We start from the raw sequence: 116,284 nt of genomic DNA, 5'->3' as shown, positions 1-116,284 counted from the left end.
AGGCCGTTGGCTCCTCACATCGACACAGTCGCGTCTGGGATTCAATGTTTATGTTTTGCTATTGTAATCGCATGTGGGAGCGATGGGAACACAGAGAAAGAGAGAGGCACACAGCCGGCATACTAACACAATCCGAACACACACACGCTCTGGACGCGTGTACCATTTGTTTGGCGAGATTAGGTGGCGTGATTCTCAAGTTCATTGAGGTATTAATTCCATCGCCCGGGAGATGCGCTGTTTTACTGCTTCCTCATTCGGGGAATCGACTGTAATCGGACCTCTCGCATATCCTTTTACAGTCGTGGTTGCAGGAGCGTCATGATTTATCAATACTGTTGCCAATCGATCCATCTATTCATTTATCATCAGGCCATATTGCCAAAGTTGCGTCATTGGAAAGGCAAACAAAACACAAACACCCACATGTACATACACATACATACAAATCAGCAAACATTAACCCCTTCTCCCTATTTTCCACAGGGCACCGGGCACTTTACACTGTTTATTTATGCACTCGGTTCTATTTTCACAGTTATCGATTAGGGAGGGCCCCAAGTACACGTGTACGCGTCATCACCACCGCCCACTATGGGCCGGTGACGACGCACCACTTCAAGTTCATGGGCGCGGAGATAGCCAGTGTGGATGCAAGACTGGGACATGGGGTGATTCCAAAAGAGGCGATAGCAGCGATAAGGCGCTGCCTACTCATACGACTCTGCACCTGGATCGGAAATGTTTGATCGCCGTTTAGACGCGTGTTCTTCAGGAAGCGCTATTATTGGCCCATAAAGATAAGCCAGACACTCGAAATTTTCCAATCACTCCTCGATTTTTGTTTTTGTTTTGTTGGGCGTGCGAGCTGCTTTTAATGGGCTTTTTTTTTTTTGGGCGAGCTGCTTTATATGCAAAATGATCGCGGACAGATAACACACTTGAACTACAATTAATAGAGCTTTAGGAATTCTAGATTCTAAGAATTAGAATTAGAATTAAAACTTTTTTAATTTAAATTATTTTATGTAATGTTTTGATTTTATAACTTTCTAAAAAACTTAAAAGCTTGGATTTTATTTATGTTCATTTATTTTATATAAGCCATTTTTAAATTATTAAAAAAAAACGCTTAAAATGGTTGTTTACTTAGGTTTGATTACAAAGAAATTAAATTGAGGCACGCAACCGGGAAATGCTTTGAAAATTTGATCATTTACTAAAATTGGTTACATTATTAATTCAGAAACATGCAGATAATATGCGAACTAAATTTAGAAGTGAGCTTGGTAAAAAAAATAAACTTTATTCATTATTAACGGACAAATTTCCATCCCGATTTTGAAACTAATTCACTTTTTGTAATTTAAAAATTGAAAAACTATTGAATAAAAAAATAACTAAAAAAAAATGCAATCGAAGCCGTTTTTATGTTAAATTTATTTACATTTTTCAAATCCTACCCTAAATAGGGAAACACTTTAGGTCATTTCAATAAACGTCACTTTCTAGCATCATCTAATGCGCATTTGAATACTGTATTTCGATGTTATTTGGAGAAATTGAATCGAATCCGAACTTTTGCTGCTTCAGGGAGACAGTTGGCACAATTGCCGAAAGGCCAAGGAAACCCTACAGAGAAGCCCCTCGTGGAGATCGCTCCTTGGCTCCTCGCCAGACAGACTCCAACCCCTTCCCATCACCGTTTGTCCAATTAGCGACTGCAGTAATTTGCGGTCTCGGGGAATCGCGATATGTGGAATGTGGGGGAGGCGGATGTAACACTTTGGGGCTGGTTCAAACCCAAAGGTCCTAAAGGTCACCAACAGCCATGCATAAAAAGCGCTGAGCCCGAGCAAAGGCGAAGCTCTGTGTAATTTGTATTTTTAGCAAACTTAGCAAACGATCTGAGCACAATTGGGAATTTTTTAGATCTAACCATTATTTATCCCGATTTTCTATAGCACTTTTCAGCATCCGTTTTCCAGGAGGAGCTTCACCGAATGGTTCTCACTTCAAGTCCAGACAATTTCGTTTTCATTTTCTGTCGCGTACATACACCAACACACACACACACACACGCTTTATTCCTGTGGCTGCCATGTTTTTTGTACATACCTAGAAATCAGGCGATTCCTCGACAGCTGTTTTGCGTAGCAACGGGGCGTAAAAGGAGCGGCGCAGTGTGGATAGCGGGTTCCTTGGGCAGTTGGTCCTTACTGACTTCCGAAACCGTTATAACCACTACGTAACGTGACACTCGTAATATCCCAAAAATGTACACAGACACTTTTCAAGCACTCTGTTTGACTTAATGTTCTTCGGTACCGTTAGCTGACGATTTTTATTTTTTTGCAAATTAATTTGCCACACACTTGGTATTTTTGAAAGCGGTAGCGACGGCTGCTGCGACTGCGAACGGAAAATGCGAATTATTAGTCTTGGAATCAGGTGAGCGCCGGCTTTTATACGTCGCCAGCGGGCGCCGACGCCGGCAGAAAGCTTTGAGTCGCATGATGAAAGAAGATTAGGTGGTCTTGTCGAAACTTTTTGCTCTTGGAACTTTTTGCCGCAGAGACCACCTTCCACTTATTATATTATGGCGCCGCTGAGCGGAGAGCGGGATGAAAGTTCTCGCTCTTTGAGCTTTCTGGGTTAACCTTTGCGAGGGAGTGTAGGGTTGTCTAGATACCCTTTCAAAGGGTACAGCAAACTTAGTTTATGCTCCTGGGGCTGGAAGGGAAAACATCTATAAACTTACCTTTAAATTAAAAATAAACGCAACAAAGCTGCTAGAGCATTTACTTTCTTTCCAAGATGATGTAAATAAAAAAATGTATCTATAGTTATGACTTTTAACTCTCAGTATGCGAAAACTCTTAATTTGTTTAAGTAATTGAATACTGTATAATGTTTAATGTTATAGTAGTCATTCTGCCGAATTTTCTGTTATTCTCAGTCTTGTTAATTTTTAGAAGGGAGTTTAAACTTCGGATTTTCAAATTTAAACTTATTTTACTGTTGCTGTTATTAACAGCGATAAGTTTGTCAGCTGTTTTGTGCGTGACACAGATGTACAAATTTTGATTTGCCCGCCAAAGTCGGACCACTTTTTTCCACAATTATTAATCGTCGTCTGGGCAAGATCACAGCCATGATTGTGTAGGAATCATTATCAATTGTGGAAAGGTACACACAGAAGTCGGTTTTAGCGGGTCAATAAAGCCAAAAAAGCCAGCCAGAGCGATCAGATCGCCGCCTCTAATCATGATTCATCGAAGAAATCATGCGAGTGCCACGCGAGTGTAATTTGCGACTAAAAACTCGAAATACAGGCGATCTTCTCTAACTGAAATCTATCTGCGATATGGAAAAGTTAGGGCTATAATTGAATTTGTCATTGTAGAACAGTAATTCTAGTTAATTGGGTGTTATGAGCATTTAACATTAAGCTATAATATGTAGATTTTTAAAAGATACAAAATTTGTATTGTTGAAAACTTTTACAAATCGATTTCAAACCATATGAGAAAAATATTTAAATCAGATATAAAATAAATAATAAAACCCTAAATATCTGTAACCCCAGAAGTTCAAGTTAGTGAAGCTCGACTGTATTTAAATAAACTGCTAGTGCTTAAACAATCCGTGCCAGATTGATACGTGTATTCGTATTAGTAGAGGGGATACCTTAAGAGCTACAAAATAAATCATCAACACAATCGTATTTATAAGGCTACAAACTAGGTATATTAGTAGAGGGGATACCTTAAGAGCTACAAAATAAATCATCAACACAATCGTATTTATAAGGCTACAAACTAGGTATATTCCATTAGGGACGCTTCCTCAGCACGCGTTCGATTATCTGAAGGGTGTGCGGCTCCTTGAGGAAGGTCCTGTGTGTGCCCTCTACCACATGCATATCGATCTGGGCACTGCAGATCTGTAGGATATCGAATCTCATTTTATTTTTGCACGTTATAATGGGATTAAGATAATCTTACCTCTGTTAGACCATAATCCTGTGCCATGATCGCATTGTGCTCGGCCGATTTGATCAAAACCACGTCGCTGTGGAGCTGCTGAGCGCCCTTGTAACTCTCGGAAAGCATTAGCTTTTGCTTAAACATGCAGGCGGCTTTCTTTATCTGTTTGGGGAAGATTTATAGTTAAGGATTTACCGTTTATTAATTATTCTATATTGATTTTAATTTATAAAAGAAAAGAAAAAGAAAAGGCTCACCCTTTCTTTGGTTTGATTCGTGTGAATGGCCAGTGTGTCGGCCAGTTTGTCAAGCTTCAAGGTCCACGTCTGAACGCCATCGAGGAGGTTCAGCAGCTGTCAGAAGAAGGCCAGGATGATTAAGACAAAGTCGAAGAGGAAGAGAGACCGCAAAACCCCACCTGGTTGTAGTCCACATCGGCGAGCAGGGCACCAAAGTAGGCCAATGTCATGGACTGTTGGCGATTGAGATCGTCTGTCTGCTTCTTGGCTTCCTGGACGTAACCGCTAGCCATGGTGGGCGCTCCGTCCAGCATGATCACCTTGACCCCGAAGCGACGCTGCTCCAATGCCACGCCGATGGCATGGGCCAGCAGACAGCCATAGGAATAGCCGACGATGTTGTAGGGACCACGGGGCTGAAGCCTTTGGATCTGGAGGAGATAGTAGGCGGCACAGGCCTCGATGGAGTCGAGAGGCACCTGCTCGGTGCATTGGAGACCGTAGGCGGGGCAGGTGAGCGAGGCGGCCAGCGCCTCCACGGCTATGGTGAAGCCCTCGATGGGCGCCAGGAAGAATACTGCCGGATCCTCGCAGGATACCGGCGCCTTCGACTGAAGGCGTACCATCACCTCCTGGGGTAATACTTCCTCGGCAAATACCTTGCGTGTCTCATCGCTCTGCGGCTGCACTTGTACCTGCGGCTCCTCCTTGGCGGGAGATGCGTTTGAGGACGATGCAGAGACGCTGGATGTAGTGACTCTCGGTTCCTGGGCGTCGATCTGCCGCAGGGCGCTGAAGGTCAGCGCTCGGATCTCCTGGGCACTCAGCACCAGATCGAAGTGTCGCTCCAGGGTCTGCTTGATCTCTGTGCTCATCAGCGAGTCCATGCCCAAGTCGAAGAGCGTTGTCTTGTCGGAAACACTCTTCACATCCCGCAGTCCCATAATATTCGCAATGGTGGCGATTAGACTCAGTCGATTGGACTGGTCCCCGGTTTTCCGCTTCTCAGCCATCACCATGGAGGCCATGACGGGATGGGGTTGCAGCAGGAACAGATCCAGCGTCTCCAGGCAGCTGTTCATCCGCTGCGGCAGGGTGCCGCCCACCACTGTGTCATTGTTGCCCATGTGATCAATGATGAGGCCGGTGTCACCGATGGCTCCCCACTGAATGGCCATGCCCGGATAACCATCGACCTGTCGCTGCTCGCAGATACGTTCCATGCCGGAGTTGGCCAGTCCATAGTTAGTCTGACCCAGGTTTCCTCGACCACAAGCCAGGCTCGAGAAGCATACAAAGTACTCCAGAGCGGGACAGAGGCCCCGTGAGATCTGATCCAGATGCTTAGTGGCCAGCAGTTTGGGCGCTGTCACCTTCGCGAAGTTCTTCGGACTTTGATCCTCAATGAGGCCATCCCGAAGCACTGCTGCCAAGTTAAAGATGCCACCGACCAGGGCCAACTTATTGCTCACCTCCAGCAGCTTCTGGCAACCCGTCGTAGTGGTCACGTCATTGGTATCAATCAGCACCTGGACACCGCGATCGTGCCAGCGTCGAACCATCAGGGCTTGATAGCCACTCTTCAGTCCGGAACGTGAACTCAAGACCAAGAAGCGGGCACCCCGGGAGACCAACCAGTTGGCCAGCTCCAAGCCGAATCCTCCGAGACCGCCAACCAGGATGTAGCTCTTTTCCGGATGCATGTATGAGCGTGGAATTGCCTGGATCTGGCGGAGACGCGGCTGAGTTGTTTGCTGCTCCTCCTCGAGGCGCACCTTGATCACCACCTTGCCAATGTGCTTGCCTGAGGCCATAAACCGGAAGGCCTTCTCGATCTCCTGATCCGCAAAGACAGTAGTGGGCAGCGGCAGCACAGCTCCGCTCTTGATGCCCTCGGATACCAATTTGGCCACTACCAGCTGCATCTCCTCCTCGCCCTCCATCACACTGTCCAAAAGAATACCGTGGAAGGATGTGTTTTTGAGGAACACCGACATACCCAAAGCAGTGTTGTTACTCAGATCGAACTTGCCAATCTCCAGAAAGCGTCCATTAAGGGCCAGACAGCGGATGGAGGCCTGAAGCTTTTCCTCGGACAAGGAATTGAGCACTAGCTCCACTCCCTCGCCATGGGTTTCGTTCATGATCAGCTGCTCAAAGGATGTGTCCCGGGAGTTCCCAATATGTTTGGCCTGAAGCTTGGGAAAACGCTTTAGCAGGAATTCGCGCTTCTCCTTGCTTCCGACTGTTGTGAACACGGTCAGTCCATGGGAGAGAGCCACCGAGATGGCTGCCTGGCCGACCCCGCCGGAGCCGGCGTGAATAAGGATCTTCTCATCCTTTTTCATCTGACCTCGCACCACCAAGGCGTAATAGACGGTGGCATAGACACATGGTACCGTGGAGGCCTGCTCCATGGTCCACTTCTCGGGAATTTCCCACAGCAGACTCTTGTTGGCCAAGCAGTTAGTGGCCAGCGACTTGGCCGTGACCATGGCCATTACGCGACGCCCGCGAGAGTCTCTGCCAGAGAACTCTAGTCCCAGAACACAATCCTGATAGGCCAGGTCGCCTGGCAAAGCGTCCACTCCTAATTTTCCCGAGGCCAGCATAACATCCCGGAAGTTAAGAGGAGCATAGTACACGGTGCAGGGCTCCAGATGGGACTGTGAGGGACTGGAACGCGGACTCTCGATCCAGCGAAGCGAGGAGAGATCGCCCTTAACCAGAGTGTTCACATAAGCCTGTTCCACGGGCAACATAGGTGCTTGGGAATCCATTTTCAGATGACGGTAGCTGCCCCAGTTGCCATTCTTGTACACATTAATAGCCAGATCCTTGGCCAATTGTCCGGCGTAGAAGGGTTCCTCCAGGGAAAAGTTGGGCAGACCTTCGTCCAGGATTAGATAAAGGCGGACACTGTTTCCTCCAGCCTCCCTCTTCAGGCAATTCATCAACCCCAAGGCACCAGAGTCGGGCTCACCTTGGGCCACCAAGTAGAGGATTCTGCTTTCAGCTTGGGCCTTAACCATATAGTTCTTTAGTTCGTTGACCCACTTGAACTGTTTGTTGCTTAGCTGCATTATCAGATGTTGACTGGGACTTGCAGACCTCCTGGCCAAGACCAGCACACGATCTGATCCAAAGAACTGCTCCAATACGGGCACTAATTGGAGTTTACCTAGCTTTTCTTTTCCTACTTGCGTGTATGTGCTTCCTGATTCATCCAGGAGCAGGAATCCAGTCTCTGATTTTAGGCTTTCAAGGCAATGCTGCAGATCTTTGAGAGATTTTTTCGATAACATATCCACGGAGTGGACAAAGTGGCACTGTTGATCCACGGCCCCAGCTGAGACATCCTTGACCACCACTCGAATGCCATGTTCCTTGAGCTGCTCACTGAGCTCTGATTCATTGGCAGAGGTGGAGGTGACTACCGACAGATCGCCCACCAGAATGGGTTCCCTCTCAATCAGCCTAACAAGCTGCACGGCACTCAGAGTATCCAGAGTGGAGCGACTTTCAGCCAGTTCCACACCCTTGATCTTTACAGCCCCGCCGCTGTTTTCGACGATGAGCTGAATGGCAACTGCCAAGACCGAGCTCCTCGATCTCTGCTGATCCTCCCGCTGACTCAGATGCTGGACATAGGGCCAGAATCGATAGCGTTCCACACTGGGCGCCGATTGGCCGCCCGATCGCCTCTGTGTCTGAGCGGTCTTCATCTTGTGGATCTCCACGCCGCCGCATTTGACCACCGATATATTGCTGTGCCAGTTGACAGGCAGCTTCTCCTGGTGCTTCTTCACCAGCTCCAAGTGCTTGAGGGGATTAATCAGAGCCCGCTCGATACCTGTGGGCACGTAGAGCTCTCGGATGTCCTTGCTCAAGATTCGGAACTGCAGCATTGTGTCCATGAAGCTGATCCAGTTGTCTGCCCACTGCAGACGGCCCTTTACCGCCGCAATGTCAGACTCCAGGATTCCCTGGAAAACCCCGCTATAGTCGTAGCCCCTCAGTCTTAGCTCTTTGTAAATATCCTTGGTGCTTAGACGCCGGGACCCAGCGATACCTGGAAGTGAAGGCAGCTGGAGCTGTTCCTGCTGCACGTTACCCGATACCAGCTGGATCTTTCCCGAGGCCACCAGGCTGCTACCCTCGCAGATTTCGAAGCAGCTGCTACCTGGGAAGAAGTTAAGCGTTAGCTTGACCACTGTTCCTACTCCCAGAATCGTGGCCCGGTGGAAAACGACATTCTCAAAGAGAACGGGGGTGCGCAGATAGTCCAATCCCTGCTGCTGGGCCAGACTCATCCAGGCGAGCGTCATGTAGCCCGTGGCCGGAAAGAGGATCCTGCCATCAATAGTGTGTCCCGCCAGGAATGCGTTTTCCTCCTTGCTCAGGTCCAGCTCTACACTCAGCTGGCCAGCCTGTCGCCCACCCTTGAACTTGGGGTAGTTCCACTTCTGCGAGTGATCCCAGCCAATCGAGGAACCCAACATGGGTGTGCCTCGTGATACGGGATAGGATATTTGCGGGGAGATCTTCAGGACTTGTGGCTGACCACCGGCAGCAAAGAGCCTTCCAATCTGGCTCAGCAGAAACTCAAAATTGTTTGCATGACCGCGCTGCATGAGACTCACGTAGCTGATCTGGGGACTCAGCGAGCGAAGAATCGCCCGGAAAAGGCCATGCGGTGCAATCTCCACAATAAGTGCATTCTCTGGTATCTTCTTGATGGCCTGCTGGAAGAGCACGGGTGAGATCAGATTATTTATAAAGTAGCCAGCAGATGCCAAGCTGTTTTTCTCCGTGTCCCACTCTGATTCGTGGACACTGGTGCTCAGCCAGCGTGGACTCTTTTCCTTGGGCTTGGTGATCAGTTTCTCCAGATTTCGGCTAAGCATGGGAGCTGCTCCCTCGATATAAGGACTATGGAAAGCATATCCTCCAGAGCCCACTTCCCGCACAAAGATTCCCTCGGCCGTAAGCTTCTTGATGGCGGCATCCATGGAGGCTGCTGGACCTGAAATTGTGCAGTTGTCATCGCTGTTGTGGCACACCGGATAGCAGTCCTTCGGGATGTGGCCTCCTATCTCCTCCCAACTGAGACCCACTGCCGCCATTTTGCCTCGCGGCAAGTCCGGAGTGTCCAGGACACTCCTTCCACGCCAGTAAGCGGCCAGCACAGTTTGCTCTGCCGTCAAACATCCATCCATGTAGGCTGCTCCCAACTCTCCGGCCGAGTGGCCAATGATTCCATCTGGTCGGATGTTCAGCGTGCGGAGGAGATCCGTTAGAGCCACCTGAATGGCGGACACGGAGACAAAGGAATACAGCATGTTGTCAAAGGTGCGTTCCGTGGAACGGGTCAGGACGTCAATTAGATCAAAGTCCAGCTTGGACAGGACCTGAAAACAGATAAGAAAGCGTTTGCTAATAACAGATTCAGTTGCCATGTATCTTTTTTAAAAGTGCGCGTTTTAAATAAAATAATGTACAAATTATTAATGTACTTTACGAATAAATATGGTTGTTAATTAGTGTATGCCAAGTATTTAAATTTAAATTTAGAGCCAATGGGAACTATAGAAAATTTTATTAAACATGGAAAAGTCAAGCTATAAGTCATTATTTACAAACGCTTCAACTTAATCAACTTTTAATAGTTTATCAAATATTTGAAATTTATTATTTATGGCCCACGTCGAAACATGGGCGCTACTAAAAAATTATTTTAGACTCATTAGAGTGCTCCTCTCCACGGAAATCTTTAGTAAAAGGCGAAAGATTTATTCGACAACTGAAGAGAAGCCAGAGTGATTATCAACCCCGCAAGAAGGGCCTCTCTATTTGTTGCGAGCCAAAAGCAGTTGGGAATTATAGTGAACAGGAAGAGGTAAAAAAAGACACCCTAAGGTAGGCAACATATGTAGGTAAAAGGGGATGGGCTCAGGTAACACAAAATAATTGTTTGTGAGGAATCTGATAAATCGAATGGGTTTATATTCCTAAAATCTGATTTAGATTAGATCAGAGAAAACAATCCGCTTACCTCGGCACATTGTTCTATGGACTTCCGGAATACCTCCAGCTTCATGAGATCCCTGGCCATGCTGGGCCACTGGCTTCCCATGCCGGCATAAACAAACCAAATTGGTCGCTCTTCCTCCTCGAAGGGCAGCACCTCCTGCTTGACGGAACCACTAGAGCCCAGGACAGCATATCCTCTGAACGGATGCAGAGGAATCGGCTGAGCATGGATGTCGTTAATAAGGGTCAGCAGCTCCTGATCTTGGCGGTTCTCGGTGGCCACTGATAGTAGCTTCTGCACAGCTTCCTCTGTGCGTCCGGAGCAGGTGACCAGCCTCAGGGACTGCTTGGATGATGCCCTGGGAGTTTTGGATTTCGCATGCGATCTGAGAACGACATGAGCATTTGCTCCGCCAAAGCCAAACGAGTTCAAACCCACAATGCCACCCTGCCAGGGCAGATTTCGATCCACAACCTTGAGACGTCCGTCGACCAAAGCTGGAACCGCAGGGTTCGGGGTGCGGTAGTGCAGATTCTTCGGGATCACACCCTCCTCCATTGCGATGATCATCTTGGCCAGGGCACTAACACCCGACGCCGGCTCGGCATGGCCCATGTTGGATTTGACGGATCCAATGAGCAAGGGACTTGGTCGCGAAGGACGGCAGAAGAAATTACTGAGCATGTTGGCCTCCTGGTCGTCGCCCACGGGTGTACCACTGCCATGCGCCTCTACGTAGACCACCTCGTCTGGATTCAGTCCGATCTCGCTGTAAGTCTCCTCCAGCAGTGTATGCTGCATGCGTCCGTCCGGAAAGGTTACGCCCTGCTCCTTGAAGCCATCCGTGTTGGTGCGCACATTAAGGATACTGGCGTAGACCCTCTTGGCCTCCTTCCTCCGTTGGAGCAGGACCACCGCACACGTATCCGCTCGGGCATAGCCGTTGGCCGCCGCATCGAATGTCTTGCAAGCGCCATCATGGCTCACAATGCCCAGCCGCAGAAACTGGAGGGCAAAGATCGGTTTCAGGATGAGATTCACGCCCGCCACCAAGGCGTAGTCACAGCGACCAGCCCGCATGTCCGCGAAAGCGTGATTCAGGGCCACCAGCGAACTGGAGCACGCGGTGTCTACTATGAAGCTGGGACCCTTAAAGTCAAACGTGTACGAGATCCGGTTGGCGAACATGGCTCGTGCACATCCCGTCAAGCAGTAGCCATTGATTGTGCTCGGCTCCATATTGGGTATCTCATGCTCCGTCTCCACGAAGGAGAGCCCGATGTAGACGCCAGTGCGACTTCCACGCAGCTGGACGGGATTGATGCCGGCATCTATGATGGCCTCGTGGGTCAGTTCGAGCAGCATTCGCATGCAGGGGTCCATCAGCTCCGCCTGCTTCTGGTGGACGCTGAAGAATTTGTCATCGAACTTCTCCAAATCGGAGTCCTTCATTTTAGCCATGCGCTCGGGAAGACCGTAGATGCCTTTGTAAAAAAAGAGTAATGGAGCAGCAAATAATAAAAGTTTCTCTAAAATTGTTCGGTTAATATTTATTCCAATCATGGAATTATGAAAGCCCTTTAAGCTCGGCACTTCTGGTAAATGATAGCCGATCTTCGACCCTTTAAGAGCTTGAGGAAATCCACATGTGAGTGCGCTCCATTGTTAGCTCCCAGCTAAACCAGTTTTTAAATTTATTCTCAATGGCCCGGCGGAAAACCAGCCAGGCACTTCAAAAAATTGCCTCGGATAAATGAATGTCTTTACTTATGCTCCGTTGTGAATCATAATATTGGTGCAACTTCCATCGCCGAAGCGAAGTTCAAGACATTAAATTTACCCCCGAAATCGAGGAACTCTCTGTACAAAGTTTGCGATAACCAGTTGGGAATTATTGGGTCCACGAAGCGGGGGTCTCAAGACTCGTCGGTGGCTCTTCAAGAGCCTGGATAGGAGGCAGACGGAGGGGAGGTTCCCTATGGATGGTTGTATGCGTGAGTCAATTTCATTGTTTTCGCTTTTTGCAGCTGAGGGAAAACTTTGACCTGGCATTTGAGTTTCAAATTAAATGCTTTTATGAAGCAAATAAATTACGTTTTTAGCACAAAACGCTCTAGTTTTCGTTTTTATTATACCCTTGCAGGGTATTATAATTTCAGTCAGAAGTTTGCAACGCAGTGAAGGAGACGTTTCCGACCCTATAAAGTATATATATTCTTGATCAGCATCAACAGCCGAGTCGATCTAGCCATGTCCGTCTGTCCGTCTGTCCGTCCGTCTGTCCGTCTGTCCGTCTGCCCGTCCGTCTGTCCGTTTCTACGCAAACTAGTCCCTCAGTTTTAAAGCTATCTGAATGAAACTTTGCATATAGTCTTCTATATACTCTCACTGCTATATATGTCGGAACGGGCCGGATCGGACGACTATATCATATAGCTGCCATACAAATGTTCAATAAATTTTTAGAAAAATAATTTTAACTTGGCTGTTTTTCAATATTATTCCATCATTTTTGAGATATAGCCTTTTTATATTATTCCAGAATTTTGGTAAAAATTTTATGAAAATCGGACCACTATATCTTATAGCTGCCATAGGAACGATCGGGAAATTAATCAAAAAAATCATAACTTCGTTGTTTTTCAACGTATTTTAATCTACTTTGACACATGAGCTTCTGGTATTATTTCAAAATTTTGGTAAAAATTTTATGACAATCGGAAGACTATATCTTATAGCTGCCATAGGAACGATAGGGAAAGTAATAGAAAAAATTATAACTTCGTTGTTTTTCAATGTATTTTCATCTACTCTGAGATATGAGCTTTACTTATTATTATAGAATTTTGGTATACATTTTATGAAAGTCGGACAACTATATCATATAGCAGCCATAGAAGCGATCAGATGTAGAGAAAATGTAAAGCTGGGAATGTATAACTGTAACTGTCAAACTGCAAACATAATAAGTATAGGTAAAATGGTATGTAACTCAGTTTAGTGTCTGTTTTCGGCATTATAATTTATGACATAAATATGAAAACCAATCTGCAAGGGTATACAAACTTCGGCGTGCCGAAGTTAGCTTTCTTTCTTGTTTTTTCAAAGCTTTATAGCTAGGAATATGTTATCAGCACTTACCTGCCTCCCAGCGCCTGGGATCTTCTGTGACCATGTCTATGCCATTGAGCAGGTTGTACTTGAACTCTTCGATGCTACTGCTTTCTGGCAGTTTACCGGAGATACCAGAGATCACGATATCTCCATCCTCGCCAGCTGCGGCCTCTGCCTGCGGCTTCTTCTTACTGGGCATTCTGCTGGTTAAGTCTCTGGTTCGGGGTTAAGGTGCCCAACTATGCGGAGATCTTGGAGTTTATACAAAGGTTTTGGGTAAATAAAAGTTCAAATACCAATCATTAAAGGAAAAGTAAATAAAATATTTAATTTTCTTTATAGCTTTATAGAATTAATTTTGTTTTTAGGATATATAAGTTCACAACCTTTATTTCCAGCATAAGATTTTACCATGGAATGTAGCCCAAGCTTAACCATACGCAGCCAAAATGATATCAATTAATAAATAGCAAAAATAATAATAAGGAAACGTTCGAGATAACGAAATAAGAATGATACGCCTTATAAATATTTAAAGTAGTTGCTAAAAATGTCTACACAAAAATATATGGTAATATATGTATGGTTTCAAATACAAAGACCTTAATTAAAGATAATGTTCCTTAAAAAAAAGTGTATTTGTATACAATTTTTAGGATTTTAAATGCTGATACTTAAATATTACTGTACTGTAGGTATATTTTAATCTCAAAATCTGTAACAATAAGTAAGTATCTGTAACAATAAGTAAGGTAATTTAACCTTCACTTTTGTTAGAGGATTTAAACCTAATTAAACAGATTTTGTTTCAGCTTAGGTTATCAAAATGCTTTGAAAAGATTCCATAATAACCTAACAGTTTATCAATTGTTTTCGAACTATATCTTGAATTATAGTTTCAAAGAATTCAATGTTTCGAAAGATTTCAATCTGTCAAATCAATTTCGAAAAATCAAAAACCCTCTAAAGAGATATAAGAAATGAAGAACATTTTTGTGGCTGTAGAATTTCTACAACTTGTGGGGCAAATGACTAATATAGTATATTCTAATCGCTAAATCTGAGATTTATTGATAAGGCATATTTATTCGAAGCCCAATCGAATTTTCATGAGTAAGCACTTGATGGCAATCGATCCTGAAATGGTCGTAGCTCTCGGCTTGCTTTTATGTGAATATTGTCGCCTTGAGGACTGATAAGAGGCCGCTGCAGCAGCAGCAGCAGTCACCTTTCCTCCTCCTATCACCACTAAATATGTGCACCGATCGTACGACTCGCCGACTCGGCAGATTCTGTAGTCCGGCCAGCACGGCAGGGTAAGGGTGCGGGTCACAGCACTGGGTTTCCTGTTGCCAGGTTACGGGAGCTGTCGGCTCTCGAGATTACAGTCGTCCAGCTCTCGAGTGCGTGCACTGCACCTGGGGGATAGGGATAGCGCCCCGATAAGCACTTGCCGGAATATAATTATTATTATTTTCCCCAAAAAAACACTCGCATAATCGACAGTGGCGCGTGCCACGAACACAGAAGTGTCTGTTGGGTTCGAGAGGTGTCTCAAAAGCAGATTTGTAGTCTGAGGATTTCGAGATTAGTGGAATACTAAGTGTGTTTTAATGACCTAGCGATTGTTAAATAATTTTGGAATAAAGCCTATGAAGTATAAGCTTGGAAATATATATACCACACCTATTCTGTTTAACTCTATTGAACTTGAAGGAAGATTAATTAATAAATATAAATACTTTAAATACTTGTGTTTTTTTAATTAAAAACATTTGAAAAGTTAAGGTATCATTCAAGTAGTTAAAATAATATAATAAAACTAAACCAAAGTCCTTTTAAATGGAGTCCGCTCCCACATATTATGTTCCTTCTTTATTAAATTGAAATACAAACCAGGATTTTAGAGTATTTTTTTCTAAATAATATATTTTTTTTACCACAACGATTGGAACAAAACAAAAGATAGTTTCTTTTTTTTTACAGGATGTTTCAAGAATATTTATTATTACATTTAAGTTATATATATACATTTATATATATGTTTTTTAATTGTTATTGTTTATATTTTAAGTTTTTTCATATTACACCACCAAAAATACTCTTATGGTAAAAAACACTTTTAAAACACAAGCACTCAATCTTGGTACGTCTGTGTAACTTTATCCAGACGCAGTTTGTAATTCCAATGACAAAGTAACTTAATTATTTAAATATATGAAGTAGATCGCAAGACTGCGAAAACACACCACAATTTCACTTGACTCACTTTCGATGCGACACTTTTTTGGAACGTAGTGCGTTTTAGAGGGCTTTTAAATCCCTTTTTCACAGTCCCTCTAGTTCACTGATCGCGTATCCTTTTTCTATGTCCGTTGGGAGCAAAAAGGATATTGAATATATAGTGCGAATAGTCCTTTTATGTAACTCGAGTTCGATATGGTATATCCTTTTTGGTGGGCACGAATGGTTCCGACTTATTCCGCAGACAGACTGAACAAGGGCCGCACCCATCGAATTCTTTATATATATTCGGTCTGCGGGGGCACCGGGGATCGGTGGCCACCAAAAGGCGCATTTTTAATTGTCCGCGTAAGCACGACTAAGCTAAACCCACCCGATTTCATTATGACTGTGGCAAAATTTCCACCGCCAGCCGTTGAATTATTCAGTTTTATGCTAAACCTGCCTCTAATTTTGCGACTAAATCGAATAGAAATCACGTTGTCCAGGAGAGGGACAAGTGCACCGCTGATTTGGTGTATTTATTTCTCTGTGCCTATGCCCTGGTAATTAGTCCAAGTGTGTGCCATCGCAGCTGACATCGAATGGTTAACCCAGTTTCCGAGAGCCCCCATGCTGTTTGGTTCAAGAACACCGATTCTTTCAACATTGCTTCTTCGGTTTGGCCTTTCGAATTTGTCCGGCTCCTTTTCGACCGACCTTGCACACTGCCTGCTTTTTAGCCACAGGCTTCTTTCCCAGACGCTTTCCGGCACAAGCTTTGACCTTGGGCTTCGGCTTGCCCCTCGACTTGGCCTGTACTCTCTTCACAGCTTTGCGTCCTTGGGCGGCTGTGTACCGCGTTCTCGGAGTTGGCTTCTTGGCATTGAAATTGAACGGTTCTGGGACCACTTCGTCGTTCAATGTAAGGATCCCCATGTTGGAGCCCACTTCCAAAGCAAATCGTACGGCAAGCTCGAGGGTTCCGAAAGGGTGTATGTGCTCAGCAAGCACTGCGTCTTTCACGGCCTCCGTCAGTTCATCCACTGTGGTGCCTGATATAAGAAGGAGGAAAAATATCACAATTGTAGGTAGTTTTATTTATTTTTTTTTTATAATAAAATAACTTAAATTTCTTAGTGCTCCTCTTTCTAGATGAAGGAGTAATTATACAGATGATACCGTAGCCCAACTTACACATATTATCTTGTCGACTGATCAATTCCATTATAAAGGGCAGCAAGGTTGACTCAATATAATCCATTCCAAAAGTTGTATAAAGTATTTACAAAACAATTTATTTTTTACAATTTTACTATTTCCAATGGGATTTCTATGAAAAGTGTGTGTGTGTAATAAACCAAAAAGTCAAAGGTTACTAGGGCATTTAACATTTTCAACAACTAATATATCAGACTACTGGGTGTATTTCGAAACATAGAAATTAGTTTAACAAATCACATTAAATTCAATGAATTATTTATAGCGAATCAAGCTTTTATTTCATCCATATGTACGAGACCCAATAATTTTTGTAAATCAAATGCAAATAATTGAAAGAAGAAAGGAACCAATTTTAGCAACTAAACTGTTGATAGTCTCCTGTCTGAGCGAGTTTCCTGGGATTTCCATTACCTCCCAGTGAGTGACATGGGAAAAACAAATGTAAAGTCGTTGACAAAGTTCAGAATAAACCCAAACAACTAAATGGATGCTTGACATTACATTATGTTTCCAGACACTCGAATGTGTTACTGCCTTGGCAATTTTTCCCAATAATAGCTGATTTTTTATTCAGAGATACGATAAGCTCTGGGAGGGAATTCAAGGTCTTCAGAAAGCTCACACGACAAATTTTCCCTCTTGCAAATCTCTAGGAATACACTCTAGCCAAGGGGTATAATGACTCTGAGATTACTGTGGCTTCTCGAAGTATGAAATAAATACGAATTTAGATAGGTAATAAGACTCTGCATCTGGTCATCATTTCATATAGTTATTAGTTTACATTTTCATATCATTTTCAAAGGGCATTTGAAAGCCAGCTAGCCACTATTAAACATTTTCCTTCATATCAAGCTACGCCGGGACCCAGTAACAAATTGAGAGCTATTAATAAAAACCAAAACAAAACAGAGACGCGTGCACTCTTCGCTTTCTTTGCCGGCTACGTCGGATGATAGCGGTGATGGAGAGGCTTTGTTATTTTTCTTTTTTTGGGAAGCCTCGACCTTGGCGATAGCTCATGTTCCGATGCCTGGGAGCGGTTGGAAACGCATGAGAACGATGTGATTAGCGGAGGCGGCCCGCGTGCTGCGTCCACCACTCGATGGCTGATAAGGAATCTGGGTATCGGCCAGCTAGCCAGGCAGGCAGTCGATGACATACAATTAGACGCACGGAAATTTACGCGGGCGCTGGCGTGTGTCGTGGTGTCCCGGGATAGTTTTATGATCAGCTGAATCACTGATTTGGCCAATAGGGCTGCAGCTAGCCTGGAAGCCCGACTGTGTAACACCGACCAGTTGCCCTTCAGTCTAGTCGATGGACGATAAGAGCGATCCCAAGAGGCTGGGACGGCAGGTTTTTCACGGTGATTTAAAGGTGATCCATAATCGAAAGGCAAGCTCGTCGATTAATTTTTATAACAAAAATATTGATATGCGTCAGTAGATCAGCTATATAAACTCATAAAAACGCTGAACCCCGTGATGCAATGCCAGGTCTTGGAGTGCACTAGAAACTGCGTCACGGGAGCTTCGGTCAAAGTATGATAGTCGGTGTTTCAAAAAGAAATTAGTAAAAGGCTTTAAATTAACAAACATCAGCGTTTAATAAAACAGCAACTAAAGCTTAATGTCAGCCTATTTCGCCCTCTCAGAGCTTAACCACAATCTTGCCCCGCAAGTGTCCGCCTTTCATCTTCTCGAAGGCTTGCGGTAGATCCCCAAAGCCGTAGCTGCTATCGATCTGCGGCATCAGCTAGAGAATAGTATTATTAGAAACGTTCCCGTTACGGATTCAAGCACTGACCTTTCGTTGCTCCACTAGCTTTTTAAGGAACTGTATGCCCTGCGGAGCGGGACTGAAGAATCCCCACTTAACCAGGCCGCCGCGTTGCGACACGGACCTGATATTGGTCTGGACCAAGTCAAAAACATTCTTCAATGCTCCCAGGCCCAGCCCTTGCTTATCGATGTTGGCTAGCAGAGGCGATGAGAAGGTGATGTATTGCCGGAAATCAAACTTTGATTCCGCTGCCTTCTCGCCTCCTTGGCCGGAACAGTCCAGGACAATGTCGTAGGGTGCATATTTGCAGAGCTCCTCCATGGCCTCGCTGTTGTTGTAGTCCACTACCAAATCGGCACCCAGATTGCGCACCATTTCAGTGGCATTTTCGCTACAAGTGGCGAGTACTTGCACCTTTTGTGACTTTAGCATTTGAATAGCCAGAGAGCCAACGCCTCCCGAGCCACCGAGAACCAAGACGCGCTTGTGGGCACCACCTCCGTCAGCTGTAACAGCGCCACACGGTCCGCCCAGGCCACCGGTGATGTAGAGACCCGACCAGGCAGTTAATCCAGCGTACAACACGCTAGCTGCCTCACTGTCATCCAGTTCTTTGGGGGCAGGGGCGAGCTGAAAGGCAAACATTTTATGGTGACCTTATTATGAGCGGAGCCTAGTTCCACCTACACAGTAAGAAGGCACCGCCACGTATTCCGCATGCGCTCCAGCACTGGCCTGCACCGGCACTACTCCCCAGACTCGAGTTCCCAGTGGCAGGGTGTCCGCTGGGACACCCATGCCCTTCTGGACCAACTCGCCGCAGAACTCACGACCCAGTGTGAGCGGGAACTCGATGCCATCGCCGGGCTGACAACGCATCTTGTTCAGCACCGCGGCTCCGTATCCCCGGAGCATGGCCAGGTCTATCGGATTCACCGCCGTCGTTCGAACCCGAACCAGGCACTCATTGGAGCTACGTATCTGGGGTATCCTTAGCTTGTCCGAAAGCTGTAGCTCTTCGATGCCGCCATAGTTGTGCAGCTGCCATCCGCGCATTTTAGCTTCGCCGGATTTCGAAGGAGGTGGCGGTTGGGTGGCGTTTGTTTGGGAGCCGGCCGAGGCGGTTTGCGCCGAAACCGAGCAGTGGCGCCGCGCCAGCAAGAAGAACCGCCTCAGGGCCAGGATTGCATTATTTCCGGCAGTCTGCATTGCAGACCGGGGTATAAAATTAATTATTTTCAATCAAATAAATATTAAGAAAACGATTTGTTTATGTTTTTAGGCCCGGTGTGACCGTTGGTTCAGAATACAGCTGATTGTTATGAAATGTCAAAAACTCGCCCATCGATATATTATCGATTGCAAAATTGATCGACCGTTGAAATTGAATTTAGCAAAATAAATGTTTAAGCCGCATTTATTGTTTAAAGAAGTTTATTTGTTTATTTGGCTTGACTGCTTATTCTTCTGTGAAATATTTAGTAAAATATAAATTCACTATTTGATATTTGAATTTTGCGTGTCGAAATTGATTGCTTCTTTTTCGGTGAAACATTTAGTTAAATATAAATGAAATATTTGATTATAAAAATAAATGAGTGGACAAATTATAATGTATTCTAAATATCCTTGGATAATTTAATCTTTGAATATTACTTTTTGGCCCTTTTTGATAGCGATTTCTGTGGCATTGCCAATTTTATAATTTTTAAGCTACCGCGTGATAACGCCTCCACTTTTATCAAGCAAGTCCTGAAGATTAAAGTCATCATCATCATCCTCTTCTTCTTCGATCACCTTGTTATTCTTAGGATTGTCTTTGGTCTCAGACTGATCCCCTCCTTGTGCCGTGCTCGTCTGGTTCAAATGATGACGGTTGCAGGGCTCGCACTTACATCCGGAGGGCACTTCCAGCGCGTGATCCAGGAGACTGCCATCGCTACAAATAATCTTTACAAGAACCTTCCTCAATCCGGTGGCAGCACAGCAGGTGCAGCTGTCCTGGAACTTGTTAAGCAGCGGATTGTACTTAAAGGCCGAGGTACAGGCGCCCTCGCACTGGGTCAATCCCTCGATCGGCTGCTCGTTGTGGCAGGCTCCGTGGTCCTTGTCCTCGAACATGATCATACTCCTCGTGAGCCTTGGAGCCACCGTTACAGCTTGGCAGTCGGTCTTGTCTGCCGGCGGTGGCGAGATCTTGCAGCGCTTGCAGCAGCCACCATCGTCCTGGAGATGCTCCGCAGGACACCGGCTGACATCTGGACAGGTCTCGTGCTGCTCGCGTATCCTCAGCTGTCCCTTGAACGGCACACAGTCGTAACTAATACACTTGTCCTGGCTGTACCAAGACTCGTCTGGCTTGTAGATCTTGCCGTCGTGGACGCAGCCCGTCGGGACACAGGTTCCGCAGCACTTGGCACTGTCCGTGTGCTCGTAGCTATAGCCCAGCGGACACATCTTCGCACAGGTGAGCACGGTGGTCACGGTTGCTACCACACCCGAATCCGTCAGCAGGCACTCGTAGGACACGCACGGATCCCCAGGCAGTTGCCATCTGTCTCCAATGCGATGGACCTGAACTTGGTTGTCGTGTCTTTGGAGGCACTTGTCCTTGGGCGGCACACATTTGTACAAGGAGCAACAGGCGCCGGGTTGCTTATCCAAGATTAGTTCGTAGTGAGGCTCATCACAGATGGCTGGTGGCTTGGGACAGGTGTCTTGGTGGCACACGACCTTGTAGCTGGGGCAACAGCCATCCGTTATCTCCTCCACTTTCTCGCCGGGCTTCAGAGTAATTGGTGGTGGGGGCTCGCATTGATCTTTGGGCTTGCATTCTGAAAAGGAAATCAATTTTTTAGCATTTTGTATTAAATATCCCCTTAGTTCATTAATTTTCCAAGCCTGGACTTACCACATCTATAAATGGGACACTTGTTGACATCCACATCTGCGAACCTGTTCTGATGGAGTCCGCAGTCGGGCAGTTTGGGTCGCTCACAGATTTTTCCAGGGTCTTCAGTGTCCGGCACACAAATCCGATGAGGACAGCACTCGAAGTCCCTATGTGTGACCATTAGTTTGTAGCCCCGCTGGCAGATGAGGTCCGTGTCCCGACCGCACTGCTCCTTCTCGCAGCTTACCTGGCCAGTGGCCAAGCATTCGCAACGAGAGCACTTGTCCGGTTGCCACACATCGCCCACATGTCGTCCGTCGCCGCAGGTGACACACTCGTTGGGCGAGACGCACCTGCCATGGTGGAGCACTCTGTCCGGTGGACAAAAGCAGCCTTCATGGCGGGCGGTGTGCAAGCAACGTCCCTTATAGATAATCTCCAAGTTGCTGCTGTCCACTCGATCTACGCCCGTATCGCAGGTCACGTCACAATCGCAGGGCCTGTAAGTCATTCCGGGTAGACACTGCGCCGGACACTGTGTAAATGGTCGCCAGTCGGTGCACACTCCAACCTGGTTACAGGCAGCAGCGTAGGCGGTAAGGGCGTCACAGATCACCTTCTTGTCGTCACTGGCCGTGCACGTATCCTTCTGGCAGGCGAGAATGTAGGCCAGCGGATCGACCAACAGCGGACAGCGGCCGAAGATGCCGGATTGAACGATGAGCTGGTAGCAGACGTTCCTCTCCCGGGGCAAAGGCTTGCACACCTGCTGATCACCACAAGTGCGCGTGTCGATGCCCAGACGCGGCTCGTTCACCTGCCAGCTGGTCACGAAGTCGATCAGTTCGAAGGGTCGCGGCTCCGTGGGCTTGGGCTTGGCCGGATTGACTTGCAGGTCATCTATGCTGAGGCCATTACAGTTGCCGCATAATCCCTCCATGCGGCTTCCATAGCGTACCGAGGGCACAGAAAGCTGGAACTGTAGTGAGTTCAGATCCACCACCAACTCCAGCTTAACCAGAGGCAGTTGCACCAGGAGCTCCACTTCGCGCAGCTTCTTGACCCTCAGCCAGGACGACTGATGTGGCCAGGGAGAAACCTGGTAGCCATCGGCCAGCAGCTTTACCTCGTTCTCGTGACGTTCAATGTGCAGAGTATGCTCCCCGGCGGTCACATGCAATGCACTAACGCAGCTCTCCTCCTTGGTCAGGCCACAGGGCCGGATGGTCGCGTATACCTGGAAGTTGTAGCTGCCGGGAATGAGGAGATCCCTGGTCACCAAGTAAGTGCAGTTGCCCTTGAAGCTAAAACTGCTGCCGTCGTAGCTGACAAACTTGTTCAGACCGAATAGGCTGCACTTGCAGTCCTGGCAATCGTCCAGTGGGACGCATTCATCACCCCGTCGGACCGTTCCCTCGGGACAGTAGCAGCCGGAGAAGCAGGTGTTCGGAATGGTGGGACAAACGACAGCCGAATGGCTGGACAGGGCGCATTGCGGCTCACAACGCTGGCGGAAGCAATCGTGATGCACCAGCGGCGGACGACACGTCGGCTCACAGCGATGGATGCTCCTCCAACTGGTTAGCAGGACGTTGCGATCCACGGCCAGGCACTGGCCTACAAACTGCTGGAGGAGATCACAGCGACAGCTGCCCTCAGCACCGCCATTGGCCTTCAGGCACTCACAAGTCGTCTCCACACACTTGCCCAAAAAGTCCTCGATGTTGACGGAGACACCACAAGTTCCGAACGAGGGATGCCTGGGAAAGATAAGATTAGCTCATATTCTATTTAATATTTCCAAGTATAGACTCACCTAACAGCCTGGCACATTTGGAGAGCCCTCTGTTGGAGATCTAGGGGACACACCTGCGGCCGGCACTTGTCCAGCGGCAGCTTCCGGTCGTACCAGGAGTCGCCAAAGTCCGTGGTTCCAATCACATGCAGACCGGTTCGCGTACGCTTATCGTCATCCTGCCGGCCATTGTAGAAGCCACACAGTCCATCCACCTTCCCAAGAAGAGCCTGAGAGACTCCTATACGAATGTTCCCGCTAGCGGCGTACTGCACCCAAAACTTATGATGGCGGCACACCACCACCACGGTCTCTCCGATCTGACTGACCACGAAGGATCGCCGCACGGCTCTGACCAGCGCCAGATCGTGGACACTGAACTCGAAGTTGTTATAGATGACGCGCTGATTCGGCAGGATAGTAATGGAGACTCCACGCTCATCGTCATTGATGATCAGCGTCTTGGCGCCGCAACTTGGCTGATCGGCGGCACACTGAAGCTGCGTGCTGATGCTCCAGTGATCTCCCAGCGCATCCCTGGCCAAGGTGTGGCTACAGATGTCGTACTTGTAAACAGTTCCATCGAAGGTGCGGAAAATCCGTCCCGTGATGTCGCAGGTGTCATCCGGGATCCTTGGTCGTCGGCAGGTGAACGTGGGGCACTTGCCAGCTCCGGTGCTTGTAGTGTCCAGCACCGGCTCAAAGCCTGTGGGGCACTGCGGATCCTCACAAGTCTCATTTCTTTGGGGAATGCAACAAAAGGCGTCACAAAGCTCGATGTCGTCCAGGTTCTTGGTCGGAATCGCAGTTCTCCACTGGTATAGGTGGCGGAGTTCCTTGGGAAGCTGGAAGTTGATGCCATAGGGACTCACCCCGTTTGGCGCAATAGCGCCATTTAGCACCAACTGGGTTTCGGTATCTAGAGAATCGTCCACTTCAAATCTGGAGAGCACAAGACTCTCCTGGGACACAATACCCATGTAGTCGAGTAGCTCATCAATTTCATCTTGATCGGGGTCGACGTCGTCCTCCTCGTCATCGGCAAAGAACTCGTTCCAATCCCCCGAGAAGTCGGGAATATCGCTGGCATCGACACCCAAAAGATCCAACATTTCGTCGACTTCTTCCTGGTTTATGAAGGTGAACTCCAGCTGTGGCTTAGCCGGCCTCAGTGGCAGCTCGTTTAACTCGAGGCGATCTAGGGTCAAAGATTCTGCCTTATCCTTCTTCGGAGTGGCCAGGTCTATGATTTTATCCGCCACCTTATCGCCGAACTTGTCGATCAGAGCATCTTTGATCTTGCTGCCTAGTTTGACAGCTAATTTGGCGACTCCCTTGAAGAATTTCTTACCAAACTTGAAGGCAAACTTTCCCAGGACCTTGACGGCTCCGAAAGCAATTTCTGGCTGATCTGAGGACTTTAGCGGCTCTAGCCAATCTTTTAGGGGCTCCACAGAACCATCGCTGGCGGGATCTGCTGAGATCAAAAGCATTGGCGACAAGGCCAAGGGTAGTTTTCCCCTGATCTTGACAGTATATCCAGGAGGACACTGGATAGGCGGACACAAGTTAGGTTTTGTAGTGGTGGCTGCCAGGAAGAGAGGAAATGGGTAAGTTACTCGATGCTTAATGCTTGATATAGATAAGACTTACGAGGCGCCACTGTAGTTCGCGTGGGATCGCAAGTCTCGTCCTCGTCATCGGCGCAGTTCTGCACGCCATTGCACCACCAGTCGCTGGGAATACAATCCCCGCTGGTGGGACAGAGTCGGGTGGTTGGTGGACACAACTGGCATTCGCAGCGACAACCCTTCCTCACGCTCCTCATATGCGGCGGGCACTTGGGACAGTTTGTGGTCTTGCAATTGATCACGCCTCCCAACAGGCAGACGCATTCCTCGCAGTCACTATTCTCAAATTTGGATCCAATGGGGTAGCTACAAGGATTTAAATGTTTCTATAGTACTGGTTCCCCCCTAAAAGGCCTTTCTGTACTCACGTGGTATAAAGATCGACACAGGGACAGAGATTGCGCTCTACGCACTTGGATCCTGTCCAGAAAAGGCCGTCGCTGCAGGGGCAGCTTGGAAGTAGACTGACAGGCAAGTCGATGCCCTCGCACACATGGCAAACTCGAATCTGGGGAGGTGTGGTGATGTTGGCTGTAAGGATTAATAAGGATTAACACGAAATCAAAAGCGTTAAAAAAACCAATCCTTACGATAGGGCTCAAAGCATCCTATAGGCTCGATCCTCCAGTTTATATTTTGATCCCACGTGGTCGGAACTAGGCGAAGATACCTCGTTATTAGTGGCCGTAGGAAGCCGTTTGTGTGTAGGCCATTGGCATCCCGGTTGCCCTCGAAGATATGGCCGTCTCCCTCCTGACCCGGCAGCTCGTTCCACACCAGCTTGTTGGAGGAGAAGAGCACGCGATACGAGCTGACCCAGCCGTAAGCACCGCCCCGTGTCTGAATGCCAGTTACATTGCGCGGCTCCAGGAAGTCAAAGTCTATGAACTCGTCCTGCTTGTTGGCCAACGGCCGCCAGCCCAGCTTAGAGCGGAAACGCAATAGGTCTAAGAGTCCCTCTTCGTTGTCCAGATGCGACGATAACCAGATGCTGCTAGCCGCCACCTGATGTGACCCCAGTGTTCCACTGTCCACGCCAAGAGGGTCCTTGCAAATGAGATCCTCAATTGGAGGTTTTGTGGGAGGCAGCGGTGTAGTGGTCCTGTCTATCACGGGCGGCGTGGTGGTGGGCTCATGGTTACACAGCAGGAGATCGAATCGGATGGCGATTGCGGTGTGCCACCTCAGGGGATACAAGCGCACGGACCTGGCCTCTATCGGTCGCTGGAAGACATGGGCTCGTGCCAGACGAGAGTCCTTGGGTCCCACCAACACCTGAGGCTCGCCATCCTGTCCGATGAGCTCGTGATAGCCCTCACCGTCCAGGCTGTAGACCAGTTTTAAGAGGGTCACATAGTTGTCAAGGTGCGGATCACCGGCGATGAGCAGGCCATACAGAGCCAGTGGCTTCTCGAAGTTTACTTGGAGGTACTGCGTCTGATCGCTAATCCTTGGCGTCCAGGCTCCTGCATTGAGCTTGGGCTTTCGGTGCAAGCGGGACAGGTGAGCAGCATAGTTATGATCCAGGATACTGGAGCCTGAGAAGGCGGTGTCCGGCACGGTATGCTCACTCGTAAAGAGACGCACCATACTGCGAGGAAAGTTCGTTGAGGGTTATCTGTGGTATCTCTATGTTTATGGTGGACGACTTACCTTTTCGTTGGACACAAAACAGGTGGAGTCAGAGTGGTGGGTATAGTGGGCAAGGGCGTGGTTGATGTGTGATCCCCAATGGGAGCTAAAAATTTAGAGTTTTTAATCATTATACATAAGTTATATTATAAAAATTAAATGGTAATGTTGATGTTTAAATTTTGTTATGTTATTTTAAAACATAATCAATAAATATGAGTAAATAAAATTTGTTTTGTATAAAATATTTCATATTTTTACTCAAATCTAATGACAAATTGATAATAATAGAAAAAAACATAAATTGTGTTGATATTTTTATATTTGGAAAATAAAAATAAGTAATTAAGTACTTACGCTTCACCGTGGTCGTCTTCTTGGGCACACACACGAACTGGTTAAAGACGCACTGGCAGTCCTCAAAGTCCGTTGTGATAATCCTGTGCGGCTGCACATACTTATCATCGCGATGGTCCAGACACGGACAGTCGTCCTGATCCACGCAGGTATGCTCGTCGCGCCAGAATCTGCCCAGGGCCCGGCAGTCAGGACGCTTCTTGGGCACACAGCCGCCCTTGCAATGCTCGCCGGGATTGCAGAGACCTCGCCGGATAAGCTGCTGTCCATAGAAGTGGCAAGTGTGCTCGCACTGGTTGGCACAATCGTTCCATTCCTCGTCATCTCGGCAGCGATCCTCCTTGCTGCACTGCGGCCGTAATCGGGTTACTATTGAGATCTGGTCGCAGGCACCAATGGAGGGGTTGAACATCAGGTGGACGCCACAGGTGCCGGGTACCCAGTGCCAGTTACTGTTGCCTGGAATATGCATACAACGCAGATACTTGAAGCAGTCTCCGGGATACTCCTTGAAAATATCTAGCGAGGGATCACACGTCTCGTTGGCACTCGGCGGTGGCGGTGGCCTGGCTGTGGTGAAGCCATCATCATCGCAGTCGCAGTATACTCTGATCTCGTAGTCATGGCACTTGCCCACGCACACCAAACCCCGCTTGAGATCGCAAGATACGTTGTCATCCACCAAGTCGTAAGACTGCTTCGTATCCTTCACCCGGCACTCGATGTTCCTCTGGTAACTCGGATCGCAGGTTCCATAGATGAGATCGAGGCGATCGAAGTGCGGCAGTGGTTCCACATTGTTCAGATTGATACCGCCCACACTAGAGCCGCGATCCAACCATCGTGTCCATCCGCGAACGCAACTCTTGTCAGTCCGATCCTGAGGATCCTTGGGTGTCGTTCCTGTAATGGGCCATTCCGTGGTGGTGGGGGTTGTGGTGGTTGGCGGACAGGGCTGGCCACTGCAAACCTCCTTCTTCTTGGAGCAGCGACAGGTGGCACAGTCGTCCGTGTAGGTCACATCGCCCTCGTAATAGGTAATGTCGTCTCGCACCAGGCACACGGGCCGGCACTCCGTTCGGGGAACGCAGGTGGTGTAGCTGTCGTTTAGGTAGATGTGGTTTATAGGACACGGCTTAACCTGGCAGCCTTCCACGCAGCTCTCGTGATGGCACAGCCGGGCGGCATCTCCCTGGTCCAGAAGATTGTCGCAAGTTTCCGTAGGACAGGCGGGAGTACAGGCGCTGTAGTCAGAGCAATGGGTGTCGCACTGCATCGCTGTTAGGAGAAAGGGTTAGGTTTGGATTCATAAAAACTTCTGTGGATATAGACTCACGGCAGAAGTGGGGCGTGCGCCAGCGGATGTTGATCCCGCGCTGGGCACAGGCATCCGCATAGGCGGCCACCGCCGTGCAGAGACACTGGCAGTCGCCCCCTTGGTCGCAGGCACAGGTGTCGAACACGCAACTCTTCAGGTAACGTTCCAGCGGCACCTGGACATGGCACGCGGCAAAGACGGGTGACTTGAGTATACTGCATTCGTTCTCTGACCAGGCCCGGCGTTGGGCATTCCGCTGGCAGGAATCAAAGAGCTGTTGCGGCAGCTCACATTGCGGGTGGGTGCGCCATGAGTGGCCGAAAAGTGTGGGCTCTGCCTCCTGGCCGCCAGATGGGGACTTGAAGTCGTCCAAGCTGTTACCATTATTGTTGCCACAAAGGCCGGCCAGGCGGCCGTGCCACTCGTTGCCGAGCTTTACATAGACCCGGGTGCCCTCGTCCCACTTGATCTGGAGACGCAGAGCCACCACCTCCACGACCACGAAGACGCCAGCTTTGTAGACGTGGAAGGAACTAGATGCATGCGAGCTGATCTGCTTGCGAAGACCTGCAAGAGAAGCATCATCCTTATTAGAAAGTGTTAAGAATGAAGGATTCAAGACAAGCTCTGAATGCATTAACTCACGCGTTATGACGGAGCTGGTATTATCTGCTCCATAGACTCCTCCGGCGGTCAGCTTAAGCTGCTCCGTTCCAGCCTTGCTGCCCAGAGAAACTTCCAAAGCCTTGGAACAAGTGACCCCCGATGAGCCACAAAGTACGTTCTGGATTACGATAGAGAAGCTAGAGCCCTCGGCATTGACGCCCTTGGACAGGATATAATCGCATTCACCGAGAAAGTCAAAGTCACGGCCGTCAAAGGTGCTGAAGTGGGAGTCACCCCAGACGCTACAGGTGGCCTCGCACTCATTTCGCGTGCACTTCCAGGATCCGCCCTGGCAGACGCACTGGTTGCATAGTTCCTGGAAGGTGTCGCCGTCATCAAAGCTGCGTCCGGCGTGATAGCAGGAGCACTTCTCCGGCGCCACGCACTGCTGACGGGTCACGTCGTAGACATAGTCGTCGTCGCACACACATCCCGGATGGCAGGCCGTGGTGTCCGGCCTATGATCATGCATATTTTTGCAGGTCTTCGGCTCCTTGGGGGCACAGGTCACGAATTTAGCGTAGGGTCTGCTGGCGCACGTCTTGCGGAGTCGGCCCAGTGGCGGGAACAGGATACCATCGTCCTTACCCGCATCCCCACACTGCCACAGACCATTCACACAAGTGCTGCAAAGGAAAGTATTTTAGATTACGTTTCTAGGTAAACTTTCATAAGGATCCCCTTACCACAACTGCGGGAACTTGGCACCTGGCCGCACCTCCTTGTAGCCAGGCTTGAAGCTCAGGCCGTCGTAGTAGCAGGAGCAGGCCTTCTGGGGCACACATTCCTGCTGCTCGTTAAGATAGTGACCCCTGGGACAGCGACATCCCTCCACGCACTGTCGTCGGCACTGATCCCGATTTTGTAGGTCGAAGCAGCTCAGGGCACAAGAGTCACCGCACTCGTCATACTCCTGGCCCTCTGGGCACTGGATCGAGCACTGTTTGATTGTCTGGCGCCAGCTAGTCCGGATGCCATTGCGGACGCACTGATTGGCATAGTCGGACAGAAGCTCACAGAGAGCCTTGTTCGTGTTGGCGGAACTCGTATTCCTGGCGCTACACACATCCACGATGCAGTTATCGTAGTGGCTGGCGGGATCCACGGCCCAGTGGCAAGATTTAAACGTATCCGAACGAAGAACGGAACAGAGTTCTTCGGCCTTTGCCCGCTGGGCGGGATTGTTGGAGCAGGGAGTGAGGGTGACTGAGGGACCCGGGTCGGCACAGAGCTCCTTGGTGCGCCACTTGTTTCCAAATGCATCCGGCGTGTGCTCGTAATCTCCATCTGGCGTGAGGAAGTCGTCCTTGGTGTTGTCATTAAAGGTACCGCAAAGTCCAGCCGTGTTATCGTAGTAACTGTAGGGAGCATCGATGTGCACGGTGGAGTCACCATTCCACCAGACCACCAACCCATCGCCAAAGGTCACCGTGATGAAGTTGTGGCTGGCCAGTCGGAGCACCACTTCGCCATTGCCCAGTTCCAGAGGCAGTTGGGCCACCACCTCGCCGTTTACAATGGTTTGAAGCTTCTGCGACAGCTTTATGACCGTTGGACCACCCTCCTTCAGTGAGAATCTAATGGTGACCGACCGAGTGCACGATGCTCCACCGCCGGTGTACAGGGGGTCATCCTCTCCCGAACACTTTACGTTCTCCCCCTCCACAGAGAGCGCGGATGTTTTAAGGAGATAGTAAAGACAGCGGCCTTGGAAGTCATAGGTTCTGCCATCAAAGGTTCGGTAGTGGGGATCCCCGAAAGCCGTGCACCGCTTGCTGCACTTTTCCTGCGAGCACTCCCATTTTCCGGCCTGGCAGGTGCATGTGTTGCACTCCTTCTGGTGCGTTTCGCCTGGCTGGAACTCACGGCCACGCAGCTCACAAGGACACATCTTGTGACTAATGCAGGTATCCTTGTACTGGAGCGTCCCACTCGGACAGAAGCAGCCCTCAAAGCACTGGTTCGGATCCATGACGCCGTCGCTCTCACAGCTCGGCTGGGACTGGGGGCCACACGTCTGGTAAAAGCGTCCCCCTGAGCAACTTATCGGGCACAGCTGGAGATTACGCCAGTCCTTGACGGTGGGCCCGGAGCCCTTGGCACGACACTCCTCCACCAGAGATTGCAGGAAGTTACAGGTGCACGACTGACCCTTTCCTCCTGGGCAGCCGCAGTGATCCTGGATGCAGGTGCGAACAAGGGTCTCCTGGTTTAAGTGCTCTAAGCAGGATTTCAACTGGACATTGTGCAGCAGCTTGCGGCATTGCTCAACGGCCTCTCTATGACGCTCGCCATAGCACTGGGCCAGAGGCTGGTCCGTATCGGGCACACAGGCCTGATCGCCGCTTCGCCAGCTGTCGGTGAAGAGTTTACACGTCTGGGACACAGTCCCCGAGCGGCTCATCAAGTCGTTGTCACTATTCCCATCGAGGTGACCACACAGACCGCCCACCTTCTGCCACAGGGCCACGCTGGCGCGGACCGAGAGAAGCTGATGATGATCCCAGACCAGCTGGAGACCCACCGACTCCAGATCCACCTCGATCTGCTGGGCATATGGCACTATCTTCATGCCGAGCACCTGAGCAGGCAGCGAAAGACGCTTCTCGGGCGTGGATAGAGAGACGCTGCCATCTGCCAGGAGGGGGTTGAAAATGGGTTAGAAGACAATAGGAATGAAAAGATCCTGGATAACTTACTGATATTCTCGAGCGTATACTGAACGGACTGCCATTGGATCTGCAGGATTAGGGGCGACTCGGGCGAGTGGCTCCTCACAGACACGTGGAATGCCCCGAATATCCTGTCATTGACCAGGGTGTGGGCACAGTTAAGCGATAATCTGTAAAGCAATCCATCAAAGGTGCGGATGTTTCGGCCATTCCAGGAGCTGCAGACCGATAGCTTTGGTGCCACAATCACATCCTTGGCAGGCTTGCGACCCAGTCGATTGGCTCCATCGATATCGTTTTCATCGGGGTCCTCCGGCTTCCAGTTGCTGCTATTGTCATACTGTTGATAGCGATTACAAATGTCGATGAGATTATCCGGCCAGGGCAGCTCCTTGCCACCGATAATGGTGACCGTTCCATTAGTCTGCGTGTCAGAGGTGCTGATATGCTGGGAAACATTTCGATTGGAAGCTGTACGGAAAAATATGGAAGGTGCAGGGGGTAAGCTATAGATATGGGATGGGTTTTTATGACTGCCAGAAGATTATATTTTTGAGACGACATAAACAATTACAAAACTACCAAAAAATCTCAAGTGGGGAGAATTTTACCCTCAAGATTCCCAACAATCCGTAAAACACATGTCTGGATCGAATTTCTTATCGCTAGAGTTCAGAGTTCTAAAGTCATCCCCCGCTGGGATACCGAATTACTTACGGTAAATGCACTTCACCGCGGAGGGTGATGGTTCGAATTTCCCACTTTCATAGTCGCACTCGTAGTGTGTGGCAAGTGTTCCCTGGACACTCACTCCGGGAACTGCTGGGCAACTGAGGCGACACTCGGATTTCTCCGAACCATGATCACACTGAAAGTTGCCGTTGAAATCGAGCACATTGCATCTGGACACATCGAGCTGACACTGTTTTCCCCGGAATCGTGGAGGACACTCGCAGACATTGGCCGCAATACACTTGCCTCCGTTGAGACAGTTGGGAGTGCAGGTGGCTGAAATGTATTAATTAGATTTGAGATATATGTATATCCATAAAAACTTTATCAGGGTTTGAGAAACAACTTAAGAGAGCTATGGTAATTATTTATTTATATTTACTTGTTTTTATTTTCCCATTAACCATAAACCCCTTAATATGTTTCAAAAACTCTAGTTTTATGTAAGACTTACCCTCGCACTCCGGCAGTTTACTATAGTCTCCGCCCATGTCCACGTACTTGGTACCCTTGCACTTGAGAAGAACCCGCGCTCGGCCGTCGGAGAAGGCGAATCCTCGGTTACACTCCACCTCGCAGGTGTCGCCTCGGCAAACCGTCCTCGAGTTCTTCGGAAGCTGCGGCGGACGCTCCGGGCAGGCGAATTCCTGGTTCCTCTCACAGTTATCCCCGCCATAGCCCTTCCTGCAGTGGCAGAACTTTTCGCCGTTACAGATGCCTCCGTTACGACAGGTGCAGGCGCCATCGCAGTGCTGAATGGTCTTCGCCGTGGGTGATCCATTCTTGATGCCCCATGCACCGCGGCGGCAGGAGAGGATCAGTTTGCCTACATCCTGGCGCTCTCCGTAGAAGTGATTCGTGCCGATGCAGCTGACCAAGCACTCGCCGCCCTCCGGCGTATCCACGCAGTTTACATTGGTGTTGATGGGGAATTTGTACGAGGGGCAGTTTGTGAACGGCTTCTTGACCTGGCTAAACCAGAGTTCATTGGAGAGCTTTGGGCCCGTGTTGGGATTGCTGTGGGAAACACGGAAATTTATATTAATTAAAAAATGTTATTAATAAAAAATTAAAATATAACTATAACCCTCAACTATATCCTATATCCCTATATCCTTTAACTTACTCTGGCACCCAAGATCGCGTAGGTTCTATATTATATGAGCCGACTGCTGTGACGAGTAAGGAGGCGGCAAGGACACTTAGTGCCACATCCATATCGAGCAATCACTCTGTCCCTGCAGGGACTTCAATGTGTACAATACAATTTCACTATTCCACCAGCGAGACTATTCCACTTTAAACTTCCGCTCAAGACTAAGTTGCTTAGAGTGAGTGCAGGCCTTTTATAGGCATGCTGTGCACATCCATATGGTACCCAAAAATAGGGGTTATCGCAGGTCAGGGCGTTCGCTGTGGTGTTCCACTTATAAACCATTTTCCTTTTCCTAGAGACTAATAAAAAATACAACAAGATGTGATGCACATGATAGCGGATGAACTTTAACAATTGTAAAAGGATAAGCTCAATATATAATACATTTTATTGCCCTAAGGAGTAGATTTAAAAAATATATAAAATAAAATTAAGGTACGGTGTATACAATTTTAAACCAAATTGCAACTGTACTAACAATTGTAAAAGTGTGAATTTCAAAAATCATTAATATAAATAAAATAAAATAAAAGTAGAACTGCTATTTTGGAGCCATAATCGTGGTAAAGGAGGCGCAGCAGCAGGAGGTTAATCTGCTGCAGAGGGAGGATAAACTGAAGTTGACGACCGCCTACTACAGGATGCTGGCGGACGAACTGAACAAGCTGGCGAGCAGCTAACAGGTCATATATTTCCATCATTCTCCAGGTGATCAATTTAGTAAATTTAACCAGCTGTGGAGTTTCGGCTTGGTCTTCTCCTCTTCTACCACTGCTCAGCTCTCGAGGCCTGTGAACTTGTAGACGAGCAAGTCACAGGACGAACGTTCCCATTAGAGTTCCCCCGGCATCCTTATATTTTCTTTAACCAAGAGCAAATGCCCTGTAGAGAGTGTCTATGGTGGTATAGGCTACCAAAAGTTATACAATAAAGTATGCAAATTTTCGTTTTCGATTACCAAAGCAGGCCTGAATATTTTTTAATAAAAGATTTAACACAAAATTGTTTAAATATTGTGTTTTTATATGGTATTTAAATCACAACTAATTTTGAATTCATTTGAATTGCGCGCCAACGGACGATCTGGCAGATTTGGTTGCTGGTTGCCAGACCGTGTGTTCATGAGGGTTTCTGGCGTTTCAGGCAAATTTGCATCTGGCCACACTGGCTAGAAACTTGTAAATATAAACAAGAAAAACTTGTAATTATAAGTGAAAAAGTGAATCTCACGCTCCACTATGTTTCTGCCTGAAACAGCCACGTTTTGCATAACTCTTTTGGTCTACGGGGCCATCCTGTTGCTCCTTATTTACTATGTGGGTTGTGATTTCCTCTACTCAATGAAAAGTTAATTAGTTTGAACTTTGCCTAGGTGTTGACACTGGCGGACCTGGAGTGTGACTATTTGAACGCCCAAGAGTGCTGCCGTCGCCTCAACTTCTGGGTCATACCCAAGTTCGGATCCCATGCCCTGCTCTGCGTTCTCCTGCTGCTGGGCGGCCACTGGATAATGTTCCTGCTCAATTTGCCGATGGTGGCATGGTTGTTTTACGAGATGCACCGCCAGCGACGCGACAGCCTGGGTGTCTACGATCCGGTGGACATACACAGTCGAGGCCTGCTGAAGGTCCACTTGAGGAATTGTATGATATACCTGGGCTACTACTTCGTCATGTTCTTCGTGGCGCTGTACTGGTGAGTGAGGCGATCCCCACTGGTCGTGGAACTGATTTAAGGTGCTTTCCTCTCCATTTGCAGTCTCATCTCAGCCCTGATCAAGGGGGATCCCATCAAGCGGTACGAGGATGATGAAATAGTCACGGATTTCTGAAGTTTAGCCAAATAGGCCGGCACCTAAAGGGCTTCCAGCGCAATTATTCACCCTAGGGCTCAACTAAAAAACTTTTTTACTGGTCTTTGGTTCCACAACAATTACTTGAAAATTAGTTTTAGAACTACATTTTTATTGGTTTAACTAGGAATCGACAACGAAACAGACTGGGTACCCTTTAGTTTTCCAGAGTTTGAAAGAATTTGATTATTTTTAGTTGTATTTCTAGGTATTTTCTTGACAAAAAATGTTTTACCCTTTTAGATGGTATAACAATCCAAATCTCCAAAAGTTAAAAGACTCTCGCACGTTCTATTTTTGGAACATCGCGTGCTTAGGATACAAACATTACGCTCCCAAAGACCAACCTAGTCGCACTCCATCTTCACTTTATTTATTTCATTAGCAATATAAGCGTATTCGAATACAAATCACAAAATACATAACCATTATACAGTACACAGCTTCTGAGTTGAACTATCTGTTATTGCAGGAAGTCCACCACCTCCTCGAGCTCCCGCTGGCGAGCCTGTTTCTGGGCCCAGCGCGCCTCCGCCGTCTTCACGCTGACCACCCAGCGATCATGGGCCAGCTTAATACCGCACACAACATCCTCTGAAGCTTTGGGTAGCACTGCTCCGCCACTGGTGGCAATTTGAGGTCTTCCCATGTAGGTCTGAGCATCGGAGCGCGGATGACGGCGCTTGGCCGGGCACAGTTTGCCGCCCTTGGGGAACGGTGGCTCGGAGAGGTATTTCTTAAGGCACCCCTGGTGGAACAGGTGACCGCAGTAGACTCGCTCGATGAAGGAGTCGGCATTGTCATCCAGTTCGATATCCTGCGGATCCTCTGGCAACACGGTATTATCACAAATGGGGCACAGTTCGATATGAAAGTCCCGGGTGGCCTCCAAGCAGAACTTGAGGGATCGATGCAGGCTCCTGACTGGCCGGAAATTGGCCAGGGCCTCCTTGCTGAGTCGGATCGGTGGCTCCACGCACTGGCGGGCTATCTCCCGTGACTGGCCATTCAGGTACCGTACGAGTACAGCGGGAAGGTTGGACTCCTGGCCGCGCAGCTCCACGCTCTGCATCGGATAGCTTTCGGGAACGCAAGCGACGACTCTGTAGGTGTAGAGGCCTCCCTTGGCGACCAGCTCTACGCTTCTGTTCTTCTGCTTCAGCTTCAGCTGACTCTCCGTTGAGGTTCCGGGCGCCTTTACGTCCGCCCTGAGCTGCTTGATTTCGTCCAGGCACACGCACAGGGGATTATCCGTCAAATACTGCTGAGCGAAGGCGAGGACCAGCAGGGCCTGCGGCTTGCCCAGAAAATCGGCGGCGTAGTCATCAATTAAGCGGGTGAGTTCGGACAGCAGCTTGTCGGAGTACACGCGGCTCTTCAACTCCACCAGGATGGGCGTGCTCTGCGGGTAGTTCTCGGGAAAGCGGAGGCACACCGTCATGGAGCGATTGGGCCGTTCCGGATAAATGTCAACCCGGATCAGCGAGCTGGAGCAAATGATGATCTTGGTGTGCGGCACTTGCTTCTCACATTTGGCCCGGAACTCGGTAACTTCCTGGTCTATGAAGCTCATCGTGGAAAACCGCTCCGAAGTGTATTGTCGCTCGATGTTGACTGTCATTGAACAGCCATGTTGTGACGATGATTTAAGCAGGTGACAAAAAAAGTTGGTAGATTTCAAACAATTTTAAATGTTTTTTTTTTTTTTTAAGGCTAGACTAGTACCAATAGTTAACGGGATACAAACCTATACAGGTATTAGCATAATGTCTTTAAATCCCAATTATGCTAAAGTGGATATTTCGTTACTATCTGGAAATCCTCATATTTTGGCAGTGTGACCAGTCTGTCGTGCCTTACCACCCGGTGTTGAGTGTTGGCATTTTAGCTATTTTACTGCTATTATTCTCGCTTTTCCATTTGCATTTTTGTAATACAAAATAATTTATTTAATATAAATTGCATAAAATAATAATTATTAAAATTATAAGCATAAATTATTCAGCTTTTATTCGCCATTTTTACCCGTCTTCTTACTTTCTTCGCTAAATTTTATTTCTTGCAGTGTTAATATACCAAAATCTAGCTATTTTATCTCATCATAATTTAGCATCACTGGCTGACGCAAAGACCCAGCCACGTTGTGAAAGATAAAATAGACTGAGACTAAATTAAAGCGTAGCTAACATGGTTCTTGATCTGGATCTGTTTCGCGGCGACAAGGGCGGCAATCCCGATGCCGTGCGCGATAACCAAAAGAAGCGCTTCAAGGATGTGGCGCTGGTGGACACCGTCATCAACAAGGACTTGGAGTGGCGTCAGTGCCGGCACCAAGCCGACAACTTCAACAAGGTGAAGAACATCTGCAGCAAGGTCATCGGCGAGAAGATGAAGAAGAAGGAGCCGGTGGGCGCCATGAGCGAGGATCCGCCAGCGGACATAAACCTCTCGGAGATCGTGGCCGAGACCCTGCAGCCGCTGACGGTGAGTCAGATCAAGCAACTGCGCGTGCTTATTGACGACGCCATGGCTGCGAATCAGAAGACACTCGAGCTGGCGGAGCAGGCGAGGAACACGGCCCTCAGGGAGGTGGGCAACCACCTGCACGAGTCGGTGCCGGTGTCGAACGACGAGGAGGAGAACCGTGTGGAGAGGACCTTTGGCGACTGTACGAAGCGCGGCAAGTACTCGCATGTGGACCTCATCGTGATGATCGATGGCATGAACGCCGAAAAGGGAGCCGTGGTTTCGGGCGGTCGTGGCTACTTCCTGACCGGAGCAGCCGTCTTCCTGGAGCAGGCACTGATCCAGTACGCTCTGCATTTGTTATACGAACGGAACTATGTTCCACTCTACACGCCCTTCTTCATGCGCAAGGAGGTCATGCAGGAGGTGGCCCAGCTCTCGCAGTTCGACGAGGAGCTCTACAAGGTGGTGGGCAAGGGCAGTGAGAAGGCCGAGGAAGTGGGCGTGGACGAGAAGTACCTCATTGCCACCTCTGAGCAGCCTATTGCCGCCTACCATCGCGACGAGTGGCTGCCAGAGGCTTCGCTTCCCATTAAGTACGCTGGCTTGTCCACCTGCTTCCGCCAGGAGGTGGGCTCCCATGGACGCGACACGCGAGGCATATTCCGCGTGCATCAGTTCGAGAAGGTGGAGCAGTTCGTACTCACCTCGCCGCATGACAACAAGTCCTGGGAGATGATGGACGAGATGATCGGCAATGCCGAGCAGTTCTGTCAGACACTGGGCATTCCATACCGCGTGGTTAACATCGTTTCCGGGGCCCTCAACCATGCAGCATCCAAGAAGCTGGATCTGGAAGCCTGGTTCGGCGGCAGCGGTGCCTACAGGGAGCTGGTCTCCTGCTCTAATTGCCTGGACTACCAGGCACGTCGCCTCCTGGTGCGCTATGGCCAGACCAAGAAGATGAACGCTGCCGTGGACTACGTGCACATGCTGAATGCCACCATGTGCGCCGCCACCCGCGTCATCTGCGCCATTCTGGAGACGCATCAGACGGAGACGGGCATCAAAGTTCCGGAGCCTTTGAAGAAGTACATGCCGGCCAAGTTCCAGGATGAAATTCCATTCGTCAAGCCGGCGCCCATTGATCTGGAGCTGGCTGCTGCCGCCGAAAAACAAAAGGGCAAGAAGGACAAGGCCAAGAAGGACCCCGCTGCCGGCTAGGATTGAAGTCGTCCACTCAACTAAGATGAAATAAAATGCTAAACTAAGCTTGCAGTCCCCTAAATTCTTGTTACTTATCGACTTATCTAATATTTATGGCATTTATACAAACTTTATAAAGATTAAACTGGATTAAGCTGAGCTTCGAATGCAATTCAAATGTATTTTTCCTGATTGGTTATTATTTTATGTATTTATGACAATTTAAAAGGATTTCTATGCTAATAGGGGTTGCTTTTCTCCGGCCGGCAGTTTTGGTTGCCAAGTCAACATTTTCAATTTGTTTATGAAAACTTTCCTTCCACTCAGTTGTTACTTTATTTTCGATTTCAAGGAACTTTAATATATAAATATCCCTAGCTGAATTTACTAGAATATTTAAATAGAATGTCGTATTTAAAACGTCGTGAGAAGCTGAATAAGGACACCCGCTGGGATCGCATTCGCAAGCGGCATCAACAGGCCAATCCTCTGGGCCTGAAAACGGATGCAGTTCGACGTTTTATTGAGGTGGATTATGTGGGAAAGCGACAGGAGCGCCTATTGGTCGAAGGCGATGAGCCCAAGCAGCTGAACCCAAGTGTGATTATGGATATGCGGCATAAGATGGTAAGAGAATAATCTAAACTAAATACATAAATACAACAATTTATAGGCCTTGTAACCTTGTAACCAAATCCTGCAAATAGTTTCAGAAAATACCACACAAACTGCCCCTGGCCACAATGGCCCATGGCAGCACTTTGGAAGCCACTAAGGCACACAACCTGGAGGTGGAGCAGCGCTTTGTTGACAACCAGCTGGAGAAGTTTCGCCAGCAACTGGCCAGGCAGTTCCAGCGAAGCAAGTCGCACAAGGTGCCTCCCACCAAGCCGGACTTCAAACTGAATAACAAACCGCTGGTTCAGAGTCTCACCCAAGCGGCCCAACACATAGACAACTTCTACAACACTCCCGTCCAGGCCTTGGGCCAAATGACCCAGATGTGTGCCGAGACCAAGGCAGCGGCCACGAAGAGTCTGATAAGGCAACTGAGACCGGAGCCGGAAAGGGAGGCAGACATGGATCACGAGTGGGCGACGGAGCAGCAGGCTCAGGTAATGGAACTACCAGCTTTCCGGCATGAGGAGGCGATATCCTTCGACTGCCTCGAGTATCGCAACTTCGCCAAGCAAGTTCAGGCGGACGAGAGCAAGGCACAGCTCCTGCGCTGTCGCACTCCCAGTCCCTTAACGTCAACCGAGGAGTTCTTCCGACCCATGCGAGCTGCAGCCGAGCGTCAGATGCTCCACGTTCGCACTGTTCGCCACGAGGAGGAGCTGCAGCAGGAGAACAAGCAGGAACACCCGCAGGAAGACAATCCGCCGCCATTGCAAAGGGAATCGTCCACTTGCTCCAACACCAGCGACGGCATAGACTCCGTGATTTCTGATTTGGCCGAGGAAGCCCTTTACGAACTCCAGCTGGAGGCAGCCGAGGAGCAGAACGAGCAGCTGGACAAGGAGTTACCCATTGTCACAAAGCACGTGCAGTTTCAGCTACCTCAGAAAAAGTCGACCACGCCGAGTACCTATCCCATCGAAGGGGAGTCAGATCCGGAGCCAGAACCCGTACCGGAAGCCTTGGTCATTCGCCGGATTGAGCTTCCCAAAGTGGTGGTGAAGCCCAAAGAACCAGAGCCCCTGGAGTTAGAGTCCGGCGATAGCGAAGATGGATTGGATGCGGCGCCCACCCACGAAAAACAGAAGATCATTGACCAGTTGTTCCAGGCTAGGGCCAACACCCAGTTGGTGATGATGCGCAAGTACTTTCTCAAATGGATACACTTCACAACGCTGGAGAAGATTGAACGGGAGCAGGGCCAGACATGCCAATCGCGGGACAATCGCGCCCACAAGATCAACGCGTTTTTGGACAAGGTACGGCAGGAGAAAAAGCGCCAGCGAGCTGTCCAAGCCTCGGATACTGCTGCCGAAACCAACAAGATCACACAGAAATGCCTGGAGAAGCGGGAGGAGGCCGTAAAGATGGCCAAACAGTTCAAAAATAAGTAAGACTAACGATAAATTTAATGAATTTACCCATAGATTACTCCTCATCCTAGACTCAAAGTTCAGCAGGACATCATAGACCTGCAGCGGATCAAGCTCGAGCGCCAAGAACGTCTCATTATGCAGTTGAAGCTGAGTAAGCTCAGCGACGAGGCCAAGGAGGCGCGCGAGGATCTCAAGCAGGAGCTAAAGACGGTCATCCGCTGCGGGGATCCCAAGGCTAAGGCCAAGGCCAAGTGCCTGCAGCTGATAGGCAGTCTGCGGGATGCGGACGACGAGGAAATGGCCCGGCTCCAGGGCAAGGCACTGCTGCAACCACGCTTCCTGCAGCACATGCAGGAGCGAGCCATGGAGCGGAGTGTGCGCCACGAGCAGGCTCGTCAGAGGCGGGCCCAGGCGGATGCCGAACGAGAGGCGGCCAAGGTGGCTCTCGAAGAGGCAAAGGTTCGTACTCATTCAAAAATAAGCTCGGGAAGCTTTATTGTATTTTTATTCCCAGCGCCAGGAAGATGAGGAAGCCAAGCGCCTAAGGATCGAGGTTCTCAAGGAGAAACGTCGCCAAGAGAAGATGGCCAAGGTTCTAAAGGAGCGCGAACGCCAAAGGTTCATTGACAACCAGCGCAAGGCTGTAGAGTTCAGCCGCCGCCTGCTGCTCCGCCGCATCGGCATGGAGGCTTTCAAGCGCCTGCTGCAGCGCAAGCGCGAGAACCTGGTCAAGAGCGAAGAGTTCCGCCGGCAGATGTACAAGAAGAACGCTTTCCGGTCGTGGCGTAACTACACGGCGTACAAGCAACGCGAAAAGCTAGTCCGGGCGCAGATGTTGTGGCATAGAATCGTGAAACGTCGCGCCCTCTTCGCCTGGATGCTGTATGCGCAGAATGAGCGGAGCAAGATGCAAGTGGCCATAGATTGGCATGCTCTCCATGCCATGGAGCACTGGTTCGGGAGATGGCTTAAGTACACAACGCATTGCCGGATGCTCGAGGACACTAAGACACGGCAGGCGCTCTCCCATCACGATTGGTATGTGTTCCGTTTAAAGAAAATGTATTCAAAGAAATGTATTAAACTTTTTTTGTTAACTCAGGCACCTGAAGTGGAAGGTCTTGGACTGCTGGCGACGCCTGCCGCAGATCCTAAAGATCGAAAAGGAAACGGAGGAGCGACGCCAGCGCTGGCGCCTGAAGATCTGGGAGCTCCTGCCCGACTACAAACCCAGGGAGGATAGCTTGTGGTAGACTAGGCTATAGTTTAATTTTGGTTTTATTCGTTCCACGTTTTGTTTTGGTTTCATAATATTAGTTTGTAATAAATTTTAAAATGGCTTTTAAGGACCTTAAAGCGCTACGACTAAGTACAACTACTAAGAACAGCGTTGAGAGTGAAATACTTTATAGTATTAAGCTTGTTTGTGCTTATGCTTTTTTTTAATATTATTAATGCCAGGCAGGGCTCACTTTATTATGGCTCGCCAGAGGCTCCAGATGCGGTTGCCCCGGCCAGCGGCGTGCGTCGAGCGTTTGTATTCGTGCAGGGTGGAGCCCTTCCACCACAAGTATGCCTGTCGGGCTAGGATAAAGGCGATGTAGCCGGAGATAAGCAGGGCATAGCAGGCCACCACAAAGGATATGCCGAGTCTGCGAGAAACCAGCAACTCAAAACTTGAACTTTACAAATAAATAAATCTTTAAACTCACTCAAAGCTCTCGAACACCTCGCTGCAGTCGTCGGGCAACAAGACAGGATAGCCCAAGGGCCGCACCACCATAAAGGGATGGCATATCGAGGTGAGGGTAAGGTTGGCGCCCAGCAGCAGTGCAATCTCGGACAATATCAGCCCACAGATGTACCACACATAGTTCCGTTCACCGATGCAGCAATTGAGCCAGTAGCTGTGGTGATCCCGCCTCTTCACACAGGTGCCGCAGATGGGACAGTGGTAGGCCCTCCTGGGAGTTACTTTCCGGCAGCTCTCGCAGATGTTGGGCTGTCCGTGCATCAGGTCTACCCTCTCCGAAGAATCATCCACCATCTCATCTACATCAAGAACACTATCCATTTGAAGAGTTATCTGCGCCTCCGCCTGTTCCTCCCCGCTAGAAGCCTCCGCGATTCCAGGCAGCTCATCCTTGGGCGTAGTGCCATATTGGGCAGAGACTAGATTCAACGAGGAGAGAGCTTTGGTCGAGTAGAGACAGTATAGGGCAGCGCACGAGAAGAACATCAGGGCGTAATTCTCCTCGGGTGACAGCTCCAGCAGTGGCACTTGGAACTCAAAGATGATGATCATGTAGACCACGGAGAAGACCACCCAGCTAAGGAAGAAGTTAGTCCGCGTGGCCGTCCGCTTGGCCACCTGCATGCCCCACCCGGTGAAGCCCACAAGAGTGAGCATAAGCACCACTGCGGTCTTGGAATTGAGCGTGGCCAAGCCCAGCATTAGGGGGACAATGAACGCCGGGGCCACAGCTGCCGGTGAAATTCGCTTGGCCCCCCCGCGCCAAGGCAGACGCAGACGGTCCTGGAAGGCGATCAGCATGCCGTTTATATTCCTTCGATCAATGGGCCGGCAGGTGACAAGTCTGCTGAGGCGGGGGACAACGAATTAGAGACGGTAGTTACTTCTCAGTTGACTCCGAACCTTGTGCACACCAAGTCAAAATCCTCGCAGTTACAACAGCATCCCAGCAGGTGGGAACGCTGTTGATCCTTCTCCGCGACGTACTCACAGCAGCAGAGAGCTCTCTTCGCCAAAATGGCCTCTTCGTGCTCCACTCTCCGGTCTGAAGACACAATATCGCCGGAGCCGGCAGGCATAAGGAACATCGATTAGGCCAGCGGCACGGGTGTTAAGGAGTAGTTTTTGTGATGATCCAAGCAGCGTGTACGGAAACAGTTTAGATTAGATTAGGGCGCACCCCACTCATTCTGGAGGAGAGTTTTAACAACCATTTACAGGGCCGATAAGGGCATTTTATTCGCTTTATATGAGTACTCACAGTTTGTCGGAAAACAATAACAGCTGACTGTGGGCACCCGGTTACAGGGTGTATCGTACGGTTGTTAATATATCAAAATATCGATATCCGATAGCCCATAAGAATTACGATGACTTTATTTATCAAAAGCCAGTTTGTAATTCGATTTGAATTGTAAAGTTTTGGTCAAAATGTTATTATTATAACTACGTCTGCTGAAACAAAATCATAGTACCCGACAGGGGTATAAAAACTAACGAGTTTCATTCGATAAATATTAATTAACGCTAGCTTTCTTTAAACTTTAACTGCAGAATCCCTCTTTTTAAGTTTTCCTCTGCCTGCCACACATTTTCTGTTTGAAAAACCTTTTCCATCTTGATTTTGTGCGTAAACTGTTCCAGACCGCCACCAACGCCAAAATAATGAGATTTTGCAGCGACTAGAACGATTCCATCCGGTTTGAGTCGACCAGCAAAGGTTTCCAACAACTTCTTCTGGTTGTCTATATTGTAGATGGTTTCCGAGGTCAGTATTAGGTCATATTTATCCAGGTCCTTGGTGAGAAGTGAAAAATGAGACCAGTCGCCAGCATATAAACAAGTTTGGTTTTCCAAAAACTCCAACTTCTCGTCGTCAGATAGACTTTCATCGGCATTGAGCAGTATATTTGGATAGGTAATGTATTCCAAGACATCTTTGTTCTGAAATATGCTCGATATATTAAAGAAAACTATATTTAAATTACTGGTAGGCTTACATAGTCCTGAAAATCGACTTGAGCACCCATTTTTATGGCATAGATGCCCAGCAATCCGGAGCCACAGCCCAAGTCCAGCACTCGTTTGCCTTTCCAAAAGGAGTTGTCTTCATATTTCTCAGATAGGTACAGTAGTAGGTCGTCCGTGCACTCCCAGATTTTAGCACCGCCCTCGTAGACCCCGGCAATTAGATCCGAATGGTTTTCCTCCGCTTTCTTAATGTCCAGATGAGTTTGGGCTTTTATGTCCTCCAGGAGAAAGCCTGCCACAAGGTGTCGTATCTTGGTTTTACCCACCTCTCTTTCTTTGGCATTTAGTTCGTAGAAGTCGAGTATGGATATCAAGTTGTCTATAGGTTTTACTCTCTCTGCGTGGTACCATTCTATAACTTTGATGTCTGTCGCCTGGGATTCCTCGGTGTCACCTTCTTGTTTGTCAACAAAAGGACTTTTAACGGCCTCTGGGTCGGAAGGGGACTCAGGCTCCACTTCGAAGTTAAACTTGAACATTTTCGGGAGCTCTTCCTGAGCTGTTCAATTGTAGAACTGATAAAAATAATAACAATCAGCTGCCGGCGAAACCACGCTTTTAAGATTGACCACCCTGTGTCTAAAATATATCGATGGTATCGATATCGATTTTAAGCATGACCAGCTGCCGGGGAGGCGAAAATACTCGGCCCGATGTTTTTTATTGCTCAGCTCTAACACTCACATTTTCGCCTAATCACATTTACTTTACTTTACTAGCATTTGGAATTACTATATACGAAAATGCCGGACGCAGTGCAGCAGAGCTTTGTGCGGAGCTTCATCGACTACTTGAAGAAGCAGGTGGACGTGATGTCGCCGGACCAGAGCGAGAGCATCGAAGTGGCGATCCAGTGCCTGCAGGCGGCTTTCGACGTGGGCGATGATGTGGACCAGCCGCAGGACTCCGCACAGGTGGAGGCCACCACACAGAGTAGCACTGGGAGCGCGCCAGGTGGCGATGCGACAGCCAGCGGAAGCGGCGGCGTTGTCGCTCCCAAAAACATTGACATGTTCGAGCTCTTCCAATCGCTGTACATCGAGCGCAATCCGGAATCATTGGCCCTGGCAGACTCCATCAAGAACGAGGGCAACCGCTTGATGAAGGAGTGCAAGTATAACGAGGCCCTGCTGCAGTACAACCGGGCCATTGCCTTTGACCCAAAGAACCCCATATTCTACTGCAATCGTGCTGCGGCTCACATCCGCCTCGGCGACAATGAGCGGGCCGTCACCGACTGCAAGTCTGCCCTGCTGTACAACACCAACTACAGCAAGGCGTACTGCCGCCTGGGTGTGGCCTACTCTAACATGGGCAAGTTCGCGGAGGCAGAGCAGGCGTATGGCAAGGCCATCGAGCTGGAGCCGGACAATCCGGACTACAGGAACAATTTGGAGGTGGCCAGGAATGCCAGGAACCAGCCGCCGCAGCTGTCGCACCTGACCGACGGACTCAATGCCATGCTGGCTAATCCCACGGTGCGGAATCTATTCAGCAACGCTGAAATTGATCTGGAGCAATTGCAGTCGATGACTCAGAATCCTATGGTGATGAACACGATTGGTCAGTTGTTTGCCAACATGGGTAATCCGAATGGTGGCGGCGGTGCTGCTCCTGGCGCCGGCGGAGCTCCAGGCGGTGGCGCCCCGCCACAGATTCCGGCCATGCCGAACGACATGCTGCAGCTGTTCCAGAGTTTTGCCAGCCAGTTAGTGGGTGCCCAGCAGCAGGGCGGCGCCCCGAATGCAAATCCTGGCAATGGAGGCCAGCAGCCGGGCAATCAACCTCCGCCGAGCATCTAGTCGGACGTGAGATCCCAGCCAGAAAGACCGGAGGATACACATAGACACACAGATTAAGTTTGTTTAGGCTGGAAACTATAATAACTGTATTTTTAATGTTCAAAAGGCTTCTATTACACATACATAAATATATATATATATTTTTATTAAACGTAATAAATATATACATACATTAAAAACACATTTCCTAGCTTCCACTATGGATGTTTTTAATGGAATTTTGCTTTTATTAAAAGTGGTTTCATCATATAGGCCCAAAAATTAAGTTATAATTTCATGACATGGCTAGATAGACTTGTCTCTTGTTGCTAATCAAGAATATATATAGTTTATAATATCCTTGAGCCGGCAAAGTTATATAAAACAAGAAAGAAAGCTAACTTTGGCCAGCCAAAGTTTGTATACCCTTGCAGGTAACAATTAAAATATATAATAACTAAGCCAAAAATGCATTAATTTCGATTCGGAAAGCAGTTTTGTGTTAGTTTTTATAAATTTAAAAAAACTGCATACCAAATTTAAAATTTGAAGAAATCAAAATTTTTGGCCATTTTTGCTACTTTTAATGATGTAACCCCTTATCAAATTTCGCAAAAATGGCCAAAAAATCGATTGCTTCCGGACATGTCCAGAAAGATTCCCCTGTTGATGCTGATCAAGAATATATATACTTTATAGGGTCGAAAACGTCTCCTTCACTGCGTTGCAAACTTCTGACTGAAATTATAATACCCTGCAAGGGTATAACAAGATAGGGTATACAAACAATTGCTTGCACATTGCAGGCAAAACGTGGAAAAAAGACCGATAGAAAATAGGGATTAAATTTAAGCTTTATAGACAGTCCTACGTCTATACTATACTTTAAAAATCTGAAATACTCTCAGTTCTTTAGATTTTGAACCCTGTATATAATCCTTTACGCTGAATTAGAAAATTATCTTTTGTTAAATAATTAAGTTCACCAGTCGCAAGTGTTGTTCAATTGTTGCTTTTATTGAATTCAAGAAATGTTTGCGTTTTGTATCGATTATTGCTGATTTGCATGTCTACGTGGTACAATTATAGATTCGATTACAAGTAAAATATAAAAACTAATTAGTGGTTAAAACAAAGAATCGAATATACGTTCCGCAGCTACATTGGCTTCTTGTAGAGAAATGGAAAAATGTATATTTATCCGTTGTCTTTGAGCTTTATTTTATATGATAGTAAATATTGCAAAGGTTTGTCCAACTGGTTATCGTTATAATCTTATATTTATGCATTTGACAGATCGAGAGTGATGAAACGTGATTTAAGTTTAAAACACAGCCAGCGCCCTTTTTGGGAAGGAAGGAGCAGAATGAAAAGCGGGCGTGGCGTAATTTAAAAAATGTTCACGCCAATAATTGTGACAAATAACGTTCTTTGCAAAAAATTAAAAGCAATGTGATAGTGTTTTTATGAGAAAGATGAATTTGCTTTGCTTGTAAAGCGAAAGTACGCTGAAAGTAAACGAAGGGGAGAAAGTTACTAGGAAAACCATTTTTATACTCACCAGGGAGGGTCTTTGGAAACAGAAGAATCGCATATTTCCCTTCGGTTGTTTACTCGCTAGCATCAGCGCAGTTGCGTATATTCTGGACGTAGAGTAGGGACTCTTAATCTCTGGTTGTTTTTTGTTTTTCTTTACGGACTAGGACAAACAATTCATGTGAAGTACTCGTACTGCTGCTGCTTTTCTCTTCTCAATTCTTTACTTAGTATTTGTTGAAACGGCGATTCCTGTATCCCCCGCCGCCACCGCCGCGCTGTCTCGCGCGATTGTTGTTTCCATAGTTCTGGTTGACTTTATTGGAGTATTTACCAGATGGCGGCGAGTAGAACTTTTGTTCGTTGGATGGCCGTGCCTTTTTCTCCTGATCCTGCTCCTTCTCCTTACCATTGGCGGCGGCTTTGTCCCCAAAAGTTATGGGTGCGTGGCGCTTGCCCAGCTTCGTCTGCAAATTTTATATAAAAAGGAAACATATAGAACAAGTTTAAAGTTATTTCAAAGCAGAAGCATACCGCTTTTGGCACTATCCAGGAGAGGACAATATCATGTTTAAAGATGGGCGGCGAGTGGAACAAATCGCGTATCAACACGTTAATATTTGATGTGGTCTTCAGTGCTGTCTGCTTTAATTGGTTCTCCTCCGTCTTTAGCTCCTCCGCCGACTTGCCCTTTAGAGCCTCCTCCAGCTTCTTAATATATCTGCAAGGCGATTTTAGGTAAATAAATAATGCTTCTAGTCTCTCAAACCCTATGGACCTACCCCTGTGTTCCCCTAGCTAGATATTGTAACCTAGCCCGAAAGTCTTTAAGCTTCTCGGCGTCCTCGACGAAACTTAAACTAGTTGGATGGTTCTTGCCCAGCGTGTGCAGGGCGTACAGTAAACACTCGGCGTGCGAGAACTGAAACGAGGGTGGTGCATCACCCAAATCCTCATCGCTCAGCTTCGGCAAGGGCATGTACTCCTAGAAAAACGCATTCATTATTATTCAGATAAGCCAGAAGAAACCAAAGATAACTCACAAGTAATACATTGTAGACGGCGTTGATGCGCTCGCTGGCATTCTCCAGCTTGTCCGTGTTGGTTATAATCTCAGCAAACACCTTCAGTAGTCGCAGTTGTATTTGATCTTGCGACACTGCAGTTGCTATCATGTTCCAGGTCTTGATGGGCAGCAGTTTATCGCAAACGTGGGCCACGAAGGCCGTCGACTTTATAGTTTTCTATTAAAAATAGCCACAGATTAGATTTTTCAGAGGATGAAAATTCGCAAAAAATTAAGGAATACTTACAGAAAAGTAAGGAGCTGCTGCCGTGGCACATTGAATAAATCTCTCCACAACCTCATCGTCTACGGCAATAATGTCCGTGTCCGTATTATTTAGTTCTGCCTGTTCGGTGGCCAGCTTAACAAGTTCCGCGTGCCCGGTGATGGTATTGCCCAGCTTTGTGGCTCCCAGAATAGTCATGCACAGATGGAACTCATCGGCGGTGACATCCTGTAGCGCCTTTTTGATCTCCTCCACAATGAAATCCTCGATATCCTTGGTAATAACTGTGGGGCCCATGGTGAGCAGCTTGGTGGCAATGAACTTGAAGCAACGCTCCCTAGTGGTCTCATCGCCGGTGGTGATCTGTTGGAACACTCCGGTCACCGAGCTCTTGGGGTCTAGCTTGATAATGCTCAGCAGCGAGTTGTTGACCTGCTGCAGCTCACTGGGATCGTCCAGGATGAGCAGCTGGGCTAGAGTGTCACCCACTCGGGTGGTGGCCTCGGCATTTCCTTGACATAATTTTGGCAGATCCTTGATGGCCTGGCGACGAATCTAAAATGAGATAAGAGTAACATCAATCATTAATACTTCCCCATCTTTCATATTCATATTAAAATATTCTGTTGCATGGAAACGGGATACACAAACCGCGTACACCAGTTACCCTCATACGTAATACTTAATAGCCAAAAAACCATGACATTTTCGGCCACCTGCATAGGTAAAAAATAGGTCTACTAGACCAACGCCACCCACCTGTGTGTCGTCATCTTCGCATAAATCAAACTGTGCATCGATGGCTGTGTCAGCCAGATCCGGAAAGTGCTTAAAGAAGTTTCCAATAAACTGCGACGCCAGACGCTTCTCCTTCGACGAGCCCTTCACGGCCTTAAGTATCTCCTTGTATTCCTCCACATGCTGTAAAAACGATACATACATACAAATATTAACTAAACATTACTCCCACACATATTCTCTCCCGGCACGTTTCGGCGGGGTACCGTTTTCATCCGCAATGGCGGCTTACCTCGGATATTTTATCGCCAGCCTCGGACAGAACCTCGTAGCATTTGTACAGTCGCTCAATGTTGTCCATCGTCTTAGCAAACAGTTAAAATATTTAAATAGTCAAAGCGTTCTGTTTGCAATTACTTATAAACCTTTTCTTTAGTTAAAGCGAATTGACGGCGTTTTTTACGTAGGCAGCAAACAAAATGGTGATCGAAAGTGTGACCAGATCTGTAAGTTTTAAAAACGCCACGGTTTTCCTATCCCGGGTAGAGCTGTAAAAACATCGATACTGCGGCCTTCGATGTTTTCAGGGTTACACAAACGATACTATCGCCTGATTTTACTAAATAATTTAACCATTATAAATATAAATATTATAAATCATGTATATTATGGATCATTATCAACAGCTACGTCAGTAGAAAAAAATATATTTCTAAAATAATAAGAAAAAATTTAATATAATTTAATTTAATTTAAAAAACAAAATAAGACGAAATTTAAAACATTGCTTAAAACTGTAGCATTTCCAGTAATTTTTCTTTTTTTTATTGAATATGTATTTTTATAATCAACAATCTTGTGTATATTCTTATTAACTTTTTATTATAATAAACTGCGATTTTAATTTATTTAACTGTAAATGCAGCATATTAAATAAATTTATTTTTACTAAATTAAAATATTCATATATAAGAATACATGGGAATAACTCTTTATGGGATAGCCTTTAAGGCCTGTTCAAAATATTCCACCATCATGGGATAGATCTCGTCATACTGCTGGATATTCTTGCGCCTGGCATTGTCCCGATACCGCTGCAGTGCACCTGAGATCAGCTCCAGCTTTTCCCGTTCCGCCGTGTGGCCATCCAGCCATTCGATCAATCGCTCATTCGACCAGTTGGCGGTAGTATGCGGCGACTGGAGATCTGCTCCAGCATGTCCGAAAAGCAGCAGCAACACGATATAACTAGGCACCAGGGAGTCCTCTCCGATTGTCTGCTTCACCAGCTCCTGCGGCGTTTGAACAATCAGCAGTGACATGGCTCTTAGCAGACGCGAGGGCTTCCCAAGCTCCGCGAGATTAAGACAAAGGGCTTTCAGAGCCTGCTCCATGTGCTGGCAATCCTGTTTCAGGCGCTGCCTGCCCGCTCCGCTCAATGGACGCAGGATGCACATGTTGTGCAGGAAGAGCTCAATGCAACGCTTGGCCAGCTCGTGGCCACATTTGGTGGTCATCTGCTTGTCGTCAAATAGGGCAATGTGATGCGACCAGGAACGGTTGATGAATTCCTGGGGTATTTAATGAAGGGTTATCAATTGTGCAAATTTCTCAAGGAGATCAAACCCACCTGCAACTCCTTCATGTACATCGAGGGACCCGTGGTGGACAACCTATCCGTGTTGAGTCCTGGTTCACGGTGCATACTCAATATGATAATGCTTATTGTCGTAATTATCGACTCCATGATCTGCTGCAGAATGGTGCCGATCAGCAGATCCGCCTGCTCCAGCGATCGAGAAATGTTATCCCTAGCTGTTCCGGGTGTCTTCTCGAACTGAACTTGGAGATCGCCCAGCATGCGACGCACAGAATCCTTGTAGTAATACAGGACATTGGCCAACTGTGTGTTCTGCTGCTGCTGTAGGTTAGGCAGATCCACAACCTGCTTTGAATCAGCTCCCAGCTTGATTTGTGCCTCCAGCTTGGTGCACAGTTCCTTGCCACAAGCTATGAAAACATTCGCAATGGAATTCGTGAGACGGGAATCGATTAACGCAGCGCTAAGTTCAGTGGAAGCCACGCGTATAAAGTTGTCCACAGTCTCGTTGCCAGGTAGATCCACTCCGGCCAAACAGGCCTTCAGGTTAGCAGCACACTTGCTGACGTAACCCACTTCTAAGGGGGCAAACAGCTCATTGTCGAACTGGAATTCACCATTCAGACGCTGCTCCAAACCACGGGCAGAAGTTAGCAGTTTGGAGAGACCTTCCTGAAGGGTCTGGGTGACGTGCTGTGGGCACTCGTCGAAGGACTTGCGCAGCAGCTGCTGGACCTGCTGCCAAAATCGCTGTGGAATGCACTGATCCGAGGACTCTGAGGTATAACCAAACTGGTTGATCTGCTCCAGGGCTGTCTTCAGCAGCTTGATCTGCGTGCAGGTCTCGTACAGCTCGTCGTAGAGCAGCCAGTGCAGTGACTTCCAGAACTTGGCCCGAAAGTTCTGCGTGGTGGTCAGCTGTGGAGTTTTGCCCGGTCCCCTCGAGGCAGCCGGCTTGTTCACATTGTGCGTGGGTGACTTGTTCAACACCGAGATGTCGTTGCCGGCAAAGCACTCCTTGAGCGACTGCTCCATGTCCGCAATGAAGGTGGCGAGCAGGTTTTGCAGAGATTTCTCCAGTGTGTTGAAGTTCATAAAGATCTATGCTCCGGGTTAGAGATTAACAATTAACAATGAAAGCTTTGAAAACTATCTTTTAGCTAACCTTTAAGGCATTAACAACTTGATTTTGATTTCGTTCCTGGAGGCCAGTGACCAACTGCATCTGTGTGAGGTTCCTTATCTTCTGTCCCGAGCTGATCACATAAGCTCTTTCCTGCTGGATAAACTCGATGTCCTTCAGGTCCTTGTCCTCGATCAGTTGGCCCAGCTCAAAGTGCAGCTCTGCTTGTCGCAGCACATCCTTGGTGCCCTTTAGTTTGGCTGTAAGGGTCAGCAGTGTTCCGGCCGAGCGCAGAAGATGGCTTACGTCATGGAGGCGTCCCAGAACCTGTGTTTGGTTTTCCACCTGCTGGTACTGGGTATCCACCTGGCTCTTCAGCCGTTGCCCGGTTTCCCTCACCCGCTGCACGTCCTCCGCCAGAGTATTCAAGGCTGCATCGAATCTTCCCGCATGCGTGGCCTGCTGCAACAGAGCTCCATGCTTGTCCCGCACCTGCTGGTGCAGTTCCTCCTTGGTGTTCTGCAGTTGCTTGGACAGCTCTTGGATCTGCTGTCCAATTGTTAGGTGCGACATTGCAGCGGTGTAGTCGTCATCATCTAAAGCTGTCGTTTTTGGACTTGTCACAGTGGGATCTCCGGTTACCATGGTGGAGAATGATTTGATATATTTAAATTTACAAATAAATACTAAATTAAGTTCGTAATGCTGTTATTTTCTGTTAAATAAGTACAAACTAGATGTTTTCCACGCAACCAAAAGCGGCAGCTGAGAACCGATAAACTTGCATGGGCGTACTTAAAAGGGGTTTTAAATTGTTTGTTAATAATGGTATTGTATTTTAATGTTGTAATAATTGTAAAAATTATAAATAATAGCACAGATAAATTGAAAATGTAATTTAATTAAATTAAAAAGAATTTCCTCGAAACCGCCACCAACTACGCCCATGCCAGGTGCATAGTTATCGATAGTCCTAATCAGCTGTTGCTCAGTTTGTTTTTGTGTAAATATAGTGAATGCGGAGAAGAGCCTTAATTTTATTGTTACAAGTCCATTAATCACCATACTTCCCGCATTTTCCATGTCGGACGACATCAAGAAGTATTTCAATGGCCTGCTGCAGAAGTAAGCACAGCACAGCGTTGAGTTATTCGCGGTAAATAAGCTTTTTTCACCATTTCCATTCTAGGGTCAGCGGCCTGTACGTGATTCAGATAACGGATCGCGACGGAGTGCCACTCCTACGGGTCAGTCAGGAGAAAAACATTGACTTTGCACTGATGCCCTCCTTTATACCCACATTCACCACAGCCTGCGATCAGGCGAGCAAGCTGGGACTGGGCAGAAACAAGACTATCATCTCCATGTACTCCAACTACCAGGTGGTGCAGATGAACAAGCTGCCGCTGATTCTCACCTTTGTGGGGGCGGAGAACTGCAATACCGGTCACATTCTCGCCCTGGAGCATCAAGTGGATGGGTATCTGGAGGACATTAAGTTGGCAGTCACCGAAGCATAGAGTTAACCTATTATATATATATACTTATTTTTAAAACGTACTAAATGTTTACACTTTATTGAACACGAAAAGGGTTTGTTATTGTTTTTTGGGAACGTGTCGTTTTTAATACATTACAGGCTGTCTTGCAAAGGATTCGATTTGTGATTGTTTCTTTTTTAAATGCAGATTCTGAATAAATTTTTCGGTGCCTGACACTAATAGTTTAATAGATCTTGGTTGTTAAACCTTCTGGAAAATATAACTAGTCATAATTTTCCAATATAATTGTTAAACTGTGTTTCTTTATAGTTTTTAAAAAATACTAGGTGTGTTTACACTTTATTCAAAATGAAACTTGATTTACTTTTTACTTAAATGCATAGTTTTCAATTAATTTGCTACAATTTTTGATGGTTTTCCTTCCTGCTTCAGCTTGGGAATGATGTCGACAAAACTAGTGTTCTTTTTTCGTTTACAACTAAAATACAATCCCCAAATCTCTAAAACTCGTATGCTAAGCACATATGTACTTTTGACGTTCTATTGGTCTGTGCTGGTTGATATTTTCAGAGTTCGTCGTGCAGGCTGTCCGTTTCAGCCTGGAAAGCTTCACTATCGCAGGCGGCGGGAGTCTCGAATTCAAAGTAATATTCGCAACGGTTTGGCTCACTGACGGCCGTGATCTTGGGCTCCAGAGCACACTTGATGTTGATAATGGCTGAACGCTGAGGACCATTCCAACAGGCCGCCCCGTTGGCGTACTTTTGCTGGGAATACTTCTTCGGCTTGCCGATCCACTGATCCCAGCGACCCAGGGTGGTTTCGGGACCACCGTTTTTGGATTTCTGCGAGGTGCGATCGAAGGGGCAGAGAGTGTATACATACTCCCTATCCTCGAAGGTGTAGCACTGGCCATCGAGCACCGCCCACTCTTGACTGAGGCCATAGTCCTTGCCCTCCTGCTCATCAATCTCCTTGATCTCCTGATCGATCTCACGAATGCTACGCTCTACTTCCTCAAGGGCATTCCGCGCTTCGTTGGCTTGCTGGACCAGACGCTGAGTCTCGGGGTCATAGGCTGGTGGCGCGGCATCTTCTATATCGGCAGAAGCTTCACCAACACCCACATCGGGTTCTTCTTCGTCTTCATATTGATCCTCTTCGCCTTCCTCGTCAGCATCGATGTCCTCACCACCTGCCAGCTCAGCTTGCTCTGGAGAAGCAGGGAAAAATGATCGAATGTCTGGTATGGTTTGATAATAAAATCGCTATTTACCTTCGCTTATTATTGGTGGCGTGGGCTGGGCTTCTTCGGTGGTCGCTTCCGCCTGCTGGCCTTCAACTTCTGAAGCCACCACCTCTGGCTGCGGTGGCTGGAAAAGACCCTCGGCTAGCATTTTTAAAGGCTTAATCCGGGGCCAGGCGAGCGTAATGAACGCGTCTAGATCAACGCGATCACGCTCGTCTAGGAAATACTTGGCCTCCTCAACGGTGACTACGCCGTTGCGATCGCTGTCCAGATTCATGTCCACCATCAGTTCAGTGACCTCGACGAAGCCATCCTTGTTGGTGTCGTACCGAACGAAGCTGAGCGAGGCCTCCTGGCGCATCTGCTGCGGTTCCTGCTCAGCTTGAGCAGTCTCCGCATCTAATTCACGCTGCTGCTCTTTGTAGATTTCCACAGCCTCCGACTCCAGAGCCTCGGCGTTTTGCTTGAGCTGCTGCTTTTCGGTGTGCAGAAGTTCTTGTTCTTTACGCCGCTGGTTTAGCTCCTGACGGCGTGCCTCTCGCTCTTCGCGCATCTGCTTGCCCTTAGTGATCATCTCCTGGCGCCGCTCGGCTCCTCGTTTGTGGAGCTCAGCCTCGTTCCTGCGCTGAACGGCAGCAGCGGCCCCGAGTTCATGACACGTGTTGGTGCACCCAACCACCAGTGACTCATCGCTGCCATCGCAGCAGTCACAGATGCCGTCCTGCACTTGCGAACTGGGTATGTCCACCGACTGATGCCCCTTGTTCAAACAATGGAACTTGCCCTGCGGACAGGCGGCTGTGCCTGGTTCATCGCTGCCATCCGCACAGTCACAGAAGTCGTCGTTGACCTGTGCGAAGGGTATGCTCCGGCTCCCGTCCAAGCAGGTCCAACTGTTGTCCGCCCGCGGCTGGTAAAGCGCAGCCTTGGCCAGAGAAACGCCGAGGGGACGTGGAGCCTGGGTGGCAGAACTTTCGTTCGGGATCAACAGGGCCACAACAAGTGGTATGAGCACCATTCGACCGCCTTCCAAGCTCTTCATTTTGGCGCTGGTTTTGGCTAATCCTAGTTAATACCCTAATTTAGGTCGCCTGTGTTGTACTGTAAATCTTACGTGGAATTTGCTATGGTTTTTACGAGTCGTAAATGCCGGTGGAGCTCTAGAGATGGCAGTGGTGTTATCGGTGGCTATCGATTTCACCCAGGGGCAGGAATATTTTTTAATATATGTAAATAAATAATATTTAATTAAAATGCTAATGTTACAAATCTGTTTTAGAATAATATAAGAATAAATAAACCATTTTATTTCATTTTCGTGCACAGGTGGTTAATTCCAACGAGACCCTGCGGACGCCACTGCCCGTTCTGCGACGTGGCAACTCTGCCGGCAATCAGCTGCCGGTTTGTTATTCAACCAAATTTGAGGCACAAAAGTACCCACAAGATAATGGAATTTCTGACTAAAGTTTGGGCCAAGGAGGCAACGAACGCAGCCGATGTAGAAGCCCCACCCGCCGCGGCACAGAATAAAACCAATTCACCAGCTTCCGATGCTTCTGCCAGTCAAGAAACAACGGAATCCTCCGATGGAACCAGCCCGAAGGATTGGGGCTATGACCTGTACCCGGAGCGGAAGGGAGAGACCTTCAAGCCAAAATGGACCAAGGTACTCTTTGGAATGGAGGGTCAGGAGAACATCGATCGCTTCAAGTGCGAGCAGAATGTTTATTGGTGTGTCAAAAATGGACCACTGGTGAAACTAATGATGGGAGCCTTGAAGAGCTCCGGCTGCCCCATTGATTTGCGCCGCCACATCTCCTGCGAAGTGTGCGATCCCACGGTCACGGGCGGCTACGATCCCAAGCTCAACCAGATCGTGGTGTGCCAAAATATGGCCAAGAACAAGAGCATGGTTCACGGAGTGCTCACCCACGAGATGATCCACATGTTTGATTATTGCAACAATGATATGGACTTCCGGAATGTAGACCATCTGGCCTGCACGGAGATCAGGGCGGCGAATCTGGCGCATTGCTCATTCCTAAGTGCCATGTTCCAGGGGGATGCCTCACCTTTTAATGTCAAGCAGGCGCATCAGGTGGGTGAAATGGAAATGCTCTTATATATTTTTTTAAAAATAGCTTTATTACCTTTAATCCAGAACTGTGTGAAAACCAAGGCCCTGGCCTCTGTTCTGGCTGTGAGAAATATAAGCAAAGAAGATGCCATTGCTGCGGTGGAGAGGGTTTTTCCAAAGTGCTATGCAGATCTGGAGCCAATTGGCAGGAGGATTCGGCGCAACTCCACGGACCAACAGAAGGCCTACATGGAGGGACCCATGTATGGTTATGATGTTTATTAATTTGTTATAAATGTGAATTCGTTTTAGGAAAACAACAAAGTTGAATAAAACTATCTTTTTAAGCTTTGGAACATTTTCGATGTCATGGTGGCAGACAGATTTACTACATTTAAAGCCCAAATCGGTTGATATTAATTAAATTGCTAACATTAACCATGGAAATATACCAAGTTCAAAAGGTACATTTATTTTTGTATATAAATACAACCTTTTTATCGCATGGAATGTTAGTAAAAGTTTGTAAAGCAAAAGAACCAAAGGCCATGGAGGACTGCGAAATAATTGGAATGATATTCGAAATCATTGGTGACATGCTGTTCGGCAGTAAGTTGGAGGATATAGGAGAAGTCGAGCTGGATAAGTAATAAAGAAAACCCAATTTAATGACATAGAGTATTATTGTTGCCTTTACAGCTGACAGCTCCTCTGATTATGATGATGATTACGACTCTAGCACCTAGGTGGCACAAAATAATATTCAACCATTCCATTATAATATCCACAATTAAGTTAAATTCCGCTTTTGACCTTCAAAATGAAAGCTATAAATGAAAAAAAAAAAACTCTTGGCAACTAATACAAGTCAAATCGAAGCTACACCATGGACTGCTGTGAGCTGCCGGAAATATTTTGGAGTTTCCTCAATGACCTCTTCTTCTCGGACATAAGTAATAGGTTAATTAATTTGGTAAAATCTTTCCAGACCTAAACTATATATTTTCTTCATTACAAAGCTGATGAGGAGTACTTTGGTGACTACTACGACAGCTAACATAAATAATAAGCCGGCAAGCGTGATGTAACGAAAAGCAAATAAACTTGATATGAACATTTACCTTTAAAAGCTTTTCAATAGGCAATCATATATATTTTGACCCAAATCATGCCATCGTTTTTGATTCGAATTAAGCCCGAATTGGTCGAGCGTTTTGTCATGGCTCATTAAAGGGGTCTGGGTCAAAAGCAATCCCGAGCCGAAAATGCCATTGTATTTAGTTACAAAACGTTGAGCACAGCGGATCGAAAATGTTTTGGGATCTACTCGGTGGAATTTTCGAGTTTATTTTCGGGCTCTTGTTTCCCAGTGAGTTTTTCTTCATATTTTTGTATAATATTTACCTTTAATATGTTCATTTTCATTATCGACCAGGTTCGGACAGTGGCGATGAACCAGATTCAGAGGAGGTGGAAACTACCTAATGGCTCAATAGATTTTCATTATTATTTTGCATACAAAATTCATGTTTCTGCTTTATTACGTCTACGTAAAGTGTGTATATTTAACATAAATTGCTTCAACTGCTAACTGCTGCTTCATTGTGTTCATTATAAGTAGGCATTATTTACAGTGCGCCATCATCGCCAGACGCATCTCAACAAGTTAAAACAGTTTAAACTGCTTTTTCAACTCCATTTTCTTCCATTTGGGCAGCTCGTCAAATTCGTAAAATGACATTTTAAAAACCGACACAAAATCATCATGGGTGAGATGAACCTGAGTACAGAATAAATTCATTTTAGAAAAAGTATTGGTATTTTTAGTTATTAAATCATGCTCACCTCCCTCTTCAGAGGATTTATTTCTGGGGGCAACATGTCCATCTCCTGGGTGAGCACCATCAGGGGATACTTTTTGTGACCATCGAAATCCTTCTGTCTGTTGTTCAAGAGCAAGGCAGATCCATTATTTGTGAGGCTACATATGATGGGAACTGCAGTGCCCAGATCCTTTCGCATTGCCTCGTATGACAAGAAATTCTAAAATGAAATTGAACATAAATTATAAGGTAAAAACAACAGAATTAATCCTTTTACCTTGCCGTAATCGTTTTGCCAGGACTCAAAGAATCCCTTGAAGACATTTGGCTCCTGAAACTGCCTGACCACCGCCAAGGCTGTGGCCGACCTGCGTCCAAATGGGGCATTCTGCACATAGCTTTGGGCGATGGCTGTGTAACGCTCCTGATTCGGAGCCTGCGATCCCAGCCAGACGTAGGTGAGAGTGCCCGTGTCTAGGATATAGGTGCAGTCGGCACTGAGGTCCTGCTGCTCAAAGCCGAGTATCTCCTCGTACCTCAGCGCACTCTGCTGCCACCAGACCAAAAATAATTGGACCGGCGGCCTCGGTTTACTTGGAACACTGGTGTTCAAATAGCAATTGTTGCTGAGGGTTGGAGATATATTGCCACTGTTGGAGGAACTGCCGTTGCACATGCTCCCGGCACCGCTGCTACTGCTGCTAGTGCTGCTGGAACAAGAGTTTCCATTGCCGTTGATCACCAGCGTTTGGTTGAAGTACATGGCCACCGATTGCCAGAACTCTTTGCTCTCCTTGCCCTCGAGGACCAGTGAACTCTCCCCCAGCATGGCGCCCACCGACTTGGCCATCTCTCGGGCATCTCCCGTGCTACTTTGGCCGCACCACACCCACACATGGCTGGTCTTGATCACATAGCAGTCCTTGGAACTGATCGAAGACAAGGGGGTCTCCTCCACCGCCTTGGAGTTGTAGCTAGCATCGCCATAGACCTTCAGCAGAAAAGTCTCCGTCAAGACAGTTCCCTTTGGGCTTCCGTTGCCGAGCACCTCGCCGCGTTGTCCCCGCATGATGATCAGTTTGCCCTCGAAGATCTGCAGGAAATGCGGTGGCTCATCAAACTCGTACAGCTGCACGAACATCCCGGGTTCCTTAAGCGCCTCGAAGCTGGCTCTGGCGAACTTGTCTGCTCTGGCAATTGACTCTGATGAGGCCTCCGATCCGTTCCACTGGTAAATGATGGATTTAATGCCCACCGATGCCAAGTCAGCGGGTATAACAGTGGCACACTGCACACTGTACTTGACTACGTAGCTGGCGTTGGTGGTGAAAACCACCGTCTTGGAGGCTGGTAGCTCCTGCACCTGATCCCCAAGGATGCGAAACAGCACTCGCTCTCCCCTGCCATCGTCCACGAGTTGGGTGTCCGCTGCCATTTTCGGACGCTCACAGAGAGAGTGGGCATCCAGCTTTCCCAGCTTCGTGGACACAGGCTTATGGCTGCGTGTATTCTCCTGCCACACGTTCAGCCAGTTAGCGAAAAGCCGCTTGAACTCCACCGGCTCATGACCCTCCAGAACGCGCACCACCAGAGTGTTATCCGGGTATTTCTTCTTTTTGACAAAGGCCCTGCCATTTCCCATGGCAGAAAGTGCATCTGCTTGCGGGGCCTGAGCACCCACCCACAGCCAAACGCTTTGGCCGTAGTTATCCAGCAAATACACGCCATGGGCATCGCTTAGATCATCCTTGGCCGGCAAGCCGACGTCCAGTTGATCCAGGTGCAGTCGCCCGCGCTGATTGCACTTGTAAATCCGAAACTTGTTGCTATTGTAGTCGGTGTATTCGCTGACCAACTGGCTGGCCTGACACACCACTCGCTTCTTAAGCGGCAGCAGGGAGTTCCACAGATCTTTGTTCTCCTGGGACATGGCCTGTTCGTAGCCATCGTCTACTATGGTTATGGGAGATCCGTTCGAATGCTTTTGGACCCACGATAGGGCACTTCTTCGCTCGATACCCGAGCTGGAGCGACCGATCCACACGAAGATCAGACTATCCGTTTGCAGAACCATTATGTAATCCGAGTTGAAGTGCGACCAATCAATGGTGGCATGCTCAATGGATCGCAGCCATTTGCGGGAGTGCAGCTGAAAGAGGCGTGGCCGCGGAGAGGCGGCTACCAGAGATCCCGACCGAATGCTATGAGGTGAAAAATAATATAGAGTATTATTTGGTTAAGAAAATTCATTCAAAAACTCACTCGTAACCCTTTTTGAAGTAGGAAAGGAATCTGGCACTCTCGTGACTCTGCGTCTCCCGATAAATGGAGGCCACGTTCCCCAGATAAGAGTCCAGCTCCTGGATTTTGTGCACCACATTGGAGCGGTTCTGTTCGCTGACATTTCCGCCGAGCCAGTAGTGGATATATCGCTCCAGCGTCACATTCGGCTTCTGTTCGCGTGTCTATAAACATGTAGGAGGAGTTTCGAATATCCATTAAAAAATGTAGTTAACCATGTTAATAAAGCTACGTACGATGGTCTCGTGGCTGGCATAATGACCGGCCAAACTAGCTGCGTAAACGATGTAGGCGCAATTATCATAGAAGGTTCCATACTGAGTTCGGGTCACAGCCTCCAGTCGATCCTCATCGATTTTCCACAGCGCAAAAGTTATAGCATTTTTTGCGACTTTTCGGAATGTAGCGTCTACTTTTAAATCCGGAATGGTGTTGGGACGGACCTCCTGATATGAGTTAATAAAATAAAGATATATGTATGTGTTAATAAGGAAACGTTACTTTCAGTTTCATATTTTTATTGGCTAAGTTTTAAGTTTTAAAACCAAATGAAAACCAGCACTTTATTTGCCAACTTCTCCAATTTCCCAGCTGGAGATTTAAGAGTTCGGCGCAGAGGCACGTAGAGCAATGCAACTGGAGTCAATCGAATAAATCAGGTTTTGGTTTTTATTAAATGAAATTTCATCTGCAATTACCATTCTGTGCTCGTGTTTTCACCGCAAGGTGACAATGCCCGTTGCTGGCGCTTCGAACAGCATTTACCACGACATTAAACACCTTTCAAATGGCCGAAGAGCCAATTGCTGATGACATGAGACAGTTTCCAAAGATCCCCAAGGCCCCCAGTATAAAAAAGAAAGAAAAATTCAATTTTTCCGAAACCAGTCCGGAAAAGTGCTCTGCATCCCAGTGATAGTGAAATCCAAAGCTCCAACGAGGCGGGCGTGAACCACATCTAGTCTCTGTAACCACAGCCAGTTTTTGCTGTCGAACACATTGAGTTTTTATTTATTTATGGAACGCGCAGCAAGGTGGAAAGTGGCTGCTGGCTAACGGCTGCACTATCCAAATGCTTACTTACTTACATATGCATCTTCTTCACTATCTTGGCTAACGGTTTGGGGTCATTAGGCTGCCGCCCGGCTAATTAAGGCTTTGACTCTCTGGCATTTCATTGGGAGCTTGTGATTACACAGCCCCCGACGTGCTCAGTGACCAAAAACAAGTTCACGCTCCGCTTGGTAGTGACTTTTAGTTACTCCCCCGAACGACATTTCATGGAAATTACAATTATAATTGCAGACTCTTTTTATCTCATTGTGTTAGGCTCATAAATAAGCAATGCATAAAATGTGATGTATGAAAACATTTTAATTGTCGCCTGCAAATGGTGAAATAACTTGGATCAGTTAAGCTTGGGCTGGGTTAACCAGGTTTTCCAGCTATCTGGCCTTATGATTGATTGATTGATTGCCGCAGTGTTGACAGCCAAACTACATACATTTGTCATGGTGGCCAATTGGTAAAAAAGAGGAAAATAACAAAAAATATAAAACAAACTGGTAAATTTCCTCCATATAATAATAATATAATAACTATGTTTGAGCGATTGTTTTTAAAATAAACTTTCACAGTCACCAATTAGAGCGAAAGCTGTTCGGTGAAAAGTTCTGAATAGAATGTCAAAAATAAATATAGATTCGCATCTATCTTAAGTGAAGCTTAACGTCGGCTATTGTTGTTTATTTTTACTTTCTTTGGGTAGAGCTATTAGTTTGATGGATGAAGCCTAACGCTTTAATTGTTTTGCCATCGATTTTAAACATTTGGAGCAGCATTGAGTTGATTACAAGAAAAGTAAAAGTAAATTGAAAAAAGCCGCAAAGGAAAGTTTTCAATTTTGAAAATTAGGGGAAGCAGAAGTCTTTTCCATAAAAAACTTTTAATGAGTATTATAATCTCTTTTAATTTTTTGGGAGTTTATAAATATCAATCAAGTTCACTTATCTTATAAATACTTTTACATTTCGAATTAAAATTGCTTTAGTTTTTAAAATAAATTACAACTTAACTGGGAACTGTAAAATTATAAATTCATTTTCCCTTTTTTATTTATAATTTACTTTACTTTGTTATCTATGAACATGAAAACTGATTTACCTCAATCTAATAATAATAATAAGAGCAATAATATTCATAAAAAATTGCAAGATGATGATCATTTTCATGCAAATGTATCTAGCTTTTTCCAATTTTACTACTCTCAAAGAAAAATCTAATCAAACTCCATCATAATAATCAGAAACCAAAATTATTGTAATGTAGAAACAAATAATTGTCAGCTCATAAGTAAAGAGCTTAAAACTGGATAAATAAACTTGTCTAGCCTGAAGATAGGAGAAAGATACAAGTGAGTATGAGAGTTATAATGATTGAGAAACCGGAGATTCGATAGATGTTATTAGAAAAGCTAATATTTGATAACAAATAAGTATACATTTGCAGGCTTTTCCATTACCAGCTCTTAAAGCAATCTAAGGAAAATAAAAAAAAACGAAACCCCATCACATCAGGCGCAAGTCAATGGATTAACAAAAATGAATGTCAGTTTGAAATTAACATCTGCTACAACTGCCCAAAATAAACTTGTCAACGCCGAGGACTTTGAAGAGATAAAGAGACGACTAATAGAGGTCCAGAGACATGGGGTGTATGCATAATGAAAAGCCTGTAATTACCGTTTCTTTTGGTGACAGCGATAGCTCCATGTCGGGCATTGAAGAGGCTTGAAACCGAAGCTCAACCCGCGCCTGCGTCTGTATCGGTCTCTGATCTGTGGCTGCTGGGGCAGCCTTGAACTAGTTTTGATATTTTCAAATTGATGCCGGTAAGAGAGCCACTCAAAGTGAAATCCTTGCCAGTTTTTTTTCCAGCGCGTTTTGAAAAGCGAATGTCACTGCTAAATCACTCTATACACTCATGCACACACACACAATCCGCATCGATTGAGGCAAGTTTCCCAGTCACATGCAAACGATCATGGGGATAATTTGCAAATTTAGAATGGGCGAAATATCCCAAAAGGCTTTGTCGAAATAAGACCGAAATGAAAGTGAAGCCAAAGGCTGGGCTGGCTTCGATTCGGAACGGCCCAGTGTTTCCTCGGTTTCCCGACTCGCCGCGGGTCGACTTTTCCCCGACTGAACTGGATCAGATACGAATACGAGATGGAGGTACCAGCGACAACGCGTCTTTGCCACCAGAAAGCCAACTGCAGACTGGTCGCCTTGCCAAGCGGCGCTCCAAGTTTATGGCCAGGCCAAGAGATCCGAGCCCCAAGTTGCGAGCTGCGGCGAACTCCGAGCTCCGGAGCAAGTGGGAAGCGCCGACTGTGACTCAGATGTGAATGAAAATTATCAGTTAGTTTGTCGGCTCGTCTCTTTCTCTCTCTCCCGGGGAAAAGCAGAAAGCGCAGCGCGTTTTGTTGCGGTTTCTCGGCCTCAGTCTGGAGTCGGTCTAAGCCAACGGAACGAACCTGGCTGCGGGCAAAAGGCCATGAGGAAGTAAGTGCCAGCAATGAAGGGTCTTAGCGAAAACCTTGCCGGGTGTTTTGCTAATTCTATCTATTAGCTCCCAGTGGGTAAACATTTGGATTTTAAGTGGCTTTTTGGGTTCTTTCAGCTGGGTAAATCAGTTAGTACCAAGAAACATAAACTCTTATCAAGTTAATAAAAGTTATTTACTACATTTCAATTATATTATTAACAAGATACAACTTTTGAGTCAACATTTTTAAAAACTTTTAACACATTTTATAAATTGAATTTATCTGACTGTCGTTTTCATCTTTACTTTATGTTGAACATATATGTTGAATATTGTTTGAAACAATACTGATCAACGCTGATCTTGATAACCTCAGAAGCTGTAAAAATAGTGACCTAATTTCCTTTGATCCATAGGCTGAGACTCTAATTTCTGATTAGCCATGCTTTAAACTGGTTCTTAATTTATCTCTAGAAATGATTTCACATTCAGGTATGACATAAATCCTAAACAAATAGCTCGAGATTGAGATTTCATGCACTTGTCAGAGTGTTCAATATCCTACTTGACCAGCGAAGTATCTTTTCCCACTCCGCTCCTCTACTCCAGTCCACTCCACACTTTGCTGCACTGAGACATTCTCCAGAGGCAATCAAGCACAAACAGTGGAACCGACCGAGTGAGAGGAGGAAGACATCGGTGCTGTATATACTCCATCGATTTGCATCTCTCGGGTTTCCTACGGCCTTTGTCAACCGAGCTGACTCGCTCGAGTGGCTTGAGTCGTCACTTTTATGATTTATGATTTATGTTTGGGGACTGGCAGAGGCCAGGCGACCGCCGTTTGCCATAATCATTAACAGCCAACGGTCGCACCACGACTGGGTGTCGCTTCAGGAGTTTGAAAATGGAGTTGGTGGCTCCGATTCCCCCTGGGTAGGTGAGGAAAGTGGTCAAATTATATTCGGGGAATGATTTGGCAGCGATTTGCTGAACAATCCAGCTCCCAGATCGTCTCAATTAAGGCGAAAATGTTTTGTGTATGACTCGGTAATGAGTTAAAATGATTTTCCAGTACGGTGTGTGTGTTCCAAAGCGTGAAAGACACTAATGGGCCTGGCCCAGAGAACCGTGTACACCTCTGGGCCTGCCTATCCGAGCATCTTGGCATCTGCGTATTCACGTATCCGCATCTTGGCAAGACAATGCGATGCCTTTCAAAAAACAGAGCCAACAATCGGACCCGACTCTCTTTATTGTTGGCCATGTTTCATGTTTCCATGTTTTCATGCTTTTTCCCCCCAACTCAAGTCAAAACTCTGACAAGTTCAATCAACCGTTGAGGTTGAGGCGTGAACTGGAGGAAAAGCTTAAAAAAAATGAAGTAAAATAAAAAATAAAAAATGAAAGCAATTGCCAATGTAAATGTAAATGTAAATGTAGATGCGAAATGCAAAGCATTTTCCAACTGAAAATGTGCGACTTTTAGCATGATGAAAAATGCAATTTACGATTTATGATAATTACACACGTCAAGTCAACCCGCAGAAAAGAAAAACGACCGGGCAATTGACTTTTCCTTTTTAACCAAAAGTCGGCAAACAATTGAGGTTCCCGAACCCCAGACACATTAGGACCATTTTGTGTCTGCAACACGCGACATTTACGTAAAGCAAACAACATACAATGCAACATTGACTTGTGGCATTTTCCGCAAAACAGCCAACGGGAAACGGGCCGGCAAATGTACCGCTTTGGACGCCTCTTTTTTTTTATTGTTTCGATTTTCCATCCTCCATTTGCTTCTTCCCTCTGGCAGTGTCTTATGTTCCCCTCCGATCGTCGATCTTTGCTCTTTTCCAGACTTTTCATTAGCCACTGCTGAAGATGGCCAAAGTATGGCAAGTATGCTGCAGCCGCAGCTTCTTCTTGGATCTCCGGGCTGAAAGCAGCCCACATTAATTGCCAACCGATCCAGATTCAGACTGAGTCGTCCAGCTGACTCTACTCAATGGTGTTCTTCGTCATGGGAATGGGCTGCTCTTCTCCTAGTTGGGGCCTAATGGTCGCAGAAGCAGCTTTGGGACTCAAGTCATCATAAATACTGCTTTGTTATGACAAAACCAATCAAACCAGTCAATAAATGTTGTAAAATCTTCGTGTTATCTTAAGTATATTAAATTTTTCTTTGAAAATCAAACAAATTTAAGTGCAGAATTTCGGATGATCAAAGCACATAAAAGTGGAGGATCAATAAAGTATATTTATAACTATATTTGAATAAAATTATATAATAAATGGGGGATAGTTTTTTCAAATCCTTTCAGGTTGTTTGTAGAATCTGTTTTGCTTTCTTGACTAGGGACTACAGCTACATCTTTGCTTACGATTAACGTTTTAAGTTTAAGATTTTATGAACATATTTTTAATTTATTTACTATTCTTATTCTATTTTCTAATATATCCATAGATCAATAGATATTCGTAGTCTTAATTGTCTGAAATTTTTCCAGCCTGACCACTGGACAAAACACGATCGCTTCTTTTACACAGACACTATCTATAACGATAACAGGTGTTTTGGCTGGCAGCGCTTTTGATTTAGCATTAACAAATGGTTAATTAGCTGCAAAAGGCGACCACAAATCTTAATGGTTTCAAAAGGCGTTCGATTTGTGGATTGAAAATCCAATTGGATTTTCCGCAACTTCAATTGATTCGCTGCACATTTTCCAAAGGTGGCTACCGCAGATGCTTTTCCAGTTTTATTTTCTGTGGTTTCTTCTCGATTTTTATTTAGTTTTTTTGCGCTACTCGTAATAACAATTTGGTATTGTGCGCTTCCCACGCCAGAGAGCATAAAACCAAAGCCAAAGTGTGGGTGAAGTGAACACGAAGAGTTCAAAATAATTTCTTCATTGAAATTAGAGGGGGGAAGTCTCCGGAGAGACAACAATTGCGCTGAAGAAGCTGAGCATTTGGGAGCCATAAACAATCGAGGCCTAACGGTCGGTTAACTGTTATTTAACATGTAATTAACCCCGCGTTAAAAACTAAAAACAAACACTGAAAAACTGAACAGCTGAAAATGCAAATGCAAACAAAAAGTTTCAGTTCGGGTTCAGCTGAGCTGAGATAATCTCTGAAAACTCGGACTAGCCCGCAGATGTGGTGCAATAACTTTCTAACGGGGGGGTCATTCGTCTTAATTATCGCACGACTAGGAAAAGCCACAAAACCCAAGTATATTCATTAGGCAGGCCCTTAAAAAAATGCTCGGCCATAATCATATTCCCTCGGCACGGCCCAGCCTCTGAAACGCTGCCTGTCCATTGACCCATTTGCATTTGGCCAGGTCTAAGAGATCCGACAAAATTAGTGGGGGAAAAGCCATAAAAGCATAAAGAAAGCTAAGGCTGGGACGGGTTGGTCCAAGAGTTGCGTAGAAATTGTTCCCACCTTTATGGTTTGTTTGGCTTTGTTTTCAGTTCCCCGGGGTTCGTGTTTACGCACAGTTCTCCCAGCTGGTCTGGTTTCTAACACTTAATCACCGGAAGCCATCTTAGGGCATCTCCAGAAGCCCCGGCTTGATTACGAAAATCTCTTTCGAGTCTCCAGCTGAGCTCCGATTTAGATGAATCCATTTTCGTTGTGCATTTCATTAGTTTCGGATTCAAATTGGTTTACCATTTCCCGTATTATGTTTTCCCTGTTGTGTTGTGAGTTGGCCAATTAGACACGTCTCTTGTCTGCCGCTTATCTTCCACAGATATGGTAAATTGGAGCTGGCTGGGATGGATCGAGTCACCATTATGTTCGATTGAAGCAAACGGCAACTGCTATCTTTTGGGTGCTCTGATTCTTTTGTTTGTCATAGTCATTGTTCTTCTTCGGAAGCTGGAGATACTTTAGTTAATTGTTTGGGTAGCTGGAAGGTTGGGAAAATTGATTTCTCTTCCAGACAAAAGATGACGTACATAAATTATATCATTATTTGAAATGATAGGGTTATTACTATGTTTTGATGATTTATAATTTTCTTTAATAAACAGATTTTGGGGTCGGTGAACCCGATTCCGAGGATCATTCTGCATTTGACCCCCAGTGTCTATGGTAAAACGGATTTTGAAATACATAGATAAATATTAAATATTAAAGACCTTAAAAACCTAAATATGTTTTGGCTCAGTTTAGGAAATAGGATTCAGCTAGTTATAACATCGTAGAATATCTTACATATATAAATCCTTATTATATAATGAATTTAATTTCATCATATTTTATATAATTTATGACAAGTATTTCAAAGTCGATAAGAAATATTTCCTCCAACAAATGTATGCTATGTTATGGAAGTTTGCACACAGATTTAATAACCCACAATTGGTGTTATTTACAATTATTTTATTTCCACAACAGATAGAAAATGATTTAATTAATTAAAATTCCCCAATTATCTATCGATTAAGAAACTTCTTGGTCAATAGTTGAAATTATTTATGCGCAATAAGTTTCCAAAGGCAGTTACCGCATAAACGCTTAATTAAGTAAATTAACTACTTCGCGCGATAAGACGTGTAGAAACATTAAATTTCTTTAGTTTGCACTCACCTGCTTAATAAAATTAAACGGTGGCATTTTGTGGTCCGATTTGCGGCGGCTGCAATGCAAATTTCTTTATGTATTTCTATTTGCGCAGATCTAATTGCAGCTGCAATTGTTGTTGCGCCGGCGCCTTGCAAGTTGCAACTCCGAATTAAACAATTTAATTAACTTTTTCGCACCCGACTCGACTTATTTGTTGTGTTTTTATTGCTGTCACCTTTTGGCATGCGTTTTTTCCGATTTGCTTTGGCCGTTTACCGTTATGGCAAAGAGAGCGACAGAAAAGTGATAACGCGTTTGGAGTTTTTGGTTTTTTCGCAAGTCGTTTGTTTTGTTGTTGCGAAAAATTCGACTGCAACGGAAATGAGAAGGAAAAACACTTGGCGCACTTTCGAAACAAATTAACCCGAATTAACGCCAAGCGGAAGCCCGAAAGGCCAAAAGCGAATAGCCACAACGTACTGCTTCTCGGGATATACAAATACGATCTGTCGGTGTTAACTTAACCCGTGAAAAGTCGGCTTACGACTGAAACTTTATAAACTGAAAACTTCAATTGAAGCGCGGCGCCTCGATCGCCGGCACAGCAAACACATACAATACACATACAAACTCTGCCGACGTCGGCTTGAGTGAATGTGACCCTTTCAAGTTCCACTCTGACCATGACCTGGCTTTTTCAGGGTATATTAGACTAGTGGACAGTGAAAAGCGATTGTTTGCTGCTAGTTAACAATTACCAGGCGTTTGCACAGTGGCTATTAACAAAAAGTTGAGTAATTGGGGAGCATTAGCCGGGAATGCCGCCTGTGGAAAGTATGTGACGGTTTGTGGAAGCTATGTGAAACGACGGTTGTCGTGCAACATGCATGGGAAAAACTTAAAATGCAATAAAATGGTTTAAACAGCTAACAAAAATTTAATCTTTACAGGATTCCTGAATTTCAAGTGAACACTAATTGGAACGTGGACAACATTTCGTTTATAGTGGAATACATTACAAATTTGTATTGTGGAAGGCATGTGATAAACAGTATTAAATGTATATAATATTAAAAATTGTTTAAGTAAAGGTAAATATTTCTATGTCATTGAATTATCCCATTTTAAACCATGAAAAAAAGTAAATAAATTGAATGCCATTATAACAAAATGTGTGGATAATATGTGACGACATGTGGAAGATATGTATCCACATATGTACAAATGGATGGTATGTAAACCGGCACTCAAAACATAAAATGTCACTCTCCAGGGTGTCCCTTGGTGCGAATCCAAATTTCCCCTTTAAGATGGCCAAGCTTCGCGCTCTGCTGGTCACTAGTGTCAAAATGCCGACAAATACACTGCAGGCACTGACAAAGCCATAGTTGTAACCGTTCCAAACCCATCCCACCTCCATCGCGGTTATAGTTATACAAACTTTTCATGTGAGCAGGGTTCCTAGAACTCTCCGCTTGCTTTTGTAGTTCTCGCTTTTTATTATTATGGCACACACATTCCCGCTGCTCTCGCATAAGTGTCGTTAACAATGCAGAGATGGATAAGTCACAGCTCTCAGTGACGTCACTCGCTGGTGGAGCTGCCTTGGGACTGATTTTCCTCGGTCTGAGGCTTCTGATCGCTCTCCAGGAGTAAAAGGCATTCCCTTACAATCACCCTGGCTTTGGCGATGTCCCGCAGCAGGCAATCCTTGCGGGATCGTACTCCCATCGTTGTAGGCGCCAAATGGGGCTGAATTTCGGCCAGGACAGTCAATAGATCGGAGTACTTATCCTCTATATTGGCATTTTCATCGACTGCTGGAGAAGGTGTACAAGGAAGTTAAAAAAGGAGGGGTTTTTTTTAACCAAAAATAGTACCTAAAGCCGTGGGTAATATTCCGAAAAGGCAGCCATTAAATGCAGCTCCTCCGCCAGTGTTTGTTCCATTGGCCAGGATCATCCGTTGGAGCTGAGCCTGCATGTATTTGGTGTACTCTAGTTTGGCCAGCACCTCCTTGTACTCGCTGGCATATGCCAAGGCAGCTGCGCTTTGCTGGGTCCTGTGGCGCGTAGTCATCATTTGATTAACGGGTAAGTTGGTGGAAGCATTTCCTCCGGGGATTCTGGTAATCTCTACTCGCGGCTCCTGCGATTTGTCCGATATTTTGGCTTCCTGCTCGATGGTGGTTTGCTGGAGCTGCTCATCATTCTGCTTAGAGCAACTGGGCACGGCGGTCACGGTTAAGTCGCTGTACTTTGACCGGAAGGATTCTATATCAACGTAGTCCATTTTCGGGCAAGTGAAATTCACACAATGAAATAATTTGAAGCAATGACGTGACACTGACAATTAGGTCTTGTGTTTGCATAGCCTACGTTGGTTATTTGTTATTTGAAATAACTAATTAAACGTTAAATTTGAAAAAATCTTGATTTAGTAAAATATTTGAATGCTGAGTTATGAGAGTTAAAGGAACCCTTAAGTGACCATCCAGGATATAAAAAGATCTTAGCCTAAACGGTTTATTAGGAAATAAACTTTTTTAAAGAATGGAGTGACATACACGTGACTGGGAGCTCACTGAACCGGAAGAAATGCTGAGAGATAGAGAGAGGAGTGCGTTCTTCTGGTACTCTTTTTTGCCTTTTGCCCCCACAAGAATCTTTATTTCTTTCTTTCTTTTTGGGGTATCGCATGACGTGCGGGTAATTACCAGCTGCAGAACAAAACACGTTCATAAACAGTTCATTCTGTTGGCCATTCCCCCAGACCACCCCTGACCCCCGCCGGAAGCCGCTCAAGCGTGCTTCCCATTCTGTGCGCAGGCCCATGCAGCGAATAGCAGGCAGCATTTCCCTTTGGCGCACCAGTCACCCCAATTTTTCGCCATGACTCATGGAGTGTTCAAATAACAAGTCGCTCCGATCGTCAATTTAGTTGTACTTATTTCACATGCAAATTTTGACCAGAACTCGGGCTTAACAATCTTCGGCTCTTGCGTTTAACAATTTAGGGGGCTACAGGTCTGCATTTAGGGGCTAGTTAATTGCTACTCTGGTGCTGCGAACGGATGATCTCTTCCAGGTTGCGTTCCGTCTGTTCGCCACATTCGAAGCGATGGTAGTCAATGACCTCGGTGGAGTGCTCCTGCAACACTTCGCCTACCGTCTTGTCCGCATCCAGCAGATACTCCTGGTGGATTAGGCACGTCTCCTCATCCTTGTTCGCCGCTGGCTGGTCCTTGTCGTACTCGCCAATCTTCTTTGGCTTCAAGCCCACAATTTGCTGGCAGATGCTCTTGTTGAACTCATAGTCAATCAGCTTGTGCTCCGACCGATAGGCCACGATCGCTCCGTACTTGCCCACCTGGGTGATGTCCTCGATGGTGCCCACATTGGTGGGTGCGGGATGGGTATAGCCCACCAATTTTAGATCATTGTTGACCTTGAAGCACAGTGCCCGGCGAATAGTGGCGTTCTCGCCAAGGGCTCCGATCAGCAGGGCCAGGTGGTCGCCCAAAGTGCGGCCCTCTTCAGTGGGCAGATTCTTCAGAGCATCCGTATCAAAGCCGAGCTGGAAAGGGATATGTTATGTTGCCTTATATCTTACACAATGTATGTATATCTCCTCACCTTCCACAGATCCCCATCAAACTCTGTCAAATCGGTGTAATACAAGCAAACGCGGGCAACATGATCCACAAACCGCTTGAAGGTGTCGTTTCTGGCCACGAAATCGGTCTCACAGTTAAGCTCTACCATGGAACCACGATTGCCGCGAATTAAGACACCAATAAGACCCTGGGCAGTCGCCCGATCCGCCACCTTTGTGGCCTTGCTCCAGCCAAGGGATTGAGCCTGCTCATGTAGCCATTTCTCAGCCTGCAAGGATATCGTGAATTAGAGTGGAGGTGATGAAAAGTAATTTGCTGTTACGCACCAAGCTGACATCGTTGCCGTGCAGTTCCAATGCCTTCTTGCAGTGGGCGAAGGTGTAGCCGGTCTTCTTGCGCAATGCCGCCAGTGCACTCTTCTCCAGACCAGCTCCGCCGGTGGCTCCTGCGTAGAGCTGTCGGCTAGTGTGCATAGCACGCATGCAGAACCTTTGCAGCAACATTTTTTTTTGTTTTCCAGACCAATAGGAGATTACAAAACTGGACAAAAGGTGTGGGATGTGCGAGTTTGCGGACTTGTTGCTCCTAGCCTGCTACCAAGGGCAACGCTTCGGTGTTTGTTTTTCCGGATCCTGTTGTTATGTTTGTGTCTGCCCACAAAAATCAATTCATTCTAAACAACCGGAAAACGTGTGTGATTTTCATTTGTTTTCCACTCCTTCGTATGTGTGGATCAAGTCGGTCTAATTAAACGCGTTGCGGCGCGTTAAAATCAAAACCGCTTGTGTTTTGTCTAGCCTCACCGGGAAAACGACTAAGCCGGTAAGTAATATTTCACCGTTTTCCAAGTGTTTTTGGAAATCAGCAACAAAAAATTTTTGACAATTTTCCGGGTTGCACAATTTAATTAGTGATGGCAAAAAAGCCGGGACAGTCGCGTGTGCTGAACAGCTGTTTGCTGCTGCTATCGATAGTGGCGATAACAACCGATAGCTCGGTGCTTAGTAGAGACCACAACCTTGCCTTGGAGCGGGATATTTGAATTTATTTTTAAATTAATTATTTATTTATTTAACGTTATTAGAGTAGAGGGAAAAAATTGCTACATTTCTATAAAATCATGAAAATACACCAATTGCCAATTAAGCTGTTTCGGTAGGCAAACAATCTAACTACTATTCTTTAAAATTTAACGACAATCTTAACTTAGTTAAACATTTATCAGAATAAACTTTTAGATTTACATCAGAACTGACCCTTAAAAGTTTAATTTACTATCAACATTTCAACATTTTCATGAAGTTCACTTAAATTCAAACTCTATTCGAATAGGTTCCACCATGCAGGGCAGTCAGAATCCGAACAAAGAGATCCGCATCCCCAGCTTTACGTCAATATGTGGCGCCCGCCGCCTCTGCGACAAGAGCAAGATGCTTTACACCAGACCCAAGCCCGATGTGCTGCAGAGCATCCTGCAGTCCAAGGCCAATCCCGGATACAAATCGCGCCGCCTGTGGTACGAGCTGAACATGCCGGAGTGCGCCAGCTCCCTGCTGGACGGCAAGATGCAATCGGACCTGCCCGACAGCATCCTCTGTCCCAAGAATCTGCCGGCCGCGAAACGGAAGCAGAAGCGTGACAGCGCGGTGGCGAAGACCAACTACATGACCATGCGTCTGGAGCGAGAGCACTTCCGGCGCAAGCTGGTGGAGCTCATTCTGCACATGGACGACGACCAGGATCCAGAGTTGGCCGCTCAGTGTGCCATACCCTTTCCCGATCAGGAAGAGCGCGAAATTCTGCGCTATTACTACTACATAAAGCATGGCATTGACACCATCCATGTGTCTCCGTTGAGCAATAAGATCCTGAAAAGGTAGGTGAATCGATATCAAATGGTGACCCAGAATTTTCAAATCCATTTTTGTCAAATTTTGTTTTACTTAACTTTAAATATTTCGTTGCCTCCTTTTGGCCCCATTGTCAATGGATTTTAAAAATCTATACTGAATTTTATTTCGGATTAGGTTAAGTTACCAAAAATTTAAGGAAACAGTAATCTAATCTTAAAAAATTTGGATTCCATTTTTGGTAAATGGATTTTGGGTACATTCTAACCATTAATTTAAATTCCCTTTCAATTACAATTTTAAAATACATTTTTTTAAATATTTAGAAATAAAATCAATTGTAATTCCGTACATTATTGTAGGATCACCGACCTTGTTCCACCATTACTATACAAATGGCAAACCGCCCTTAATGATAACATTGCCGAGGTGCGGTCGGATTATGTGTTTGCCATGAAGAAGGCCGTCGTGGATTTCGTCCTGCGTCACACTGTCCTGGATCGATTGACTAAGGAGGGAACTGGTGGCAAATACGATACCGCCGAGCGAAGAGAGGTCAAGGCCATGACAAACTTCTGGCGATATCGGTGAGTTTTAAGGGGAAAACTCTAAAGTAAAATTTAAATATATAACTTAATAGAACATATTTTTATAAATTAAAAGGTATTATCTTCGGGGTATTTAAAAAAAAAGAGCCAGTGCCCATATTTTGGGTAGCGATATTTTTAAAAGTTGCATTTAATGAATTTCGCTGGGTTACTCCTTTGAGTATCCTCCAAAAATTATGCAGGTTTTTTTAATAAACAATAAAAATTAGTACAGTCATAAATTAGCAATAAAATCAGAAAATGAGAAACATAAAAAATATTTTAAATATTTTGGATATTTCGATATATGTATTAAAGGTTCGATATTGAAAGTTATTCATGTTATGATATTGAGCGCACTTGTAATATATCTTTCCTCTTCACCTACGTTTCTAATACCCTTTAGACTATCCTTCTTTTTTTTTTATATGGTAAAATAGCAATTATATATGTAGTATAAAAAATAACATAATAAACATATTCACAATGTTTTTGGTGTAATGCTTACACCTTTCGTTCTTCAAAACTTAACCAAAAGGCACACAATGGGTTGCCCAAATTAAAGTTGGAGCGCTCGTTTCCCGCATATATGCGAAATTCAAATTTTTTAATTAAAATAAATTATACCCGCTTGCCGAACGGGCATTGTGAAGAGGCGACGGCGACTAAAAGTGGGGAACGGAAAGTTGCCATAATTGAATGCGAGTGTTGTACTTCCCCGGGCTCCTCCCGCTGCTGCCGCGGCTCCTCATTTGGCAAAAGCGTGCAATTGACATGCAATTACGCCCACCCAAGCACTCGAGCCACCCAGCACACGAGTGGGAGTATGTGCAAATTCACGCGAGCGAATGGTGACTTTATTGTGGATTAAGAACCCAATCCGATTTTTACGAAATGAATTGCCTTTTGCGTCGGCGGAGCGAGCAAAATCTTATGAAAATAACTCAGGCTCCGGCCGCTGACAAAGTTGCCCGGTTTGCCGGCAAGGGAAAAGCAGCGTGAAGAAAATGAAAATGAAAATGAGGAAAGGAAAATAACGAAAGTCGTGGTGCGACATTATTAAAAGCTGCTTGCAATGGGGGAGAACGCGAGAAATCGCTTTGCGGCGTGCCAAAAACTTTTTAACCGCACTTTTTCAACTACAATGCCACGGAAATGGAAAAGTGGAAAAGGCTGCTGCGGCAGGAGGCGGAAGCGCGCCAGAAAGTTAAGTCCTCCTGTGTATTGGTTTGACATTTGATGAGCAACAGTAAGCTGGGCGTGGGCGGGTGCGTCGCTGGAGAGAGGCACTGAAAATCTGCTCGACATAAATTGCCAAAAGGATATGCTTAAAAATGAATTGAACTTGTTTGTTTGGGTCTCTGAGGGGGCGGGAAGTTAAGACTTTATCACCGTATTGGATCAGTGCTGACACTGTGTCTATTGTGTTCGTCAAATATAGAATTATAGACGCAATAACCAACAAGGACTTGTGAAATTATGTCATCAATCTTTTGAATTGTATGAACGTGGGAACAGTAAGCCTGCTTCTTTTGAGTGTTGAATTATTTAAACAAAAACAAATTTTCGTATGATTTTGGCAATATATTTTTCACGATTTTTAACTTCTGTTTTAGGGGATTCTAACAACCCCAAAACCTTTCTTTTTTCCTTTTTGGGGTACAAACTGGGTCGATGGGCCTATCAATATCCACATCCACATCCGCGTGAGGTTTGCTAATTTATTGCCTTCGAGCATTTGGCATCATTAAGGAGGGCCTTCAATGGCCTCGGTGGTCGGGTGGGTGGGCTCTTCTGTGGCTATGCGGCTCCTGTGGCTCGGGCTGTTGCGGTTCCCTGCACTGCTTAATGGGCTGTGACGGAATAGCTGGAGTGAAAAGTTTCCCTTAGTCTTAGTCTCTTCTTCTCTCTCTCTCTCTCGAGATAATTTGCATAAAAAGCATCGCCATCTCCACTCATCCCCTTCCACTTATCTCTCCCCCCGACAGCTATGATGAGAATCGCAACATCCTGATGAAAACGCTCTTTTGCATACACCGAAGTGTGGCCAGCATCTTGGAGCTGTGGAGCATAAAGTATAATGAGAAGTGCTTTATCGATACGAAAGAGCTTTCCAAAACCAAGACTCCATTTACATTATTTGGATTTGTGGTAAGAATTTATGTATTGTGTCAAAGAGATCTTCAGTTATTTCCACATCGATTGTTTTGAAATTAAACCTTACATTTTTCCTATCCCTATCCTTTAATACTTCTCTTGAAAGTACACATGTGGATCCCACATTGACCAAGGCAAAAGCATGCTGGAGGAGAGCTGGTATGGCGAGATACACTCCTCCTTGCTGAAGGCGAGCAAGCGTGGCCAGTTGCCGGACATCCGGCGCTTCACGCTGGTGAAGCGCTTCTTCAACTGCGTGGCCGCCCTGATGACGCAGCAGTTGGAGGATATATGCATTAGAAGTTTGAAGGCCTACGCTGATTTTATTTGCGACTACGGAGTATGCTTTAAATATATTGTTTATATTAATATATACTTATAATTAATAACTTCCGCAGCACTCAAATCCCGGCTTCGAGATCTCTGTGATGCTGGCCGACGAGGATACTATTCAGTTCATTCCCGGCTTTTCCAAAGTACAGAGCGAACTGCTACGCGTCATAGACATGATCCTCATGAGCATCCAGCAGTTGCCACGCATCGAAAGCAAGCTCTACACCGATCTGGTTGTGTCCAAGAAGATCTTTCTCACGCCGACGGTGCCGGATAGCATTGTGCAGGAGACGAAGAACCGGATTTGCGCCATGCTTGAGGATCAGCGCATCGGACCCGAGTTGAGACTGCAGGACTTTGATCCCTTTATCGATTTGATAAATGGCATTGACGCCGAACGGGTGGCCAACTTCATGGAGAGCGATGCCACCTTCGACCAGTATTCGGAAATGGTGTACGAGTACAAGGAGAAGGAGGATCGCATCGGCAAGGAAGTGTGGGCTGTGATCCGGATGGGCTTCTACGAGTTTCACCGCGAGAAGTTCATCTCGCATCTAGAAACGCTGGCCCGACAGTTGCAGTTGGATCTCCTGGCCAGGATGGTGGCCGATCAGCAGGCAAGGATCTCTCGATTAGGAAAGGAGTATGATGCCATTGCCAAGAAGGCTTTGACTATACCTAAGGATACGGCTGAGCTGATGGAACTGAAGGCCTATGTGGTGCATGCAGAGGAGAACCTTGTGCCCGAGATGGAAGCCAGGCTCAAGGTTAATATGGGTGAAATCCTGTGGCTGATGGATCACACCCTCTATTCGCCGCTGGAAATCAAGAACAACAGCAACTCCTTCCAGTGGTACCTGAAGCTTCCCTCGATCTTCGAGCAGCACCGCGCGATAATTGCGGAGAAGGTGATCGAATACCAGGAGCTGCTGAAGAAGCGCATCGAGCTCTTCCGCCGCGAACTCCAGACCTACTACGAACAGGTGCAGACCTACGACACCTGGGGCGACATCAAACAGCTGGCGCGGTATAAAAAGCGTGCGGGCGTGTTGGATCAACGATTGGTTCAGGCTATGGAGACCATTGATCAAATCAACGAGGAGGAGACCTCCTATGGCTGGGATCTCTCGCAATATCCCATGCGAAAGAAGGCCCACGATCAGTTGAAGCCTTACAAAACCCTCTTCGATGCTGGGCAGGATTTTATGGACAAGTACGATTTGTGGATGCACTCACAAGTGGGCTCCTTCTTCCCCGACGAGATCGATGGCGACGTAGCGAACTTCTATCGCATAATCCAGAAACTGGATAAACAGATGGGCGATCATCCGACCACAATGCAGCTGATCCAGGATGTCAAGGCTCAGATCGAGGCCTTCCGCGAGCACATGCCGATCATCAATACGCTGGGCAATCCGGGCATGAAGGCCCGTCATTGGGAGTTGGTATCCGAAATTATTGGCTTCCCCATCAAGGTGTCGCCAGAGCTGACGCTTGAGAAGATCATCGAGTACCAGCTGGATGAGTATGTGCCCAAGTTTGAGGCCATTTCGGAGAGCGCCACCAAGGAGAACAATCTGGAGCGAGCCATGGCCAAGATGGTCAACGAATGGGAGGGCGTTGAGTTCTCCGTTTCGCCTTACAGGTGGGTATTAAAGTGGGTATGCGGGATATGGAATGAGGGTGTAATTGAAATGTTCCCGCAGAGACTCTGGCACATACAAGTTGGCTGCCGTGGATGACATTCAAATACTGTTGGACGACCAAATTATCAAGACGCAGACGATGAAGAGTTCACCGTACATCAAGCCATTCGAGGCGGAGATTCTGTAAGTACAGAGATTAATGGTGGATTTAGGAAAAGTAATGAATTTACATATCCCAATAATACTTCTAATTATCCATCACAAACATTTACATAGCATATATGAAATATTCAGGAAAATATTTAACATAAAGCCCTCCCCCACTAAGCTCTTGAAATCAATTAAATTATGTATAAGTTTATGGGGGCGCATTAAGAATTTACCTTAGCCCTTCGAGTTGTTATTCTCCTTTTGTTAGGTTGTCAATGTCACTGGCAGACGTCAGGTCCACACATGAGCTAACCTTTGTTGTCCTTTTGCAGCAAGTGGGAGGCCAAGCTTATGCTGCTGCAGGAGATCCTGGACGAGTGGCTGCGCGTGCAGGCCACCTGGATGTATCTGGAGCCCATCTTTAGCAGCCCGGATATTCAGCAGCAGATGCCCGAGGAGGGGCGCCGCTTCAGTGCCGTGGATAAGGTGAGTATTTCGGTCGCTTGTTTAAGAATAGTTTAGATAGTTTCTTATTTTAGTTAAGTTTTAATATTTCGATAATAGATAGAAAGGTTCATCAAGTGATATCCTCGATTTTAGTTCAAACCATTTTAGCTGCAAAGAAAACTCTTAATTTTCAAGTCCTTCGTATTTTCTAATAATATTTAATTACCACTTAATTCAGATCTGGAAGGAACTAATGAAACAGGTGGCCTCCGATCCGAAAGTAATGGTGGTAGTCCAAATCGACAAAATGAACGACAAGCTGAAGAAGGCCTACACCCTGCTGGAAATTATCCAGAAGGGTCTCAATGCCTATCTGGAGAAGAAGCGTCTCTACTTTCCCCGTTTCTTCTTCCTCTCGAACGACGAACTGCTGGAGATTCTGTCGGAGACCAAGGACCCGACACGTGTCCAGCCGCACTTGAAGAAGTGCTTCGAGGGCATCTCCACTCTAAATTTCACAGAGGAACTGGATGTAATTGCTATGCGTTCCTCGGAGCGCGAGGAAGTGGCTCTGGTGGACTCGATCTCCACGTCGAAGGCCCGCGGTCAAGTGGAGAAGTGGCTGCTGGAGCTAGAGATCAGCATGAAGAAGAGTTTACACCACAAGATAGCCGAGGCCTTCTACAGCTACCTAAAGATGGTGCGCCATGTTTGGGTGCTGACTTGGCCGGGACAGACTGTTCAGTCGATCTCGCTCACATACTGGACCCTGGAGATCACAGAGTGCTTCGAGAGCAGCGATCCCAAAGATTCCTTGGCCAAGTACTTGCAGAAATGCATCGCGCAGATCAACAAGATTGTAGACTTGGTGCGTGGGGATCTAAACACCCAGAATCGTATCACCTTGGGCGCCCTAGTGGTTCTGGATGTCCATGCCCGCGATGTGCTTGCCGAGATTGTACAAAATGGAGTGGAGGACCTGCAGGATTTCCAGTGGTTGTGCCAGCTGCGCTACTACTGGGAGGATAACAACCTGGACACGCGCATGATTAACTGCTCGCTGCCTTATGGCTACGAGTATTTGGGCAACACACCTCGACTGGTGGTCACCCCGTTGACGGATCGCTGCTATCGTACACTGTTCGCTGCCCTAAATCTGCATTTGGGCGGTGCCCCCGAGGGTCCGGCCGGAACTGGCAAAACGGAGACCACCAAGGATCTGGCCAAGGCCGTGGCCAAACAGTGCGTAGTATTCAATTGCTCAGACGGCCTGGACTATCTGGCCCTAGGTAAGTTCTTTAAGGGATTGGCCTCATGCGGCGCCTGGTCTTGCTTCGACGAGTTCAACCGCATCGACCTGGAGGTGCTATCCGTGGTGGCGCAGCAGATCCTGACCATTCAGCGGGGCATCAACTCGGGCAGTCCTACTTTGGTGTTCGAGGGAACTACCCTGACATTGGACCCCACTTGTGCCGTGTTCATTACCATGAATCCTGGCTACGCGGGACGTTCTGAATTGCCCGATAATCTGAAGGTTAATTTTGGAATAATTTTTAGACATATAAATATGTAATCAATATTTTTCATCTCACCAGGCCCTCTTCCGTTCAGTGGCCATGATGGTGCCCGATTACGCCCTCATTTCCGAGATTGAGTTATACTCGTATGGTTTCCTCACCGCCAAGCCGCTGTCCGTTAAGATCGTGGCCACCTATCGCCTGTGTTCGGAACAGTTGAGTACACAGTGTCACTATGATTACGGCATGAGGGCTGTGAAATCTGTGCTGAAGGCGGCGGGCGCGTTGAAGCTCCGCTATCGGGATGAGAATGAGGATATACTGGTGTTGCGCTCCATTAAGGATGTCAATTTGCCCAAGTTCCTCAACCAGGATATTCCCCTGTTCCAGGGCATTACCTCTGATCTGTTCCCAGGAACTGTACTACCAGAGGCCGATTATGTGCTCTTCAACAAGTGTACGCAACTGGCATGTGATAATCAGAATAAGCAGTGCACTCCTTTTGTCCTGGAGAAAGTGCAACAGGTGGGTGAAACTTAATTGCACAAGAAGTTACTCTTGGCTCGTTTTCAGACTCAACTTTCTCCGTTCTTTTATTTACTTTCAAGCTTTATGAGATGATTGTGGTGCGTCATGGTCTTATGTTGGTGGGTTATCCCTTTGGTGGCAAATCAACTACATATCGCATCCTAGCAGAGGCTCTGGAATGCATGGAGAAGACAGTGAGTTGGTGATTAATTTGAATTTAACATTTCTCATCTTAACACAAAACTGTCTGCAGGATGGATCTGAAAACAAAGCTATTTATACGATCATCAATCCCAAGGCCATTACCATGGGCCAGCTGTATGGCCAGTTCGATGCCGTGTCCCACGAATGGAGCGACGGCATCCTGGCGGTGAACTATCGCATTTTTGCTGTCTCCGATACACCAGATCGAAAGTGGCTGATATTCGATGGGCCCGTGGATGCCATTTGGATTGAGAACATGAACACCGTGCTGGATGACAACAAGAAGCTGTGCCTGATGTCCGGCGAGATTATTCAGTTGTCGAATACCACTAATTTGGTTTTCGAGCCCATGGACCTGGAGGTGGCCTCGCCAGCCACTGTCTCTAGGTGCGGCATGATCTACTTGGAGCCGAGTTCTCTTGGTTGGGAGCCACTGGTGACCTCGTGGAAGAACACGCTGCCAGCAGCCTTCCATACAGTCAGCAAGCAACTAATATCCACGCTGATATCGCGCTTTTGTCCCATTCTATTGTACATTGTGCGCAAGAGTCTGAAGGAAATTGCACCCACATCGGACGCCAATCTCATGGTCAGCCTGATGAACTTCTTCGAGTGTTTTATTGACGACTTCAAGGACGAAAAGTATGTGGCCAACATATCTGATTTGGATTTTAGGGCCCAAACGGAGGGAATATTCCTGTTCTCTTGCATTTGGTCAATCGGCGGTGCCCTTGATGCTGAGAGCAGGGAAAAGTTTAACGTCGTTTTTAGAGCGCTGATGGAGAAGACCTTTCCGCAAAATCTCTACGATACCTATGGCGTCACGGAAGATCTTTATGTGGAGGCCTTGGCCAAGCCATTTATATTCCCAATACCAAAGCAGGGATCAGTGTTCGATTACAGGTACATTAAGGAGGGCAAGGGCAAGTGGAAGCCCTGGCAGGATGACGTTAATTCCGCCCCGCCAATTCCCCGAGATATTCCCGTGAATCAGATCATTATCCAGACCAATGAAAGCGTCCGTGTCGGAGCCGTTTTGGATCATCTAGTGCGGCATGGCAAGGCGGTAATGTTGGTTGGTCCCACTGGCACCGGCAAGAGTGTCTACGTCATCGATTATATGCTGAAGAAAATGGATCTGACCATCTTTAAGCCTCTCCTGATCAGTTTCTCTGCTCAGACATCGGCCAATCAGACGCAGGACATCATCATGTCCAAGCTGGACAAGCGTCGCAAAGGTGTCTTTGGACCACCGCTCAACAATAGCTTTGTGATCTTCGTGGATGACGTCTCGATGCCGCTGAAGGAGAATTACGGTGCCCAGCCTCCCATCGAGCTGCTCCGCATGATGCTCGATCACATGATGTGGTACGATCGAAAAAATATAGTGCCTATGAAGCTGATTGATTTGCAGATGATCGTGGCCATGGGACCGCCGTCTACAGGAAATACGGTGACTCCTCGCTTCCAGCGCTTCTTCAACGTGATCGCTATTGATGACTTTAACAACGATATCATGAACACTATCTTTAGCAAAATTGTTCTGTGGCATCTGGACACGAGGTATGGCAAGAATTCTTAATATATTTAATTCTAAAGCCTTGCAGGAATGTTGTAAACGTAAATTTTACATATTTTGCTTTATAGAGCTGAATATTTTATGCTTTTTGTCTGCTAATCCGCGGAACCGCGCCAATTTTTTTTCATTGATATATTCAGATTTAAATTTAAATCAAGCTTTTTGATTTATTTACGAGATATTTAGAATCAAAAGGCACTTTTCCTTTCGAATCGATTGAAATTCAAACTTAATTTTGGTTCTAAAAGGCTTTTAAAGCTTCGAACTTCGAAGATATCCCTGCTAAAAAATACCTATTCATGTTATATTCACCTCGACTCAATAATAAAACACAGGGGCTTTTCTAAGGAGTTTGATCCTTGCATTGACGAGATCGTGGGCGCCACAATGACCATTTACAATGACGCCAAACTGAACCTTCTCCCCACCCCGGCCAAATCCCACTATCTGTTTAATCTGCGCGACTTCTCGAGGGTGATCCAGGGTGTCCTGCTGTCCGTGCCGGAGGCCACCGAGGATGTGAATTCTATGCGGCGACTGTGGGTGCACGAGGTGTTGAGAGTGTATGGGGATCGTCTGGTAGAGGATGCGGATCGCACATGGCTCTTTGAGAACATCTGCAGCACGGTGAAGAACTCCTTCAACACCGAACCCAACCGGCTGTTTTCCGCCTTTTTGGAAAAGGATAAATCGCTGCAGGAGTCCGATTTCCGCCGGCTGATCTACTGTGACTTTACCAATCCGAAGGCGGACACCAAGAACTACGTGGAGGTGCAGGATCTGGAGGAGTTGCGCCAGGTGGTGGAGGCATATCTGGTGGAGTACAACAACATGTCAAAGAAGCCCATGAATCTGGTGCTTTTCCGCTTCGCCATCGAGCATTTGTCGCGCATATGTCGCATCATTAAGCAGCCGAGGAGTCATGCTCTGCTCATCGGGGTCGGAGGCTCCGGGCGCCAGAGCCTGACTCGATTGGCTTCGCATATTTGCGACTATGAGCTGTTCCAGGTGGAAATCACACGATTGTATGGGCCGTACGAGTATCACGAGGACATCAAGGCGATCCTACGCAAAATTGGGGCATCTGAGATGCATGGCGTGTTCCTCTTTACGGACGTTCAGGTGGGGGGAACCGCAAATTGGCAATTGGACTGTGTCCTGGACAGTTTATCCTTGGTCTCGCTAACTTTTCTAGACTCTTACAGATCAAGGACGAGTCCTTCCTGGAGGATATTAATAACCTGCTCAACTCCGGCGAGGTGCCGAATCTTTTCACCAACGAGGAGAAGATCGAGGTGGTGGAGAAGATGGCCCAGATCGATAAGCAGCGGGACAAAGCCGTCCAAACGGATGGCAGCCCAGTGGCTCTCTTTAACTTTTTCGTCACGGTGGGGTCACCTTACAGGAACACTACACTTTAACTACAATCTACATAGAATATTTTCTACTTTCTTGATCCACAATAACTTTTCCTCCAACAGACCTGCAAGGATCAACTTCACATTGTCCTGGCCATGTCTCCCATTGGTGATGCTCTGCGCAATCGCATCCGTAAATTCCCTTCCATAGTCAACTGTTGCACGATCGATTGGTTCCAGCCTTGGCCGGAGGATGCCCTGCTCGCCGTTTCCACAAGATTCCTGGCAAGCGAGGAGCTGACCGCCCTGGAGCGTCGCACAGCTATTGATATGTGCATGGAATTCCACACATCTACCCAGGCCCTGTCCGCGAAGTTCTTCTCGAGGCTGCATAGATACAATTATGTGACGCCCACGTCGTATTTGGAATTGATTCAGACCTTTAAGGCTTTGCTTAGCCAAAAGAGAAAGTAATTTCTATTAATTAAGATTTGAATTTCAGCCTAAACAAGGTATAATTTCCCCCCTATTCCAGCAACATTACGAACAATCGAAATCGCTACTTGACGGGCATTTCCCAACTGGATATTGCCGCCCAGCAAGTGGCCGTGATGCAGGAGCAGCTGATTGCCCTGGAGCCGAAGCTGAAGGAAGCCTCCGAGATCGTGGCTGAGCAGGTGGCCAAGGTGACGGCAGATAGCAAATTGGCCGAGGAACAGCGAGAAATTGTGAAGCAGGATGAGAGTGCGGCCAAGGAGCAGGCGGCCGTGGCCCAAGAGATCAAGGACGAGTGCGATGCTAAGCTGGGCGAGGCTCTTCCGATTTTGGAGTCAGCTTTGGCCGCTTTGAACACCCTAACCACAGCGGATATAGCCGTGGTCAAGACCATGAAGAGTCCACCCATTGGCGTGAGAATTGTCATGGAGGCGGTGTGCATCCTGAAAGATGTTAAGCCAGATAAAGTACCTAATCCCAATGGCGTGGGAACCGTAGAGGATTACTGGGGACCGTCGAAGCGTGTCCTTAGCGACATGAAGTTCCTGGACAGCCTGCTCAACTTCGACAAGGATAATATTCCGCCGGAGGTGATGAAGAAGTTGGGTCAGCGAATTCTCAACAATGAGGCGTTTGATCCGGATAAGATTAAGACCGCCTCCACGGCCTGCGAGGGCCTGTGCAGGTGGGTCATAGCCCTAACCAAGTACGATGTGGTCGCCAAGGTGGTGGCGCCTAAGAAGATTGCCCTAGCCGAGGCCGAGGCCACTTACAATGCGGCCATGAAAACGCTGAATGAAAAGCTGGCCCAGTTGGCCAGGGTAGAGGCCAATCTGGCCGCAATCCAGAAAATACTTGACGAACAGCTGCGGCAATATGGGTGAGTTGAGTTTTCTACAAGTAGCTTTTTCAATTGTCATTACCTTTAACCAACTTAAAATTTACCTTTAGTTAAGTTGCTTAGATTAAAATCGAAATTTCCATTTCCCTTAGTATTTTGTTGGCGGAACACGAAGCCTGTACCAAAAAGTTGCAGCGTGCCCAGGAGCTCATCTCTGGCTTGGGTGGCGAGAGAACTCGATGGTCGGAAACGGCCAAAATGCTGCAGGGCAGCTTCAAGAGTGTGACTGGGGATGTGCTGATTTCATCGGGCGTCGTTGCCTATTTGGGACCGTTCACAATCGATTTCCGAGTGGATCAAATCCGCAAGTGGGTGACCAAGTGCCTGGAATATGGCGTGACCTGCTCGGCTGACTTCCAGCTGGCTGTGGTCCTGGGAGAACCAGTGGAAATTCGCTTCTGGAACATTTGCGGCCTGCCCACAGATGCATTTTCCATTGAAAGTGCTATTATGATGAAGTGAGTACAATATATATACGAATTTTAATTACAGAGAGGTACACAAACATTTAATGAATAGCACAGCAAAACATACATTATTTGAATAGTATACATATGTTTTGTATATTTGAATACTTGTATTTAGCGGGTGAAATGCCTTTGGAAAAGTATTTTCTTTTCTTTTCTAAACCTAAAACTCCTTATTTGAATTTAAATAAACATACTCTTTGGAGCATTTCCTTATTTCGGAAAAGGACAGAGACACCACCTTGGTCACGACATTTTTCCTTTAATATAAAAAATATTCAAAATTGATCTAAGAACTAATAAATTACAGCAGATTGCTAATTGAATTTTGCTGATAAACCCATTTAGTTTCAGGGCTTACTATAAAAGATTTATTGTTTAAGTATTAACCAATCATATATATATATGTATGTACATGTTTGTATACCTTAACCACAATGTATGACAGCAGCTGGCTCTGCCCTCCCCTGGTGATCGCTAAGCCAGCTCTCTAGCATCAATTAAACAACCTGACACGGTAATTATGGCCCTGGCCAAGCCGCCTGTCAGTGGCACGAAATCCGCCGAATCGTTTCTCCCGCTCTGTTGTGTTTCTTCGTTTTCTAATTACAAAACATAAAACGTTAGAATTCACGCGTATTAGGAAAATTAAAGATACGCCTCGTGCTAGCGGCGTGAGTGTGAGAACAGCACCGGATGCTGCACGGCATCCGCGAACTGGAACTGGGATTGGGAAGGGGGAAGGAGAAGGAGAAGGGGAATTAAAACGGGAACAGTAGCCGGGGGTAGGTGTTCGTAGGCGGAAAGGGGGCGGTGGACGGGGGAGGGATGCATGCGCGCATTAAGCAGCGTACCCGCATGTGGCCAGGAGAACTCGTTGCCAGGACACGCCAGCTCGGTGGTGGCTTCTGTAGCAGCCAAAGGTACACAAGGGCACTGGAAGTTGAGATGAGAAGCACTGGTAGAAAAAATTTCCATCTGAAAAATAATTTTAGAAGTCCTGGATGTTAAAATAACATCTGTATTTCGTTACTCCGTTGATTTGACGATATAAATCTTATATAGAAATGGACATCGACTTATTGATAGATCAATTTTCCCCCTGATGGATTTTAATGAAAAACTTTGTTAAGCGAAAATATCTAAAAACTAATTATAATTTTGTTGTTAAAACTATAATCAATTGACATTAATATTATTATAATAAATTAGTTCCCACAAATGAATCAATTTTTCCTCCGTGTAAGAGGATGCTTTGAATAGAGGGAGGCTGGCAGGCAGAATTTTCATGTTTGATGCGTGTATTACGCATCTGGTGGGTTTCTCGGAGGTCAGAGGGCCAGGGCCAGAGACAGGGCTAGGGCCAGGGCCAGGGCCTGGGCCACATGCCACTCCACGTCGATTTAATAAAGGAAATTCCTGGCTGCTTTCCACGAAAGTGTTCAAAGTAATTTGGAGCATGCCCGAAAATACCTGAGGGGTCCGTGGCCCTCGAATTTGGGAAAAAGACGGGAGAGAAGAAGGAGGAGGGGAGGGCGAAGGCGAGGATGCGGGCAGGAAAACTCCAGACTCGCCCTGTATAAGCAATTGATTAATGTGCGCCCAGAGCGGATTAGGTTTAATTTTTACATAGAGCGAGGGTAGCGAAGCGATGCGATGCGAGATGCGACAGCGATAGACGATTGCACATCCTTGGGGATTACTCTCTAGTTTAGGGCTTTTGTCTATCCTCGCCTGCCTACATATATGGATGAATTTGTATTTGTGTTTGGCAAATAAGGCCAGCAGGAAGAGGAGAGGGTGACTGCGATGTTGTCCTTACTATTAACATTCATTTGCTTAATATTTCGGGTGACACGTAGCGCATATGGTGACCTCCTCTGGGCACGTCTTCAGCCTCGTAAAAAGCGATGTCCATGTACATATATATTGGGTGTCAGGTGTACGTACGTAGATGTTGAGACTTCCATTTTCCATTTCGGGCAGCAGGTTTTTAGGGTCACGACAGCCAGGCAGACGCCCATGTTTTTGATTAAATAATGTTAATTTGAAAAAGGGAAAACAATTTGTAGATCTTCGTGTTGAAGGTTTGAATTTAAAGTATTTGCTACAGTTTTGGTCAAGGGATATTTTATATATAAAACAAGTTAAAAGTGAGAGAAAAAAGCATTATATTTTAAATGTTTAATTTATTTATATATATTTTCATATTAATAAATGTAGAACTAATTTAAAGTGCATGAAGATTGATATTTTAGTTAGCAGAAAATTAAATGAATCCTGGAATACAGGTTGTTTTTCAATAATTCATAAGTTTTTAAGCTCTTAAGCCTCCAAGTATTGGTAAATGTTTACCATTTAGAGCATTTCCATTTAAATTGATTTTTACTAAATTGAATTGCTGCCAGCAAATTTTTATTTAAAATCACCTATACTATTGAGTTTCTCTCAACCATCAAAAGTATAAATCCTCACCAACTGAATAAAAACATACATACATACATGGCAAGGGCTCCTATGAAAAAAAGGATTTATTTTATTTATTTATTTTTGTTAGCAGCAAACGGGAAATCCCCAAACTCCATTCAACAGATTCGCCAGCCATTGCATTTTTATTTGTGTTCACAACTATCTGCCATAGATATTTCGTTTTTATTTTGTGACAACAAACAGTTCTATCCTTTCCAATCCTATCTGTTCATTCGTCCCTGGTGATGCGCTTTGAACTTTAACCATTTTTCACATGGCAACTGCCTACCTAGACCCCGCACTTGTGGGGATTCTATTGTATTCCGTGTCCTGGTCCTTCGTATGGGGTTTTCAACTGGAATTCGTTGTTAAAAAATTGTTGGGACTTTTCTTTTTTTTTTTTTTGTTTTGGGTAACAGCGATGGCGAAGGCGCGGCACATTGCTCTTTTGTTTTTCCATCAAATATTTTTCATTCATCAAGTTTTCAATTTACAAAAATGCTCATTCATTCGCACGAACAATTTGTATTCGGTGTGAATTTGTCATGTGCTGGCTGCTGCTGCAACTTATTGTTGTTTTTTTTTCCCCGCTCCGCTTCCATTCCGTATTTTTTGTCGCTCCCATACCCCCTGTCCCGATTTCCATTCCCAATTTTTCCGCCACCGTGGCAGTGAGTTATCGCAACAGCTATACCTACATATGCAGTGTCCAAACACACACAGTACAACCGCAATCGATGTATTCACATATCCTATATAAATATGTATTTTTACAATTATATAGCCAAATTCAGGGGCTTAACTTGAGGGGGTAAAAGAATATTCTAATCTCGATATTTAAACATTAAATTTGATATTTAAAAATGCGATATTTTAAATCGTGATTTGGTACATCCTAACAGACAATTTCTCTTTATATTCAATAAGATATACCCCCTGTGCACAGGGTCCCTGACTTCAGGGCCCTGATGATATAGTTCTGGGTTGTGGCTTAACGTTTGCATGATGTATTGGCGCATGTTTGAAGCCAGTGGTTTTGGCACTCATTCCATAAACCCGCCAAGCATACACACAAGCACAACACATACCATACAGGGAATATTTCTATAGCATTATTCCCAGCCAACCATTTCAATCGCGGAAGAGTCGCCTGCGACTCTTCTAGAAGATTAATTTGATCGCCTGCGACATCGCATTCTGATCGCTTTCCAATCTTCTGTTGGGAGAAAGTGTACCTACGAATGCGACTCTTCTAAGGGAGTCGCGGGGGGCTCTTCTGAAGGAGTCCCAGAGGAGTCTTATGGAAGACTCGCGGAAGAGTCTTGTGGAAGAGTCGCGGAAGAGTCTTGTGGAAGAGTCGCTGAAGTGTCGCCTTAAGAGAGTATAAGAGTTTTTAATTTCTTTTTTTTTTTTGTTTTTTTAATTTTGTCATTCTTTATTTAATTTCATAATTTTTCTTCATTTCATTTTTCGACTTAACTAAGCTTAAATTTAACATATTTATTTTCTTTTCCTTCATTTTTAAGTTCTTTTTGTTTCTTATTTATTCTATCCTGCGCATGAACAAATCCAAAAGAATTCGGGAACTTTCTTAAACCTACACCTATACAAAAGAAAATTAAAATTAAATTAATTTCAATTATTTATTTTACTATTTTAAATAATACCTTTTATCGTTGAAAATACGTTTTGTATTTGTTCCTCGCCAAGTCAGTTTCATTATTTGTTTCACTTCTTTCACTTGTTTCACATGTTTCTTTTTTTTCACAAGGTTTAAAACGTTTTTGTGGCTCAGGATAAATAGCATCAAACATTCGCTTAATTGCCTTAGATTAGGAACTCATTTTAGTTCCAAAGAATATAAAACAAAAAACAAATAAATAAAACAAAAATCGTTTACCGAACAATTGAAAGTTACATACAGATCGACCGCAAAGACAAAAGATCGAAGTCAGACTAAATGAACACAGAAATATTGAAAGACGTTCGGTTGTTACTCCTATTCTCACTCAAATGTAATGCAATTTGTTTTTGTATAACTCTTTTGCTTTCGGACGCATTCTCTGCTTTGCATCTATGTACGGTACTTTAATCCCTCATTCCTTCATTTCCTAGTTTTTAACGCTAAAAAAATCGCCAAATAATCGCCCCCGCGATTCCCAGAAGACTCTTCTTGGGGATTTTCGTAAATTAGTCGTCCAGCAATCGCCAAAGCGACTCGCAGACGACTCTTTTTGGGGATTTTCGTAAATAAGTCATTCAACAATCGCCACCGCGATTCCCAGAAGACTCTTCTTCGGGATTCTCGAAAATTATTTCACCAATGATCGCCACCGCGACTCGCAGAAGACTCTTCTTGGCGATTTTTGTAAATAAGTCCTCCAACAATCGCCACCGCGACTCCCAGAAGACTCTTTCTGGCGACCGGCGATTCTAGAATCGCCAAATGGTTGGCAGGGTTTACGCTTATGAATTATTGACGTAAATATTGAATGTGTATTTATGCGGTATTTTCTCTTTTTAAATATTCCAACTTCAACAAACTGATGATGAGCTCGCCTGGCCATCCATTGTTTGTGGGATGTTGACAAATTGCTTGCATTTATTATATCACTTAAAGTACAAATGTATATATTTATATGGAGAATCCGTTATATTAATTTAAACTTTATTGTGTGATAGAAATGCTCGTCGTTGGCCTCTGATGATTGATCCACAGGGACAGGCAAACAAATGGATCAAAAACTATGAGAAGAACAACAAACTCTGCGTGATTCGTCTTAATCAGGCCGATTATACGCGCGTCATGGAGAATGCCATTCAATTTGGCCTGCCCGTTCTGTTGGAGAACATTGGTGAGGAGCTGGATCCGATTTTGGAGTCTGTGCTGCTGAAGCAGCTATTTAAACAGGGCGGAGCTCTCTGCATTAAACTGGGTGACTCTGTCATAGAGTATAATCATAGCTTTAGGTGAGGTGAGGTAATAAAATAAGTAGCATTCACTCAAAGTTTAATTACAGATTTTACATGACAACTAAATTGCGAAATCCGCACTATCTGCCCGATGTGGCAGTCAAGGTAACCTTGTTGAATTTCATGATCACCACTCAGGGCTTGCAGGATCAATTGCTGGGCATAACGGTGGCTCGAGAACGTCCCGATTTGGAAGCGGAAAAGAACAATTTGATTGTCCAGGGTGCGGAGAATAAACGGATGCTTAAAGAGACTGAAGATCAGATATTGGAAGTTTTGTCATCCGCTGAAAATATCCTAGAGGATGAGACGGCAGTCCAGATATTGAGTTCGGCCAAGGCTTTGGCCAATGACATCAATGAGAAGCAGGTCATCACGGAAGCCACCGAAAAGCAGATAGATATCGCACGATTGAGTTATGTTCCTATAGCGGAGCACTCCACCATATTGTTCTTTACTATAGGTAAGGGATTTCCATTAAGTTTGAAATCAATTGAATCAATTGATTACTGTTACTACATGTTAACTCTTTTCCCTTAGTGGAGCTGGCCAACATCGATCCCATGTACCAGTACAGCCTGGTTTGGTTTGTCAACCTGTATATGTCATCCATTGATAACACGGAAAAGGTGGACGACATTGCGGCCCGCTTGTTGGACCTGAGGAATCATTTTACCTTCAGCCTGTACGTCAACATCTGTCGGAGCCTCTTCGAGCGTGTGAGTGCCCATTGAGTAAACCAAATTATAGTCAAACGCCGGTTCGCTGGTCAGTATGCGAGGCCCTTTGGCCTCGTTAGTACCGTAATTGCGCATAATCTGATAATGTGACATTTGAAGCGTGCTCTGCTCCTTTTGCGTTTCATTTGCTTTGTGGCTGAGCATCAAGCTTGCAGCTTGACTGGACTCGACTCCTCTCGACGTCTTTTAAATAATTTTTCAGTATTTTCGCTTTTACTTCACTTCCACTATTGAAGCGGTTGATGCGCCTCTTAACGAAAATCCACTGTGGAAATCGAGGAACTTTTAAGCAATGTCTTTGGCATTTTCAAAAAGCTCAGGCAGCTTTAACTATTTTCACTGTTAACAAGCTTGTTTTTTTTATTCATTTTCACTTGAATAATAACCCTTTAGCATGTCCTTTTCAATTTCCATCACTGATTAGATTATCTCCATTTTTTATTTCTCTGTACAGCTCGAATTATATTACGTTGCGGGTGCAATCAAAGGATGTACCTAGCTAGTGGAAAAAGAGGAAATAATAATCCAAAGTTGCCTTTATGCTATTTTCAGTCAATTATGCCCTGTCCGTCCACCGTCCGCTCCTCATCTTTGCCCTGAAATAAGCTAACCTTTGATCCCTGACGTTTAATTTTCTTGTGTGCAACAGAAATAAAAAGGAAAACTCGAGTGAATTGCTATCAGAACAGTAACATCGTCGCCTGTTCGTGGAAATGCTTTTGATTTCAGTTGGACAACCTTTCGTTGGAACCCATTTAATGCGAAAATGAGCCTCTGAGTCCTGACCCTTAATCTGGCCCCAATTCACATCCCATCACATTTGATTCCGATGTGCGATGATGCACTAAGAGAAATAGAACAGGACATATCTTCAGAAAGTATTTTTTGGAGAGATTTTTTATTTTTATAAATCATTTATTATTTCCCTTTTCCCTTTCCCTTTTCCCTTCGATATGCACTGTATATTAAATAATATCCATTTTTCTCACATATATATCAGAGCTAAAAAATCGATTTATATATCGTCATATTTAAATTGTGAAACTCTAGATGTATTATTTATCGTCCAAGCATTTCTTACTTTTGTTGAACTTACTGCCTTGGTAATTCTAGAATATTCAGGAGATAATTACATTATTGAAAATAATTTAATTAAGTTTACTTTGAGTGTAATGAAATGTTTTGACCTTTGAACACAGGATAAGTTGCTGTTTTCGCTCATATTGAACATCAACCTGATGAAGCATGAAAATCTGATTGACAACGCCGAATGGATGTTCCTGTTGACGGGAGGCATTGGTCTGGAGAATCCGTACAAGAATCCCACCAGCTGGCTGGGTGTCCAGAATTGGGACGAGCTCTGTCGTCTCAACAATTTGCCTAATTTCAAGGGCTTACGCGAGGACATAGGTGACAATCCTGCCCAGTGGAAGACATACTTTGATTCGCGGACACCGCATGATAATAACGATATACCTAGCACTTGGAAGAAACGACTTTCCGTATTCCAGAAGCTGCTGCTTCTCCGTGTATTCCGGCCTGATAAGCTGGTGCCGGCTGTGCTCAATTTTGTTTCCGGCGAGCTGGGTGCTCGGTTTGTTGATCCGCCGCAATTCGATTTGATGGCCTCGTTCGCCGACTCTCACTGCTGTGTTCCGTTGATATTTATCCTGACACCTGGCTCGGATCCCACGGCTACGCTCTTGAAGTTCGCCGAGGATCAGGGCTTTGGCACGAATCGATTATTCTCGCTATCGTTGGGTCAGGGCCAGGGCCCCATTGCCATGAAAATGATCGACGAGGGTGTCAAGCTGGGAAACTGGGTGGTGCTTCAGAATTGCCATTTGGCGGCCAGCTTTATGCCATCCCTGGAGAAGGTCTGTGAGAACCTCTTGCCGGACTCCACGCATCCAGACTTTCGGCTGTGGCTCACCTCCTATCCGGCGGAGCATTTCCCGGTTGTGGTGCTGCAGAACGGCATCAAAATGACCAACGAACCGCCCAAGGGTCTGCGCTCCAACATTCTCCGCTCGATGATCAGCGATCCGATCAGTGATCCCGAGTGGTACGAGTCCTGCACTCAGCCCCGGATTTTCAAGCAGCTCATCTACTCGCTGTGCTTCTTCCATGCGGTCATCCAGGAGAGGCGTTACTTTGGCCCAATCGGCTGGAATATTCCTTACGAGTTCAACGAAACCGATCTCCGTATATCCCTGATGCAGCTAAGGATGTTCCTCAACCAATACGAGACTGTGAACTACGATGCCTTGCGGTACTTGACGGGCGAATGCAACTACGGTGGACGAGTGACGGACGACTGGGATCGACGGACGTTAAAAACTATTCTCAATCAGTATTATTGCCCGGAAATTATCGACCTTGAGAAGCCGCACTTCCTCGATGACTCCGGTCTGTACTATGTGCCTGTGTTCAAGGAAGTGGAGCTGTATCTGAACTACACAAAAGAGCTGCCGCAGATCTCGTCGCCGGCAATCTTTGGCTTCCATGCCAATGCGGATATTATGAGGGATCAAAAGGAAACGGACATGTTGCTCTCTCACACTCTGCTTACACAGGTGAGTACTATGTAGGTTAATGGTTACTTAAGCCTGCTTTACACTTTACAATTTAAATTTCAAAAAATTGTAAGACTTAAACATTACTGCATATATTTATTGCTCCTACATTTACTTGCTTGCCATAACAGGATCGTTGGGTAAGGGAATTGTTTAGCTCCTAAGTCAATACATTTATTAATTATTACGCTTTTTCTCACACTTAAAAAAGGACCTCTATGATCGACGCGTAAGTGCCGGCTAATCATATCTTGAAATCCCACAAAGCTTCATACATTTATATTCTTATAATTCTCCAATTTAATACACGCTGCTCTTAAGAAATTGGAAAAAACCCAAAGGGTCTATGTAGAAACGCTCAGTAGACGCTTTCCCGAAAACCTTTTCCTTCCCACTTACCCTACCTGTCCCCCCTTCCTTGCTATGTACCAAATCCCTCTGAAGGATACGAGCGCCACGTCCGATGATAGCGGCGGTGCCAAGGCCCTGACTCCCGAGGAGGTGGTGACCAATGTGGCAACCGATATCCTAGACAAGCTGCCCAAGCTTTTTGATCGGGACGCGGCCCTGCTCAAGTATCCCACTTTGTACCATCAGAGCATGAACACGGTCCTGGTGCAGGAAATGGTGCGCTTTAATGTCCTGCTCAACACGATCCGAACCAGTCTGATCACGTTGCGAAAAGGAATCAAGGGTAAGTCATTGTTTTAACTTGTTTAATCACTTATACTAAGATATTTCAGATGAAACATATTTATATAATTTACATGGCACTGATTTTTGGGGTGATATTGTGCCTTCATTACAAAAAAAATCTATCGAGATTTTTCCTCTTCATGATGTCAATTTTTAAAACAATTTAATTTGTACATCAATACATATACTGATATTGATTCAATATTGAGATGCGTGAGATTGATGGTGCTTCTTATTTGCCAAATCTATCGTTTTGGGTCTTTAAAAGCTTTTAAAACCATGGACCCATCACGTTTATAGTCTCGGTTAGGATCAGAAATTGAATAGTCTTGCGTGCTGGTTTCATAGCCCAATGATTCCGATTCTATCGGTGTTGAGGCAGACGGATGTATCTGAAAAGCTGAGGTGCTTGTGGTAAATGGTTTGGGCCCAGTCATTTTTGATGGTTTCTGTAACGCGTCATTTGAATTTAAAACTACATGTGAATCAGAAGCTTGCACATCTTCTGCATCTCCTCCTGTACTTGGCCTAGACAGTTTTAAGATGGGTGATGGTTCCTGCATCGCGTCATGTGAATTTGAAACAGCTTGTGAATCAGAAGCTGGCACATCTTCTTCATCTCCTCCTGTACCTGGCCTGGACAATTTTGAGATGGTTGATGATTCTTGCATCGCGTCAGGTGAAGTTGAAATCGCTTCTAAATCAGAAGCCAGTAAATCTTCTGCATCTTCTCCTATATCAATTAATAGACTATTTATGAAATCAGCACTTGATGTTTGCATGGGTACACCATCCGTATCTTTCTCGCTAGCGGACTTCTTTTCCCGGCCCGATGGCAGCATCACTCGATAGCCTCTACCCTTGAGCGACTTCAAATCGCTATGTTTGCTTAAACAAAGGCTGCTTCTCATGCTAAATATATCTTCTTCTACAGATTTTTTCTTCTTCCACGGACTTAACGTAATTGATTTTAAGAAGAAGTCTGAATCGTTTACCTGCTCATCACCCCTGTACACGTCCAGGTTTTCCAACAGCCGTGTGACATTGTCAAATTTAAATTTCCTTAATAAGGACAAAATATTCATGGAAATAAATTCAGATTCTCGTCCCGATGAGGCCTTTTGTTTTGACGACTGCGATTCCTCGCGTTCCCAAATATCGTCAGACATTTTAATGACATTATGCGATACGGTCGGATGTAGGGCAACCAAATCGCTGGGACGGATCGGCGGAGGATTGAAAATGTTGGCGAATACATCATCGAAGAGATCGTTGTAGGTTTCTGCCACAATCCTTTCAGTTTCCTCTTTCCAGCGATTTCCGGGAACTGCCTGTCTAATGAGCTTTCGTATAATGGCATTGGCCTCGTGCCAGGAAGGTCTATGCGGTCCTTCGCTTTCGCTGTCCGAGGAGAGTAGATAGAGATCGTCGTCGATAAGGCGGCTGATCAGATCGCTGGTCATTGTGGTGGCTATGTCAAACGGATCCAGTGTAGTCCACATTTTTGGAAAGATCACATCCTCGACTATATGCCGTGCAACTAAGACGCTTTCGTGGCGCTTCAGGGCCGCTTCCAAATCGGGAGAAACGATGCCGGCAAGTAAATGTCGCAGAAGCTCAAATGTGAGGGGGTTCTGGATCAGCTTGAAGCTCTCCAGCCAGCGCTTAATATCCGCATCAATTTGCTTTGCCATTTCCGTAACAGACGCAGCAGCCTCACCCTCTACGAGATTGTACATATCCTTGCGAAGAATCTGGCCGATATACTCATTCGAAACATTATTGTTGACTATGTTGGACTGCTGGAACAGCTCCTCGTACATCATCCTCAACTCGTTCTCCTTTTGCCTCAATCCCGCCTCGGCTGCCTCACGGCGCCAGCGCTCCTTCTGGGCTAAAATCGTAAAGAAGTGAAGCTTGCGCTGTTCGGAAAGGCGGGTCATCTCCTCCGAGAGGAACTGCATGACCCAGCCGATGTAGGAGCCCTCGTATACGTTCAGCATAGCCTCCATTTCCTGAAGCTTGCCTTCGACTTTCAACAGATTGAGCATATAGCTCGGTGCTATACTGTCGTAACCTGGAGGTTTTTTCATCTCCTCTCTCACTTGTTCGTGCTTCTTTTCGGTGTAATTACCGAAATCGTATAGGTCAGTGAGATAGGTAGTGACCCCATCCCAACTGGTTCTTTCATCTAATAGCACCCTTCGTTTTCTCAGGCACTTCGGTTCCTCCTTCTCCTTGGTGACCTGGGATCTGAGCGCTTTCAGGCTCTCGAAGAGCTTCTGTAAATTGGCTTCATTGCAGAAGTTCTGCTCATACTCCCGGACATACTCCTTGGGTTTAGACAAGTCCTTAAGCTTTCTGAAGGGACATTTCAGATTGCGCATGTTCACTCGCTTCTCCAGGTCGTCGATCCTCATGTCAAATGCTTTGCGTCCGGTTACCGTCTCAAAGTTTCGACGTGCAGGATCGACGCCGTGCCTCATCATAGGACCATAGAACTCGGAGCACGAGGACCCCAGAGCCTGCATGGGAGTCTGCTTAACCCACTTCCGCGGGGTCTTGGTGACTTGGAGCTCTAGACGTCGCATTCCCCGCTGGAATTCGATCTCGTTTTTGCGCAACCCCGCCTGGCGGCGCTGCTCGATGCGCTCGCAGGCACTCTCAATCCGCGACTTGGAGGCGGCGTGCATTTCCCTCTCTCGCTTGTCAAACATCTTGATCACAATGTTCAGTCGCATCATCTGACACTCCTGAATGTACTCCTCCCGCTCGATCCACTGTTCCCACTCAAATGCCTCCAGAATCGCCTTGTATTTGGTGGTCATAGCTAATTTCCTCGCCCTATTATTCATCCTTTTGTAGTGTATCTTAAGCGCGTTACTGAAGGACCATCGCTTCCTGGCACGATCCAAGATCTCAACTTCGTGAAGTCCAGGTGGTTGATCACCGCACAATACAGTGGGAAGGGAAAACAGCTCCAGGGTCTCTGCTACTTCTGCATCTGAAACCTCTGGCAAATAGGGCAGGGTCTGTGCAGAGGACTCCCTAAGGGGTAAGATTGATAAGTAAGCATAAGTTTAAAAAACAAAATGTCTGACTTTTTTACCTGTAAAGCGTCTGGGTGTTTTGATCCTTGAAGGGTTTTGGGTCAACATATTTCGGAAAGAAATCGCATTTATTTTTCAATTCCTTTTTCATTACGATGCTGGCACTCATCTTAATCTCGTGGGTGTTGACCGTTGTGTCCTGTTCCCTAAGAAACGCAAATCCGGGGGCATTGAACTGACACTCGCTGTCAGTGCGAGGCAGCCTTCCCACATTGCGCTCCGCTGGATTGTTGGCTCCTGTGTATATTTTGAATGTTATATATGTATTTGATTTGTTTTTTCTTAAGGACGTACCGCCAGGCATGCGTCCGGGAGTCCTGGATATCAAGCATGATGGTAGCTGTTTTTGTCCAAGCTTCCTTTCGTCCTTGTTTTGCCACTTGGTGAACGAGACACGTTTGTTGCTGTTTAGGCCTACAGGAGGTTGCAGAAAAATCGAGTTGTTCACGGGCCCTGCTTTATTTTCCTCATCTATTTTTGGTAGCTTGTACAGTGGCATTATGTAATTATGTGGGCGTAGCTATTATGAATGTAATTATGTGGATGTAATAGTGAATGTAATGTATGAATGTAATTTTGTGACTGTGTTATTTTTTGTATTTTTGTGAGTTTTGTTTTGTGTTTCAGTGGAAGTGCATTTACTATTGAACACTCATGACATAATTAATTATTTTTGTAGTTTAGCTAGGCTACTTTGATGAGTTTATTAAATTGTAAAGACTGTGCTATACTGTAGGTATTTTTTTAAAAAAATTAATATACCAAACAGATATATTAATATATCGAATACTGAATAATTCATAAGATGCGTAATTGTGATATTTTGGTCTTTGCCATGACTTTATACTACCATATATTTACATATACTATATACTAAATAGACTTATATTACTATTACCGAAACTTATCCATCCACAGGATTGGTTGTAATGTCTGCCGCTGTGGAAGCCGTATACAAGTCTGTGCTAATAGCCAAGATACCTGCCATGTGGGCCGGCAAATCATATCCCAGTCTAAAGCCTTTGGGCAGCTATATTACCGATTTTCTTCGACGCTTAGAGTTTTTACAGGTGAGCCAAATGCAGTGTTAGATTAAAGAACTTTGACATATTAATATCATTACAGAATTGGTTTGATCACGGAGCTCCCTCGACCTTCTGGCTATCCGGTTTCTTCTTTACGCAAGCCTTCCTCACGGGAGCCCAGCAGAATTACGCTAGGAAGTATGTCATATCTATTGATTTGCTAGCCTTCGACTACGAGGTCCTGCAGCTGGAGGAGAACCAAATGAAGGGCGTGAATGCACCGGAGGATGGGGTTTACGTGTACGGCATCTTTCTGGAGGGCGCTCGTTGGGATCGGACTGGCAAGTATCTGGCCGAGTCCCGTCCCAGGGAACTGTTCGATACGATGCCGTTGATATGGCTAAAGCCACTCAAGCGGGTTGATCTGCCCGAGCGTCATAATTACCTGTGTCCCATGTACAAGACAGCCGAGAGACGCGGCGTCCTGTCCACCACTGGACACAGTACCAACTTTGTGGTGGCCATGCTGCTGTTGTGCAATCCCAAGACTCCGACCTCCCATTGGATTATTCGCGGCACGGCTCTGCTGTGTCAGCTGAGTTTCTAATTGAATTGTGACATTACACGACTGATAGATTTGAGTGTATTTTATAAAAATTATTGCGAGGCTAAAATAAACGTAAAGTCTGGACAAAAAAGGAAATCAAGTAGAATCTTCTTAGGATATTTATTTAGTTTTTTTTTTTCGGTACTCCAAGGTAATGAGAATGGCGTGTTGAAAATATCTAGATCAATTATCGAAAACTAAAGATCGTGGATTCGTGTTTTGCATAGATATAAATCTCTTCACCCCCCGAAGACTCTTCGCCAAGGGAATTTGGAGATTTCTTGGCTACCAAGATATTTTCTTCAGTTTCTTGTTCCACCATATTTGTGGATTCTGACGATTCTTCGTTAACTGCTTCTTCGTATTGAATTTCGGTAACAGATTCAACCGGTTTAGGGGGCGAGTTTTGGGAAGAGCCTTTCAGACTTTTTAGATTCTCACTATGTTCCAAAATATCTACGACACTTGTAATGCTACATATGTCCGTATCGGGCTGGTTCATTCGAGTGTCCGTTTTGAGCAAAGTTTGGCTTTTAATAAGAGTATCTAAAATATCGGAGTTTCCTGAATCAACGTTTACCTCATCGGTTTCCAGCACCTTGGTAACCTTGTCTTCTTTAAACTTTTTAACCAAGCTTAGTAATTGGGCTCCCAAAAACTTGTTATCTGGTATTGAGTCTTGGGATACCGTTGTCCTTATCTTTGGCTTGTGGTGGCAAACCCTAAACATGGCAGTACTAGGAGACACCACGATGAGATCGGAGGGGTTGACAGCCGGCGGATGCTCGATGTTGACCAATATCTCGTCGAATATGTCGTCAAACAGACCGTTATAGGTTTCGGTCACAATCCTTTCTGTTTCCTCCATCCAGCGTCTGCCGGGCACCGCCTGTCGAATTAGCTTTCGTATGATGGCCTCGGCCTCGTGCCAGGAGCCCACCGAGCTGTCGCTATCGAATTCACTCTCCGAGGAAAAGAGGTACAGATCATTGTCTATGAGGCGATCGATCAAATCGCTGGTCATGGTAGAGACTACGTCGAACGGCTCGAGTTTCTTCCACACTGTCCCGAAGATCACATCTTCCACTATGTACTGGGCAATCAGATGATTTTCGTGGGTCTTAACCGCTGCCTCCATATCCGGAAAAACCATCTTCAGCAACATCATTCGCAGGGGAACAAAGGTTAGGGGGTTCTGGACCTCCTTAAAGCTTTCCAGCCACTTGCTTATATCATTATCAATTTGCCTTGCCATCTCGGTGACTGTGTCCGCAGCTTCATTCGCCATTACCTCATATATGTCCTTCGTCAACACGGTATCGACAAACTGCTGCGAGGTATCCTGAAGCCCGGAATAGGAATGCTGGAATATCTCCTCATACAATAATCGCATGACGTTCTCCTTTTGCCTCATTCCCGCCTCGCTTGCCTCCCGCCTCCAGCGTTCCCTTTGAGCCACAATGGAGAAGAAGTGAAGCTTGCGCTGCTCCTTGAATCTGTCCATTTCGTCGGCAAGGAATTGCATAAGCGAGCCAATATATGTTCCTTCATAGGTGCGAATTAAATTCTCCAGATCCTCGTGTCCTCTTGAGCTCGACTTCACCGCTGTAAGCGTTGCACGCTTGGGCCTTGGGGGGCGGTGAACATATTTCGGAGCTGTCATTTCAGAGTAGCGAGAGTAGCGAGAGTACTTCCTATGGTCATATATCTCGCTCGAAGAGCTGCCCCAGCGATTCAATTGTATTCGTTTTCTTCGGCACTGTGGATGTGCCTTGACATCCGCCTGCGTCCTAAGGGTTTTTAGGGACTCATAGAGCCTCTGCAGATTGTCGTCGTTGCAGAAGTTTTGCTCGTACTCCCTGACGTACTCCTTGGGCTTGGACCACTCCTTAAGCTTGCTGAATGGACACTGCACATTCTTCATGCTCACTCGCTTCTCCAGGTCATCGATCCTTAAGTCAAATGCCCGTCGTCCGGTTATCGTCTCAAAGTTTCGACGTGCGGGATCGACGCCGTGCCTTATCACAGGACCGTAGAACTCGGAGCACGGAGATCCAAGAGCTTGCATGGGGCCCTGCTTCTTCCACTTCAGCAACCTGTTGGATAGCTTGGCATCCAAGCGTCGCATTCCTCGCTGGAACTCAATCTCGTTCTTGTGCAGACCCGCCTGACGCCGTTTCTCGATTCCCTTGCAGGCCTGTTCGATTCTAATCTTGGAAGCGGCGTGCATTTCCTTCTCTCGCTTGTCGAACATCTTGATTACGATCTGGAGCCGCATCATCTGACACTCCTGTATGAACTCCTCACGCTCGATCCACTGCTCCCATTCAAAGGCCTCCAGTAAGTCCCGTAGTTCTGGTTTTAAGGCGACACTCCTGGCCGCTTTGATGAGCCTCTTTGAGTTTGTCTTAATGGCCTCATTGAAGAGCCACCGCCTCCTGGCACGTTCCAAAATCTCAACTTCATGCAGTCCTGGCGGCTTTTCGCCGGGAAGTATCTTGGCTAGAGAGAAGAGCTCGAGGGTTTCCGCATTTTCTTTATTGCTTATCTCCGGTAAATAGGCCAATGTCTGAGCAGAGGATTCCCTGGAAATAAGGGATTATATGGAGGACCATCTTCCTCGAAATTTGTTTGGTCATACCTATATAGTGTTTGTGTGGTCTGGTCCTTGAAGGGTCGATTGTCCATGTATTTGGGAAAGAAATCGCACTTGTGTTTCAACTCCTTTCGGATGGGCTCTGCGGAATTTAGCCTGACCTCTTGAGTAGCAAATTCCGAGTGTCGAGTTTTAAGAAAGTTGAAACCCGGCGCGTTAAAATGGCATTCACTGTCTGTTCGCGGCAGTTTCCCAACATTGCGGACGGCAGGATCGTTTTCGCCTAAGAATTAATTTTAAAATTATTTTAGTAGACACTCCGAAAGTTACAAATTTGCATATGGACCTACCCCCAGTCATTCGGACACCGGATGACCTCCTGTTGGAACATAAAGTGCGTGGGCTATCGCTGCCTCTGTGGGACAGCTTCCTTTCAACACGCTCAACTGAAATATTACCACTTACAAATAAAACATATTTTGAGGACCTGAAGATGTGTAATAGGACTCACCGCCCGCTGGCATTCTGGTATCTGAGGATTTGGTGATCAAACACGAAGTTAGGCCCTGTCCAATGAGCCTCTCATTTTCGTTAACCTTTAACGCATCTCCAAGACTGAGCCGCTGGCTTCCATGGTTAAATGTCACGCGTTTCTTCTGTCTTGAAGATTTTTCATCTTTGGTTTGCACCTCAGGTGGCGTGGCTTGTTTATTTTCGCGAATAAACTGAAGTATTCGCTCCCTGCGGAAAGTCTTCTCCTTGGACGATAGCATTTGTAAGTTATTTTTGTTTAATTGTCGGTATACGAGACTTGAGTATTTTGTTGTGGGTGTATTTTAGGTTTTTTTTTTAAGGTGATTTATAAATTTTCTGTTGTTATATAAGTGGCTTACTGGGTTATCAGAGCTAAGCTTTCTTACTGCCATTCCCGCTCAAGGTATTTTAGGTTGTGTGAAGCATTAGGTTAGTAGTCAGGAATTTCCCCTCGCCAGGCAACCGACCCGCTGCTAGGGAGCACTCAACTTGTTTGTTGGGCCAATCGATGAGACTCGAACCCCCTAGAGGAGCTGCTATTACATTTTTAGTCCACACGCAATGAGCGTGTTAAATATACATATAATGACTCTCAATATCATGCAGGAATACGAAAAATTCTGCCATGCAACAATAACAGCAACAATGATCACAAATTGTAAAAACTGGCTAACATATAAATTAAAGGATTTAAAATATAAATAATTAAATTTATTCAAAATATACAGGTAGTAAATGTGTATAAAATGGCCAAGTCAGTCACGGCTTGACGGCGATAAAGGGAGAATTAAGCTGGTCAGAGAAGGAATAATCTCATCGTCTTCATATACATTTTCTATATTAATTGTACTCTCGGGAAGCTCGTGTTCCTTATTCTTATAGGTCTCCATGACTACATATCTGGTTTCCATGTAGGGTTTAAACTCCTCTGTTGGTGCAACGCTTAAACGGTTATTTTTCTTTATAAGACTTAACACTTGGGTATTAATATAATGGCTTGATCCAGAGTCAAATAGATCTGAAGGCATATCTTGAATGGGCGTCTTTATTGGATAATCCATATCGAGGTGTCGCTGTGGGTATACGGTATGAATTCCAGTTAGTTCATGGGGCTTTAGATTATATGCGTTGAAAATGATTTCATTAAAAATGTCATCCAGCAAGTCGTTGTAAATTTCGTAAACGTTTCGCTCGGTCTCCTCCTTCCAACGTATTCCGGGTACCGATTGTCGAATGAGCTTTCGTATTATGGCATGGGCCTCGTACCAGGAGGTCTTCCGCGGACTTTCGCACTCACTATCCGTGGAGAACAAGTACAAATCGTTGTCAATCAAACGATCGATAAAATCGCTGGTCAAGGTATTGGCCACGTCGAACGGCTCCAGTTCTTCCCACACCCTTCCGAAGATAACATCTTCCACTATGTACTGGGCAATCAGATGTTTTTCGTGGCGCTTAAGCTCTGCATCCAGGTCCGGAGAAACCATGTCGCGCAGCATCACCCGCAAAGGAATATAGGTGAGGGGATTCTGGATCAGCTTAAAGCTCTCCAGCCAGCGGTCTATATCCACGTCTATTTGCTTGGCCAGCTCGGTGACCGTATCGGCGGCCTCCAGTCCGGCGATGCTATCCACATCGTCCGTCAGAATGGAGCTGATATACTTATCTGTGACGTTGTTGCTAATCCTAACCGAATTTTGGTATATCTCCTCGTACAAAAATCGAAAGTTACTTTCTTTCTGCCTGAATCCAGCCTCAAGTGCCTCCCGTTGCTGGCGCTCCTTCTCCGCCAGCAAGTTGATGAAGTGTAGTTTCCGAAGCTGCTGCAACCTTATTGTTTCCTCCCAGAGGAACTGCATGCAAAGGCCAATTGCAGTGCCTTCGTAGCTGCTAATCATATTGTGCATGGCCTCGGAAGCTTGGTCCTGCACCAAATTATAAGCGTTGTGTTCGAAAAAGGGCCTCATTCTTGAGGATCTCGCCTTTGGAACTTTATATGATTGCCTAACGACTTCATCATGTCTGCCATAAATGTTTTTGTACATCTTATAGTCCACAAATGATGCTTTTTCTTCTTCTGCATAGTGGAACTTTACTTTGCGGCACTTGGGCGCTGTGACTTCGGCTTCACCGGCTTGTCTTAAGTATTTTAACGAATTGTAAAGACTCTGCAGAGTCTGCTCATTGCAAATGTTCCTCTCAGCTTCTGCAAGATATTGCTTAGGCTTGGACATTAGATTGAGTTTTTGGAATGGACACTTCAGGCTTCGAGCGATCACTCGTTTCTCCAGTTCGTCGATTCGCAAGTCGAAGGTTCGTTGACCCGTTTTCGAGCTGAACTGCCGACGTGCTGGATCCACCCCGTATCTCATTTGCGGGCCGTAGAAATCGGAGTACGGCAATCCCAGGGCTTCCATGGGTGTCTCCTTCTTCCACTTCCTTTGCTTCTCGTAATTCAAGCGACGGATGCCCCGCTGGTAGGCGATTTCATTCTTGCGCAAAGCTTCCTGGCGCCGTTTCTCAATACGCTGACAGGCCATTTCGATTCGAGCCTTGGAGGCGGCGTGGATCTCCCTCTCACGCTTATCAAACATCTTTATCAGGATCTGGAGACGCATCATCTGGCACTCTTGTATGTACTCCTCCCGCTGTATCCAATGCTCCCATTCAAAGGCCTCTACCGCGGACTTGTATTTTTCCAACCTTAGATTATTCTCAGAGATTTGTAACCTCTTTCGATTGATCTTCACAGCCTCGTAAAAGGACCATCGCCTGCGGGAACGCTCGAAGACCTCGACCTCATACAGACCCGGTGGTTTATCTCCAGGCAATATAGAGGGCAGTATAAAAAGCTCTCTGGGATTTGTTTCTGTGGCATAGGGTTCTGGTAAATAGGCCAACGTCTGCGCCGAGGATTCCCTAGGTATGCGAAATATTAGCTACATTTTTGGGAAGAATCCGAAGGCACTGCAAATCGTAGGACGCTAAAAGTTATCTTACCTATATAGTGTCTGTGTAATTTGATCCTTAAAGGGCGCGGGTGCGTCAACATATTTGGGAAAGAAGTTACATTTATTCTTCAGCTCCTTGCGAATCGGTTTTGAAGGTTCCAAAACTAGAACTTGTTTGGCCAAATTGGAGCTTCTTTCTGCAAGGAACTTGAGACCAGGGGCTTGAAACTGACATTCGCTGTCTGTTCGAGGCAGTTTTTCCGGCGGTTTTCGTACAGCCGGATTATTCTCCCCTGAAAACATAAGGGGCAAATATTAAATGTAAATATTATATTCCACCAGGTTAACTCACCGGCAGCCAATCGTAAATCCATGGAGGGTGTTGTAATCAAACATGACGTTAGGTCTGTCTTCTTGGGACTTGCTTTGGACTTAGGAGGAGGTACTTTTGGTCGCGTTTCTATGACTTTGGTTGCTTTCTTTACAGGAGTAGGAATAGCATTAGTATCTTTGGACCCTCGGTTCTCCAGAATGAATTTCAAAATTCGCTCTTTCCTCTCCTCCTTGGCTGAAGTTTTCGTTTGTTTCTCACATTTTCCCATGGTAAGATTTCTGTATTTCAGTTATGTTGTAATTCATGTGAAATTTAAAATTGTTTGAGTATGCTTTCGGCCTACTTTATTACGAATAGAAAAGAAATGTGTTAATCAATTATTTCTTTTTAATTATTATTTTAACGCAACTAAATGGTTATTTTGGTATCCAATTATGATTAATATATTTTTCGTCGTTTTCTTTTTTTTTTATTAAAAACATTACCCTAATGGCTTTTAGCTCATCAATATCAATTTAAGGCAGTGAAATGGTCAACATTTAACCAGCAAAATCCTGAAATCTCGCAGGAATATATACAAATGACCTTAAATGGGTTCTCTTCCTTTTTGAACCCACCACCCACATCCTCGGCGGCACGTTAATCATTTATTATCCGACATGTCTGTGATTATTTAGCTTTTTGTCTTGGCTCGGCGGCCATATTTCATTTTCTTCTCAAGCTTTAAATTTTTTAAGTCATTGAAGATGCTTCTTGTGAACTTCCCGGACTCCTGCTAACTAATTTTGTGTAATAATTTATGAGTAAAGTTTACTCCGCACTGTTTTTAGGGGAATTGGGGTGGTGGTGGCTCTGTTGCGAAATGCTTTTCGATAAGAAGTGTTTTTGACGATTAAGCGCAACACTCGAGCAAGTTGTGGGGCGTAAATTGTTGTTTTTCATTGCCAGCTCGAGGGTCTTAAACATTAAGAGTTCTTTTGTGGGCAATTTAATTCCGTCCTGGTTGTTGTTGTGGGCCAAAGTTTTCTCACAAAGCCAACACAGAACAAAGACAGGAGCGGTTTTCGGGGTCGGTCTTGAAAACTTGACCCATTTTGACAGCTTCACAGATTGCCAACTTTTAATTGGCATCAATTTTTATCAACTCCGGAAGCGCACTTCTCAACGGCCCCCGATTGAGGAGGACTCATGTTCGTGCTTAGCAGGCACATTAATTATAGCCTAAAGGCTCCATCTCCCCTCCAGCACACTTTCCCATTAATTACCTTTGCTAAGCATTTTCCCCATTTATCAGACTCGACGCCATCCCGATTGCTCCTGGTTCCGCTGCCTGGTATAGGGTATGGCAATGGGTTCACAGGGCTTTCCTGCTGCCTGCGTGACCCCATCAAAAATAATGATGCTAATTAGGCAACAACGTTTTCGTCGAATGTTTAAACCGATTAGAGCGAGTGCCAAAATCTACCCCAGGCAATCCTAGGAAATCTGAGTCCTTGAAGGTATTTTTCTTACAATGTTAAACGGCTTGGCAAAAAAATATTCTAGCAACCGTAAACTTTTCCTTGCAGTTATTTTCGGTAATCTATTGTAAAATTAAGTATCAATTCCTAAATTTCATTTTTTAAATTGTTTTAATAAATAATATTAATATAAATAGAAAGCTTTTATTTCTGTGTGGGAATATGAAATAATTTATGCTATTTTAATAATTTTGACGGTCAGAGTGTTGCGAAAAATCTAATTCAGGATAAAAGGTTACAAAGAAACGGTTTAAGGTAATTGTATGGTTTATAAAAATAAATATGTTTTGTATAAACAATTTCGGTAGTACCAATAAATAAAAATCTAAATTTAATCTATCAGTTCGAAATGAGTATACATTTTATATCCCCTAAAATAAATTTGATTTATCCGCCACAGTCTACCAAAGAGCTGAAAATGATCGATGTATCGATAATAATTTCTTCCATCTCTAGGCTACTAACATGTGTTGTTAAATTTTACGACAGCGACTGTTGTCAAACAACAAAGTTAGTTGAGTTTACCGACATTTCGTTTTCGTTTTCCGTACGCAGTTAGTGGTGTTTGGCATTTGCGAGAGGCAACAGCAAGATGTCCGAAGGGGAACTAAAAGAGTTGCTAACCAGCTGGGGATTTGAACATATATTTCCACTTTTATCAGGTAAGTACATATGCACAGATGTTCATATATATATGCATGTGATTTTTTTGATTTTCGCTAAAATTATTTTATTTTCAATTAGTTTAATTTAAAGTTTAAAGCATACAGAAAAAGTTGTGTGCCTTCTCACAAATATAGAGCGAGCTTGCTTTCTCTCGCGCTCTTTGGCTCTCACTCTCTGCCTGGCAGTACTGCTACTGTTGTTTACTGCCTTTTGTTGTTGCGTGGTATTTTATCTCGCTCTAGCGCTGTGGCTGCCTGCTTTAACATTCTCATATACACATTTGTAGATAGTATATTTACTCTCTGAGCAGTAGGAAAAACTGGGTAGGTTCAACAGCACAAAAAATAACAGTCAAGATGACATTTTATGTTATTTTTGTATATATTTATTTTTTTATTTTTTAACTATAATAAAATTGTCTTCTATGACTGCAATGTAGCAACTTTTAAAATTAATCATTATAACATATTTTTTTGTAAGTTTTAATGATTAATTTTAATTTAAAATTGTTTACCGAATTTATTAAATTTTTTTTCAGCTGAGGATATTACCTTGAGAAGATTGCGATTCTTAACCGAAAGCGACCTGACTTATCTCTTTCGTCATTTCAAATTAGGCGAAAAAATTGAATTTAGATTTCATTTACTTGAGTGGAAGCGCAATGAAGTAAGGAAGAGAGCTCCTTGTGATTTGTAATATAAATATAATATATTTTTAAATATTTAGGGCTTGAATACCCCGGATAAAACTAGCATCCAACTTGAAAGGGACTTGGATGAAAATGATTTTGAGGTCCCACAACCGAGTACGTCCTCGTCAACTTCAAACACTTCCTTTGTAAACCAAAATCAGAGTTTTATTGTAAGTATTTTACCAATCACCCTTATTTTGAACTTGTTTAATAATTACAATTATTTTGACTTCCAAATTATTATTTAGGACCTTTTACTTGCGCTACAAGACCATCCAGCTGGCGACTATGTCAAGCGAACCATAGACGAAAAAAATAGTTTGAATGATACGTCAAGAAAAATCTTAATTGAAGCTATTGTTACATATATGGTTAAAAATAAGATAAAGCCTGGTAAAGCGGATTTCGATAGGATTTCCCATGACATAGAGAGAGAATTCAATGACGACAAGGTATATTTAAGCTTTATTTCATTATTAACATTTTTAATTAATCAATGAATGGTTTTAGAAAATCTATTATAATTGTGTTGGACAAAGGCCAAGCGGAAGACTCTATGATAAGTATTACAACACACTGAAAAAGCTTAAGAAATACGGAGAAGTATTCGATTCTTCTTCTTCGGGAAAAGGCCCGGACAGCACAGAACAAAAAATTTCAAATGAAAAAGGTATATACTTGCTTGCAAGACAAATTGAATAAATGTTTAATAGTTTTTAATAGCTGCTCAGGCTCAGAAATGGCTGAAATCTAATGACGAACCTTGGTCTGTGGTCGAGGAGAAATGGCGCCTGTGCTATAAATTGCGTAGGGACGATATAGTCAACACGGATGGTCGCAAGTTCTCCATTTCATGGCTCTTAAGTCAGTGGAGCTTATATTCCCATATTCTGGGACATTTATTGGTAAGATAACATGATAATGAAATATCTTTATTTTGATATTTAATCATTTGTTTTAGGTTGAGATAGACTTTCTGATTTTATATCCCGAGTGCCCGCCACTAATGAGTAAATGGGATTCATTTCGAGAGAAAATCACGCCCATATTGAACCAAAGATTAACAGACTCTGTTTATCTAAGTTATTTGGAGGAAATTAACGCCCACACTGAAGGTTTGTAAACACAATACAAATTACAATATGTCAAAAATATATACAAATATCCCTCTTGAATAGGTTCCGACCAAACCTTGGCACTGTTACTTCATGTCCTCCTGCTGTCAATGCGAAAATCCAATGTCAAGACCACGGTTAAGGACTCGCAATCTTCATTTATCATACAAGCCACGTCATACTGCAAAGCAGAAAAGCAATTAGAAACCCTAAAAACTAAGATATACAACAGTGGAGAGACTCAAAAGCCTATTATAGTTGCTATAGGGGGAAATTTTGATTGCACCAAGTTCTATGTGTATTTCTATGACATTAAATATTCTGCGCCTGATTTCCTCACTGCATTCGATATTAGCTTTAAGATTTTTCATGTATTAGATCTTAAATATCCTGTCGAAAGTTTTGAATTTTGGATGTTTGTACAGAAATACTTTTATGGCATTCATTTGGACACTGACAAGGTACCGCCCAACATTTTATGTTTAATTAGTGACTTAAAGTAAAATTGTTTGAATAAGTTTTCAGTTGGATATAACATTATCTTTACTTAATAATTAAGTAACTGTTTAGATTAACTGAAGACTTAATCATAAATATATACCTTTGATTTACTTTACCAAATACAATAATGTAAAATAAAAATAAAAACAAAAAACTGTATTTTATGGGTTTATCAATTAAATACTTTCGTGTAATTCAAATTAAAGCTCTTTCCTTAGCCATCTCCCTTTGTGCTGTTCTCGGAATGCTGAGGAGCTTTTCTATTTTCATTTTCCAAATAATGCGTATTTATGAGTAAACAATGAAATTATATTTACTTTTGCTTTGTCAATATTTGCATGCAATTAATTTCCCAAGCTCCGGAAGAGCCAGCCAGCATAACCATGACGAGCGGTGAAAAATCAAAACCAAACGAAGCGTGGAGCGAGGGCAGAGTGCCGTAACGTGTGCAGGGGAGCTGGAGCCGTACTTTCCCGGATCCGGATCGGAAAAAACCATCCCCCCCAGCCCACAGTACTTTTTGGGCGTTCAGTTTGGGTTTCGGATGTGGGGTCTGAGTCCGGGTCCGGGTCCGGGTTTGCCGCAATTTACTTTAAAAGTATTGCTAACGAAGGAATCGAAGACGAGTGGCTTGCTCTTTGTTGCCACTGTTATTATTGTATCTGACGCTGATGATGGGCGATGATAACAAGATGCTCCGCCGAAGTTTGCCAAGCTCCTGGCGTTTCCTTTTGGCGCATCGCATCGTATCCTTTGTGGCCGGGTTCCAGAAAAGTTCTGGCTAATGCCAGCCACATTTTGCCTGCCTTCCCTTGAAAACTTCGTTTGCATGCTTAGGACTTTTTTAATTAAATCTTCGAGCAGAAGACAAATAGAATTGGCCAAAGTGCGGCCGAATATTGGGAAGCGTCGGCAAAACCAGCCAACCACCGACCAATCTCCTTCCCAAAAATGGAGTCATTAAACTACATCCAACTCGTTTCGTTTAATGGCCGGCCCGTTTAAATTTTCAGGCCTCGCCGAGAATAACAACATGAAAAGGGATCTCTGCCCTCGCTTGGCTTGATTTTATGTTATCAAAAATATTTTCAGGCACTTAAATTAATTTATAGCTCAGCGAACTGCCCCTTAAACAGCTAAATATCATTGTATTCCCTCAGGGTGTGGGTGGTGCTTATATAAGGTTTTGATCAGGAGCGGAACAAAGGGAACTAAAAATTTAATCAAATTTGCTTTGGAATTTCCGAGCCAAGCGAAAGATAATTATATGTTTATTAGGACCCTACAGCATATTGATTGGAATTTTCATTTTCTTGCTCGTTTTCTTCAATTTAAGCTGGGTTTTGGCTGGGTTTCTTTTGTCATTTAGTTACTTTTGCGAACTACGCCCCTGTTTTTGGTTAAATTAATGTTCTAAGCGCAAAAAATTGTAAATCAATATTTATTGTAATGTGCATTGCTTGTATTAATGCTCTAAAGTTAGAGGATACTTTCATTTTGTAAGGTAGTTTGATTGATTAATAATTATTCTTGCATATTTCTTTAAACTTCTTTTTCCATGTCTTAATTCAGTGGTAAAATTTACTGGGGAGTTTTTTTTTGTGGTGAAAACGAAAAAGTTTTAAAAACAACCTGCTACTTCTTCAGGCAAAACCTTGATTTAACTAAAAGTTTAAATATGTAAATCAGTAATCAAAGGTATTAACATTAATTCCATGGTAAATATAGATATAAATATAATTTTCTATAGTTTTACTTTGAGGCTTACAAATTTTGTATAATACTTCCTCAAGCCCTTTTCATTATTTTCAGGGTATACAATTTCCAGCTAAAGTTTGAGTTACTTTTTCTTTCTATTCCCCTCTGTTGTGGTTTTTCTGGCATTTTCCCTTTGTGTTTTGCCTTGCCTTTCGCGCTTATGTCGTAAAATTTATGACACGAAATGTTTTTGGGTTTTGGCATTACTTTCGGACGGTTTATCTGCGGCCGTGTAGCACTCAGCAAGGTAGGCGGCTCGTTAGGCGTGGCATGTGGTTTTTCCGGCCAGTCCTGCCTTCCTCTTTCGCCTCCTTGTCGCCTTGATGCTCTCGATATGGGACAAGCATAAAAAACAGCGACCATATTTATTTATATATATAAGCGTACATATATATAAACATTTTTAGATTTATGCACAGAAATTTGCATTTTTTTATGCTTCTGCTGTGAATTGTGTGTTGAGTTAGGAAGGGATTGGGTTGTGCGGATTTCCATAGATTCAATGGCGGAGCGAGGGCGCCATTTATCAACTACTTCGCTTCGGAGGCAACTTTTCGGGGCCCAACATAAAATTGCACTTATGCAGGACCGGCGGAGCAACCAATCTAACCATAACCAACCAGCCATAACCAAAGCCCAGCCAAGTGCATGTGGGTTGGCATCCTTAATCCCAACCCATCCCAGTCCCCTTTGGTATCACGGAGAAACTATTCTCGCATTCGGAGCGCACATCTTGAGTTTGTTGAATGCCCGGTTCGCTGGGTGTCTGTGTCGGTGGTATCGGTATGTTTTTTGCCAGAGAGAGTGTATGTAGTTTTTAGCCACGTCCCACGTCCCACATCCCACACAGCTCCTCAGCTCAACTCCCATCCCCGGATGGCTGGAAACCGCATAAATTGCTTTAGCACCAAAGGGATTTGTGTTGAAATCAGACCAAAACAGCCAGCTCAAAGACAAGAGGACTTCACTCCGTTTATCCCGGGGTGTCTAGAAGAAAAAGAGGAAGTCTATACGGATTTTTGATGGAGCAGAGATATTCCTTCCCTAGGGTTTGAGTGAGTTAAGAGTTGATATATCATACATAATAGTAAATAAAGAAAGTTTTGGATTTAATAAATGCTTTGGTAAAATCTGATAAATGTACAAAATCAACTTTCTGAGCAGAGAAAGACCTTATAATATAAGAATTGCACAAATCTTGATGCACAAGATGCTACTTTTGTTCTATAGAAAATATATCTAAGACTAAGTTGCCTTTTACTTTTATAAATAAATATATTAAGCTAATATAAAACTTAAAGTTTTGATTTTAGGCCAATTTATTATTTAATAAATATTATATTGCTATAATTAAATTATATTGATATGCATATTAGTTTTTTCTAAGGTTTTTCTTCCCAAGAAGAAAGAGACTATGATTTAAGCCAAGTATTAAAATACATTACCTGGACTCCTCTTATCTTGTTAACCTTTCAAAACCTGAACCTAAAGTGAAAACATAAACATTCCCTTTAATTTGCCAACTCATCCAAGTTCATTAGAAATGTATGAGACCCCAGTTAATGACATCGACAAAAAAGGGAATACAAGCCAGAGTTTCGCCT

General features: G+C 45.4%; 25 protein-coding genes, 2 long non-coding RNA genes and 1 other non-coding gene across 37 annotated transcripts; 10 read left to right on the top strand and 18 right to left on the bottom strand.

Annotated features, from left to right (window-relative positions):
• Window positions 1-3,631: 3,631 nt before the first annotated feature.
• On the bottom strand, window positions 3,632-15,941 carry FASN2 (Fatty acid synthase 2). Its single transcript, XM_017181927.3, has 7 exons — window positions 15,646-15,941; window positions 13,404-13,627; window positions 10,284-11,746; window positions 4,408-9,639; window positions 4,247-4,342; window positions 4,008-4,151; window positions 3,632-3,946 (listed from the first exon to the last, which is right to left on the bottom strand). Exons 2-7 carry the CDS (start codon window positions 13,573-13,575, stop codon window positions 3,836-3,838), a joined length of 7,218 nt encoding a protein of 2,405 aa, XP_017037416.1. The 5' UTR covers window positions 13,576-13,627; window positions 15,646-15,941; the 3' UTR covers window positions 3,632-3,835.
• On the bottom strand, window positions 9,929-10,051 carry LOC121502504 (U5 spliceosomal RNA). Its single transcript, XR_005991022.1, has one exon. It is a non-coding gene; the product is annotated as a U5 spliceosomal RNA (small nuclear RNA).
• A 154-nt stretch (window positions 15,942-16,095) lies between the features above and the next one.
• LOC108085340 (uncharacterized) lies at window positions 16,096-16,973 on the bottom strand. The gene is made up of 2 exons (XM_017181897.3): window positions 16,797-16,973; window positions 16,096-16,654 (listed from the first exon to the last, which is right to left on the bottom strand). Exons 1-2 carry the CDS (start codon window positions 16,861-16,863, stop codon window positions 16,263-16,265), a joined length of 459 nt encoding a protein of 152 aa, XP_017037386.1. The 5' UTR covers window positions 16,864-16,973; the 3' UTR covers window positions 16,096-16,262.
• Window positions 16,974-18,413: 1,440 nt separating this feature from the next.
• Window positions 18,414-19,923, bottom strand: LOC108085349 (reticulon-4-interacting protein 1 homolog, mitochondrial). Its single transcript, XM_017181914.2, has 3 exons — window positions 19,296-19,923; window positions 18,633-19,238; window positions 18,414-18,581 (listed from the first exon to the last, which is right to left on the bottom strand). Exons 1-3 carry the CDS (start codon window positions 19,815-19,817, stop codon window positions 18,477-18,479), a joined length of 1,233 nt encoding a protein of 410 aa, XP_017037403.1. The 5' UTR covers window positions 19,818-19,923; the 3' UTR covers window positions 18,414-18,476.
• Window positions 19,924-20,009: 86 nt separating this feature from the next.
• Window positions 20,010-33,606, bottom strand: LOC108085348 (hemocytin-like). The gene is made up of 15 exons (XM_017181913.2): window positions 33,431-33,606; window positions 32,759-33,321; window positions 32,290-32,580; window positions 31,600-32,043; window positions 29,587-31,534; window positions 28,880-29,526; window positions 28,253-28,801; window positions 26,917-28,194; window positions 26,581-26,665; window positions 25,518-26,518; window positions 25,296-25,458; window positions 24,950-25,233; window positions 23,318-24,884; window positions 21,520-23,261; window positions 20,010-21,442 (listed from the first exon to the last, which is right to left on the bottom strand). The coding sequence occupies exons 1-15, from the start codon at window positions 33,520-33,522 to the stop codon at window positions 20,322-20,324; spliced, it is 11,775 nt and encodes a 3,924-aa protein (XP_017037402.1). The 5' UTR covers window positions 33,523-33,606; the 3' UTR covers window positions 20,010-20,321.
• A 944-nt stretch (window positions 33,607-34,550) lies between these two features.
• On the top strand, window positions 34,551-35,750 carry cnir (cornichon-like protein). Its single transcript, XM_017181947.3, has 3 exons — window positions 34,551-34,776; window positions 34,833-35,155; window positions 35,219-35,750. The coding sequence occupies exons 1-3, from the start codon at window positions 34,699-34,701 to the stop codon at window positions 35,289-35,291; spliced, it is 474 nt and encodes a 157-aa protein (XP_017037436.1). The 5' UTR covers window positions 34,551-34,698; the 3' UTR covers window positions 35,292-35,750.
• On the bottom strand, window positions 35,664-37,076 carry LOC108085371 (uncharacterized). Its single transcript, XM_017181946.3, has 2 exons — window positions 37,060-37,076; window positions 35,664-36,926 (listed from the first exon to the last, which is right to left on the bottom strand). The coding sequence occupies exon 2, from the start codon at window positions 36,883-36,885 to the stop codon at window positions 35,776-35,778; it is 1,110 nt and encodes a 369-aa protein (XP_017037435.1). The 5' UTR covers window positions 36,886-36,926; window positions 37,060-37,076; the 3' UTR covers window positions 35,664-35,775.
• A 348-nt stretch (window positions 37,077-37,424) lies between these two features.
• On the top strand, window positions 37,425-39,156 carry SerRS (Seryl-tRNA synthetase). Its single transcript, XM_017181921.3, has one exon. It carries the CDS (start codon window positions 37,500-37,502, stop codon window positions 39,000-39,002), a length of 1,503 nt encoding a protein of 500 aa, XP_017037410.1. The 5' UTR covers window positions 37,425-37,499; the 3' UTR covers window positions 39,003-39,156.
• A 101-nt stretch (window positions 39,157-39,257) lies between these two features.
• Window positions 39,258-42,394, top strand: LOC108085353 (trichohyalin). Its single transcript, XM_017181920.3, has 5 exons — window positions 39,258-39,611; window positions 39,692-41,052; window positions 41,107-41,497; window positions 41,553-42,076; window positions 42,141-42,394. The coding sequence occupies exons 1-5, from the start codon at window positions 39,390-39,392 to the stop codon at window positions 42,289-42,291; spliced, it is 2,649 nt and encodes an 882-aa protein (XP_017037409.1). The 5' UTR covers window positions 39,258-39,389; the 3' UTR covers window positions 42,292-42,394.
• On the bottom strand, window positions 42,299-44,185 carry GABPI (zinc finger DHHC-type palmitoyltransferase GABPI). 3 transcript variants are annotated; one of them, XM_017181923.2, is made up of 4 exons: window positions 44,053-44,185; window positions 43,695-43,981; window positions 42,751-43,635; window positions 42,299-42,690 (listed from the first exon to the last, which is right to left on the bottom strand). In XM_017181923.2, exons 2-4 carry the CDS (start codon window positions 43,877-43,879, stop codon window positions 42,507-42,509), a joined length of 1,254 nt encoding a protein of 417 aa, XP_017037412.1. In that variant the 5' UTR covers window positions 43,880-43,981; window positions 44,053-44,185; the 3' UTR covers window positions 42,299-42,506. The 3 variants fall into 3 exon arrangements, with proteins under 3 accessions (XP_017037412.1, XP_017037413.1, XP_070144502.1); XM_017181924.3 differs by having other exon boundaries at window positions 43,695-43,836; window positions 44,053-44,100; XM_070288401.1 differs by lacking the exon at window positions 44,053-44,185 and having other exon boundaries at window positions 43,695-44,046.
• On the bottom strand, window positions 44,139-45,390 carry LOC108085356 (histidine protein methyltransferase 1 homolog). Its single transcript, XM_017181926.2, has 2 exons — window positions 44,792-45,390; window positions 44,139-44,735 (listed from the first exon to the last, which is right to left on the bottom strand). The coding sequence occupies exons 1-2, from the start codon at window positions 45,299-45,301 to the stop codon at window positions 44,319-44,321; spliced, it is 927 nt and encodes a 308-aa protein (XP_017037415.1). The 5' UTR covers window positions 45,302-45,390; the 3' UTR covers window positions 44,139-44,318.
• On the top strand, window positions 44,695-46,807 carry Sgt (small glutamine-rich tetratricopeptide containing protein). The gene is made up of 2 exons (XM_017181888.3): window positions 44,695-44,709; window positions 45,542-46,807. Exon 2 carries the CDS (start codon window positions 45,566-45,568, stop codon window positions 46,622-46,624), a length of 1,059 nt encoding a protein of 352 aa, XP_017037377.1. The 5' UTR covers window positions 44,695-44,709; window positions 45,542-45,565; the 3' UTR covers window positions 46,625-46,807.
• A 792-nt stretch (window positions 46,808-47,599) lies between these two features.
• cass (apoptosis inhibitor cassowary) lies at window positions 47,600-50,665 on the bottom strand. 3 transcript variants are annotated; one of them, XR_011445674.1, is made up of 8 exons: window positions 50,462-50,665; window positions 50,191-50,352; window positions 49,453-49,986; window positions 49,183-49,383; window positions 48,922-49,124; window positions 48,674-48,860; window positions 48,304-48,606; window positions 47,600-48,246 (listed from the first exon to the last, which is right to left on the bottom strand). XR_011445674.1 is itself a non-coding variant. In XM_017181939.3 (8 exons), the coding sequence occupies exons 1-7, from the start codon at window positions 50,528-50,530 to the stop codon at window positions 48,367-48,369; spliced, it is 1,596 nt and encodes a 531-aa protein (XP_017037428.1). In that variant the 5' UTR covers window positions 50,531-50,665; the 3' UTR covers window positions 47,600-48,302. The 3 variants fall into 3 exon arrangements, 2 of the variants coding, with proteins under 2 accessions (XP_017037428.1, XP_017037427.1); XM_017181939.3 differs by having other exon boundaries at window positions 47,600-48,302; window positions 48,367-48,606; XM_017181938.3 differs by having other exon boundaries at window positions 47,600-48,606.
• A 292-nt stretch (window positions 50,666-50,957) lies between these two features.
• On the bottom strand, window positions 50,958-53,665 carry fws (four way stop). Its single transcript, XM_017181940.3, has 3 exons — window positions 52,935-53,665; window positions 51,800-52,870; window positions 50,958-51,740 (listed from the first exon to the last, which is right to left on the bottom strand). Exons 1-3 carry the CDS (start codon window positions 53,535-53,537, stop codon window positions 51,162-51,164), a joined length of 2,253 nt encoding a protein of 750 aa, XP_017037429.1. The 5' UTR covers window positions 53,538-53,665; the 3' UTR covers window positions 50,958-51,161.
• Window positions 53,666-53,860: 195 nt separating this feature from the next.
• Lamtor3 (Late endosomal/lysosomal adaptor, MAPK and MTOR activator 3) lies at window positions 53,861-54,483 on the top strand. The gene is made up of 2 exons (XM_017181933.2): window positions 53,861-54,017; window positions 54,082-54,483. Exons 1-2 carry the CDS (start codon window positions 53,974-53,976, stop codon window positions 54,410-54,412), a joined length of 375 nt encoding a protein of 124 aa, XP_017037422.1. The 5' UTR covers window positions 53,861-53,973; the 3' UTR covers window positions 54,413-54,483.
• Window positions 54,484-54,714: 231 nt separating this feature from the next.
• Window positions 54,715-56,809, bottom strand: GCS2beta (glucosidase 2 subunit beta). Its single transcript, XM_017181930.3, has 2 exons — window positions 55,671-56,809; window positions 54,715-55,607 (listed from the first exon to the last, which is right to left on the bottom strand). Exons 1-2 carry the CDS (start codon window positions 56,683-56,685, stop codon window positions 54,961-54,963), a joined length of 1,662 nt encoding a protein of 553 aa, XP_017037419.1. The 5' UTR covers window positions 56,686-56,809; the 3' UTR covers window positions 54,715-54,960.
• Window positions 56,810-56,970: 161 nt separating this feature from the next.
• On the top strand, window positions 56,971-58,190 carry LOC108085361 (mitochondrial inner membrane protease ATP23 homolog). Of its 3 annotated transcripts, none has more exons than XM_070289108.1 (3): window positions 56,971-57,744; window positions 57,808-57,986; window positions 58,036-58,190. In XM_070289108.1, the coding sequence occupies exons 1-3, from the start codon at window positions 57,094-57,096 to the stop codon at window positions 58,145-58,147; spliced, it is 942 nt and encodes a 313-aa protein (XP_070145209.1). In that variant the 5' UTR covers window positions 56,971-57,093; the 3' UTR covers window positions 58,148-58,190. The 3 variants fall into 3 exon arrangements, with proteins under 3 accessions (XP_070145209.1, XP_070145210.1, XP_017037420.1); XM_070289109.1 differs by having other exon boundaries at window positions 56,973-57,744; window positions 58,072-58,190; XM_017181931.3 differs by having other exon boundaries at window positions 56,977-57,744; window positions 57,808-58,058.
• Window positions 58,158-59,251, top strand: LOC108085363 (uncharacterized). The gene is made up of 4 exons (XM_017181934.3): window positions 58,158-58,332; window positions 58,423-58,676; window positions 58,743-59,092; window positions 59,159-59,251. Exons 1-2 carry the CDS (start codon window positions 58,164-58,166, stop codon window positions 58,467-58,469), a joined length of 216 nt encoding a protein of 71 aa, XP_017037423.1. The 5' UTR covers window positions 58,158-58,163; the 3' UTR covers window positions 58,470-58,676; window positions 58,743-59,092; window positions 59,159-59,251.
• Window positions 59,247-70,317, bottom strand: qua (villin like protein quail). 2 transcript variants are annotated; one of them, XM_017181936.3, is made up of 6 exons: window positions 70,008-70,317; window positions 62,084-62,293; window positions 61,809-62,011; window positions 59,824-61,747; window positions 59,569-59,766; window positions 59,247-59,503 (listed from the first exon to the last, which is right to left on the bottom strand). In XM_017181936.3, exons 1-6 carry the CDS (start codon window positions 70,032-70,034, stop codon window positions 59,390-59,392), a joined length of 2,676 nt encoding a protein of 891 aa, XP_017037425.1. In that variant the 5' UTR covers window positions 70,035-70,317; the 3' UTR covers window positions 59,247-59,389. The 2 variants fall into 2 exon arrangements, with proteins under 2 accessions (XP_017037425.1, XP_017037424.1); XM_017181935.3 differs by lacking the exon at window positions 70,008-70,317 and adding an exon at window positions 64,589-64,976.
• On the bottom strand, window positions 62,434-63,325 carry LOC138927909 (uncharacterized). The gene is made up of 3 exons (XR_011444361.1): window positions 62,936-63,325; window positions 62,546-62,834; window positions 62,434-62,483 (listed from the first exon to the last, which is right to left on the bottom strand). It is a non-coding gene; the product is annotated as an uncharacterized lncRNA (long non-coding RNA).
• On the top strand, window positions 64,143-64,818 carry LOC138929665 (uncharacterized). Its single transcript, XR_011445893.1, has 2 exons — window positions 64,143-64,260; window positions 64,356-64,818. It is a non-coding gene; the product is annotated as an uncharacterized lncRNA (long non-coding RNA).
• A 1,107-nt stretch (window positions 70,318-71,424) lies between the features above and the next one.
• Window positions 71,425-72,346, bottom strand: LOC108085344 (uncharacterized). 2 transcript variants are annotated; one of them, XM_017181901.3, is made up of 2 exons: window positions 71,864-72,346; window positions 71,425-71,800 (listed from the first exon to the last, which is right to left on the bottom strand). In XM_017181901.3, exons 1-2 carry the CDS (start codon window positions 72,273-72,275, stop codon window positions 71,568-71,570), a joined length of 645 nt encoding a protein of 214 aa, XP_017037390.1. In that variant the 5' UTR covers window positions 72,276-72,346; the 3' UTR covers window positions 71,425-71,567. The 2 variants fall into 2 exon arrangements, with proteins under 2 accessions (XP_017037390.1, XP_017037389.1); XM_017181900.3 differs by having other exon boundaries at window positions 71,425-71,803; window positions 71,864-72,343.
• A 567-nt stretch (window positions 72,347-72,913) lies between these two features.
• On the bottom strand, window positions 72,914-74,102 carry mEFTs (elongation factor Ts, mitochondrial). Its single transcript, XM_017181889.3, has 3 exons — window positions 73,926-74,102; window positions 73,619-73,867; window positions 72,914-73,559 (listed from the first exon to the last, which is right to left on the bottom strand). The coding sequence occupies exons 1-3, from the start codon at window positions 74,100-74,102 to the stop codon at window positions 73,029-73,031; spliced, it is 957 nt and encodes a 318-aa protein (XP_017037378.1). The 3' UTR covers window positions 72,914-73,028.
• A 179-nt stretch (window positions 74,103-74,281) lies between these two features.
• Window positions 74,282-102,104, top strand: Dhc36C (Dynein heavy chain at 36C). 2 transcript variants are annotated; one of them, XM_070289134.1, is made up of 24 exons: window positions 74,282-74,421; window positions 74,932-75,475; window positions 75,812-76,036; window positions 78,025-78,187; window positions 78,300-78,533; window positions 78,592-80,171; window positions 80,233-80,355; window positions 80,655-80,808; window positions 81,008-82,303; window positions 82,365-82,811; window positions 82,895-83,008; window positions 83,068-84,581; window positions 84,933-85,719; window positions 85,803-85,985; window positions 86,079-86,425; window positions 86,491-87,330; window positions 87,444-87,809; window positions 92,970-93,257; window positions 93,308-93,723; window positions 93,801-93,979; window positions 95,200-96,576; window positions 97,021-97,270; window positions 101,301-101,452; window positions 101,508-102,104. In XM_070289134.1, exons 2-24 carry the CDS (start codon window positions 74,940-74,942, stop codon window positions 102,012-102,014), a joined length of 12,078 nt encoding a protein of 4,025 aa, XP_070145235.1. In that variant the 5' UTR covers window positions 74,282-74,421; window positions 74,932-74,939; the 3' UTR covers window positions 102,015-102,104. The 2 variants fall into 2 exon arrangements, with proteins under 2 accessions (XP_070145235.1, XP_017037417.1); XM_017181928.3 differs by lacking the exon at window positions 74,282-74,421 and having other exon boundaries at window positions 74,848-75,475.
• LOC108085359 (uncharacterized) lies at window positions 97,140-101,053 on the bottom strand. The gene is made up of 3 exons (XM_017181929.3): window positions 100,677-101,053; window positions 100,382-100,619; window positions 97,140-100,320 (listed from the first exon to the last, which is right to left on the bottom strand). The coding sequence occupies exons 1-3, from the start codon at window positions 100,879-100,881 to the stop codon at window positions 97,518-97,520; spliced, it is 3,246 nt and encodes a 1,081-aa protein (XP_017037418.1). The 5' UTR covers window positions 100,882-101,053; the 3' UTR covers window positions 97,140-97,517.
• Window positions 102,105-102,115: 11 nt separating the features above from the next.
• Window positions 102,116-105,493, bottom strand: LOC108085330 (cilia- and flagella-associated protein 91-like). Its single transcript, XM_017181886.3, has 4 exons — window positions 105,122-105,493; window positions 104,961-105,056; window positions 104,656-104,893; window positions 102,116-104,599 (listed from the first exon to the last, which is right to left on the bottom strand). Exons 1-4 carry the CDS (start codon window positions 105,381-105,383, stop codon window positions 102,202-102,204), a joined length of 2,994 nt encoding a protein of 997 aa, XP_017037375.1. The 5' UTR covers window positions 105,384-105,493; the 3' UTR covers window positions 102,116-102,201.
• A 358-nt stretch (window positions 105,494-105,851) lies between these two features.
• On the bottom strand, window positions 105,852-108,765 carry LOC108085329 (cilia- and flagella-associated protein 91). The gene is made up of 3 exons (XM_017181885.3): window positions 108,448-108,765; window positions 108,145-108,388; window positions 105,852-108,063 (listed from the first exon to the last, which is right to left on the bottom strand). The coding sequence occupies exons 1-3, from the start codon at window positions 108,695-108,697 to the stop codon at window positions 105,900-105,902; spliced, it is 2,658 nt and encodes an 885-aa protein (XP_017037374.1). The 5' UTR covers window positions 108,698-108,765; the 3' UTR covers window positions 105,852-105,899.
• Window positions 108,766-110,433: 1,668 nt separating this feature from the next.
• LOC108085338 (uncharacterized) lies at window positions 110,434-112,943 on the top strand. Its single transcript, XM_017181895.2, has 8 exons — window positions 110,434-110,611; window positions 111,154-111,281; window positions 111,342-111,476; window positions 111,555-111,758; window positions 111,817-111,976; window positions 112,030-112,211; window positions 112,268-112,421; window positions 112,485-112,943. The coding sequence occupies exons 1-8, from the start codon at window positions 110,542-110,544 to the stop codon at window positions 112,922-112,924; spliced, it is 1,473 nt and encodes a 490-aa protein (XP_017037384.1). The 5' UTR covers window positions 110,434-110,541; the 3' UTR covers window positions 112,925-112,943.
• The last annotated feature ends 3,341 nt before the right edge of the window (window positions 112,944-116,284 follow it).

The sequence above is a fragment of the Drosophila kikkawai genome, chromosome 2L (assembly GCF_030179895.1).
Source record: "Drosophila kikkawai strain 14028-0561.14 chromosome 2L, DkikHiC1v2, whole genome shotgun sequence".
Taxonomy (NCBI): domain Eukaryota; kingdom Metazoa; phylum Arthropoda; class Insecta; order Diptera; family Drosophilidae; genus Drosophila; species Drosophila kikkawai.
Note: the sequence above shows the minus strand (reverse complement) of the source record. Positions and strands in the feature narration are given on the sequence as shown.

Coding starts and splice junctions, on each gene's coding strand:
- SerRS (XM_017181921.3), top strand. CDS start 37,500: ATGGTTCTTGATCTGGATCTGTTTCGCGGCGACAAGGGCGGCAATCCC.
- LOC108085353 (XM_017181920.3), top strand. CDS start 39,390: ATGTCGTATTTAAAACGTCGTGAGAAGCTGAATAAGGACACCCGCTGG. Junction 41,498..41,552: donor TGGCTCTCGAAGAGGCAAAG/GTTCGTACTCAT, acceptor TTTTATTCCCAG/CGCCAGGAAGATGAGGAAGC. Junction 42,077..42,140: donor GCGCTCTCCCATCACGATTG/GTATGTGTTCCG, acceptor TTGTTAACTCAG/GCACCTGAAGTGGAAGGTCT.
- mEFTs (XM_017181889.3), bottom strand. CDS start 74,102: ATGTTGCTGCAAAGGTTCTGCATGCGTGCTATGCACACTAGCCGACAG. Junction 73,868..73,925: donor ACGGCAACGATGTCAGCTTG/GTGCGTAACAGC, acceptor ATATCCTTGCAG/GCTGAGAAATGGCTACATGA. Junction 73,560..73,618: donor TTGATGGGGATCTGTGGAAG/GTGAGGAGATAT, acceptor ATCCCTTTCCAG/CTCGGCTTTGATACGGATGC.
- LOC108085340 (XM_017181897.3), bottom strand. CDS start 16,863: ATGGATTATATTGAGTCAACCTTGCTGCCCTTTATAATGGAATTGATC. Junction 16,655..16,796: donor CAGTCGACAAGATAATATGT/GTAAGTTGGGCT, acceptor TTCTTATATCAG/GCACCACAGTGGATGAACTG.
- LOC108085344 (XM_017181900.3), bottom strand. CDS start 72,275: ATGGACTACGTTGATATAGAATCCTTCCGGTCAAAGTACAGCGACTTA. Junction 71,804..71,863: donor AATATTACCCACGGCTTTAG/GTACTATTTTTG, acceptor CACCTTCTCCAG/CAGTCGATGAAAATGCCAAT.
- LOC108085348 (XM_017181913.2), bottom strand. CDS start 33,522: ATGGATGTGGCACTAAGTGTCCTTGCCGCCTCCTTACTCGTCACAGCA. Junction 25,234..25,295: donor TGTGTCGATCTTTATACCAC/GTGAGTACAGAA, acceptor AAATCCTTGTAG/CTACCCCATTGGATCCAAAT. Junction 21,443..21,519: donor GTGTCCCATTTATAGATGTG/GTAAGTCCAGGC, acceptor TTTCCTTTTCAG/AATGCAAGCCCAAAGATCAA.
- cass (XM_017181938.3), bottom strand. CDS start 50,530: ATGGACAACATTGAGCGACTGTACAAATGCTACGAGGTTCTGTCCGAG. Junction 49,987..50,190: donor GCGAAGATGACGACACACAG/GTGGGTGGCGTT, acceptor ATCTCATTTTAG/ATTCGTCGCCAGGCCATCAA. Junction 49,125..49,182: donor CCGTCTACAATGTATTACTT/GTGAGTTATCTT, acceptor GCGTTTTTCTAG/GAGTACATGCCCTTGCCGAA.
- fws (XM_017181940.3), bottom strand. CDS start 53,537: ATGGTAACCGGAGATCCCACTGTGACAAGTCCAAAAACGACAGCTTTA. Junction 52,871..52,934: donor AAGTTGTTAATGCCTTAAAG/GTTAGCTAAAAG, acceptor CCCGGAGCATAG/ATCTTTATGAACTTCAACAC. Junction 51,741..51,799: donor TGTACATGAAGGAGTTGCAG/GTGGGTTTGATC, acceptor TAAATACCCCAG/GAATTCATCAACCGTTCCTG.
- FASN2 (XM_017181927.3), bottom strand. CDS start 13,575: ATGCCCAGTAAGAAGAAGCCGCAGGCAGAGGCCGCAGCTGGCGAGGAT. Junction 4,152..4,246: donor CGAATCAAACCAAAGAAAGG/GTGAGCCTTTTC, acceptor TTCCCCAAACAG/ATAAAGAAAGCCGCCTGCAT. Junction 3,947..4,007: donor AGGATTATGGTCTAACAGAG/GTAAGATTATCT, acceptor GATATCCTACAG/ATCTGCAGTGCCCAGATCGA.
- LOC108085361 (XM_070289108.1), top strand. CDS start 57,094: ATGGAATTTCTGACTAAAGTTTGGGCCAAGGAGGCAACGAACGCAGCC. Junction 57,745..57,807: donor ATGTCAAGCAGGCGCATCAG/GTGGGTGAAATG, acceptor CCTTTAATCCAG/AACTGTGTGAAAACCAAGGC. Junction 57,987..58,035: donor GCCTACATGGAGGGACCCAT/GTATGGTTATGA, acceptor AATTCGTTTTAG/GAAAACAACAAAGTTGAATA.
- LOC108085329 (XM_017181885.3), bottom strand. CDS start 108,697: ATGGGAAAATGTGAGAAACAAACGAAAACTTCAGCCAAGGAGGAGAGG. Junction 108,389..108,447: donor GGATTTACGATTGGCTGCCG/GTGAGTTAACCT, acceptor TTATGTTTTCAG/GGGAGAATAATCCGGCTGTA. Junction 108,064..108,144: donor ATTACACAGACACTATATAG/GTAAGATAACTT, acceptor TCGCATACCTAG/GGAATCCTCGGCGCAGACGT.
- Sgt (XM_017181888.3), top strand. CDS start 45,566: ATGCCGGACGCAGTGCAGCAGAGCTTTGTGCGGAGCTTCATCGACTAC.
- GABPI (XM_017181923.2), bottom strand. CDS start 43,879: ATGTTCCTTATGCCTGCCGGCTCCGGCGATATTGTGTCTTCAGACCGG. Junction 43,636..43,694: donor TTTGACTTGGTGTGCACAAG/GTTCGGAGTCAA, acceptor CCGCCTCAGCAG/ACTTGTCACCTGCCGGCCCA. Junction 42,691..42,750: donor GAGGTGTTCGAGAGCTTTGA/GTGAGTTTAAAG, acceptor GGTTTCTCGCAG/ACTCGGCATATCCTTTGTGG.
- Lamtor3 (XM_017181933.2), top strand. CDS start 53,974: ATGTCGGACGACATCAAGAAGTATTTCAATGGCCTGCTGCAGAA. Junction 54,018..54,081: donor TTCAATGGCCTGCTGCAGAA/GTAAGCACAGCA, acceptor TTTCCATTCTAG/GGTCAGCGGCCTGTACGTGA.
- LOC108085363 (XM_017181934.3), top strand. CDS start 58,164: ATGGAAATATACCAAGTTCAAAAGGTACATTTATTTTTGTATATAAAT. Junction 58,333..58,422: donor TGGTGACATGCTGTTCGGCA/GTAAGTTGGAGG, acceptor TTGCCTTTACAG/CTGACAGCTCCTCTGATTAT.
- LOC108085359 (XM_017181929.3), bottom strand. CDS start 100,881: ATGCCACTGTACAAGCTACCAAAAATAGATGAGGAAAATAAAGCAGGG. Junction 100,620..100,676: donor TCCCGGACGCATGCCTGGCG/GTACGTCCTTAA, acceptor AAATATACACAG/GAGCCAACAATCCAGCGGAG. Junction 100,321..100,381: donor AACACCCAGACGCTTTACAG/GTAAAAAAGTCA, acceptor CTTACCCCTTAG/GGAGTCCTCTGCACAGACCC.
- LOC108085349 (XM_017181914.2), bottom strand. CDS start 19,817: ATGCAGACTGCCGGAAATAATGCAATCCTGGCCCTGAGGCGGTTCTTC. Junction 19,239..19,295: donor TGGCGGTGCCTTCTTACTGT/GTAGGTGGAACT, acceptor TTTGCCTTTCAG/CTCGCCCCTGCCCCCAAAGA. Junction 18,582..18,632: donor AGCTAGTGGAGCAACGAAAG/GTCAGTGCTTGA, acceptor ACTATTCTCTAG/CTGATGCCGCAGATCGATAG.
- LOC108085371 (XM_017181946.3), bottom strand. CDS start 36,885: ATGAGCTTCATAGACCAGGAAGTTACCGAGTTCCGGGCCAAATGTGAG.
- LOC108085338 (XM_017181895.2), top strand. CDS start 110,542: ATGTCCGAAGGGGAACTAAAAGAGTTGCTAACCAGCTGGGGATTTGAA. Junction 112,212..112,267: donor ATATTCTGGGACATTTATTG/GTAAGATAACAT, acceptor CATTTGTTTTAG/GTTGAGATAGACTTTCTGAT. Junction 112,422..112,484: donor AATTAACGCCCACACTGAAG/GTTTGTAAACAC, acceptor CCTCTTGAATAG/GTTCCGACCAAACCTTGGCA.
- LOC108085330 (XM_017181886.3), bottom strand. CDS start 105,383: ATGCTATCGTCCAAGGAGAAGACTTTCCGCAGGGAGCGAATACTTCAG. Junction 104,894..104,960: donor CGGTGTCCGAATGACTGGGG/GTAGGTCCATAT, acceptor ATTAATTCTTAG/GCGAAAACGATCCTGCCGTC. Junction 104,600..104,655: donor ACCACACAAACACTATATAG/GTATGACCAAAC, acceptor CCTTATTTCCAG/GGAATCCTCTGCTCAGACAT.
- GCS2beta (XM_017181930.3), bottom strand. CDS start 56,685: ATGAAGAGCTTGGAAGGCGGTCGAATGGTGCTCATACCACTTGTTGTG. Junction 55,608..55,670: donor GCCACCAATAATAAGCGAAG/GTAAATAGCGAT, acceptor CTGCTTCTCCAG/AGCAAGCTGAGCTGGCAGGT.
- qua (XM_017181935.3), bottom strand. CDS start 64,627: ATGCCCGACATGGAGCTATCGCTGTCACCAAAAGAAACG. Junction 62,012..62,083: donor ATGCCAGCCACGAGACCATC/GTACGTAGCTTT, acceptor ACATGTTTATAG/ACACGCGAACAGAAGCCGAA. Junction 59,504..59,568: donor TAAATCCTCTGAAGAGGGAG/GTGAGCATGATT, acceptor TTCTGTACTCAG/GTTCATCTCACCCATGATGA.
- Dhc36C (XM_070289134.1), top strand. CDS start 74,940: ATGCAGGGCAGTCAGAATCCGAACAAAGAGATCCGCATCCCCAGCTTT. Junction 78,534..78,591: donor ATTTTATTTGCGACTACGGA/GTATGCTTTAAA, acceptor TAACTTCCGCAG/CACTCAAATCCCGGCTTCGA. Junction 96,577..97,020: donor CTCACACTCTGCTTACACAG/GTGAGTACTATG, acceptor ATCCCTCTGAAG/GATACGAGCGCCACGTCCGA.
- LOC108085356 (XM_017181926.2), bottom strand. CDS start 45,301: ATGTTCAAGTTTAACTTCGAAGTGGAGCCTGAGTCCCCTTCCGACCCA. Junction 44,736..44,791: donor AAGTCGATTTTCAGGACTAT/GTAAGCCTACCA, acceptor AGCATATTTCAG/AACAAAGATGTCTTGGAATA.
- cnir (XM_017181947.3), top strand. CDS start 34,699: ATGTTTCTGCCTGAAACAGCCACGTTTTGCATAACTCTTTTGGTCTAC. Junction 34,777..34,832: donor TGTTGCTCCTTATTTACTAT/GTGGGTTGTGAT, acceptor AACTTTGCCTAG/GTGTTGACACTGGCGGACCT. Junction 35,156..35,218: donor TTCTTCGTGGCGCTGTACTG/GTGAGTGAGGCG, acceptor CTCCATTTGCAG/TCTCATCTCAGCCCTGATCA.